Raw genomic sequence first — 140,733 nt, forward strand, 5'->3', positions numbered from 1 at the left:
GCAGCTGTGTTTAGCTCCCTGCAGGGCAGAAGAATTTTGTTTTTTTTATTTGACACCTACTTTTACACACATTCTTCTGTTTCCTTGTTTCTTTTTATTATTATTTTCCCACATTTTAATCATATATTATATGCCCTGAATGTACTCTCTGCTTTGTCACCATCATGGCCTAACAGGAAATACCAATTAGGTCAATTTGGACTTGAATGCACATTTAAATGTAAGAGAAACAGAGGGAGGGTTATTTTTGAATCAGCCAATTAATTAACAATGTCAGTAACTTTGATCCAATATGAATTCAACCTGATTCAGCCTGACTTTTTTTTTTTTACAGTAACACATCAAAAACATAATGTTACTACTACTACCTACTTACTATCCTAAATTTGCATGCGTTAGTGCTGCTATAGTATAATTATTGTATCATAGAAATAAACAAAACTACCTAGATATAGAACTGATAACAGAACTGAAGGATTTAAGCATTAGCTGGATGTATTCTTGTATGTGTTGACATATGTTGTCTTAAGTCTCTGTTTGTTTACAACAATAACATATAGCCCTGAAGATATGTAACCCACCCCTGTCCAGTTCAGATGAAGACAGAATGAGATGTGTTGTTGGGTAAATAAAACTGATAGCCTATAGTATGTGCTCTTTGGTTATAATGAATTAGACTGATGTGTCTCCTCTCTCTATATATTTTAATTGTACTTTTTAGAGTGAAAATGCTGATGGCACCTTCCTGGATAGGTGCCTCCAGCTGTAAGTCTTATCTTTTTGCTCTTTCATTACCAGCTTTACCACCCCCAACTCAACACATTAACCCTTATATCTGATTTCACATTCCAGAGCTTAGAAAACTTAACACGTGGTTGTGGGTGTTTTTTTTTTTTTAGAATACAAAGTTTCATAAATTTTCTCTATTCATTGTATTTAGGCTACGTAGGCCCTACCACTTATTTTCTGGACTTCTTATCAAATTGGCTAATTGGGGCTAACGTGTCACCAACTTTACAAAAATTACAATTAGCCTAACACTTAAATTCGAGTCGGCTGCCCATCTACATCAAAGGACTTACTGGAAGTGCATTTTCCAGCTCGTATCCAAATCTTTCACCATACTGACAGAGGTGGAGGGTACAGTCAGAATCAGGGGGAAAGTCCCTCCCTGCCACCGGCCTCTGTATTGGCTGGACCCACATCAGATCCAGGCGAGCTGTCAGCCAATCAATGGAAGCGCAGATGCAGGCAGCGGAGACGGCTTTACAAACCGGTTAACTGAGGGGAACAGACAGACCACAAACCAGGGAGTCTGCAGTCAGAACCGGCTTACAACGATCTATTCTATCTGCAAAAGAATGGAAATGGAGAAGAAAACTCCAGATTTCTCAGGAAAATGGAAAATGAAAAGTTCCGAAAATTTCGAGGGACTTTTGAAAGAACTGGGTGAGTAATGCATTTGAGGCATTTTATAGGTTACACGCATAGATAGATTATTTATTTCATTTGCTTAAAATGCCCAGTAAAGTTGATTATCTAATGTTTTCCAACACAAGACAGGGTTGCATATGCATGCATTTTTTTCCCAACCTTATTCTTCTAACTCTTTAGATGAAAATGCTTTACATGCACATTTAAAACGTTGATGGCAGTTTAGAGTCAAGCGGCATTGTTATCTGGTTTATCATCAATCATTCAGCTCTATTGTTAAAATGCAAAAAAGAAAAGGGAAAGGGAATCGTCTACTGCGCAATGACCTCTCAATCATGTTGTCCGTGGCATTATCTACTGTAAATCCAGTTGGCTTAGAGGTCAACTGAGAACTGAAAGTGATTTGAAGTGGCTCTCTGTGGTAACATTTTGCTCTTGCCCTGCTAACCTCTGTTCATGGAAATATTGGTATATTTAAGCTAAACGAGACTGTATGGACTTCAGTTATAAGAGAGCAGTAAAGAGAGAGGTCAGGTGAGGGCCAGCCAGTGGCATCCATTAAAAATCTGAAGACAAATAGCCTGTGGAGGAATGTTAGATTAGACTCATCTAAAGCAGGGTACTCCTCATGTGGTTGTAATTAGATCCAGTGTAAACGGAACTAAGCCTTGACATGGGCCCCAGCAGCCAGCCGGATCTGAGACTGACTTTCCTTCACTGCCCTGGGCCTCACTGACCCAATCTAGGGCTGTGTGTGTGTGTGTGTGTGTGTGTGTGTGTGTGTGTGTCGCGTTCGCGCTCTGTGTTCCAATAGAAACTACGTCCACTATTTACTGTGATTACCTCATGTAATCTCAACAGCAATAGCAAACATTTCACCTGCTAGCTATGTGGTTTGACATTAAACTGCTTGTATTTTAGCATGTTCGTCAACCATGGGACTATCAGGCACAGGCCCATGGGCCCAAGGGATCAGGGCCTCTGATTGAAGTGACTTCACATTTCTTGTTGGAAAGTCATTCAAATGAGACACAAAATGACACAAAAAGTAACCACAAAGAGATGTAATACGACCACAAAGAAACATCTTTTGCAGCTGTGAAATGATGGCTGTCATTAGCCTACCATCCCCTGGTCGGGATAAGGCTCGAACTATGGGGGTTAACAAGCATTATACCAGCTTCAATGGAGTTTTGAGTTGAGTGGATAATGACCGAATTTTAATTCCGGGCTGAATAATGTCTGGAACAATTTCACAGTAATTAGTGCTTTAAAGGACCATATCAGTGGTTTTGCCTGTCAGGTCACATATGCTTTACATTACTGGCAACCTTTTTCTGAAGCATACTATAAATTATTACATTCATTTTCTTGGTTTTAGTTCAGCATGCAGAGACTTAAAACTGAGAAATTAATCACAATGAACATTTCACCGCCTTATTTTTCTTTTCATCAAAGTTATGTTATTATTGTGTGGCAATGCAGCAGCACGCACAGACTTTTGAAAATGTTTAGGTTGCCAAAAAGCATTTCATTTATGTTGTGTGAAAATCAAACTGAGAAGACAAATGATAAGCAAACACAGACATTGTGAAAAGGATTACATGAATTTGGTTGTTACTTGTGTTATAAAGGCTGCTTTGCGGCTTTTGACTCTCTAATATCAGATGACATAATTTAGTTTCAAGGCCCACCAAGCAAGGAAAAAAATTAAAAAAATTCCCTGCTCACAGCTGCATTACCACACAGCGATAATGTAACATTGTCCAAAAAAAAGGTGCTGAAAGATTCACTTTGATGGATTACCTAAAGATTGATTTTCGTGCTGTACTGAATGAACTCTGCTGCTTAGAAGGTAAGAAATCAGAGTAAAAACTTATAATATGCTATGGATAAAGTGTGGTTGTTTAGGAAATAAACATTTTAAACCACTGGTATGCTCCTTATATTCAAAAACAACACAGGTGATGCTTTCACCACCACAGTTACCAGTTAGATATTAGTCCTGTTTGTGTGTGAACAGGTGTGAATGTGTTCCTGAGGAAGATTGCAGCGACAGCAGCCTCCAGCCCTGCGGTGGAAATCACCCAGCAGGATGAGAGTCTGTCCATCAAAACATCCACCAGCGTCCGTACTACCCATGTCTCCTTCACCGTGGGTCAGTCCTTCAATGAGACCACAGTGGATGGACGTCCCTGCACGGTATCCCATATAACATTCCTTTATAATGTCATTGCATGCATTCCAGATTTTAGCCAAGAACAGCATAACTAGCACAGAAGAAACATATGGAAATAATTTCAGTGCAACTCCAGAATCCTGGTTATAATACATGGCTCTGTTCTTCATCTGTTAACGCTGCGTGAAGGACATTGTTTCTAACAGGCCATAAAAAGGTTCTGAAATTCAGCGATCGGCACACTGGTCCCCAGTTAGGACCAAACCCAAGTCCAAAGCACTTAAGTGATTCATATTCTTCTTCTTATGAATCCCTGCAGAGTTTTCCTAAGTGGGAAACAGACAGCAAGATCAGCTGTGAACAGACTTTACAGAAAGGTGATGGGCCCAAGACAGCGTGGACCCGAGAGCTGACCAACGATGGAGAACTGATACTGGTAATCATTTTGTGTACAGCACCAATACACATCTTTATAGACAGATAGTGTGTCAGATTTAAAAATAAAACACTGAAACTAAAATGAGTGAATCTGAGAGCTTTACAGAAAAGAAGTTACCACCTTTCATAAAGGGTTCGGCTATGAAATAATTTACTTATGTTTTATATAGATAATTTTTAAGCCATAAATAAGATAAACTTTTAGGTTGCCAGGTAAAATACATCTACAGTCATGCTAGCAGCTATGTGATGCTGATTTAAATGATACTACAAGGCTAGCAGTTGGGATAGCCATCTTGGAATAATGCAGGAACACTCCCAGGTCAAACTAATGGAAGTTTTCCCTCCTTTTTTTCGTTAGTTACAACTTATAAACCCTTTAATACGTGTGCTCTATTACTAAGTGATATCAAAAGTTTAAACTCTGCCCTGTTTTCTTTCAGACAATGACTGCAGGGGATGTTGTCTGCACCAGAGTTTATGAGAGGGAATGAGGAAATGTGTTCAAGACATGTCATACAATACTCCTGTTTTGTGCCTCATGCATGGTTTACATTTACTCGCCTTGTTTTCTCCTTCGTCCTCCTCCTCCCAGCCAGTCAGATGTTGGTCACAGCTCAAACAGTGCACTGTGTAGAAAAGGCTTCAGTTTACATGAATGTATGTTGGCACAGTAGTTGCTTTTATAACACCAGAGCTGAACTTGCTCTTTATTTATCATATAGAAATGTCACACATTCCTTTTCTAAAAGCTGTGTCTAAGTCCTTTTTCAACATGTTAATAAACAGTTTTATATGAATTTACTGTTTGACGATTCCTTTTCAAACACTCATTCTTTATGTTGCCTCCTAACCGTACCTCCCATTCCCTCGTCGTCCGTCTGCATATCACTTTACATCACTGTCTGTCTTTCATATTCTCCTGATTATTCCACACCCTCTCACCCCTTCATCTTTCCGTCTGCAATCGAGTACCTTGTCCTCTGTGTGCTCTTGTGTCATAGTAGCTCACTCAATTATTTTAAAAACGCCCAAAGACAATTCATATTTTATAAACTCCGCTTTGAGGGACATTTGGCAAAGATGAGAGGGAAACGGGGAGTGGAAAGGAAAATGAGTGAGGGAAAGAAAGAGAGCGGTCATGAGAAAGTTATTTCATATCATCAGGAGAGGTTGTGCTTTGTATGTTCCCCTCTCCAGCTTACAGAATGAGCTCAATATAAAATTCCCCCGCCCCTTTTGCTTTGGCTTTGCACCCAGGTACAAAGTGTTAAGTGGCTTCATCTTACTATGTGCAAAGAGATTTCCAGCTGCTCCCTTAAAAACCTTAACATAATGGATGCAAACTAAATATTCAAACTTGAAATGTGAAGAGAGAGAGAGTACCATTAGCTGAAAATGATGTTCAGGGTCCCTAAAATCTTTCTTTGACTCAACTAAAACGCAACTGCGTGGTTAAGTCTGAGGCCGACTTCACCTTGCTGTGAAAAATGTACCTTCAGGGTCTCTCAGGCACTTCCTGAGGAGAGTACTGCTATGGTTCACAGGCTGTGATGGTTTTTCCAGGTTTTCAAACAATGTGACGACAAGCGCCCCTCTGAAGTGCCTCCCAGTTTATACACTGTGCTGAGCATGCAGCAGGAGGATTGAGGTCTCCTTCGGGATGAATGTTCTCAATAACCTCTGTGGGTAAATGTGTGTGTGTGTCTGGAGGATGTACTCATATCCTTTACTCAAGTAAAACTACCAATACCACAATGTAAAAATACTCAATTACAGTCCTGCATATATAATTTTTCTTACAGAAGAATTATTAATATCAGTAAAATGGACTTAAAAGCGCTTGTTCTGATATATTATTAAACTGTAAATTTCATTATTCAATTGTTAACACTGATGGATGATGCATTATTGTAGCAGGTTTAGGTGTAGCTAGTTTTAGCAACTTAACATTTAGACATTTAGAAAATTGCTTGAATATTTTTGACTTTTCTCTAATCTTTGCTTTTTTTGTGAAATGTTGAACAATGTGTACAGTTATTTAAATGAAACCATGTGAAAAGTTTAGATGGGAAATGTCTCTTTGGTGGAACAAACACACCTGCTTTTTGTGAGGGGTCACAAGTCAAAAAGGTTGGGAGCCGCTAGTTTAATTGTTAACAATAACCATAAGTTTTTTCATAAGTAACTTGTAACGAGAGCTGTCAAATACATGTAGTGCAGTAAAAAGTAGCAGAAAATGGAAATGTACAAGTGAAGTACAAGTACATCAAAACTGGATTTGAGTAAATGTACTTACTTTCTAAAGTATGCATGGTTTACACTAACTTCACTCGTCATGTACTTGCTATTATGTCTCCCAAGCAGAAAGTATGTTTTCAATGGCCTCGATGAAAACCCATGTTTTTGTGTAAGCACTCATCAAAACCGCAGTGCTTGGAAAGTTCCTGCTATTTGCGCAATAAGAATATAACACACACACACACACACACACACACACGAGACCCCAGATTCTGTCTAAATGACCCCTTTGACTGGTTGACTAATGGCTGTTATCCTCATAGGAGCAGTCTAAACCACCCAGTCCCTCCTTGTTAGCTGGGTCCTTTTCCACACACAACTGTTATGCCAGTTCATTCCTCAGGCAGTGATGTCATGGAGCCTGCATTGCTCGATTGGCTGAAGAATGCTGTGGTTTTAGGACAGGGAGTAACCGAGCCCAGCATTTGAATCGGGGCCATCTGGACCAATCATGACAGGGCAATTAGAGGAAACGATGGTTCACAGGAGTCAGCTGACAAACAGATGTTGCTAGACCAGGGCATGAAGACAAACAAAGTAAAGCCTACAACACAAGTGGTGATTCCTGCTCATTTATTTGCAACAGTTAAGCTAAATAAGTTTCCATGCCTGCCTGTGCCTGTAAAAATGACCACTCATTCTTTGCTATCCTAACCATGCCACATCCATTTCCACCCCAGCATCTACATGTCAGCTGTGTTTCTATATGGTTCTCCATTGAAAATTAATTTAATCTCAATGGCTGCATTGATCTATGAATCAGACTTTCAGTGGCAGTAATATTAAACAGCCTTAGTTTCACTCTCACCTCCCTGTATTATGGTCATTAATGTTGTAATGTTGTAATTAATCAGTAGATACTTGTTCCACCTCCGTTAGACATTGTTTTCCCAAACCTTAAAAACAAATGTCTGTCATCTTTGGGCCCCTTGTCACAGGTTGCACATGTGAGCTCTTTTTAGATTTTATTATGTTTTCTTCTTTGTTTTTAGATTGCGTCAGAGGCCTGAAAAGGTACAAAAATAAATAAACATAAACATGTTTTTCTCAAGCTGTGTAGTCAAAACATTTTTCAATCCCACAGAGCTCTATTTCAAATTTTAGAGGAGAGCCCAACGTTTCCAGAGATACCAATTATGTCAGGCTGAATTTTTGAGAAATGCTTTTAAAATGATGCAGAAGACATCTAGAATGTTTCCATTTGATGTAATGGGACAGCCGTAAAAACATGGAGCCTTGGGTTTGAATATTTTACTCAGTGTAAACATCATATAGCTTTTATGTGATACTGTCAGACATTATGATGTAAGATGACCTGAAAGTTAATTAAAGAGGAAATCAAACTGGATCCTCAGTCGTCATCTTCTGACTCCATAAGTGGTCCTGACCCACTGATATACATAAATATTTTATTCCCATAACGCCAAACCCTTATATGTAATTTGTATTAATGGTTGCCTACCTGTGCATGTGACAGTCTATATGTGTTAAGATCGGTTCATTAATTACAATAGTGTCCCGGTCAAGAAACCTATGAACAGTCTATGTGAGTACTGCATGTGTGCGTGACAGACTGACATGTGTATGTTCTGAAATCATATGACTGCCCTCACCCATGTGATTTGTAGGAGAAGAGAAGAAAGAGACCAGGCTGGATTATACAATGGCATTAGGCCATGAAGTGTGTATAAACTAAAGGTGGAATCCTTTCAGCTGCTGCTCATGTGACTGCAAGGGTCATATATGAGAAACACCTATGAAAAGGTCCTTTAAGAATGCACCTTTCATACAAGCTGGGACCACAAAGAGACCAACAACTCTAGGAAACTCACATCTAATAAGTTCCATGAAAATAACATTCTTGAAGCAACAATGATTCAAGATGAATGTTGAAGACATGTGTCCAAGGTAATAATAAAATATGCTAAAGAAGGATCAATGTTTCTTTTGCTGCATCACACATTCCTCCTAAGAATCACAGTCAGCAAGACCTGGGAAGTGGGAGCAAACTATTTAAGACACAAGGGTGACATCTACTGGAAGAGAAGGAACGCATCTTTTTAAAAACAGGAAAACATAACAGTTGCAAAGCTCAAACATTCATTAGCCTACAGGCAGCAACATGTTAAGAGTGGAGTTAGATGCCCAAATCATATTGAATATTCTTTCAAAATTATTAGGTTTATAATTCACAGATCAAAAGTTTAGTTGCCATTGTATGCTAAACGCAAACAATGAATTTCCACAAGGATCAATGACAAATCTGCACACCTTTTGGCAGTAAATTAATCAAATGCAAGATGTATATCTATTATCAGCTTATCATTTTAATTAAGATGATTTATATGGTATAATATAATTGTATAAACTTTTCTTTTCTTCTAATATATTTTATATACAGGCCGTTACTATGATGAACAGTTAACATCAGTCCATAGTGTCCGAAAGATCCCTGTGCAATAACCCTATAACACCAAGAATCCACTTACCAGTAAATTATAATATATCATTGTGTAAATACGCACTGTTCTGTAACATGTTAATATCATTATCACTATCAGTGTAAATAAAGGCATTGCTGTTTATATTGTCATAGCCACCTATCTCATGTTACAATAATAATTCCATATTTATTTTCAGCACCTTTTTACTGTGTACCATTGCACTACAGTTTATACATTTCATTGTGTTGTTTATTGTTTTTTTAACCTTTTACCATTTTTGGCAGCACACATGCCTGGCCACGCCCCCTCCTGTTCCCACGTGCTTCTGTGCCGCAGCAGCAGTCACATGACGGATGGTTACTTCCTGTTCCTCGGCTGTTTACCGTTATTAGTATACAGGAGAAACAGAGAAAATAAAGGACCTGCTTTGCTTTCCATCGATCCTTTTCATCTTGACAGTGAGGACTGGTTTGAACAAAAAACAGCGGGGAATACATACAACCGTCAACCTGTCCGTAAATCGTGTTCACTGTTATCTAGACTGCGGGGAGATGACCACCGGAGGGGCGGGTAGCTAGTTGACTGGATAAACCGACTATATCGCCCGCCCTTTCGATTTAGAGAAGAAACTAATGCAGCTTTTTATCTGCTAGAAGACACCCAACCGCTGTTTTTCTTCCTCGCCGTGACTTCTGTTTATTAACGTTAACATTAGCAGCAAGTGGTGGCTGATTGACGTTAGCTCTCTTTTCCCAAACAACCCTACATCGATATGTCAAAATACACAAGCTTTCCAGAGCCGATGGACGACCACAACCCTTTCCAAGTGGGTGAAATGAAATATGAATCTAATATTAGCCTGTGTCAGTGTAGATTTTCATGGTGTGTGTTTGATTGGCGGAAGTCATTGGTGTTGGCTCTGTGTAATAGCAGGCGTGTTGTTGCTCATGTGACGTGTGTGGCTTTTTTTCTGGGCCTTTCTGCCCTCCTTAATCTTTGCCCACTTGAAGCTCTTATTAACAATGAATACATCAATAGAAGCCACTCAGGTTTGTTTGACAAGGATTCATGTTCCAGCAGACCAAGTCAAATGTATTACTGTGCTAAATGAATAATCATTTGTTTTTGGTCTGCTAGGACCCTGCAGTGACTCAACACAGCAGCAACACAGGATATGCCACACTGGACCTTTACAACCCATTTGATAATACTACTGGGGTAAGTAAGATTTATTTATTTTCTGTGAGATAATAAGGTAATAATAAGGGGTAATTGTTGATAATGTACTGTACATGTAAAAGTGTCATGCCTGGGCTTGCAATGTTTTCTTTTGCAGGGACAGAGTATGGGTGGGAATCTTTAGGCACCTTACGATTTGTTTCTGATTCAGAAGGTTACGATGCGATTATAAAACGATTATCGATGGATTCTCACTTTAGATTTCTATACATGATTTATTCTCACTGTGAGAATACTTGCTATTTTTAAAGCACAGCATATTTGTAATGGTCCATAGACAACAGATACATGTACTTCCATTATCGTTTATTAATACAATAGTAGAAACAAATGGAAGAGATGTGTCAACTGGAAGGTTACATTTGCCAAAATATTTCCCAAGAACCAACAAGAAAAGAAACAAAAGTGTGACAACTTGCATACAATGTGGCCCTTGTCCGCCAAAATGCTTCCATACCTTCCATAGCTTTTAAACCAAGGGGTGCTGGTCGGATTGTATCCATCTGCGGTTGCTCACGCTCAGCCATACTCACCAAAATGTAAGAAGAGAGAAGCCTAGCTTTGAAGGTAAACAGCACGTACATGTTTTACAGCCCGGTCTTACAAAATTGTTAGAGGCGGCCATAATGTCGATTAATTACTTCTCTGCATTGAGACATCATCTTTCAAGAGAGAATTGCAAAGCATCTAAGAATAAAAAAAAATTCTCCCACTCCTAGGACAGAATTGGGGAAAAATGTACTGCGTTGCCCCTATTAACCATCTATTTTGTACAGGTTTTCTTTTCTTTTTTTAAATATTGTTCCTTTTTTATTGACGTTCAGCAATCAAAGACATTTCCATAAAATGAGTTTCAAATATTTTAATCATACATCATCCATTTATGTTTGTCTGAAATGCCCTATTTTTTTTTTACAGGACAGCTGAAGAAATAAAAGGGGAGAGAGAGGGGGAATGACATGCAGCAAAGGGCCGTAGGTCGGAGTCAAATCCGGGCCCACTGCGTTGAGGAGTAAAAACCTCTATATATGGGCGCCCGCTCTACCAACTGAGCTATCCGGGCGCCCAAAATGCCCTATTTTAAAGTTTGTGACAAACGCAGAGAAAAATAAAAACAAAAATAGTGAAAACTATGTACGATTAGGGATGTACTGTTTTTTTTTTTTTAAGACACAAACGCCTGTCTCCCGGTTTGCTGTGTGGTAATTTGAATTAATACAAGTTAATTTAGAATTATGCAACGTGTAAGCATGAGGCTGCAGAAATGTAGCTAGATAATCAGACTGAATTGCTATTTGGTTTAATATTGAATCCAATAGTTTGTAGCTTTTCTACTCTTCAGAAGTCTGTTGCATTTACAGTGTCTACCAGCCTGCTTCCAGAGATGGCTGCAAGCCCAGGGAGGTTACCTGTAGGAAAAACTAATGCATAAACTCACGTGAAATTAATTTGAACATTATAAACAAAAAAGTAACTAAAGATTGGTGTGTTTAATCACATTTCAGATAAAGTAACTGACTGCATTTAACTTTGTAGGTCACTGCAGAGCATCGGTAGCCTGATAATCACACCGAATTGCCATTTCGTTTCACTTCCTTCATTTATTCTATTTGACTCGATGAAGAAATCACAGATGACGGTGGCAGTTCAGTTGTCTGGAGCCAGGCTAAAAAAAACCTCCCTACAATATGATGATCTTCTGCTTTATTGGTGCAAGATATAACTGAGATATAATCTTAATTAAAATGCCAGTTGACACACAGTAAGTATCAAACCGTAAAAGTGTCCCTAGAGTTTTGGGGGCCCTGGGGGGCAGTTGCCTGCTTTGCTCCGTTGGTTAGGAGGACTGGATTGTACAAATGTACTAACTGCGATGAAAGAGCTGAAATATACACATTGCTTTGTGATATGCATGTTATAGATTTGAGTATTTTTATTGCTAGGAAACCGCTTGGGTCTTCGTTATGTGCCGTGTCATTGCAATTTTGTTGCTAGGAAACGGCTTGGGTCCATGTGTACTTCCTGTCAGCTGTTGATATTGGCAAATACTACAGCAATAGTGAAACTGAACTAGTCTTTGTAGATCTCTGTCATCTCAAACGGAGTGCATGAGCACAAGCATCCTGCTTGCCCACAATGACATATGAGTTGGGAAAAGTTTTGATCTGATGTGCTTTATTCGCTTTTTCCAGCCAGATTATGGTTGGTTTGTTTGTTTGTTTGTTTATTTGGATCCCCATTAGTTTCAGATAGGCCTGGGCGATATGGCTGAGAGGTATATCACGATATTGCTTGATCATATTGATCGATATTGATAACTATTCATAATTTAAATTAACTAGACTAAGAACAAACATGCTACATTTAAACATTTCTGTTTAACACTTAATATAACATTCAACTGTTCTTAAAATTATCAACCCCAATGTCGACACAACAATGAAAAAAACACACAAATACTGTAAATAAGTCTGTCTTACAAACCCAGTTGCTAGATTTGGTGGTCCCGTCTCTTATCGGTATCTATTGAACATGTTTTATATTGATATTGATCAACTGTCTATCACAATATGATAAGTTATTGAATTATTGCCCAGGCCTAGTTTCAGCATAAGCTAGAAGCTATTCTTCCTTGGGTCCTGCAGTCTATTTTGTGAAAATACAATTTAGACAATACACATTACTTCACATTACACAAACACTTCACAAAATACAACTCATATATTTACGAAATTACAACTGATGGCGGTCTATGATTTGGGAGAAAATATGAAAGCTATTTACTTGTGTTAGAATAAAATGTAGCTTCTTGAGTGAACAAATCAAACCCTATGTATAAATATTATTACATAGGGACTTTGTTTAGATTGAAAAATGTCCAACCCTGAAATATTCTGGTGCACGGATTTAAAAAAAGTTGAATGGTTGTTTAACTTAGATGTGTTTAAGAACTTTGTCTCAAAAGGCTAGAAAATAAAGCAAGATGGATTATTACGTTTTTCATATGTTCTTTCTCCAGCAGTTATTCATACATACATACTGTACACACATTCATACATACAAAAATTCATACATTGATTCATACATGCATTATGTATCAATGAAGTGAATCAGTGATTTATACATTTTGTTGCAGACATGAAGGTCTAAAAACTGATTGTAAATATTATTCAAATAGTTTTTCTTAGTTTTTTTTTCTTTTTTCATTTGTTGTATTTTTTGAAAATGAATATGCAGTATTTAGGATCTGACTGTTTGTAAGCTTGTGCAGACTGGACGTAGTTCAGAGTTCATTCATTCATTTTAAACTCTAAATGTCAGTAAAATTCCATTGCCACATTATTGTACATGCAGTATAATGCTTTATATGTGAAGGTACTGATGGGAAGTAGAAAAACAGTTAAGCTATTTTCAATGCGGAAAGTCGTGAAATTATATTCTTTCTGGGCGTGCTTACAGGATGAGGTCAAATGATGTATGATGTCTGTTTTCTACCAGCCTCCACCTCCGTATGAAGCCACCTCTCCCTCTGCTCCATCTGTGCCTGCACAGACCCCACCCAGCAGGACTACACCCACTGAGCCTCGCAACTATGGCTCCAATTTCTCCCAGGTATACATGCTGCAATGTAAACACTTGTTGCTTGTCACTTTCGACTAGGGTTCACCATCTGATCTTAAGATCAGCACATTCAGTGGCAGTTGGTTGCACAAAAATGGGATTGTTCTTAAGCTATTACTGGATTTTGAAAAATAGAAATGTGCGCTAGATGTCAATGCTGATACAAAAGTTCCCATGCATACCTTGAAAGCCTGTCCTCTGTGAAGCTTCTGTGCTACCAAGTTTTAAATAATCTTTTTCATTATTTATGATACCAGACATAGCATCTCTTTTCGAAACTTGGCATGCAGTTCGGATGCATCATTTACTCTGTGTCTTACTGTGCTAGACTGCAGTGAATGCTACCACAGCAGAGCTCCTGAAGAAGCAGGAGGAGCTGGAGAAGAAAGCCCAGGAGCTGGAGAGGAGAGAGAGAGAGCTCGAGTCACACAGCCTGGGACCTGGAGCCTGTAAGAGAGGGAGGATAAGAGGGGAAATAAAGATACCTTAATGGATTATTGTTTTAATGATTTCAAAAGAAATCACTGTTAGTGACGTTTTCCCACTGTTCTGTTTATCAGCCCGTCAGAATAACTGGCCCCCACTGCCTTCATTTTGCCCTGTGGGCCCTTGCTTCTACCAGGACATCAATGTCGAGATCACTCAGCGCTTCCAGCGCACCGTCACCATCATGTATTACTTCTGGATATGTGAGTTCCTGTAATTCTTACTATGCCCTGTTGTGTGAATTCCCAGCAACATTGTTGCAGTGTCATAACGTAACATAATTATCTAAGTGTTTAAACTCTCTAGGGGTTTGGGTTGTTGTGCTTGCATGGGGAATTCGTACTGTGTATGTGATCTTAGGGAAAATTTAAAATCTCCATCTGTTGACACTTTAGCAGATGGGGGAGGTTTTTTAACTGAGACAATCACGTAAGAAAGTGAACCTAGAGCTGACTCATGTCTGTGTGTGACTACTGTCCGGAGTAAGAGCTGGAATGTTTGCACAAAGACGCTGACACTCTACTGTCAGATCGAGGAGTTTGGCAGGACCCAGCTGAAATCAGTGTCCACCAAAAGTTGAAGATGGTTTAGCTATCTTCACCGGGGGCATCTACCGTACGCAATAATCAATTCAAATTGTTGAAAATAACCGACCCAAAGCTTCAGATCGTAATTGTTCTCCACACCCCGTCAGCGTGCACACAAAAGTTAAAGGGGGCCTTAAATTACTTCTTTTTTTTCGAGTTCATATGCATGTTCACAAATGTAAGTTTGGGTTCTGGAATGTTTTAAGAAATGAACTTTGATGCATACAGAGAGACAGAAAGAAAGAGGAAAATAAAGTGAGGCAGAAAGTGAGCTAACCAGAGAGAGAGAGAGCATAAAAAATAAATAAACAGAAAGCAAAAAAGAATTTGTTTAGCTTTTATATTTATTTTTTACTGCTGAATGCTGATGGTGGAATGGTAACCTTTTATAATATTGACCTAATTACTGCAAAAGCAGTTCTGCTTTATTGTTGAATTATAGCTAATGTTCCAAGGCCTGGTACCAGGACTGGGAACCTCTGCCCTATAAAACTATAAAATGTAAACAACAATATAAATTGTATATTATATTGGACTATGCTGAGCATATGATGAGCAACTCATTCAAAAATAGAGAGTTTAAGTTCCTTATTACTGTTTTTAGATAACTCAGTTGTTGTTTTTTTAAACTTCTGTCTGAGACACCTAATATAGTTATAATTATATTGTAATATATAAGCTACACAAAATGCTAAATCTGTCGTAAATCAAAGTGGTGGAGAGGTCAATCACACTCCATGTACCCAAAGTAAATTTCACTACAATCAAAGTCATATGATTACAGGTTTGAACATCAAACACTTTTTATCGTGGTAGCGGTGCTACTGGAAACAAAGATCTATTTGTAAAGAAAAGTTTTTAAAATGGTTTGAAACTGCTGTCCTTGTTAAGAACTTAAGTAAATGTAAACACATTGATTTTATTAACAAAATCAAAACAAAACCCCAGTTACAGTACAGTTAGTCTATACCCACGATGTTCCACTTCCAGGATTGCTCTCGTTCTGCCGGAAATTCTGCCGGATGTCACTTTTCGGCCGCTTTCTTTGTGTTGTAATTTTAAACTCCAGTCGATTTATGAGGACTATGGTTAACTGCTCCTCAGATCTCTGCAGGGTAAATCCAGACAGCTAGCTAGACTATCTGTCCAATCTGAGTTTTCTGTTGCACGACTAAAACAAGCTTTGAACGTACACATCTTTCACCAAAACAAGTTCCTTCTCGAAGCTATTTTGCAGCGCCACCATGGCTCCGCTTGACGCTTAGCACCGCCCAAGACGATTGTGATTGGTTTAAAGTAATGCCAATAAACCAGAGCATGTTCTCCCATCCCGGACTACTATGTGGACTAGCCAGACCCTCCTCTCCAGCGCTGTGGAGACAGGTCTGGCAATGCGAGACTACAGTACAGTGGTACTATTTAAAACAGACAAAAAACTGGTTATAAAAATGTCCTTTAACAAAATTCAAAGGATGATCATTCTTGTAGCTCAGGCATGTCCTAAAACAAAACCTGTTTGAGCCTGGAGACAGGGACAACTGAATGAGCCAACTCTAATCCAAGCAGCAGGCAAAGGAGGGTAATAAATAGCATCATATTGCATCAGCCAAAGTCCTGGCAAGTTGGCTCTTTCTTTAGAGTTGGGAGGGGTGTGTTGGATTTGTGTTTTAGTACACAGATCTGTAATAAAGCAACAAAGAGTTGATCTATAAACTCCGACTGCTGTGCTGTTCATTCTTGTTCAACCACTCCCATTCTTCCTTCTGTTTCCCTTTCATGCTATTTTATCAATGTCCAGTATGCACTTGCACGCTGTTCTTCAACCTGATCTCCTCCATGGCCATGTTCTGCGTGGACCCGTCGGGTGGTGTTGGCCTGGGCCTCGCCATCCTCTGGGGCCTCCTCTTCACCCCCTGCTCCTTCATCTGTTGGTACCGACCCATGTACAAAGCCTTCAGGTGTGTTCTACCATCACGGTGAAAAAGCCAACGCACCAAAAACGTGTTGGCCAGAATTTGTAACTTTTATCCTTCACTTGCGGTGTAAAGTTTTTGTTCTTTTTTTAGGTGTACAGGACAAGTTAGCTACATAAAGAATAAATGGCATTGAGCTGTTACTGTAACACTATTATCTCTTCTCTCTAGGAGTGACAGCTCCTTCAATTTCTTTGTCTTCTTCTTCGTTTTCTTTGCCCAAGTGGTCGTCTCTGTCATCATGACTATTGGTATCCCTGGATGGGGTTTCAGGTATGACTAATAAACAAAGCATCTCTGTGTTAGACAGATGCATGACTCTTTCCAGTTTCTTTCCTTGGTTTATTTTTCACTGTCTCTTCCCCTCAGCGGTTGGATCGTGAGCCTGGCTGCTCTGAAGACCAGTGTCCCTGTTGGTGCGATCATGATGATGAATGCCGTCCTCTTTACTGCCCAAGCAGCCATGGGAGTTGTCATGCTGAAGAAGGTGAAAGCTGAATACATTTGTTTACATGCAGGGAAAATCCACAGGTAGTGACTTAAATTAAGGTTGTGTTTTTGACAAGGTGTCAGTCACACTATCCTCTATCTATTTCAGGATGTGGCTTTTTTTGTTTTTAAACCTGGTTATTCATGTCCCTACAAACATGATCTTAACAGTATCCAGGTTTCTGATCATCTGTCTGCCTGTCTTAAATCCTGAACATTACATTTGGTCTTTGGTTGTTGGAACTTTACTACTTTGTTAAAGAAACCTGGATAAGGTGTTTACATGCCAAGGTATACTGCAGCCTGTTGCACCAGCAGCAGTTCAAACCTAGTTATAGCGTAAATTATAAGTTAGTTCTAATTTATGGTTGACTAAAATAAAAGCTGTTGCACCGCAAAGATAAGATATAACGTAACTAAGTAATAACAAAGAATTTACAGGAAGAAGTTACACTCTCGATACGTCCAGCTTCTGAACTGGTTGCAGTTCCACTCTGGTTCCATATAGGGGGCGCTCACGGGTGAGTGCAAGGTCTGTGGAGCTATACCCCTCAAAATTCACTTTTCTCAGGATATAATTTTTTGTCTAGTAATTTGAATGTTGCATTTGAAAGGGGAGGCTAAGAAAATACACACTGCTGGGTGTTAGGTTTTTTTTAAAGTGGCTTTTTTGTTCTAAAAAGCCTTTTAAAATGTCAGTGACGTCATACACATATAAGGCCAGAGATACTGCTTTACAGCAAGCTCTGAGTCGCTTCCTTTGTTCTCTCGAAGCATTGACAACACAGCTGACAGTTAAGACTCTCCCTGTCAATACACGTGCTAGAAAGAGGTTTGCTAATGTTTTAAAGACCATGTCGAAATATTCACTCTGACATTCTGGTTCCTCTTTGGATGCCGTCAGGCGGGATCTCTGGTCGTAATCAGTCCTTCACTGACCAGTCAGCATTCATTAGCAGAATGCTAGCGTGTTATTGGCAACAACGACTCAACCTGTAAGAAATCGAAAGGACACAAGTACTCGTTCATTCAACTTTTGACCTATAATCCATGTTGAACTTGCAAAAACTACAATCAAATCTGAGATTTCTCAACAACAATCAGGTGAAATAGAGTCCCATTCAATTTGAACTCACCTGCGATCACCCCCAGTGGAACTATGGTGGAACTGCAACCAAATTCGGTACAATAGGGCTAAATAGGGAGTGAAAAGGCTTTCCGTAGACGGGCTTTAGTAATAACTACATAGTTACACATGCCTCTAGGGGGCACTGTTTTAGTCAGGATTGATTGTAACACTGGTTAAGCCTAAAAGCTAACCTGACCTGGACCAGGCTAGTCTGGAGGGATGTTTTTCTATAGTAACTTATGTCAGACTTATTTAAACCTTCGTTATAAAATAGAACATCCTGAAAAATTACCAGAATACTTGAAATATCTGATTATAACTGAGAAACTAGACACTCAGTGTTAACATAAGATAACATTAATAAAGGTAGTATTTAAAATGCAGGCAATCATGCAAAAAGGCAGACAAGTAATCCTAATTGTTTGTCCATGTAAAGTATTCATATGAATCCAATGAATGAATAAGTAGGTTTAAGTCAAATAATAATAATACTTCAATATCAATGTGCACTGTGCTTGTAAATGCTTTTCATAAGACTAAAAATGAATGGTAGACAATTAAAAGATATTGTGACATGATCGAGTGGCTCCTAAAATAAAGCAAAAGGGAGAAAATTAAATCCAAATTGTCATGCTGTATACTTTCTACCTGGTCTGTGGAAATACTCGCACCTGCTGTGCCCAGGTGATACACTTACCATGAAGCGGTCAGTAGATAACAAACAGTCTGAAGAATAGCCACGATATCGGGTTCTGTGTATCATTTTCACCCTCACAATGTGCATGATATGAGGATGAATTGCTCCATGTATCAGGTGTCAGTGCATTCTGCTCTTCCCCTCTTTAGGTCCACAGTCTATACAGGCAGACCGATGCCAGCTTTCAGAAGGCTCAGGCCGAGTTCGCCACCGGAGTCATGTCCAATCAGGTCGTACGCCAAGCTGCCACCAGTGCTGCCACCAGCGCTGCCCAGGGGGCCTTCACTGCACCTCGATAGAGAGGGACAAGAGGGGTAGGGAGGGTAGAGAAATGGAGGAGGAGGAGGGCCCTTTCAGCTTAATGGAGGATCTGTTTTGTATTTATTTCCCCACTGGTGATTAGAATTTGTTTTAGGGGGGTAACTGAGTCTGTATATTTACCTAAGTAAAGCAACTGAACTACAGGGCACGTGCATGAGACAGAGGTGGGGTTTACAGGACAAGTTAGTTACATTGGAGTCAACAAATAAAAAAAAAAGAGAGTTTGAAATGTGAAAAGAATAAGATGCCTAAGCTGTATGAAATGTAGCGCAGTGAAGTGTCAGTGAATACAGGGAAAACACTTTTGTTGTATGAAAAGACAAGCTGTGTGCCAAGTCGGACAGTTCTAGCCTGGATAGTTCCCATTTTTTAATGACATAGTCTAGATGTACATTGTGTTTATGCAGGGCCATGTTTGAGTTGGAGCTGAACACTGACATGTTGCCATTCTAACATTTGATCCATAACTGAGTGGCTCAACTTTGGCCAATGCTAATATTTTGTGGCTTAAATGTAAACTAACAAAGCTTTGTTATTATTCCAAATGAGAATGCGTATTCACTTATTTGCCAAAACCTCTTTTTACTGTAAAGATTATAAACGTGTTGTTTCAGTTACAATATATAGGCTACCTGTCACTGTTTTGTTGGTGCTGCTTTTGGTTATTGTTATTATTACAGGTCACTGTCTTGGTTTTAATAAAAATGTGATGTCATGCTTACACAGTCTACTACAGTTATTAATGCATTGTGTCATTGACAAGATGATTATCAAGATACTGTATTTTGATATTGTTTTAACCCTTGTGTTGTCTTCAGGTCAAATTTGACCCGTTGTCTAAGTGTCTATATCAGAAATATGGGTTTCTTTTTAACTACCTAATTTTGATTATCCAAAAATAACATGGATGATTCCATACAACGCGCTTCGCAAATACAACAAAAATCTATACTTTCATTGAATTTTGTGTGTTTTGTTAAATTTTTTAGCATTTTAATTTACTTTTAATGTTTCGAAAAAGTATCTCGACTGAACGTAGTGATTTCTGTTTTGGATAAAATGTCCATGTCCCAATGATTTCCTTACTCTTATTATTATCTAAAATTAGACAAATATTTATAACAAAATAATTTTATTATGTGTCAAGGTGTTTTCTATTGCTTTAACATATATAAATTACTTTAATTTTTTTTACGTCTCTTTAAAGCACCTTTTTCTGTGGTATATGTGTTCAATTCAGCATGTCCCCAATGCAATGTAATCAACTTCCTCAATAAATATAATCCATAAAATGATAAAAACCTCAACTTATTCTTTATTACTTTGATAGACTAGGGCACACTTCCTTTAGTCAAGGAAGTAAATCTGGTAACACTACATTTGTTTTCTGTAGTTATACAATATATTATATGTCCCCACAGTCCTTTTCCACCCTGTTAGTCTGTATTTTCTTGCCTCCCAAAAAAGACTACAAATCCATACAGCCATTTGTAGGAAGTGACAACATTTGTTTTTGGAGGGAATTCAACTGGAAAACTGAGGTAAGCTCACTCTCTCCTTTATTTTTCTCAATTTCATGTGACACACCTGCTTGAGGCACCCTTAAAGTTGCACCCTGTTATTGTATATTATGGGAAATGTTTATTGGATAATATATATATATACATGTTAGAAATAGTTATTTAAGTCATGTTCATCTGTAGAGTGTGTGCTAGCTAAATGTTGCTAACTCAAAGAGCTACAGCTAACTTAGCAAAAACATTCCACCATGTGGGGTTTCACCCTGTTACGTTATGCATGCCTAACAGGGTGGAACCCCACAGGGGTTTTTATTATTATTTTAATGCTATTCCAGACAATATGGTAGGTTAACCATGCAGGACATTAAGGGAGAAATCATTGGATATGGTGAATCTGAATCTGACTTGTTAGAGACCTAGCTACTTGGTTCCACCCTGTTAGGCAAGGATTTTTTTTTATATTTTAACCACAAAATTAAGTGTTTCGTATATTTGTATGTTGTTTTGTTAAGTGAAGTACATGTAATGCATATACACATTTATTTCTAATTGATTAAATTCCCCATACTAGACAACAAAATGGGGACCAAAAAGGTACAGATTCTTAATATTCAAGATATATACTCTTCATAAAATTAAAACTGTTAATGCAGCAGCAACAAGAATGACACTTTTATCATAAGGGACACATTCTATCCAAGAAAAGTTCAGTATTGTTTCACTTGTACATTTTTAAAACTTTGTGATTACCTATGTCCCTAACAGGGTGGAAAACGTCTGGAGGAAAATGTACAAAAAACATCTCATAATCATAATATTTTCAGCACCCTGAGCTTGGCCATGCATTCCTCATAGCTAAGTATGGCACTGTTCTGACAAAATGTTAAAAACATCAAATACAATCATTTGAATTTTCAGAAAATAGGAAGCCAAAAATTTGATCCAAAACAGGAATCACATTCTGATTATCCAAAATCATAATTTCTGCTTTTTAACTGAAGAATAAGGTATAATTTCCTATAAATGGGGTTTATTGGCCATGACTTCCAAAAATAAGTATAAATCTAGTTATGAGCTGGTGTTAGTGGTGTTTATACATGGTAATGAAAAGAAGCGTTAAACGTCAAAGTGCCAAAATCATTGAAAAAAGTGCCAAAAGAGACAAAAATGTTAGAAAAAGTGATTTTCAGTTTTGACCCGGGAGGACAATGCATGGTCGAATGGAAGACAACACAAGGGTTAATGTGTTAATAGACTCAAACCTCCCGCTTTAAGCAAGTTCAGTATCATAACATATTTACACTGATTATTTGTCATAAACTGACATTTTATAGCTGGAATTGCGTTGCTAGGAAACCGCTTGGATCGAGTTCTGCACCGAAACAAGTTAGTTACAATCTAGGCAGAGGATTCAATACATTTGAACCAAATTTGTGTTTAAAAAAAGAGAGGATCTCACTTAAACGTTTTTTATTCTCTAGCGACACCCAACACACTTGAAGGAAACTACATCCGTGATCCAACTTGTTGCTTTTGGAGCTCTTGGCTTCTTTTAGCAACTTGATCTTTTATATTTATATATTTACTAATATTACTTAGCTATATATTGAAAAATGTGCTTTGTCATTATGACTGAGAGAGAACAGCTGCATGCATTAACTGATTTACTAACTCCAATACAATCATAAAGGCATAGCATGAATTTATACTGCTGAATATAAAGTAAAGGTACAGTATGTGTTTTTAAAGCAGACATCTTTGCGGTCTGTTTTTGCCCTTTCAAGGATCGTGCAGCAGTTCTTGGCCGGCCTGTTCGCCAACAACAGAAACTCCAGTGCTGCACTGTAAACGTTTTTCAATTTTCGATTCACATCATTTACTTTTGATTCCATCTAATGTTGTGTGGTAACCTCTCTCTCTCTCTCTCTCTCTCTCTCTCTCTCTCTCTCTCTCACTCACTCAGATCCAGCATGCTACAGTTGCACTCAAACCCTGGAGATTATGCGTGGGGTCAGGGAGGTCTCGATGCTGTCATCACAGAGGTCAGTGATATCTATATCTATATTTCTAAGCTTTGTGTTTAGTATGGTTTCCTTCTTCTTCTTCCCTCATTTTATAATGAAACAAGCCCCCTAAAGTTCTGGAACAGTCAAGTTACAAACTGTTCATTTCTTATGCTTTTATCCACCCATTAGGACTCTCTTGTTTTTCCTCTGTTTCCCCTCTCTGCCCCTCATGTCTCCTTCTATATATCCATACTCTTTGTTTCTTCGCACTTACCTAGTTGTTAGGACAGCTGGAGGGCACAGGTCCACCCCCTGCAGAAAAGGAGATGATCTCATCCCTGCCAACAGTTTGCATCTCTCAAGAACAGACAGGTAGCAATCCCAGCATGGCACACTACACATCCCTTTCCCTCCTCTTAGTTTTCCTTCCCATCTCCTATCATCCTTCCCATCTTCCTCCCATCTTTTCTTTCCTCCTCTTATCTCTTTTCCTTCTCATTTCCTCTTTCTGTCTTGCCTTCCCTCCTCTGATTTTTCCTTTCCTCCTATCATTCCTGATATATTTCCTTCACTCTTTTCTCCTTCTTATCTGTCCTTTCCTCGTCGTATCTCCCCTTCCCCTCTTTTATTCCTATTTTCCTCCTGTCTCTCCTTCCCTCATCTCATCTTTCCATTCCTCCTGTTTTTCCTTCCCTCCTTTCTTTCCTGTCTTATTAAATAATCTCTTAAATCGTTCTGTTTCCTTTCCTCTTTTTATCTCTGCTTACGTTTCTATTATTACTTTCTTTTCCTCCTCTCATCCTTCCTTTCCACCTATTATCTGCCCCCCCCCCCCTTTTCTAACTATGAGTAGCATATTGGTAAATAATTCATAGTTTTTTGCCAGGATGCACTACTTCAAAGGTAGTGAAAGGTATTACTACAGCCTGGAAACCCCAAAAAAAATTATATTTATGTATCACAATGACTCATTACTGTTACTTATTGACCATTTATAAAACAGGTAAAGTAAATGTGAATTGTTGTAAAGTGGTATGAATAAATCTTTATTCACACATCATTAAACTGGGTTCGCTAAATGAAATAACAGAGTACTAGCCTACATTACAAAAGTATCACTTTGTTACACTGTAACGATCTATAGAACTGTCTTGCTCATTTGAGGTGTTCATTAAAAAAAAATTTATGACTGGGTCTCTCTGTGTCTATTTCTCTTGCACCACTCATACTTTCTGTTTCAGTTTTTCTTGTTTGTCTCTCCCAGACTGCAGACTGGAGTGTCCACTTTGTAGGGAGGAGTATTCATCAGGGGAGTCTGTCAGGAAACTACCCTGCCTGCATTACTTCCACAGTGAATGTATCGTGCCTTGGCTGGAGCTGGTAAGAACGAGGAGTGGATGTGATCAGTGGGCTGAGGGGTTTGAATGTCTGTTAGATCTGTCAAGGTTTTCAGAGTGTCACACATCCTTAATTCAGGGCTGTGACGACAACACAGAAACATTTTTGTTACCAATTTTGATCTCAGGTTGTACTGTAGATGCTGTTATATCACTGACTTTTTGCCTGCAGATTAATATGTTTTTATTAATTAATTTATATATTATTTATTAATATGTTTTTCTCTCCCTCTGGCAGCATGATACCTGCCCAGTGTGCAGAAAAAGCCTTGACGGTGTCGACAACAGCCTCCTGTCCACATCAGAACCCCCAGAACCTCGCACCATCAGGAGAGAGCAATATCCTTGACTTGCGGTGTAAGGTTTTTGCTCTTTTCTTAGGTGTACAGGACAAGTTAGCTACATAAAGAATAAATGGCATTGAGCTGTAACTGTAACACTATTTTAATCTCTTCCCTCTAGTGACAACTCCTTCAAGTTATTTGTCTTGTTTTTCGTTTTCTTTGCCGAAGTGGTCTTAGTGGTCTTAGTCATCATGACTATTAGTACCTATGGATGGGGTTTCAGGTATGACTAATAAACAAACCATCTCTGTGTTAGACAGATGCATGACTCTTTCCAGTTTCTTTCCTTGGTTTATTTTTCACTGTCTCTTCCCCTCCGCTGTTGGATCGTGAGCCTGGCTGCTCTGAAGACCAGTGTCATTGGGGTTGTCCTGCTGAAGGTGAAAGCTGAATCTGCATTTGTTTTTAAACCTGGTTATTCATGTCCCTACAAACAAGATCTTAAATGTTTGTGTTTCTAATCATCTGTCTGCCTGTCTTAAATCCTGAACATTACATTTGGTCTTTGGTTGTTTGAACTGTATTACTTTGATTACTCTTTTTTTATTTTATCGTCAAACTACTATTTAACTTGAGTTGATAACGCACCTTAGCACGAGGCACACAATGATCAGAAACCTGGATAAGGTGTTTACATGCCAAGGTATCCTGCAGCCTGTTGCACCAGCAGTGTGTAAGTTCAAACCTAGTTATAGCGTAAATTATAAGTTAGTTCTAATTCATGGTTGACTAAAATAAAAGCCTTTGCACCGCAAAGATAAGATACAACGTATATAACTAAGAGTAACAACTACATAGTTACACATGCCTCTAGGTGTTAATCATAAAATCTCACAGAAATTCTCATACACAAACACAGTCCTTCAATAGAGACCTAATTTATTGATATTAATAAATAAGGTAATACAAAGGGTATTATATATGTATTTAAAATATAAATATTCCAATATAAATCTAGCTTACTGTGGTGTGCTATGATGCCAAGTGGCTCATGCCGGCCAGAAACCTCAGTAACCATGACGATGGGATTTTATCTTTGATCGTTGGTGGCTTTCAGAAGGCCCAGGCCGAGTTCCATGTCCAATCAGGTCGTTTGGCGGAGTTCGCCACCGGAGTCATGTCCAATCAGGTCGTACGCCAAGCTGCCACCAGTGCTGCCACCAGCGCTGCCCAGGGGGCCTTCACCGCACCTCGATAGAGAGGGACAAGAGGGGTAGGGAGGGTAGGGAAATGGAGGAGGAGGAGGGCCCTTTCAGCTTAATGGAGGATCTGTTTTGTATTTATTTCCCCACTGGTGATTAGAATTTGTTTTAGGGGGGTAACTGAGTCTGTATATTTACCTAAGTAAAGCAACTGAACTACAGGGCACGTGCATGAGACAGAGGTGGAGTTTACAGGACAAGTTAGTTACATTGGAGTCAACAAATAAAAAAAAAAGAGAGTTTGAAATGTGAAAAGAATAAGATGCCTAAGCTGTATGAAATGTAGCGCAGTGAAGTGTCAGTGAATGCAGGGAAAACACTTTTGTTGTATGAAAAGACAAGCTGTGTGCCAAGTCGGACAGTTCTAGCCTGGATAGTTCCCATTTTTTAATGACATAGTCTAGATGTACATTGTGTTTATGCAGGGCCATGTTTGAGTTGGAGCTGAACACTGACATGTTGCCATTCTAACATTTGATCCATAACTGAGTGGCTCAACTTTGGCCAATGCTAATATTTTGTGGCTTAAATGTAAACTAACAAAGCTTTGTTATTATTCCAAATGAGAATGCGTATTCACTTATTTGCCAAAACCTCTTTTTACTGTAAAGATTATAAACGTGTTGTTTCAGTTACAATATATAGGCTACCTGTCACTGTTTTGTTGGTGCTGCTTTTGGTTATTGTTATTATTACAGGTCACTCTCTTGGTTTTAATAAAAATGTGATGTCATGCTTACACAGTCTACTACAGTTATTAATGCATTGTGTCATTGACAAGATAATTTTCAAGATACTGTGTTTTGAAATTGTTTTAATGTGTTAATAGACTCAAACCTCCCGCTTTAAGCAAGTTCAGTATCATAACATATTTACACTGATTATTTGTCATAAACTGACATTTTATAGCTGGAATTGCGTTGCTAGGAAACCGCTTGGATCGAGTTCTGCACCGAAACAAGTTAGTTACAATCTAGGCAGAGGATTCAATACATTTGAACCAAATTTGTGTTTAAAAAAAGAGAGGATCTCACTTAAACGTTTTTTATTCTCTAGCGACACCCAACACACTTGAAGGAAACTACATCCGTGATCCAACTTGTTGCTTTTGGAGCTCTTGGCTTCTTTTAGCAACTTGATCTTTGCAGCAGTGACCGAAGCAAGTCTTGATCTTGACGCCGAAGGTTATTTATATATTTACTAATCTATCCTTAATAAACTTTATTATAAAGGTGAAACTGAGGAGGGTGTTGCCTGCTCGTTAACGATATGATTGTGCTATCTGTCTACAGACGTTTTTCTGACATATCTCACGGGCACCAAACTCTCCGGGACTGCTCGGACCCGTTGGACAACCGAGTGAGACTTTTATGGGCTGCTACACGGACGTCAGGTCAGGCACTGTGCGTCACCGTGAAGATGGCGGAGGCTGCGGACACACCACAACACAGGTTTTTCTGTCACTGCTGTAAATGTGAAACAAACCCCAAAATCCCGGTGAGTCACTTTGGAGAGTGTTTTTATTCCACACGTGCTGGCCTGAGAATAACCCACGCGAATGGATGGAGTGATTGCGATTTTTTAGAGCTCTTTATTTATTTTTGAAAGTAGTTAACTGCGTGATTGCTTTTTTTTTTTAGATGTAATTCGTGGGATCACCAAAGCACACATATTGCAGCCTGTTGGTGGTTGTTGTGTGTAGGCTACAGCATGCGCCAATATCTTACATTAGAGAGATAGAGGGAGTAAAAGCTGGTGATTCACGTTGCCATATTTAGAAGCACCACTGTTGGCGACTGTTGTCTTCTGTCAACTGCGTGTGAGAGACGTAGGAGGGGCTGGCTGGGTGTCGCCACATGCACCAGAAGCGCTTCTTAAACTGTTACATGCCACAGAGCCGCAAATAGGTGCCTTTAACCCCTGGAGCGCGATTAGTTGTGTACCCTTCCGTCTTAGTGAAGCGCAACTGAAAGACAAAACTGATTAACTTTTACTGATTTAGCTGGAGATTAATTTCTGCAGAGGAGCGCGCTGTGAAAGCCACTGTTGGAGCGCATTTGTTGCGCAGCTGGCAGTTTTCATGGCACGATTACGCACAGATAGGCCTATAGTTACGATGGAGCAAATGCGCGTATGACCGTGTGTGAGAAAGAGGGGGAGAGAGAGAGAGTTAAAAAAGTGCAAAAAAATCTTAACATGACAATGACCACAAAGCCATATCTATAAAGACAGGGATGAGCCCCATCCAACAACAGATGGGATAAACTGGAGCCCGACTGTGGGCCAGACCTTATCACCCGACATCACTCGGCAGCCAGTTCCCAAGATCTTGTCAAAGCCTTCCTAGAATAATGGAGGCTGTTATAGCAGCAGATTAATCCCCATCATTTTGGCATGACGACAAGAAATGTGAGCGTATACATTCTTTTGGCCATGTAGTGTATTTATTTATTTTCTCTTCAAGGAATTTGTATGCCCGAGATGTGACTCTGACTTCATTGAAGAGGTGACAGAAGACTCCAGGTACAGCTCAGTTTTGGTGTTTAAATGTGCTGTTCTCTATATACTCTTGTTTATAAATTTTTTATTAAAGTATGACAGTATTAGAATGCATGATGGTTACTGCAGTAACAGTGCAAGGCTCTTAAGAGTTGTGTGTTTCATTTTAAACCACTGATATCAAATAACAATTTGTATTTCCCTGTTTAGTCTCCTGCAGAATAGCAGATCAGTGGCCAGTGAAGATTCAAACTTGCTTTTCTCAGAGGTATGTCCTTATGGCATTTTAATAAGTACACTCCTCTTTTTCTGAGGCTTTGTTTGACATATTGGTTCTCTGGTCTCTCTCCAAGTTATGGCAGCTGCTGTTTATGGAGCGCTCTGCTCTGCTGTCGCATCCACCCTCATCAGAGTGCGACCCAGATGACAGCGAGCAGGTATCTGCAGGTCAGAGCTGTCTTTCTGTAGTGTCGCCAGGCGCTACTGAGGCCGGAGAACCAGAGTCACCTTCCCAGCCTGAACAAGAGAGGTCATCCAGGCCTGAACAAAGGCCTGCAGTGGAAGGGTGTGTGTGGACATAGTACACAGAAACATAAGCAGTGTGTGCTGAACTCTGACGGTGTAAACATCCTTTAGTATGCCATTAGTGTGCTACTTAATTATTGATTTCTTTCTATTTATGTCTTGTGAGTTACATTACAAGGAACTAAAAGGTAGACATGTAGCCTATAACCAATAACCACCAACATACAGTTTAAACACATAAACAGCTTTTTCTTGTTTCTTGTTCTTATTTCTAGTTTTGTTATAAACAGAAACGACATTAATAGTACCCTCAGTTTTATAAGTTTCTACAAGTTTGAAACTTTTTAATAATGTATACATACACTTCATTACATGGGATTGGTTCGCTTGAAAAGGTGATTAAAGTTGGTAACACTTTTGTAATCTTCCATACTTAAGGATCCCTATGTAAAATTATTATTCTACATCTTATGCAATTATGCAGTATGAGCATCAGATTTACTGTATATATAGTATGCTGTATAACACTCCTAATTTGTGGTGTGCATTTTGACTGCATGCATTAACTGATTTACTAACTCCAATACAATCATAAAGGCATAGCACGAATTTATACTGCTGAATATAAAGTAAAGGTACAGTATGTGTTTTTAAAGCAGACATCTTTGCGGTCTGTTTTTGCCCTTTCAAGGATCGTGCAGCAGTTCTTGGCCGGCCTGTTCGCCAACAGCAGAAACTCCAGTGCTGCACCAGCTGCACTGTAAACGTTTTTTAATTTTTGATTCACATCATTTACTTTTGATTCCATCTAATGTTGTGTGGTAACCTCTCTCTCTCTCTCTCTCTCTCTCTCACTCACTCAGATCCAGCATGCTACAGTTGCACTCAAACCCTGGAGATTATGCGTGGGGTCAGGGAGGTCTCGATGCTGTCATCACAGAGGTCAGTGATATCTATATCTATATTTCTAAGCTTTGTGTTTAGTATGGTTTCCTTCTTCTTCTTCCCTCATTTTATAATGAAACAAGCCCCCTAAAGTTCTGGAACAGTCAAGTTACAAACTGTTCATTTCTTATGCTTTTATCCACCCATTAGGACTCTCTTGTTTTTCCTCTGTTTCCCCTCTCTGCCCCTCATGTCTCCTTCTATATATCCATACTCTTTGTTTCTTCGCACTTACCTAGTTGTTAGGACAGCTGGAGGGCACAGGTCCACCCCCTGCAGAAAAGGAGATGATCTCATCCCTGCCAACAGTTTGCATCTCTCAAGAACAGACAGGTAGCAATCCCAGCATGGCACACTACACATCCCTTTCCCTCCTCTTAGTTTTCCTTCCCATCTCCTATCATCCTTCCCTCCTTCCTCCCATCTTTTCTTTCCTCCTCTTATCTCTTTTCCTGTCTTATTAAATAATCTCTTAAATCGTTCTGTTTCCTTTCCTCTTTTTATCTCTGCTTACGTTTCTATTATTACTTTCTTTTCCTCCTCTCATCCTTCCTTTCCACCTATTATCTATAGGTTATTATATTTTGCCAGGATGCACTACTTCAAAGATAGTGAAAGGTATTACTACAGCCTGGAAACCCCAAAAAGAGTTCTATTTATGTATCACAATGACTCATTACTGTTACTTATTGACCATTTATAAAACAGGTAAAGTAAATGTGAATTGTTGTAAAGTGATATGAATAAATCTTTATTCACACATCATTAAACTGGGTTCGCTAAATGAAATAACAGAGTACTAGCCTACATTACAAAAGTATCACTTTGTTACACTGTAACGATCTATAGAACTGTCTTGCTCATTTGAGGTGTTCATTAAAAAAAAATTTATGACTGGGTCTCTCTGTGTCTATTTCTCTTGCACCACTCATACTTTCTGTTTCAGTTTTTCTTGTTTGTCTCTCCCAGACTGCAGACTGGAGTGTCCAGTTTGTAGGGAGGAGTATTCATCAGGGGAGTCTGTCAGGAAACTACCCTGCCTGCATTACTTCCACAGTGAATGTATCGTGCCTTGGCTGGAGCTGGTAAGAACGAGGAGTGGATGTGATCAGTGGGCTGAGGGGTTTGAATGTCTGTTAGATCTGTCAAGGTTTTCAGAGTGTCACACATCCTTAATTCAGGGCTGTGACGACAACACAGAAACATTTTTGTTACCAATTTTGATCTCAGGTTGTACTGTAGATGCTGTTATATCACTGACTTTTTGCCTGCAGATTAATATGTTTTTATTAATTAATTTATATATTATTTATTAATATGTTTTTCTCTCCCTCTGGCAGCATGATACCTGCCCAGTGTGCAGAAAAAGCCTTGACGGTGTCGACAACAGCCTCATGTCCACATCAGAACCCCCAGAACCTCGCTCCATCAGGACAGAGCAACAGGAGAGGCAGGCAATCTGAGAAACGGGCCAAGCAAATCTACCTCCTTTTACTTTTTTCAAGAGACACGCTTCTCACCTCAGACCTTTCCCTCAGCACTGTCTGCAGTCTGTTTAAATAAAATGCATTACATCCCTCACAGTCATAACTTACAGCTTCAACTCTCACTATTGTACACTCATCTCTGCTAAGGACCTTTATGTCTTCTACTCCAACATCTTCACCATTTTTAGGCTACACTACACACAAAAGGACGTGCAGTTTGCAGATGAGATGTGGAGGTGATGTGTCCTTCTCGCTACACTGCCCTCTTAAGTGGTTTTCTGAACGACTGACTTTCACCACTGGGCTGCCAGTGGTTGTCAAAATGATGTGAATTCACAGAATTATGAAGTAACACTTTCAAATGAAGGCTCTTGGTAAGACTGTGCAGAATGCTAATGCAGAATATTTAGTTTTTCCATCCAATCTGATCCAGCTTTGATATGCTCTCTATATTAAAGCTAACCTTGTGATCCCCACAATGCTTCTTCCATCCCCCTAATTATGAGAGATTCAGTGCCAGATACTGTACATTCATACTGCAGACCTTTTTATTGGTCTAACAACCAATCTCTTGAATAATCAGCACATTTAAGGCTTTTCCATGTTCCTTTTGCATTTTGTGGTCAGCACTGTTGTAACAGCTTAATAGATGATTTCATTTTGTCATTTTTTGTTGGATCTTGAACCTTAATAGAATAGAATACAATAGAAAAAGTTACTTTCAATATGGCAGTATATGTAGAAGAATACATTAGAATATAGTCTTATCCAATGAAATAGAACAGTGCAGTTTATCATAGATTTGACAGAAATATAAAATCTCTGTTTCAATACAGTAGAATATGATTGTTGGCTATGGAGCCAAATACAGCAGTATAGAATATGCTGAAACAAGTCATGTAATTGAACATTTGTTGGTTACAGCTTCTCAAATGTAATGATTTCCTGCTTTCCATAAATTGATATAATTCTAAAATGAACATTTTTGGGACAAAACAAGCAACTTGTGATAGGAACTCTTTTTTTCTGACATTTTATAGACAATATCAATTAGTCTGAACAAATCATGAACAGATTCATCGATAATGACAATAAGCAGTTGCAGCTCTAACAGAATATAGTAGGTGGCTACTGTAATACAAACAACTTTATAGCACTGCAACTATTTCTTATTTTCATGATCGACTAGTTTATTTTTCGATTCAGCAATTAATCATTTAGTTTAAAAATTGGCACAAAAAAGGTGAAAAATGCCCATCACTAGGCCTATATCTAATCCCCAAATTGAAACCTTGAGATTATTGTTTTGTGTGACCCACAGTCCAGAGATAAAAAATAGAGAAAAGCAGCAGATCCTCCCGTTTAAAAATGGTTGCAGATTAATTTAACATCAATAAACTGATCGATTAGTAGACTAATAATTCAGCTATAACAGAAAAGAAGAACTAACAACCTTATGGAGCAGAATGATTTATGTATAGACAAAAGTGCTCCCGTTGCCTCCTCCCGTCTGTAGCCTACTGTTTACTGTAACGTTATGTTGCAACTGGCACCACCACAGTTGACTGTTGCATACCAGCAAACACACCCTCAACCGGCCGAAAACACAGTAACCGAAAATAGTGAAATAATGAAACACATACATTTTTGTCAATGACCAAGGACCGCATGAACCGCGTACGACCGACATTTGCTCTCCTCTCCTTTCCTCCCCTCTCCGCCCTCCCCGGTCCTCCCCCCTCCCTCCCTCCCTCCTCTCTGGGACGAGAATGCCCGTGTTGTACTGACACAGAGCGATACGGGCTGAGTAGACATGGAGGCCCGATTAACGAGAGAGGCCCGTGCTGACACATCCAGGCCTAGCTAACGGCGCGTCGGAGTGGATTTCGGAGCATCTCGGGAGATATTACGGATACCAGTTGCTGTCAGGAAAAAGGATTTTAACACCAAGGAAGAAGAAATAGAAAGAGATCCATTTCGGGTCTCTGTTGATTCAACGCAGCCGCCATTTTGTTGACAGTTAGTGTTTTTTTAATAACCTACACGGCGCTGCATCTGTTATTTTATAACCACTGGAATTTAACTCGCCTCGTTTTTCGCGAGTGTATTTCTTTCGATTTTACTGTTCGTTTGTCTTTGAATCCACGTCAGAAGATTTTTATGGTTTAGCTGACATGCTAGTGCATCGTTAGCCGTCGTAGCTGAGATGTAGTAACACGAGTGCCTACGAGAATGTGACGGAGATGTAAGATTATGTGCATCACTTGTGCAGGGTTGTGTCAGATTCACTTGGTTTGTAGAAATAGTTTGAAAGCTGTAGGCGTTAGCCACTCATTCGCAGCCTACATACAGTGTAACGTTAAGTTCAAGCTGTGCTGGGCGAAATTTGCCTAAATCGCCCTCAAACAGGCTGCTGATAGATGGCTAGTTAGCTGCTGCCAGTGCCATTGATACCAAATGTAGCACAGGCTGTATATTATTGTACGGATGATAGCTACTCGCGTGTTACAAAATAAACAAACCTTTCATAATGCACGGGTTATAAAGCGCCAAGTGACCACCTAATCCCGATTACTTTACCGCCTTGCCTATTATCCTAAATATTATAGAAATAATGTTACATATTTTTTGGGGGATGCTTAACATGGTGACACTCAGTTTACACTATCGCAACTTTGTGTTTTTGAGGTGGCAAGGTTAACTATAATGTTTTGTACGTTGAAAAGAGCTGTGTGCATGATTTCTGATTGGGATTTGCGTCTGCGTTCAAGATTATTACCTTGTTACAACCTAGTTGGCACATCTGAAAACAGCATAAACATTTATTATGCCATTGTAGCTTGAATACCTCAGATTGTCGCTTTAGCTCATTGTACATGTCTTTGTTTTATATCTTAAAAACAACATTGATATAGCCCAAATCTGACATTTTTCATGTTTTGGTGTTGGGCAATTCAGCACTTGGAAGATACAGTATGTGTCCACCACGTTGATACACACGAAGGGAGGACACAGCCAAATAATGTGAACACCGTTTCTGGACAATTACAGAGGTGGGTGAATATCATATTAATATGATGCTTTGTAATAATTTGCTGATTTATTGTTGCTGTTGACATAACAGTGTAGGGCGCAGATTGCTCACTCTTAGTGTTATCAGTCCCTTCAGCCCTGTCAAGTAGATGTTTGCTAAATTATTTCTCGACTGCATGCATTGCAGTGTCACCTTAGCGACTTTCAGAAACTGCAAGAGCATGTCTCAGTCCGGATTTCCTTTCGATTGAGACAGTAATTATGAGTATGACAAAACGGGGAGGAATTGTCTGAGTAAATTAGGGGTGATGCGTTGGCAGAGGGGCAGTGTTGAATGTATGAAACCGAAAGCAGATAACGTTATTTGGTTTGTTCAGCCCTTCGCTAGCAAGCTACGTTTTTGCATAACACGAGGGACAGTGTAATTACTTAAAATGTGATACACAAATGTTATGCAGTCAGTGTATTTTAAAGCAGTTAATAACACAGAAGGAACTCCTCCGGGCTGCTACAGACTGAGGATGTTTGCAGGGTGCTGCTCTGACTGACATCTGTCATTCCGGTCCGATTTATTGCAACCTCTACCACAATTCGTTTATCTTTGAGGTTTAAACATTATAGCCACCTCTTTAGTTTAAGGTCATGGTGTGTTAGAATCATGTTTGAACACTCGCTATTAAATGAAAGAAACTAATGGTAGCAGTAAAGGAATTTGGCTGCTCTCCCCCCTGAGCACGGCTCTGTACTAATACCGATAGAGTAAAAGCCCTGGGAATGACACGGAGTTCTAAGGGCAGACGCCAGTCCTCATGTGAATTATGTGGGGGTGGGTGGGTTGGATACTATTGCTATGACCAAAGGGAAATCAGCAGTTATGAACAACGTGTGCAAAAGTGAGAAGGGAGGGAGTAAGGGGAGGAAAGAAATGGGAGGGGGCGCGGGAAGTTGTTTACTACGTTCCAGTCTGCTCTGCCATTTATTAGGTTGTTGGCCTGATATTGATTATTGATTCTCCTGTTTTTAATTTTCATTTCTGACATTTGTTTGTGTTCTATATGTCCGTCTTTCTACTTTAATTCCTGATTATTGCACTTAAAGTAAAACTAAAGAACAGGCAGGCATGATTGATATCTGTCTTTAAAACCAGTAGTGCTGTCATTCTCATGTTTTGCAGTATGACTGTAAAAAACGAAATGACTGCAGTGTAGTGTTAACTGCTTTGTAAATACAAAAGTACCATGATGCTAAACTTGAAAATTATATGGTTTAGTGTTACAGCTTATCAGTCACAAATTAGAAAGCGATTTGGACCATTGTCAGATCATTTACAGGAGAACAAGTGCCAGTAAATGACCTGGCTTAGCTTGTTAGAGGTGAGAGGAATGTTTTGACTCTCCGGGCAGCTTTTTTTTAGACTTGTGTCAGTAGCCTCTCACAGAGTTAGGTGCTACAGTGGCTTATTTTTGGCATAGCTGCTGTCAGGCAGCGGAAGCAGCTAGTATCACTGCAAGCGCTTAGTATAAAAGAATGGGGAGAACATTTGTCACTCTGTAAGAGAAGGACACAGGGAACAGAGTTGGGGGGGGGTGAAATGTGTTTTTGATTAAAGTGGGAACACAGCGACTTTAGTTTGTGTGCTGTTACTACTGCTTTCCAAGTTTGCGAAATAGAGGAGGATAAGGATGGAAAAGCTTAAAGAAAACGGTGAAAGAACACAGAGATTGATGGAGTGTTAAAGAAAAGAGGGAGGTGTGATTTGAGTGTGGTATGTGTAGCGAGGGGGAGTCTGCAGTTTTGAGGCGAAATGGAGTGAGTAATTGAAGTAAACACAGAAAAGTGGGCGTGGAGGAACCACAGGCCAGACTCTAAAAATCGGGCTGCGTTTACTGTGTGGTTCAACAAAAAAATCTCTACTACTGTTTTCCACAGTCATAATCCAAAACAAACATAGTGTAAGACTTTGTATAGGGTAGATTTCTTTTTTTTCCTCTCTTGCTGTGACACTAGTGATGTGTCGACTTGTATGACTTTCCTCAGGCCCCATTAAGTGGCTCCTTTAGTGCTCTCCACTAATGTAGGGCGCAGAGAAACCGCCGGCACATTGACGCTCTATCACTCACTCTCAGTTGCTGCTGGCGAAGGCTGGGAAAGGCGGCCGGATCCTCTGTCTAGTCCCAGAGGGCCCAATATGCTGAGGTCACAGTTCTGAATTGCCTCCAAATGACTTCACCCAGTGAAAGCACCTGCTTGGGGGCGAATCCGCATTAAATCACTCAGTGACCACAGGGAGCTGTAGACAACTTCATTGAATTGGGCTGTCCTCTAAGGTGCACAATTAAGAAACCTGCTGCTCTCTGTTGCTGCTGTGCTAACGTAGGGTATGAGCACTTTGCAACAATCACAGGCACCTGTTTTCACTGCAACTAATGAGGGAATTTAAGGGATTGCTCATTTGACATCTTACCCTGTAACACCTTATAAGGATGTAGCAGCACTGTGGGATTAACTATTGACTCTGGACCTTATAGGCTTTGCAATTCTCAGGTGGACAATTCAGAGTCCCTGAGCCTAAGGTTACATTTCTCAGGTAGAAAAGCCTTGTCTGTGTAAATAGGTCACACTGATATAGGCCGTGATGACAAACACACCATAAAAAGTCCCCCAGACGGGATGAAGGACAGCCTCTACCCAAATAGATGATAAAAAATGGTTGCCCTTCTTCTGCTTTCCACCATCATTCATTATAAGATGTTTTATACTTCTCAGTTGCAGGGCGCTGCTTAAAACTGTCAATATTTGGTTGATGTTCTGTGTTGCGGTGACTAATGTGGAGTTTGTTTTCCCACCCACCCCCTTTCCATCTCTCTCCCTGCTATACCTGTCTTTACTCCCTACAGTTGAAGGACGGAGAAAGAGGGCTGGACAGCCGAGGAAGGGACAGAAGCCACCTCGAAAGCTTCACCCTCACCGTTATCCCCCTCCCCCTTTTTCCCCTTAACCCCTATCCCATCCCCCAACAAAACTCTACCTGCTATCCACAACATCCCCTCCCTAGTAAACCTGCACACATAGTAAAGTTCTGATGGATCCGAAAAATCAGGGGGGAACCGCGACTTCACCCCCTCTTCTCTCAGGTGTCCCCTCAGGGGAGCGGGAGAAGGAGGGAGGGGGTGGAAAGAAAGAAGAAGAGGAGGAGAAGAAGAGAGACAGAGAGAAGGAGGGAGCTGCCACTGTCTCTGCTGGTGCAGGAGGGGCAGGAGCAAGTGGGCCAGGAGGTGCCGGTGGTGACCAGTCCCATTTCTCCATCAAAGAGAGCAGCCTGTCTGAGGGCAATGTCAAACTTAAGATTGGCCTTCAAGCAAAACGCACGAAGAAGCCCCCTAAGATCTTGGAGAATTACGTGTGCCGACCAGCCTTCAGGGCCACTGTGAGGCATACGGGGCGTGGAGGAGGCGGTGCTCGTGGAAACCGTGCAGGGGCTACAGGTGATGGGGCAAGCATTCAGAGCCAGAGTACTTCAAATGGCAGGGAAAAAGATAAGGAGAAGAGTCCCAGTGTCAACAGACCAGCCTCATCATCTTCATCAACTCCCTCTGCTAAACCTCCTACGCCACCTCCTACGGCTCTTCCTCCCGCCAGCATTACCACCCTGTCACCATCCCAAGTGAATGGGAGCGCTCTGGCAAAAAGGGTAAAGACGGAGAACATTGTCAATTTATTTTGATTCAGCAATGGATTCACATTTTGCCAAAAGTGAACATTCAGTATTGACAGCCAGCATGTCCACCAATAGAAACAGATTGCATCATATTCTGAAAGCCACGCCCATCAGAGGGGAAAACAACTCTCCGCTCTCCATTGACTTGTATTGTGTCAAGGTGCCTCCTCGTCACTTCCATCTCCTAGCAAACAACAGAAAAATGCCTAAAAGCTGCTGTGTGGTGGGATGCGTATGTGTATAACCCCTAACTTAAGTTTTTATAAGCTGCTGACCCGAAAAAAACTAACTATATGTCTGTAAGTTAAGGTAAGAAAACGTAATGTTGGGCATATTGTTAGGTTAGTGTCAGGATCCCAAAGTCTCCCCATTCTCTCTGCTGATTCCTCACGTCTGTATCCACGTTTGTCTTCATAAAAGCTCAGTTTTTCGTGTCGACAGCTTATAAAACCTGAAGTTATGGGTTCTTGACATTGTTGGTAGTGAATATCACCACATTGCTGCTTTTAGGCATTTTTCTGTTGTTTGCTAGCATACGGTATTGATGAGAAGGCACCTTTACGCAATACAAGTCAATGGAGAGCGGATAGTTCTTTTCCCCTTCTCCCTCCTGTATATTTGTTTTGTGTACATCCTTACATCCTTAAAATGTTATTAGTCAGTCGTCAGTAAGGCAGTGGTCCACAAAAAGGTTACCGTAGTAATCACCATGTTATTGCACAGATAAAGAGCAGAGCATAAATTGTTCTTTAGTTTTCTTTGTGTTCTCTGTTGTCCCTATTCCTCATGCACCGCCCCCTCCAATCTCCCTCAGTCTGTGTTGTCTATCCTCTGTCTCTGCACGGCCATGTCCCCTCCACCCCCTCTCCTGCATGACCCCCTCTCTAGCTCTCCCTCTCTGTCCCCAATCTGACCCTGATAAGTGTTATTGAGTTGAGTGTAACTTCCCCCCTGGGCATGCCTGGGGAGCAGCAGACAGAAAATCTTATCAATGTATTGCAGTTTGTAAATGGGTATATAAACCTATTTCTGATTAATAGTTTGTACACTACAGTGTATGACTTTTAAACATGTGTTCAAGTGTTTAGAGAAAAAACTGGATACAGTATATACATCCATGTAATTTAGAAATTAGACAGGGTATTTCTTAAATTAGTTACCCAGTAACCACCTATTAATTCTCATTAATAACTTGCCATCTTCTTCTATTATTTTTTTTTGTAGGGTTCACCAAAGATGGATTGCAAGTCTGATACAAAGCCAGACACGAAAGCAGCCACCACCACATCTGAGAGACCCCTTAACCTTCACCGCCCTCCACCAGACAGCAAAACGCATCCCTCTGGGAAGAAAACACCAACCCCACAACCTAACCCCCGGACATCTTCACCTTCTCCACCACTACCTGCATCAAAAGAACCCAGTTTCGAAGCTGTTAAACCTCCTCAATACAGCTACAGCACTGAAAGTCAGAGAGACAAGGACAAGGGTGTTCAAAATTGGGGAGCACCCACAGTCACTGAAAAATTAGCTCAACTCATAGCGACTTGCCCACCATCAAAGACCCCTAAGCCAGCCAAACCTGCAAAGATTGACCCCGCTCCTCCTCTCCCAAGCTCAGGCTTTATGGCCCCCACAGCCAAGCAACGAGACAGGGCTATGGCCAATAGGAACACATATTCAAGAGTAGTACACCTTTCTCCACCACCTCCTGTATCACGGCCACCTGGTCGGCCCTATGGTTCTAGGAACAAGGACTGTGTTATGGAAAATCTCCCCCCCCTGACACCACTGAGACAGGAGGACACAGAAGGGGCTGAGAAAGCTAGTAGCAGCAGCAGCGGAAAAAGCATCAGCAACAGCAGTAGTCGCAGCAGCAGCCCAGCACTCACCTATGGCATTAAACGCCTGTCAGCCATGTCAATGGAAAGCAACAATGACAACAGTAGCATTTCTAAGCCACAGTCCCGTCCAGCTCACTGCTTGGTCCACACCACATCTTTGCCATCTTATCCCATTTCATCCTCTTCTAGCACTTCAACTGAGCAGAGGACATTGAGTGCAGTAAGTCACCTGGGCTCCCCTGCTCCCTCACAAGGACACCATGCACGAGAGAGTCCTGCCTTGGCAGAGGAAAGCAGCGCAAGTGAGAGGGAGCAGGACAGTGACAGCCCTAGAGACTTAACCAGGTGTCCTCCTCCAACAGGAACAGGAAAGCCAGAAGGGAAAGACAAGGGGGCTAGTAATCAGTCACTGCGAGTTGAGAGGGGGAAGAGCTCTAGCCCAAGTAAGCGAAGTCCCAATCGTGATAGTAGCAGACCTGGTCGGACTTGCAGTCCCCCTGAGCCTGTAAGACAACGGGCGTCTTCTTCACCAGAGCCAGATGGTGATGAAAGCCCACCAACACCTCTTAGAGATGATTCTCCTGATTCATCCATAGACTCTCCAGCAGAGCAGGACAGCAAACCCCTTAAAAAACGCAGAGGAAGGAAACCCCGCTGGTCCCGTGTTATGAACAAGCCGCAGGGTCAAAGAGCAGGCCAGGACAGTCCCTTCGACCAGAGCAAAACCACCTTGCCTTTATCTTCAAGCTTGGAAATGCTGTCGCCACCGGTTAAGAGACCTGTGGGCAGGCCTCCAAATCCAAATAAGGTCAAACCAATACCTGTGCCACAAAGTCCATCGTCACAGCTTTTCCCACCACAGCCTAAGAAAAGGGGAAGGCCAAAGTCCAAAATGCCAAGGCTTGATGCTCCGCCCCGTGGGTGCCTTACTAACAAGCTGGCCCCCTCCAAGGTCTTTTCATCTTTAATGAAGTCCAAAGAAGAGCAAGATCCCCCTGTTCTTCACCCAGAGGTGGACCTGAACCCCCCTAAACCTATGCCTAGAAAACGTGGACGCCCCAAGCGCCTTCCTCCTACCTTACCCCAGGAGGGTCAGCCTCCCACGCTGGCTCCAGAGGCAGGCGACATGGGAGACAAACGGTTCCGCAGCAAAGGAAATGGGCAGCTTATCATGAAAACTATCATAGGCAAGATCAATAAGATGAAAAGTATGAAACGGAAGCGTATTCTCAGTCAAATCTTGTTAGGCCCAAGACCAGAAGACACCCCTAAATGCACCACCAGTGGGGTGGTTGGCTCTGTGGAAGCTGCAACCCAATCGTTGTCCTCCCTGGCTGCTTCTTTTGGGGGAAAACTAGGGCCACAAATTAATGTCAGTAAAAAGGGCACAATATACATGGGTAAGAGGAGAGGCCGTAAACCAAAATCAGCGACTAATGCCACACTAACTCCAGAACCCTTCCTATCCCCAAACACCACTTCCCCTCTTCATCACCATCCATCACAGTCCCAGCAACAGCACCAGCACCAGCTCTCCTCTTCCGAGGTATTTCCCTCCCCCTCCCTCTCACAGTCTAGTGGCGGCCACAGTCCCGTCAGTGATGCCAGCTTTGTGGAGCCAGGCTCGGTGCACTTTGCAGGTCACTATTCTAACCCCCATCATAGCCACAACACATTCTCCTTCCCTCCCCCAACCTTTTCAGCCCCTAATCCTCGCAACCCAGGATTGGGCTCAACGTCATCATCTATGGCCACAGCAGCTTTCCAGAAAAAGTCGACTTGCCGTGGATACCATCACCACCACCACCATTACAGGCAACACTACCATTATCGTAAGCTTTCCCCTCCCAGGCCGCTGCATCCCACCTCCCCTGCCCCCCTAAGTGAGCTAAAAGAAGCCACTCCATCACCAGTCAGTGAGTCACACAGTGAGGAGACAGTGCCCAGTGACAGTGGAATAGGAACGGACAATAACAGCACCTCTGACCGTGGTGAAAAAGCTGGAGGTTTGGGTGGAATTGGGATGCCACCCGGGATGGGCACTGGATTATTAATGCCAGGGGTCATCGGTTCAGCTATGGGTCCAGGGGTGGGCCTTAATTCTAGAGGAAGGCGACGTCACTCCGCTGTGCTTATGGAACATCCCTCACCCTCTCCATCACCCCACGGGGCAAGGTCATCACCCGATCCCAGGAGACCTCACCCAGCAGCTCCCGCTTCCTCCTTAATAGGACACAAGGAGAAACATAAGCACAAGTGCAAACGCCGCAACCATGGGTGCCCTGGCTATGACAAGCTAAAGAGACAGAAAAGGAAACGCAAGAAGAAGTACTTGCAGCTGCGCTCCCGGCGGCATGACCCAGACTTTATTGCTGAGCTAGATGAGATTGTTGTGAGACTGAGTGAAATACGGATAGCACACCGTACAACAGGGCACCGGCTTAGCAGTGGAATAGGCATAGCAGCGGGAACAAGTAGAGTGCCAGGAGTGGGGAGCAGGGCCAGTGGTGGCATAGGAGGCACAGGAGGCACAGGTGGCCCTCCTCCACATCATTATGTCCACAGGGACCTCCTGCCTACAATCTTCAGGGTTAACTTTGGCAGCTTCTACTCCCATCCTGCATACTCCTGTGACCCATTGCACTATGTTCGTAAACCAGACATGAAGAAGAAACGGGGACGGCCTCCCAAACTGAGGGAGTCCATGTCTGAGGTTCCTTTTGTACCTGGGCTTGGATTCCCCCTCTCCAGTGGAGGCTTCTACCACCCCTCATACAGTGTTCCCTACTCCTCTGGGCCTCTGGGTTTGGGCTATTACAGAGGCTATCCTCCAGCTAGCGCTCTATATCCCCACCCACACCACCAGTCACCCCACACAGCCCCATCCCACCACTCTCATCACTCACCGTCTTTCCCCCCTCCTCCCCCAACATCTTACATGCATCATCACCACCCTTCACATCTCCTGCTGAACCCCTCTAAATTTCACAAGAAAAAACATAAGCTGCTTAGGCAGGAGTACCTGGGAGGAGGAAGGTCCCCTGTCCTGTATCCACCTATGTCCTCTGAGCTTTCCTTCAACTGGCACCACAAACACAAACACAGACACAAACACAGAGAGCGCTGTGCTGAGGAGGACAGAGAGGAAGCAGCAAGAGGAGGATCAGGGAGCCGGGCTAGTGCAGGGATTTCTGACAGTGGAGCACCAGGGAAAGGGGAGCGAGTTGGCAGTTTAGGAATGGCAGAGTCTTTACAACGATGCCGCTTTGGACGAGACACCTCCAGCACCAGTGCCAGCAAGCAAGCTGCTTCCACTTCTGCCAACTCCCCTTCTTCTTCCTCATCCTCATCTGCAGAAAGGTACAAGCGCAAAGAGAGCTCCATGTCCTGTCTAGGCCCCTCCAGGCTTGCACTCGGTAGCAGCTCAAAAGGTCACCACCAAGTAGAGTCATGGTTCAGGATGGGCAGCTCTAAGACGGACTACTCTAAGCTTTCACAGAGTCGTGTGGCACCTGGTCAGGGTCCCTTCTCAGATGGACGGGCTGAAGACCAAGCAGGCTGCTCAGACAGCGAGGATGAGGAGCCCCTCAGCCCCACGGAGGATGTAGAGCCTGGAGCCCATGATTCTCCAAACCTTACAAATCTGTTTGCCTCTGCTCTCACCCGTACTACGCTGAAGGGGGGCAGGAGCAGAAAGACTGAGGTAGTCACAGAGTGCCCCAGCTTCTCCCGCATGGACCGGCCGATGAGGAAGGAACACTCAACATCGGCAGAAAGGAGAGAGTTAGGTAAGTCTAATTTTTTTTTGTTTAATTGTAAATGTATTTGAATGTGCTGTCTACAGCAGAGCATCCACTGATTAACTGATATAGGCTATAGGTTACAACAGCATCTGCATAGTTCATTTTGAAAAAAGAAAAGACTGTATAGTAACCAGTAACAGTAGCAGCAGGGAGCTATTTTCATTCATTTTTTCTTGGACATTGAATCCCATATAGTTCATGTAGCCTTATATGCTTTTGAGTTTAACGAGCTATTCAGCACAGAAAATCTTTTGACCCAAATTAAATTTGACATTGTTAAAGGTTATTGGAGTCAATTGTGCACCAAATCCCAAATTAGGTCTGTGCATGAAGTTGTCGCAAGAATCCCGTGGCTGAATATGATTGGATGATGTCCGATTAGCTTTATGGCTTGGCACAGCTATGTTTTAACTAGCACAGTGTGCAATCAATAAGATCCAGCACTTGTTCCAGGACTATGTATTCAGGCAGTAACCTTTTCCAGACATTGCTATATGGCACAGCAAGAGGACTCTCAAATATTGCTTGATCTCTGCTCAGTGAAGCCTGTGTATCTCCTGAAAATCCTTCATAGTGCTGAGAAGTTGTGTAGTGGTTACAACTGGAACCATCAAACCACACTAGAAAATTATCTGTTCGGTCTCTGTTGCGCTCTCATCTGTCTCCTATCTGTACAAAGAAAATACTAAGTGGAATGGGCCACATATTTCGGCGAAAAAATTCCCACTGATCAGTGACAGTGACACCCCCTGTGCACACACTGTCTGACATTTGGTAGCTCTTACTATTGGGCTTGGCAAGAAAAAGCATGCGTAATGACTTAAACTGGCCCCTCTGTGAGTGTGGATGGCCGCAGTTGGCCACAGTTGATATAGCATTCCTGCCAGAGCAAAAGGGGTGGAGTGTTTTGTTAACATGCTATATTTAGTGGACGTTTCCCTCAAAAGCCCACAATGTGAGGCCTAGTCCTATCCTTCTGTACACCCAGCACCTGGGCTGAGCTAATGTTTCTGATGTAAGACACAACGCTTCAGCAATGGTCTTCATCTGAAAACTGATGTGCTTGTATGTCTGTGTGTGTGAGCACCAGTAGGGTGGATGTTTGTGTTCATGTGCATGTTAGTAACTTAGATGGGAAGCTGTAAGGTCCTTGTTGAGGCAGCATGGTGCAGTTCAAACCACACTGGGGTAATCCTGGATTAGAGCTCAGGACTTGGGGTCAACCAGCGGTCACAGACTGTGAAGGTAGAAGAGGCCAAGGGTGGGGACCGGGCTGGCACAAAGGACAAGTGGGGAATGATGGAAGTAGGTAAATGCATACTGACTGAAGAGTATGGGTTGAGAGTGAGAGGGAGGCCAAGGCTAATACAGTATGTAGCAAAAAAAAAAAGGGTGAGGCTAGGTTTCTATCCAAATGATAGAAACCTGAATGATCAGATTTTAAGTAAATTTCATGTCAACAAAAGAAAATGCAAATAAATGTTTGTTTCTGTCAACTACTGTTTAGTAAGCCATATTTAAACCATGCATGATAACCTATCATGACCATATGCTAAGCTGTTCACTTAACACTGGGGGATGGGGCAGTGGTCATGCAATAGTTAAAACTGTTCTCTCTGATAAGCTTGTTAATTGGTCTGTCTTACCTGGTGACTTAGTTCACATGTGTGGGCTCTCTGATCTCACTGTGACTAGGCTAGTCTTTGTGGGTCGCTGGACATGGGACAGCCTTCTTTCACTGAACCTGGAGTCATGTATGACACATAATGATGGTGTTGATAGATGTATACCAGTTATATAACAAGAATAGTATAGATGTATTAATCTAAATATGTTGTATATATTATCTGTTTCAGTTGCTTTTTTGCAACTTTTCCACCTTAGAAATACGCAATATTTAGTATTCTTTTGTGGCATTTCCGTTCAAAATCTAATTCCATTCAAATTGAAACATTTGAATGGAAGCTTTCTTAATTAGTGCCAAAGTGATAGGGATAAAACGTCTTTCTTCGTTCACTGAAAGAGGGGCAATTGAAGTATAAAGATTTTAGGGGGAATAAATAGAGTGGAGTCATATGCTATAGAGTATAGAGGGAAGGGTTTTCAAAGGTCAGGCAAGGGGAGGAAGAAGGGAGAGGGTAAGGAAGTCAGGATGATGAAGGACAGGAGAATTATGTTAATGAGGAAAAAAGAGGAAAGAGGAAGATGTGTGAAAACTGAAGCAAATTCTTGTGATGTCAAAGGATGGGAAGTAGGAAGGGGAAAGTGTGGAAGACAAAAGTGAAATATCAGTTTAAGATTCATTTAAATGAGGAAAGAAGAAATTTGAACAAAGATGTGACAATGGAAAGGGATGTAAAGCGTCAAGAGGAGAGTCAGAGAAAATGACGAGGTGCTGAGAGATGGTGAATAAACTACCCCATGTACTGGTGAACACTTTTACCTAAATATGCACTATTAATTTTCTTCTCTTCTTTGACTAGGGTCATCAGGTATCCAGGCAAGAGGTGTAGCCCTCTCAACCCCTGAAGGGCATGAAGGATCCATGCACCACCGGCAGCAGCACCATCACCAACCTTCACTGTTTCACTCCCATGGCTCTGCTTCCTCCTCCTGCCTCTCCCCCACTCAGGACAGTTGCCTGGATGCCTCCCTGCCCCACCACTCCCATCGGGCTCAGCCATCCAAACACAGCCTGCACCATGTCAACAAAATCCTGCGTGCCAAGAAGCTACAGAGACAGGCTCGCACAGGAAACAACGTGGTGAAGAAGAGGGGCCCCGGACGTCCCAGGAAACACCCGTTACCCTCCCCGCCGCCATCCCCACCACCAGTGGTTGAGTTGAACCAGACCCGGCACAGGGACAGAGGGGCAGAACGGCCAGCAGGGGGCCGAGGGTGGGAGGGGGACACTGTAACAGATGCTATTGAGTCGGTAGTCCAGGGCCAGCGTAGAAAAAGTCAGAAGAAGAAGCACTGGGACGGAGATGAGGATGAGGAAGAAGAGGAGGAAGAAGAGGACGGGGAGGTAGAAGAGACTGAGGAGCGATTGCCGGATAGAGAGGAGAACCTGGGCAACCTGGTAGCAAGGTCCAGAGCTGGGACAGGAAGTAGCTGGCTTACCCAGGACGAGCTCCAGCACTTTCGTGGGTAAGCAAATTAACCTTTATACTTAAGTCTGAGCTGTGGGACACTGACACAGATTTATACTGAGTATTAATGTTAGGATTCAATGCTGGTATTTAAAGGAACATTATTAAATCCAGTAGTCACTAGAAACCAAGTCATGGTTCTATTTTTAGCTCAATGGAAAGCAAGCCAGATGGCCACTGCTCCCCGGAACGCCCAGGCACCGTCTCCAGGGAACAAGCTCCGCCCATGCCCATAACCAGCCAACGGGAGAAGAGAGCAGCCAGACCTCCAAAGAAGAAGTTTCAGAAGGCGGGACTTTACTCTGATGTGTACAAGACCGAAGAGTGAGTTCTAGAGAAATCTTAAACTAAATCTTCTTCTGAAATTGATTTTTATTTTAGATGTCAATGCACCATATACAGTTTTTCTGGAGTAAAAACTTTACATTTTACCATTTCTTTACCACACCTTGCAGCCCGCGGAGTCAGCTTCTGCAGCTAAAGAAAGAGAAGCTTGAATACATACCTGGGGAACATGAGTATGGATTGTTTCCAGCTCCTATACATGTTGGTGAGTCTCAAATAGGATCACTTTTTGCACCGCTCTTCCTATTTTTACAACACAGGATTTAAACATGTAATTACAACCAAAGTAACGACCAGTCATTTAAAACACTCAACAAATCGTATTTGAGTTATTTATGTTTTCTGGTGCTCTTAAAGGGTTATTGACATCATTATTTCTATATGCAGAGGTAAAACATTCGCCTGTCTCATGAAGTTGGATTAGTCAGTTTTGCTGATTAAAAGCCAACCGCTCTTTCTGCTTCAGTCCCCCAGGGCTTCTGGGGTTACTCATCAAAGCTATCCAGTAAACCAACTCAGTAAACCTGTTTCTAGGAACAGGACCCTTTTAGTAACCACAGGCCAACATTTTCAGCTAGGATGAAAAACACAAAAAGTTTCATCAAGGACGTCAGACGTCTCATTTCCATACAGGTTGTGAATCTCAATGTGATTTATGTAGGTGGTCAAAAATTGCTTACTTCTTAACTTACGTTTCAATTTTATTGTCTCCTTCCAAATTTCCCCCATGTTGTTTTTTTCAGGAAAGTACCTGAGACAGAAGCGCATTGATTTCCAGTTGCCTTACGACATCTTATGGCTGTGGAAACACGATCAGGTGATCAATCACGTTGAGCACTAAATGTTTTTAGGGTTTTCCCATGCTCACAGTGAGTTACTGACATGTAATTTCAAAATGTACAGCCCCAGTGAAGGTCCACATAAGTATTTGTCTTTAAACCCCTTTGTGTGTTTACCATTCGGTTTTTGTGTTTCAGCTTTACAAGAGGCCGGATGTCCCCCTTTATAAAAAGATCAGATCAAGTGAGTATCTGGCTTTGTTCCAGCGATTTAGCCAGAATATAATTTGTAGCCTGATCAATGTATGTGCTTGCATTTCTTTGTTTTACCACGTTGGTTGCTCTAACTGTTGTTATCCTTGTTATAAATTATATGCGTTGTTTGCAAAACAGGATTTAATAATGCTCGATGCTGCCACTGCTGGTCACACTTCATGAGAGTGTCAATAACTGTAAATGTAAAACGGTAATCCCCTGTTTGTGTCACAGATGTCTATGTGGATGTGAAGCCTCTTTCTGGTTATGAAACAACTACATGCAGCTGTAGACCGCGTGAGGACTCGACTGAAAAAGGCTGCATGGACGATTGTCTGAATAGGTAAAGACAAATCACAGCATATAGTGGCGGCTTTTCAGGTTTCCCATTGATTACATTACAAAAATCAGTACTCAGCTTTAGTCATGCTTGTTTAGGCAGGTTGTTGTAAAGTTTGTTTTGTAATGAAACAAAAGTATACATAGTGTCAAGAGTCAGCTTCAACCTCCTTTAAAAAAAAAAATCATTGCATATTTCTGCAGGATGAGTTTTGCTGAGTGCTCTCCCAGCACTTGTCCATCTGGTGATCAGTGTGACAACCAGCACATCCAGAGACATGACTGGGTCCAGTGTCTGGAGCGATTCCGTGCTGAGGGCAAGGGCTGGGGCATCCGCACCAAGGAGACTCTTCGCTCTGGACAGTTTATCATCGAGTACCTGGGAGAGGTGGTTAGCGAACACGAGTTTAGGTTAGTCAGATCACCTATAATGCAAGATATCCTTGTTGGGTGGCAGATATGTGGATGTCAGAAGATTTAGAATATTCTGCATCTGTCTATGCCTGTTTCACTTCCTCAGTTCACAACTTAATGTATCTTGATATGGAAATGAATTAAAACCTTTATTTATTTATTTTTTATGTTCCACTACGTCTCTCCTACCATATTTCAGGAGCCGTATGATGGAGCAGTACTTCTCCCACAGTGGCCACTACTGTCTGAACCTGGATAGCGGCATGGTGATCGACAGCTACAGAATGGGCAATGAGGCACGCTTCATAAACCACAGCTGTGAACCCAACTGTGAGATGCAGAAGTGGTGGGTGTCATGGCAGCTTTAAACCAGTTCCCTCCTGATGTCCTTGTGGTGCTTTTGGGTTCTCACCAAACCACAGATTTGGCTAAGCCTTTTCAGGCACAAGCATGAGCAATTGCCACAAGTTGTTAAGGACGGATAATTGAGCCTGACATAAACTGCATTAGTTTGAAACCAAAAAATATAAATGTTTCACTTCTGGTTTCTGATTTGTTTCTCAAATGAGAGACTTTAACTAGTTTAAAACCAGCATTGTTTACATCCGTTTATTGGCTTGCAGTTGGCTTCTTCTCTATCTTGGTTGGCGCATTTCAGCATATAGTGGGGCTAACGCCCCCTGTAGATCAGTGGAATAGTGTGACACCATTGGTTTGATTGTATGGCGTCACTTGCATTTGTACACATGCATGTGTGTCCTTGTGTTAGTGCACGACACAAACAAAATGCAAACCTACTCATCGAAAAACAGCTCTGTGGCTCTACTAGAGGTCTAAAACTCCACTGGGAACCTTTAAGGACTGTCCGGTACATCAACAGTATTATTAAAGAAGCAGTGTTAAACAAGTGAAGCTGAGAATATTGCTGGGTTGTTGTAAGATGAGAGTGGGAGAAGCTGATTGGAAAATGTCCCAGCTTGATAATTCAGTATTTTGTTTTCTAAATGCTTCCGTCCATTATGGTTAACGAACTGGAAAATACCAGCCTATTACCTTAATAGTTTCAGTTAATTGCTATCTGTTTGTGTGCTAATGATTTGGGTGAGCTGGGTAATTTCTTACTCACTCTGTATGAGGCAAACAGAGTATAGTGAAAGTACCAGAAATGAGAAAAAGATCTTCAGCATAGAAATAATAATTTTGGTACAGTATGATCCAAATAGAGACAATGCCAGCCAAGCCACACAAATCCTGCCACAGTTATTTTATTCTTGATTTCCTCACTTATGTTAACAGATATTAGGGGGGGTTGTTTAAGTTATGTTGATTTATTACAGATATACAGTTAAAACACTTTAACCTAAGCTACAGATAAGTAGCCACAGTGTATGTTAGCTAATATTAGGTTGCCCTTGTTTGGATATCTTACACAAGCTCTAAAAGGGACACGTGTAGCAGGTGCACTTCATTGTAAATGAGAAAGCTCTGCCTTGAAACCCAAACCTTATTAATGTGGTTTTCTGGTGGTAATCTGATGATATCACCTCAGTCAGTCTCTGCCAGTGTTCAAAGACCTAAATGTCTTAAAGGCCTTACACCAGGCCAAAACAATTCACTGGTTTCCTGAGGGATTGTTCTCACATCATGGCTAAAGCCACTGCAATTGGAGACCCGGCTGAGCAGGCCTCCCTGTGCTAGACTTTTATAAGTGAGACCTACTTAGATTTTTCTTTAAGACGTGGTTTGCCTTTATATGGTAAATCTGCAACATGTGCTCAGCACAGTTTAGAGGGTTTGACTGTGGACAGCTAATGACGTCCAGAGAGTCCACTATCAAACTACGCTCTGCCCTCCAGCATAGACAAGCTCATAATCTAGGACGCTGGTCGGTGTATGTGTGTGGCTGCTTGTGTGTGTAATGTAGAGTGGCTGGGCTGAAATAAAAGACTCCACAAGGATGGAGGATTTTCAGCACAAAGCCTGACGAGTCATCTATCTTGTCACAGAAGAGAGATTACATGGAGCCAGGCCTTAGATACAGCTGTAGTGCCTGAAGACAATGCGCTGAACCAGCTTTTTACCCCTATAGAAGGAATAAATTATCAAGTGCCTGACAAACAGAATAGCGTGCTTTATTCTTAGAAGAATGGTGAAAAGCTGGAGCACTGCTTTCGTTTGGAGAAGGGGAAAATAGGAAGGACAACGTGCTGAGCGTTTGCCAAATTGAGCAAATGAAAACCGGGCCAGTTCTAACAGGCTAGTTTAACATTGCTTAAAGTCATGACAGAAACTTCACGTCAAACAGCGGGAATATATATTTTACTCACACCCCTCTTACATAATGCTCTCCATCTTGTTTCGGATGTTGTTTCTTTCTCCTTAGACGGTAAAGTTTGACATGAAAATAATATGATTTTTTGTTCAGAGGTGAATTTATAAAAGTATTTAATCTATTGTGCCTGTTGCATAACAACGTGTTTGAAGTAACTTAATTTTGTTTCCCTATTAATACATTTACCCTGATATGATGTCATCAGTAAAATACTACTCTTAAAGCAACACTAGAGAACTTTTCCCACTTCGGTCCCCCTACAGGTTGGAAGCAGAATTGTCCATTTCATTACATTATGCAAGTTTGCCAGATCAGGTAGTGGATCTGTAGTTCGAATGAACTGGACAATGTAATGTAATGGACAATTCCGCTTCCAACCTGTAGGGGGACCGAAGCGGGAAAAGTTCTCTAGTGTTGCTTTAACATAGACATCTAGTAACCTCCTGACAGATCAAAACACTTCAGAGGCTATGTGCACTTAATTATTTTTCTAACTTTGTTAATATCCTTTAACTTTCCTGTCCTTTAACTTCAATATGGCAAATTTACAGTAGTTAATTTTAATGTTTATTTAACAAACTTCCTCATGCTTTATAATTAATGATACAATTAATAATGTGAATGCTGCATCCTCTCACGCAACCTCCCTGTGACTCCTCTCTTAGGTCGGTAAATGGGGTGTACAGAATAGGTCTCTTTGCTCTTAAGGACATCACCAGCGGCACTGAGCTCACCTATGACTACAACTTCCATTCCTTCAATACAGAAGAGCAGGTGAAGCACCAGCGACCATGTTTGACCTCCTCATGGAATAACACTTTCACACATTTCATGTTCAGAGCAGTGTCATCGCAGCTGCTTTTATCTTGGCACAACCCTTTTCTCACCTGTTACAACTCACTTTTTTCTCTACTCTACAGCAAGTGTGTAAGTGTGGCTCGGAGAGCTGCCGGGGCATCATCGGAGGGAAGAGCCAGCGTATAAACGGCCTGCCTGGGAAGACAGGTGGGACGCGGCGGCTGGGTCGGCTCAAGGAGAAAAGGAAGTCCAAACACCAGCTCAAGAAACGAGTAAGTGATTAATGTACATAAAAATAGAACCTGTGTTGGTATCGGATTACTAGTACTTAAGATCAGATACTATTTTTGCTAGAGAAAAGCAATCATTTTACTATAACCTAACCCTAACTATACTAAAGCTATTAAAGCTATACAAGTGTAGCAGTGTCTTGTTAAATATCAGGTGCATTGTCTATGTAGAGCATGAATGTGTCTGTGTCTCAGAGGTACTCTTAGTGGGCCACAAGGTGTCTAAAAAAGTAACTCAGAATACCTTAAAGGGTATACTGTACTTTTGATTTAAGGCTGAATGGTATGACCTAACATGTACAGTATATCATAGTATATTTTGAATATATTTATTTTAGCATGATACATCGTGGTTTCAAATTCTGATTGAACTTGGAAATGAGAACAAGAGTTATACATAACCTCATTAGCTAAGGGTAGATTTCCAATAAGATTGGTGCTTTAATACAACTTTCTTTATCTTCAGGAGGAAGAGTCAAGTGACAGCAACAAGTTTTACCCTCATCTCATGAAGCCCATGTCCAACAGAGAGAGGTAAACACACACAAACTGACACACGAGCAATACATGAGGGAAACAGAACTCTCTCTCTAATTACACTGATTGTAATACCGATTATATTATTATAACAAACGTATCATTTTTTTGTCAAGTGTGAGGCATTGATGTTAGCACTCACAGACACACGCCGTCTTCACACTCCTGTCCTCTCTCCCTCAATTATCAGGAACTTTGTGCTGAAGCATCGAGTGTTTCTCCTGAGGAACTGGGAGAAGATGAGGGAGAAACAGGAGCTGCTGAAGAGAGAGGGTGAGAGAGAGAGGGACGCCAGCAGCCTGTCCTTGTATACGCGCTGGGGGGGAGTGATCCGTGACGACGGCAACATTAAGTCAGGTGAGTGTACAGGCCTAAGAGATTGTGATATAAATGTAAGAATAAGTTCTGTTTTAGCTGAATTGTGTCAGGATAAACGTGTTAGCTAATACCCCTGTCACACCAATGGCTCAATCAGGGTTAAACCCAGGTTAGTCTCGCTTTGCCAGACCTTCCTCCACAGCACCGCGGAGGAGGGTCTGGTTGGTCCACACAGCATTCTGGGATGGGAGAAAAACGTGCTCTGGTTTATTTGCATTTCTTTAAACCAATCACAATCGTTATTAGGGTCGGGCATCGTTTGAATTTCAACAATTTTGATTCCAATTCCGATTCTTCCTTTAGATTCTGGTTGTTATCGATTCTTGATTCCGTAGTAGTTGAGTTGAAATGGGTGACATGCTTATTTCACAAATAAGAGGAAAGTTTTATTTTAATTCAATGGTGGGTTGCAGTTTTACCGGGCGTAAAACAAAGCCAGACTAGAGCGCCGCTTACTGTGCTCCATGGCTGCAACACAACAAGTGCCTGGCTGCAACGGAAACCAAAACTTGCGCATGTTAAATTTGGAACCGATGATCGGATTTGAAACCAAATCCTCCAAATGATCCCAATAAAGAAACGATTCCGATGGAATCGTAATTTTTGGAACGATTCTGAGTAGGAATCGGTTCTCGATGCCCAATCCTAATCGTTATGGGCGCCGTTAAGCACCGGGAAAAGCCACTTGATTGGGAGAATGAACAACTTGTTCTATTTGTCTATTACAAAGCTTGCGACATTTATTGGCATCGCTTTAAACCGCTCATAAGCGCCGCACGGAGCCCCGGTGCCGCTGCAAAATAGCCTCGGGAAGGAACTTGTTTTGGTGGAATGTGTACGTTCAAAAGTTTATTTAGTCGTGCAACAGAAACTGTCTTTGGTTTACTGTCTTGGTTTGAATTTCCAAAAGAAGGTTGGAACACTGCTCAGACAACCCTGGCCCAACCCTGGTCAGTGGTGTGAAAGAGGTATATGCACTTTTTCTAACTTGCAGAGCATGTAACTGAAACATAAATTATCTGAATACTCCTGCCCTGTTTCTAGACGTGTTCCTGACGCAGTTCTCGGCCCTGCAGACGTCGCGGTCGGTACGCACACGGAGACTCGCCGCCGCTGAGGAAAACACAGAAGTCACACGCACTGCTCGCCTTGCACACATCTTCAAGGAGATTTGTGACATGATCACCAGCTATAAGGGTTAGTGTCTCTGTTGAGATATATATATATATATATATATTACACAGTATGTGCCCAAACTGGTGTGTGTAGGCACCAGTAGAATTTGTAACCTTCTGTTTTACTATTCTATTAAATATTCTCATTAGTATGACCTCTAGCCGGATCTGAGGTCTGATCAGGACCAAAACACATCTGTCAGCACCTCTAATATTTAATATTCACTGAATGAAAAGGCGCTATGATTGAAAAATGATGACAGGAATGTTATTCTTCTGTCTTCGCTCAGATTCAGCTGGCCAGACACTTGCTGCTCCGCTGGTGAACCTCCCATCCAGAAAGAGGTAAGAAGAGTGTAAAGTAGAGATGCACCGATTGACCGGCCGGTGACCGGAATTGGCCGATTTTCACGTCATCGGCCATGACCGGCGACCTGCCGGTCAGTCTGACATACCCCGATTTTATGCCGGTCAAATTCACTCGGGTGCTGCATGATTTACATCGCGCAACATCAGCACCACACGTGCACATGCAGGGTTTTCGCTATATGCATGTAGCAGCGGTGCACTGCCGCTCAATCAGCTGTTTATGAAATGTACACGACTCTGCAGAGCCGTCTGCTCTACTGATCTCAGACTCTCTCTCCCCTCTGAGGCTGAACAACTGGAACATGAAAACCGCACTCACGCGGGTCCTGTGAAATATGACAGCTACAGTTCGGAAAATAGCGTTTGGCACACTGACTTTGATGAATTTACTGTTTATCAGACCCCAGATGAGACAAGAAGCCAACGCTAGCGAACGGTGTGGTCCCTCTGCCTCTGACGCCCCGCTGGTCGTAATATGGTCGCTGTATTAAAAAAAAAAAAGAGATGCTGTATTCCTCCGACATGCTGTATTAACATTACTGTTTAAAACGCTTTCCAGGTTAGTGGGGGTGTATACCGCTCAACACCAACATTAAAAACGTAGTAATCTTCCCTCAGCGTTTAGTTTTGCTGCTAAACTGTGTGTAAAATGAGCGGCGACGTTAAATCATCTGTTTCAGGTAACGGCACACTAGGGTACCGTCTATTTGCTGGATTGTTCCGAGGTAACCGCCGGTAGCTAATGTTAGCAGATAAGCCCGTTGACAGCAACGGTAGTGTTAATATTTATGCACAATGACACATAAAGCAAACTAAAAATGGAACTACACGCTGTTTTCAGGTAACGTTAATGTTGACGTTCAAACAGGCCTGTGTGTGTGTTTTGAGACTATTTTATAGTGATTGATGATATATTAAAAAAAAATTCTATGCAAAATGTAACATTTTCTATTAAAGAAAAAAATATATATATTATATTTGTGCGTGCTGTAAAGTGGTTAGAAAAAATGAAATCGGAATCGGCTAAAATCGGTGCATCTCTAGTGTAAAGGCGCTGACCCGCATTTGGTTTGGTTTATTCATAATGTTTTACTGTTTTCCAGACAGCAGTGTTATCTGGTCTATCAGTGTGCAGCACCCACATAGTGTAACAGTTTTATCTTGTGCCACACATTTCAGCTGTGACAGCCTGGGCTTTGATTCTTTTTCCAGTATTGATAGTAATCACTTTGTGTCAAAACAATAGCAGCTCATAATTTTACTTTGTCTACATGGTACTTACACTGTCATAGTCGGCCGCCACTGGGCTGTCCTTAAAATCTCTATAGACTCAAGGATTTGTAAGCACCAAATGTTTTTAAATATTGTTGTTTTTGGGGATGCTCATGCTCAGACTTAACAAGTTTTGAATGTTTTCAAACCAGATTTGCAGAGACTAATCCTGCTGGATTTTGTGTGCCTTCAGGAACAGCCAGTACTATGAGAAGGTGTCTGACCCTCTGGACCTGAGCACCATCGAGAAGCAAATCCTCACCGGCCACTACAAGACCGTTGAAGCGTTTGACACAGACATGCTCAAAGTGTTCCGCAATGCTGAGGTAAGCAGGTGTCCCATCAGTTGCTTAAATGTATGGTCCCCTGCTATTTGTGTCTGTTTGCATAAATAATGTCATAGTTCTGTCAGTTAAGCAACACATGTTGCTGGGAGAAGAACTAAGTATTGGAAAAGGATGAACTTCAATAGTCAACAAAACTGAAATACACACAGTGCTTCCTTGTAGTAGTTGCCACAGCATCTGTGTTTGACCAATCAGCAACATTAAGCCTTGCAAGCATCGCCTTGATGGTTCCGGAACCACCAAAGAGTACTCTACCCATAGATATAAAAAATGACTTGTTTTACACTTGGATCTATCTTACAGAAACTACATTTAGTCTTTGGTTCCTCTGGTCAAAGCTCAGGTTTAGATTCTGAGTTCTTCAAAAGGATCTTGGTCCCCTGAGAATGTTCCTACAGTGGAAATGCCCTATTAGATGGTGCTGAAGGATAAACCCACTGCCAAGAGAGTCATCATTTGGAAATTATCTATAAAACTAAATGCTTAATCGATGTTTAGATCTTCTCTACCTATCAGATGTATGTCAACAATACTTAGAAAGATCATTATGGCAATTGCATAAAGACTGCGGCAGCATCCAGTCTTCATCATTTACTGTAAAAAACGTATCACAGCAACACTTGTAAGTCTCTCTTAGAGCCCGATCAATATCAAAAAGCCTCATTAAAATGATCATTCAAGCTGTTACTGTGCAGCTCTAACACATTCTTACTCCTACTCACTAAGTTCATTTCTTTCTTTCTGTCTCGCACACAAACACCTCCCAAATGGGATATAACTGCATGACTGCTGATCCTCTGCGTACACATTGCAGGCCCATTTGATTAACATCTGTATAGCTTAGCAGTTTAAACAAGTGCCACTTGAAACCTCTCAGAGGAGCTTACTCTTCCAGTCAGAGAAGTCTGAAGTAGACGTCTAAATTAGATTCGCCCTTTGGTCCCAAGACCCTGTTTGCCAGACTGAAAAAAGTGTGAGGGGAATGTGGTCTATTATTACATTGAGAGCTGTTGAGTGTAGCGTTGTCTGTAAAATTTTGGCAGCTGAAAAGACAAGTTTGAATGTTTTTTTGTGTCATTGACCGTTGTTCTGCAGTAAATTGCCCGTACACCTGCCCATAGATCAGGGTATAATTCTGGGATCAAATAGATTTATGTCATCTCTTTATGCTGTTTGTAAGGAGTTGTTGTCCTTGTGCCGAACGTCAGAACACACAGATTCACAAAGATGACTTCCTGTAAATTTATTGTTTTTGCCAAAAATAAATAAATAAAGCAGCTTAATTTACAACTGTGTTGTTCTCCCACCAGAAATATTACGGGAGAAAGTCATCGGTCGGCAGAGACGTGTGTCGGCTGCGGAAAGCCTACTACAGCGCTCGTCATGAAGCTGCTGTCCAGATTGATGAGATCGTGGGCGAGACCGCCAGCGAGGCCGACAGCTCGGATTCGCTGGAGCGTGACCATGGCCACCATCAGGGAGGAGGAGGACCGGGGTCCCACGACAAGGACGACGACGTCATCCGTTGCATCTGTGGAATGTACAAGGACGAAGGCCTGATGATCCAGTGTGAAAAGTGCATGGTAAGAAGCAAAGTGTCAAACGTATAATTGAATGAAGTGGGTAAAACAATCTATATTTATATTAGCATAGAAAGAAAATTGAAAAAAAAGAAATTTCTTTTAGTCTCACTGGCTGATCGGTTACACCTGTTCTAGTGAGTGCTTTGTCTTGAGACTTCACCTAACTACTACTACTGTTATTTTTAGAAAATAAATTACAAATACAAACTACCACAGTTGGGAATCAGGGAGATTGTTACAAATGCGTTTGTCTTTCTTCGTAATACAGACTCAGAACATCACTGTTTTTTTTTAAGAGTGAGCCACTGTCGAAACCAGCTGGAGAGTAATTGATTCAACTATCCATTTTTTGCTTTCATGTGATGCAACAATTGTTTTTGTCACTCCAGGTGTGGCAGCACTTTGACTGCATGCGGCTGGAGACCGAGGTGGAGCACTACCTGTGCGAGCAATGTGACCCTCGGCCTGTAGACAACGTACGTCTATCGCCTTGAAACAGCCATGAATGCTGAATCTTAGTTCCTGTCTGGGCCTCAAGTATCACCAACCGTTTCCATCTGATCTCACCCATATGTGTTATTGTTGTTACAGGAAGTTCCCATGATACCACAGCCTAGCTACGCTCAGGCTGGCTCTGTTTACTACATCTGCCTCCTTCGAGATGACCTGCTGCTACATCAAGGTATATAATTCAGCAGTCATGAGCTCACGATTGCTTGTATTTTTAGAGCCCCTTAAAAATTTAGTTTTTGCTTATCTCCAGTGGTTTAACTTCTCATTTTGTTGCTGTGATGTACAAGTGTACATCAGGGCAACCTGACATCACCATTGACCTGCCAAAATTGGATCCTCTCAGAAATTCGAAAAAAAAGAAGTGTTACTGAACAGAGATGTGATACTCAACATTTCAGCTGACTTTTGTATCAAGGAGTCAATTTCTTGTTAAATTTCTGCATATCAGACAGTCAGATGTCAAATGTCAGTGTCTGTCTTGTGTGCAGGTGACTGTGTGTATCTGATGAGAGACAGCAGACGCACGCCTGAGGGCCAGCCTGTCAGACAGTCTTACCGTCTCTTGTCTCACGTCAACCGAGACAAACTCGACATCTTCCGAATTGAGAAACTCTGGAAGAATGAAAAGTAAGTTAATCAGATGTAGTATTTTGAACACTGTAGATACCTGCAAGTGAGAATGGTTACCAGTTTCTTGAATATTATAGTGCTAATGTGCTGGCCTTTTCTGTATCCACTCAAACTCTAAAGGGGTGAGAGGTTTGCTTTTGGCCACCACTACTTCCGTCCTCACGAGACGCATCATTCTCCATCACGGCGGTTCTACCAGAATGAGTTGTTCCGCATGCCGCTCTACGAGATCATCCCCCTGGAGGCAGTGGTGGCAACCTGCTGTGTCCTCGATCTCTACACTTACTGCAAGGGTGAGGGGGAACACACTCATGCAAACTCACGCGCTGTTTGGATTGGAGTTTTTTTTTCAAATTCAATTAGTAATTCTTTCAACAACTACTTCTGAGGTTATCTCGTTGCTTGAGTGATATTCAGTGAACTGTAAAAAATGCAATGTGCTTGTCTCAGGTGTGAATGTGTGTGTAAATATGAAGCAGCACAGTGCTCATAAATGGAGGATAACAATCCCATTATGGCTTAGCTCTGACCTCAGACAGGCTTTAACAAAAATATACCTGAACAAATATGCAAATATTTTATAATGAGCTTAAATTACAGCAGTTCCTGGCTCATCTAAAGTGTGTTCATTCCCTCAGGACGACCGAAGAGTGTAAAAGAGCAGGATGTGTACATCTGTGATTACCGCTTGGACAAGTCGGCTCACCTGTTCTACAAGATCCATCGTAACCGCTACCCAGTCTGCACCAAGCCATATGCCTTCAACCACTTCCCCAAGCGGCTCGCACCCAAAAGAGATTTCTCGGTGAGAGTGATGGGGGTTGTGACAGGGTGGGGCTGTTGTACTAGGATCTATTACTAATTTATAGACACCAAAAGATATTTTAAGAGTGGAGGTAATATAACACCCCAGGGCATATTTTGCCTTAGCACCTTGTTGTGCTCATTGTTTGGGCAGCACAGTCACACAGGTGATCATGGGGCTAACCAGAATAAAATGAGAGAAACCGCACCTGCTTACCACATAATTTGCAGAACTCCTTTTGTTATTTGTCATTTTATTGTCCATTTGCAAACCCTAACCACCTGAGTCCGCTAGATCAAACCATGATTAGGATTTGCAAACGCTGTTTGACCCGGGTCTGATTGTGAAATTTTTGCAGCCTCACTATGTTCCTGACAACTACAAGAGGAACGGAGGCCGTTCTGCCTGGAAGAGCGAACGACCCAAAGGAGCTGGAGGCTGCGAGGACGACGTCTCCTCCTGCGACCGGGGCGATGACTTCCCACCTGAGGCTGAAGACGGGAGAGGAGAGGAGGACGACATGGACATGAATCCGGACGATCCTGAACTTCTTTCAGCCAAGGCCAGAAGAGCGGAACGAGAAGAGGAGGGAGACGAGGATGAAGATGAGGAGGAAGAGGAAGGGCAGGAGTCTGAGGAGCGCAAGGAGCTGGAGGACAGTTCCGCAGAGAGGATAGGAGAGATGCTCGAACTCCCGTCGTCTTCTGCCTCTTCACCGCTGCACCACCCTGTGCTGGGCAGGAGGGAGGCCCAGAGGGAACGCCTCAACAAAATTCTGCTGGATCTGCTGCACAGAACTCCCAACAAGAATGGTGAGGGACCGGGAACAAAGCAGGGGGGTAGGTCAACAGATAAATTAGGGTTAAAGTTTCTGATTACTTGCATCATTTAAACATTTTGGATAACACATTTCTTACACTATTTCTCAATGGTTAAGTTCAAAGTTGGGGCAAAAAACTCTCCGTTAGATGGAGTGTGGGATAAAGAGGAAGCAGATTTAGTTTTTAGTCATATTTATGTTAGTCATTAGGGATGCACAGATACGATACCAGTATTGGTTCCGATACTGTGCTCATGTGCTCGTACTCCTAAAACTATTCTGATACCGCATCCAATACCACTTCATGCATCACTGCTTGTGACGCTAGTTAGCTCTACACTTGGCAGCAGGTAACGTTAACTTACCGCTAATAGGTTGCTTAAACACGGTTAAAAATCTTAAAGCTAAACGTTCTGAAGTTTGGCTGTATTTCACTCGAAGACACCGGGAGTCCCGGTCGGGGACGTGCAAGAGTCATGAGCTATGATAAAGCATGAAAAAGAAACCAATCAGTTTGACTTTTTATTTATGGAATACAAGAAAAAACAACAATTCAGGAGGATCCCAAAACTTGGAATGACTTGCAAAGGATAGAATAGAATTTGCTGACACCTGAACACACCTTTCTGATAGTCCAATAGGTGGTTTCAGAGAGTTGCAAACGCTTTTGGACGCAAACTCTGTCAGACCGTTTGAGCACTTGGAAGCTTGATGCATCAGTAACAGAAGAGACACATTGCCTTTACCTTTGCTGTTCCTTTGATATAATACCCTGTATGTCAGTGGTTTATGAGCTCACATCCCCCCTCTCTCTTTGTGTTCTTCAGCCATAGATGTCACTTATCTCCTGGAGGAGGGTGCAGGGCGGCGGCTACGGCGACGGACGCTCGGATTTGGTGATTTCGTGGGCAGAAAATAACGTTGCTACTTGCCTGTCAAGCACACGGCCTTTCACTTTTGTGAGCAAGGGGCAGAACATGGAGAGACAGCAAGAAGGGAAATGCAGCATTGTTGGTTGTCCGACCATTAAGGACCACAATGTATCCCTGGGGGCCTCTTCCGGTTTACCTCTTCCAAGACTGTCATCTCTACTCTGAGAGGGTGGAGGGGGTTTGGAAGCGCTGACTCCATGGCAATTTCAGCTTTTCAAAAATTCTCAAGGAGCATGAAGAGAGAGCTGTCCCAGACTTCTTGCTTCTTGTTAAATGAACATAGGAGAAATAACCCATGCACTTAAATGCATTGGATAGTACAGACATGGGTAGATGAATTCCCCTACCAAGCATCAGAAATGAAACAAGTGGTACTGAATAGGGATGGAGGGATGGTTTCAGTCAGTGGGGATGTGAATGCTGGAGAATTGTTCCCCCTAGTGGGACCTAGATGCAATGACATAATATAACAGATGAGAGAAAATCAGCGCTGAGGACCGTGGGGGAGAATGGCATAGGAGAAATGTAAGTTGAGCAGTGTGCTCAGATGCTGCTCATGAGAAAGAGAGAATGAGGGTGGTGAACTGCACTTTTGGTACCATGGATATTGTGAACCTCTGTGTAATGTATCTATAACGAAAACACACTAACACTCTCACGGTATTGGATGATGCAGTCTGAAAAAAAAGCGAGTTAAAAAGTCTTTTATCTTTTTCCTGTTATACTGTAGTAACTCATTTAGGGGGGGGGGGGTGTTTTTAGAGTAAAGGGAGGGGGAGGGAAGATTGAGTGTGCGCTTTTGTCAGTCAAAGTGTCTTGTTGAGGTTTTAATTTTAATCTTTAATTTTCTAGCGAGGCAGTCAGCTTTGCCATCTTTTTTGAAGTAACATGATTCACCAGCTTAACTAAATCAGGCGTTTCGGGGGGACACCGGCTTCAACGCCTTACACAGCCGTGCTCTCCGACTGCCTTGTGTGCGAGTGTGTGCGTGCGTACACACTTGTTGTGTGTCTGTACTCTGCCAGATTTCTTGAAGATATACCTTTTTAAAAATAAATTTGAAAAAAAATTAAGGGCTCGATGGCAATTAACAGTTTTAAGAAAACTATGGAGAACAATACTTACTTAAACATAAAATGTATCATGATGGTCATATTTTCTTATATTCTGTGAGACGGGTGGGGCGGTGTATACTGTATATTGGGAGGGGAAGGGACTTAAGATCTTTTTTTCTCTTTAGACTATGTTCCTGGTTGCCATGGAGAATGTTTTAAAAAGAAATTGTGATATTTGATGAGATTTCTTCTCCCCCCCCCCCCCTAAATGCCTCTGCTAAAAAGGGACAGCCTGCAATGTCCCAGTGTGGTTAACTGACAGAGAAGTGACGAGAATGAGACACTGACGGAGGAAGAGAGGGGGAACGGGAAGCTGTACAGTGCCAAGTTATGTAAATATACACACTTGAGGAGTGTCTCCAAAAGCAATATCTTAAAAAATAATGATTTTGTTTATTATTATACTGTACAGGACTCAGCCCTAAATGTATTATGATTATTATAGTAATGATAATATTATAATTTCTTCCGTTTGTATTACTATAATGAAGACACTTAAGCTCGGAGGAAAATAATTTTTTTAATGTCCAGAAAATCTCACTGTAACTGTCCTGACGACATAAAAACTTAAGCTGAGTTTTCGTTGCCTATAAATGAAATTCATCTATGTACTGCATGAGCGAGAAGAATGTCAAATGGACACAGAAGGCATTGGGACAAGTCAGTGACTCAGCAACGACATCTTTGTCACTGAATATTGTTAATAATATTACTTTTAAAGGAGAAATGTACTCCTTGTTTTTTGCTGCAAAGTGTTGAACACTAAAAAAACAAACCAACATAAAAATGTTATGATATTTTTAAACGGCGACAGAAACAAAAGTAAAGCTGTCAGCCCAATATCATGTTATTGTTTTTTGTTTTGTCTTTCAAATAGGAAATGGTTCCGTTTTGTGATAGCAGTCATTGTATGATGCTTGTACTTGTATTTGTGTGTTTTGTGTGTTTTGTTTAGTTATTTTTAGACAATCACAAAATAAGATGCAAGCATTGTAAATGGCAGACTGGCGGACATTTTGTGATGTGTACAGTTTGTCAAAAAACTTCTTCCACTCCTTAAAAGTTTGTAATTATGATTCTTAAGTCATGAAAAATGCTGTTGGTTTTTACTTTTTGTTTTATATTTGTTTTTTTTCTTTGTTTTTGTTTTTTAATAAAAAGCACTACATTATTGTGAATACACTTTATGTTGTTGTGCTTTTAATATTCCTTAAGTAGTTCACAAATTTCTTTGAGCTATATTTTCAACGTGTGTGTTTATTACTGATGCGATTCAGAGTAATCTGAGAAAAGTATGCTAAACTATAGTCATATCCTAAAAGTAAGGTCAAATAAGAGTTATGACATGTATATATCTTCTTTGAAATGTTAAAAACACGAAACTTCGGTTTGACCAAATACAGTGGGCTCTGCAGAGTGAAACATGCAGGAATGGAACTTTTTAGATAATACAAACAATAGACAGACTTGATTGATCATATTATCATTCAGACCACAGTCAACAATCAACATGAATTTAAAGTTTGAGTCATCTCATCCTCAACTGTTAGTTTCTGGACTGAATGGAACAGTTTTACAGGCAATCTGTACTTTCACATTGTTTTGGCACCTAACTGTCAATTGGAAACTCGCGATATTATGGGAGTTAGACATCGATGAGTTAAATGACCGGCTACCATTTCCCTCGTGATGAATAAAGTATATATCTATCTATCTACCATTATTGTTAAGCTTTTAAATACTACTACTAACATAAAGGCCACTTACAACAAGCTATCTTTACCAACGATCATTTTCAAAAATGCCAAGAGCGAAAGGAACAAGTGCTTATAACTTCCATTTACAAGTGCTTTGCCAAAAGTCTCGCGATGAATTCCACAGGTTGGGCTGAGAGTTGGTTACCGTAGTAACGCCAATAACGCCCACAGCAGCGACAGCGACACGACAATGTCTAGAAAGAGACAAAAAGAGAAAGCAGACAAGGCACCTGCTGAGGACGAGGCCTCGAAAAATGCAGGTAAGATGAGTCTTTTATCAGCAGGTCGGGAGTCAACGTTAACGTTACAGTCCCTTCACTGACGGGGCTGTTACTTTACCGAAGTCCACAACTATAAAAATACTCATTACATAATAAGTAAAAGTCCAGCATTCACAATTTAGCTAGCTAGCTACTTATGTACAAAACAGGAGTCATCAAAAGACTTAACAGGCCCTGTCAAACAGGGGCATCCCTGTTATTTTGTGTTGTATTAAAATGGAGTAAAAAGTACAAAATTTCCCTTTGAAAAGTAGTTAGGCTAAGCAGAATGATAAAGTAGCATAAAATGGTACTTCAGTGCAATACTTTGTTACTTTCCAATAAGTAGTAGGCTAGTTTTTAAATAATGAAAACAAAGTAATCTTAATAACGTTATTGCATGTCTATTCGTCATGAGATGTCATGAGATCATGTGTACATTTTATAAGGACGTTTTAAGAATAGTTTTTTTTTATTTCAATTAAACATTTTTTTCTTCTTCTTTTGAGTCAGTTTCAATGCCTTTACAACTGCAGCGTTCACACATTCAGTAGCTTTACTTGCATCATTGCCACAGCAGACTGGACCCTTCTGTTACCCAGGGCCAGCATGTATACTACTATCAATCACAAGCTATTTCACAACAAGTATGACTTGGTAACTCACAACGGGGTAATAAAAATGAGAAATGCTCAGGGGGTATAAACTATGGCCTTTCTGTTGTTTTTAGGACCGACTCCAAATGAAAAACTGCCTGCTCAGACCTTTGGTAAGTAATTTATCAGACTGTATTTTTTTTAACAGATGATAGTTGTATGTTCAGTGCTTTAAACCCTCTCTATCCCACAGATGAATATCAGTGCTCAGGCAATGTGAAGATTGACTTCCCTGGGCTTTGTTCTCTTCTAAAGATGAAGAATATCCCAACTGTCAGTGCCAAGCAACCAGCCTCCTCCACCCCTGAAACTGAAGGAGGGGGCAGAGGTAAACAAGAGCTGCTCCTGATATATAACACGCCTGTGTTATATATCACGTCTGACACATACTACTATTTTGTTTTACCCTGTATAAAATATTGTATATTTTCTAGTGGTAATTTGTAAATGGCAGGAATTGTTTGTTCACTGCAACTGATGTCTGGCTAAGTTCACATACTCAAGTGGCTTTCACACCGCCGCGCGGTAACTCACCGCTTCCAGTCATTATAATGAGAGGAAGGTGGCAGAGTGGAAGCTGTTTTGATCCTTTGATTAGATTTTGAATATTAATGAAGGTCTCTTTCACTTGCATGGTTACCCTTATTGAGTTATGTGTCCCTGTGTTGTGTAGACCCTGGAAAGCCCATCTGGGAGTAGTTCCCTCTTGAATGGCCTCCTGAGATTATGAAGTAGATTATGAAGTACTAGTGTAGCCTTCACAATTATCTCTGCATATTCTGGCTTGATCCCTAGCACGTGCCTGTAGAAAAATGCCATTGGGAGGCCATGATCCCTAAAAGCATTCTCCACAATACGTCTTGCTCTTGACAGGTAAGAAAGAGAGAGAGAGAGAGAGAGAGAGACAGAGAGAGATGTTCTTAATGTTAAATTTACATTATTTCCTAACAGAAGCTGAGGTGAAAAGAAAGTGGAGTAATTTGAGGGACAGGCTCCGCAAACAGATGAGACTAGAACAAATCACAAAAAGTGGAGCAGCAGCTGGTTACAGTAAGTGGAAGTACTTCTGCATCATGTCCTTCCTGGTGCTTTACATGCAAGATAGGCCAACCTCATCAAACATGGAGGAGACAGATGAGGAGAACACACAGATAGAGGATACACAGAGAGGATAGGCTTAAGAGAGAGGACTCCAGCAGCTGCACAGAAATACCAAAAAAGAGGAAGAGAGTTGGGTGCAAACATCATGTAACCGGCAATCAGGCTTGTCAGTCCGTTTTGAGCTGGTGTAAGAGTCCCGTACAGTAAACAGTAAACCTCACTGCCTCTACCACTGCCACAGGAAAGTTTAAAAAAATAAATAAAACACAAGCACTAAACTGCCCAGGTGTTTGTGTAACCTTCAAGTGCGGTCGGAAGTGTCGAGATCTATAAACAAGCTGAAGAAAATAGTTGTAAAATATAAAGTCTACTTGTGCTACATTGGGGGGTTAAATAACACAACACAGCGTCATACAAATTGGCCATTTAAGTCTCGTGCCAATCGCCGGACCAACGAAATAGACTTTAGTTGAATTAACATTGATATTATTCCATATTTATTCTAGCTGACTGTACCTTGAATCTGATCTAATTTTGGATTTCTTAACAGACACTTGAATGAGTCATTTAAAAGAAATGTGAACATTGACACATTGGAAATATACTTTGCTGTATTGTATAGATCATTATATAGGAAGTCTAAATGTACAATAATTAATTTTAATTTTAATTAATTAATTAATTTATTTATCATTTTTAGCTTCAGCTCACTTATAATACGTCACAATTGTACCTTCAGGGAGCATCCTTAAAGCACCTAAGCAATGCCTCCAAGTGGAGCTGGAGAATGAAGACCCCCACAGCGCCAAGAACCTGAAGGTTTCTGGTAAGAACAAAACACCATAGAGAAACATTTACAGCCATATTTGCCTCTGGTTTGACCTTTCTTTTCTCTTTTTAAATTCTCAATTGACTTCCTGAGCATTGTGCAACCAACTTGTATTTGGTATCATTCAGTATTTCTGCTGGATGTTGGAGAAAACACAACATAATCTGTTTCAAATATACACAGGATGGAAGGTAAATGAGCAGATTGCCAGAGTGCTACAGAAGATGCTTCTTTCCTTGAGCAAGCTACAGAGCCTTCAGTGAGTAATGACCTGATGCACTCTTGTTACAGGGTTACAGCTGTCACTGTTTTGTTCTTGTTTGTTTGTTTGTTTGATCTTGTCCTCTGTGAAGCAGGTTTTGGCAGGCAGGACTGACAGATCGAATGGTAATCTCCCTTATGAACACAATATCACTGTGCTCCAACCTGAGGTGAGTGGATTCTGCTGTCAGCCACACTGTGAGACTTTGTTTTGTAGACGGAAATGTTGTAGAGCTGCAGACATAATTACACCACAGTATGTTGAACATTATCAGTCAAACACTGAGAAGGTTACTGATGCTTCCCCTCCTCTTTGTTTTATGTTAGAGCTGTGAAATTGGAGGGGAACCCTCTTCCAGAGCGGAGCTACCACCTTCTTCTCTCTGAAGACAGCGTGTGAGTCACCAAGCAGTTACATATCTCACATAGTAGTACAGAACCTGTTCAAATAAACCTTCGCACAAACATTCACACACACAAATAGAAGCACCAACATGCCTAATTCATGTCGTGTTTTTCATTGGTCAAGCCTCACTCACTTGTCCCTGCGAAATAACCGGATAGGAGACGAGGACGCTCGCCTAATTGGCTTGGCTCTCTCAACAACCAGATCTGCTAACAAGAACCTCTTGTCACTCAACCTGGCATTCAATTCTATCGGTGATGCAGGTGCTACACATATCGCACAGGTATAACCCAGAACTGACTACATATTTTCCCATGTATGTCCCCCCTCATGACCACTGAGGTGTTGTCTTCATCCTGTTTTGTCTCCCAGGGCCTGCGGTTGAATCGTGCTTTGCTCTTTCTCTCACTGTCCAACAATCAGATTGGAGACTCAGGAGCTTCTCATCTGGCTGCGGTATCCATTTACATTAATGATTTTAACCTGGAACATAACCCATTTAAATCAGTGGTTAAATTGTTTTAAATTATATTCTGCTTTTTGCATTATATAATGTAATTTAATAAGCATCCACCCCTTAACCACTTACATTTTCAGATACTTGGTGAGTTTGCTCTCACTCATGAAGAAGTTGTGGAGAGGAGGAAGATGCTTCTGGAAAGAAGGCAGTCTGTAAGTGCGGCAGTGTCTAATATTAATATCAACTCTACCTTATAATTAATCCTAATCCTAAAAATAAAAGTGTATTGTTCAAAAAGTAAGGACTGACTAGTCTCGCTTTGCCAGACCCTCCTCCAAAGCGCGCTGGAGGAGGGTCTGGCTACTCCACACAGCATTTGGGGATGGGAGGAAAACGTGCTCTGGTTTATTGGCATTTCTTTAAACCAATCACAATCGTCTTGGGTGGTGCTAAGCACCAGAGAAAAGCCGTGGTGCCGCTGCAAAATAGGCTCGGAAGGAACTTGTTTTGGTGGAACGTGTTTACGTTTAAAAGTTGTTTCAGTCATGCAACAGAAAACTCAGATTGGACAGATAGTCTGGATTTACCCTGCAGAGATCTGAGAAAAGGTTAACCATAGTCCTCATAAATCAACCGGAGTTTAAAATGCCAAGGCAACGGATATCCGGCCTAAATGAGTGAAATCCGGCGGATTTTCCGGTGGCAAAGGAGCAATCCCGGAAGTGGAACGTTAAGGATATAGACTAGGACTCACTAACATTAATCTGCAAAAATTAACTTGTTTGAAAGGTTTCAAGCAGGTTCTAAGTACTAAGTATAGAAGTGCATGGACATGTATGAGACATTCTAATACACAAATGTAAACTCTATTTTTGTAGTCATCTTTAAGGGTTGATTCTGACCAGCCTGCTGACCAACTTCCCTCAGTAGCCAGCAGCACTTCACTGAGCGTCAGCAAAGGGGACAGCAAAGGCAAAAAAAAGGTAACGTGCTAAAAACGCTGTGTAAAATGGCCAGCAAAAGTGAAAATATGGTGTGACTCATATGGTATCTGTGGTTTCTAAATCATGACAAGTAATGGTGAGATCTTTTAACTTACAGGAAACATCCAAAAAAGACGAGAAACCAGCTGCCTACAAAGAGAACCCAAAGTCTAACAAGAAATGTAATTGCTTCCTTCACAGATAAACACTTGTTCTATTATCCTCTGACAGCCTATTCATTGCTGTCTCTTTATATCTCCCCCAGCTTCTGATAATAAGGCGTCTCAAAGTAAAGGTGGCAAGCAGGGCGGCAAAGAGAAACAACTATCTGCACAGGAGGTACCAGAAACATGCTTTCTGAATCTGTGTACCAACAAGCATCGTCATGGATATGAACATGCATAGTACAGTACTTTTAATAATTCAGCTATATTACTTTGTTTTTTTGTTCTGCAGGATAAATCAAGTACTGACCTGAATGAGGTTTGTTTGATGCAATTTTCTCTTGGGCAAAAATGTTCTTTCATGCTCTTGCTTACTTCTCTCCTTCTCCTCCATCAGGGAGAGTCGCTGGAGAAAGTGAACCCCCTGCTGGACCAGTCGGTTCAGCACAGGGACGGTGACCTTATTCTACCTGGAAACAGAACTCTCACCTCCCTCAACCTGGCAGGTCAGTAACGTTGGTGTGTTCATCGCAGCTTGAAATAAAAAAAAATCAAATCCAGAAACCTTTCACATCAAGGTATTTCCAGCACAGCTACAGTTAAGTTTGATAGCAGGAATATTTTCAACTGTCATTAATGTTGAATGTCAATTTTGTTGTGAGAATCTCAGAATCATTGTGCAAATGTTTACTTTTTAAGACCTTTTAGCACAGATGGTGTTGATTTTAGGACACTCTATACTATTTATTTTTTATATATAATATATTTAAAAAAAAAACAGTAAACATATTATATGTAATATTACATACACTATGTTTACTGTTTTTTACTGTCATTTGTTAAGAGAAGAAAAAACGATACATAAAAAGTTTTAAAAAAAGGAGAGGTTTATTATTTACAGTTTACATTATGTTGTATGTGTGTTTGTGCAGGAAACAGAATTACAGAGAAGTCACTGCCTCTGTTCCTGACGTCACTAGAGATGCAGGGTGAGGGAGGAGGCCTGCGGCGTCTCTGTCTGCAGGTGTGTGTCACTTACAGTGGACTCAATCCTTAGATATTAGATCAGGTGTATCAGTGACTTACCATAAATACACCACCATGTTTGATGAAATCTACAGTGTTGATTAACAATTGCAGAGGAATATGAAGATGGTTTGTATGATGATTTCTGATCTGTCTTTCAGAGAAACCGCTTCCCGCCAGAGTGTGAGTGTTATGTGAAGATAAAGCAACTGATGGCCCTCACAGATCCACTAGAAAAAAACAACTCTGAACAGACAGAAGAGGAGGAACAGGGGGCATAGTGCTGAGAGAAGTAATCTGCTTCTACAGACTTAACTGTATACTTATAACTTGGTATATAACAATAAAAATATTTTGTCCTCTATTGTGGTTTTTGTAACACATGAGATGAACAAATAGAAGCACTAACAGTAGCAGTCTTGTGGTACACAAAAAGGCAGGGCCTGAACAGGAGGACAATGTGGCACATTAAAATCCAGATGCTTTGCCATGGACCGCTAATCAGAAGCCGGCTTACAGATCTGTTTTACTGCTTTGTTTTGCTCACAGTCAGAACTAACACCAAGGACAAAGACTGAGAACAGCCATATACCAAAAGTGCCTAATAAACCGTTGCTATCATATCTCACAGTTGTCAGCCAGTCTAACAGGTAACACTCACTGATTTATCTACCAAAGACTGCACCAGTTTTGGAAATTTGAATGGTGTTTTAGGCATGTTTGTGTAAAAGTTACTGTCTTTTCCATGTGAAATTCTCTCTTTGTATTTCCCTCCAAAGAGTTTCCTTTTCCTTGCTGAGCTGCAGAAAGGAATTGTAGCACAAAGTATACATTTCACACTAATAAGACCATAACTTTGGAAGATACCCACATCATTTGTCTATCTCAGGCTGCTGATGTTAGCTTCATCTGAACTGTAGAGATGATTTTTTTTTCTCCCACAGAACTATTGATTTTGTCCCCTATCTCCTACATTAGAGTTTGGCTATGAAGGGATCACTTCATGGCAAGCATGAACCGGAGAAAGAATTACATTGAAACAGAACTGTTTCAGTGTACATATAGGCATGTTGGTATTGTATTAAACTTGAAAAAATCGGAACGTATCCTGAAATGGTTATTCTGTTACATCTGATACCGAGGACGTTTGCAGCTGCTTTGGTGCCAAACCACTTTCAAAGGAAAGGAAGAAAAAAACTTTTATGTTTCTCTGTTCATTGTTTGTTTTCATTTAAGTGTATACTATAAACACAGACTCTTGGAGATCATATAATAATTGGGAGTGTTATATTACATTTTGTGATTTGCCATAACAAAATTGGGGAGTGTATCTTGTGCAATTATATTTATGTATTATATTTGTATTTTTTAAGTGCAATGGTACACAACATGTGTGTATTGCTATAGGTACAATAATCTTTCCTGTACTATTTGTCATGTATGTATATGTGTTTAAGTGAAAGGTGTATTTAGTGTATATAGCTTTTATTCTGTGCTATTGTAGTGAATATAGCTTATATTCTATTTTATTTTAGTGTATATAGCTTTATTCTATTTTATTTGTATTTTTATCTTGTTTTATTTTTATCACTTAGTCAGTTTTTCCCTCTGTGGGATCGATACAGTTTATCTTACCTTAGTTAGGCTATAATATTCTATATTCGTACTTATTTGCACTTTTCTTAGGAAAAAAACATTGTATTTTAAAAGAGATAAAAGTTTGCTCAGGACCATTACAGTCAATGCTCAGGACGTAGGGAGCGGGGTGGAGTTTGGACCTCACCAGTATGGCCGCCATGTCCTGTAAAAGTCGTCACGTCCGGCTCGTGCTCAAAGGAACCACCGATATCAACCCGTCGCTTCCGGTGATGCCTCCTTTTCGGCAGCGGCTATTTCCTCGCCAACATGCCAGTGAGTATCCACAGGCTATTGTAAAATGAATCTTTTACCATTTAATGGAGTGTTGGAGAGACTCCAAACGGCTCAATATCTAAGTAAGAAATTAGCGATTCGACTTGTGCCAGTTTTAGATGCTTTCGCTAGGTTTTGGTCCCGGTTTTACACAAATAATTGTGCACATTCGATTGCATTGCGAGAGCATTGTGACACAAGATGGCTGCGCACACACCGCAAACATGGAGCCAGTTCAACGGATGATCTGTACGGGCTTATGCCCCAGAAAAACGTAACATTAATAGTCGGAATTTCATCTCGGTTGATGTTGTTAGGTTGATGATTAGCTTAACGTACCGCTGATCCCCAAACATTAAGAGAGTCACCCGCGATTGATATAAACGCGTAGTCTGCGTTACCTAATCTAAGTCATGTAGGCCAGTCGAGAAGCCTATGTATTAACGTAGCGGTCGTTTAGCAGGACAAAACAATGCTAACGCATGTTATATTAAGCCAAGTAATATATTTAACGTTAACTGACCAGTGTTTGGGTAGCTGAACTGGGATTGCCCGTGCGTTATTGTTCATAGTAACGTTAGTTTTAAATGATTAGTCACAGAGAGAGAGTTGATATTTATATTTTCTTTTGGTTCTCTTACTATTTGTTCATTCCCCCCTTTTTTTATTATTTTTTATTAAATTCAGCTCGCAAAAGACTTGTTGCACCCATCCCCTGATGAGGAGAAGAGGAGGCACAAGAAGAAGCGTCTTGTTCAGAGTCCCAACTCTTACTTCATGGATGTGAAATGTCCAGGTACAGTTTTACTACAAACTAAAGAACAGGGTGACAATGCAGCACATTCAAATCTGAATGCCACAATTTTGTGTATAAGAGCCGATCAGTTAACTCAGTTAAGATCCATTTTACTGCTATGTGCTCATTATTCAGAACATAAAATAACTTACTGAACCAATGATTGTCTTATCTCAGCCAGTGTGACAAGTAACGTTTTCTAAAAAGACTTAAGTTTACCTGATTGTTGGCATTTGGCTGCTGCTTCAGACCCTGAAAAAAGGGGTTTATTTGTGCATGAATTGTGTTCATATGTGACACATTTTGAAGTGTGTTGGCCGCACTGCCAAGTGACTGGACTTCATCTATCGTGGTCTTCCAATCTCATTCCAGTGCCAGATTGACCTCAGTTTGCAGAAGGGTTGAGCTAGACCACTGGCTCCCCCCTTTCGAAGGCTGAGAACAAATATCTACTCTATAGCAACTGTTTAATACAGCGGATACATAGTTATATAGTTATAGTTAGTGTTCTGTAGCTTGTTTAATCTCCATGCAAATGTACTTCATTAGGCACTGTCATTTGGCATAGTTGGTATTAAATCACCTCAGCTTGAGAGTGGTAACATTGGGTTGCGTCAGAGTTGTAACTGATGCCTTTGTCTGTCTTCTTCCAGGATGCTACAAGATCACGACAGTGTTCAGCCACGCTCAGACAGTCGTGCTGTGTGTTGGCTGTTCAACAGTCCTGTGTCAGCCCACTGGAGGCAAAGCACGTCTCACAGAGGGTCAGTATTAACCTGCAATATACACATTACTAGTTTAACTGCTGGCTCCGCAGCACAGGTCTTACTAACATACAGAGTTGAGCTTTTAGTCGAGTTTATTTGTGCAGCACAATATCACATACATACTTTACGGTTTTTCCTCAATTTAGGCCATATGCCTACCATTTCTAAGTTGCTGAAATATGGTATGTCCTGTAGGAACTTAAAATGTAGGCTCACCAATGTGTGCCATATTGTATTCATTGTAGCAAGCATTTGGAAAGGGTCCTTTTCAACAGGAACAGAATGGAAAAATAAGTCTGTACTATTTTGATGCCCTTAAATTGGCTTTTACAAATCAGACCACAGCTTGTTTTCTGTAAGAGACCCTAATCTCTGCACTATACAATGAATATTATTACATAGACAAATATATTTTATAAAGGGCTTTCAAGAATTGGTTTAAAACTGAATGTGGTTTGGTATTTTGAGACCAAAATATTTTCTTTTGCCTTATCTGCATAGGAGTGAAATTACTGTGATTATACTTATTTTGTGTATTGAATTGGTTGCTCTGTAAAACAATCCTCTTGTTCAGTGGCCTCACACATGCATCTTACTGCTTTGTGCTCATGATCAGAATTGAGAACAGAATATTACTTACTGAACCGTTGATTTATTATCATCTCAGCCATTGTGACAGGTAGGGCTGGGAAATGTATCTTATATATTGTGATATGAGACTAGACTTTTGGATATCGTAATATGGCACACGTTTTTGAAAGGCTGTAATACAGATTTATTTTTTGAACTTACAAGACTGTTATAGCTGGTCTATGTTTTGCCTTTACACACTTATAGCCAACTGATGATTATCAAAAATGTCATTGTGTAAACATTTTGTGAAAGCACCAACAGTCAAAAAATTTGGTGTTGAGGTATATGAGCAGAAAATATCTTAATAATATTTTATTTTCCCCATATCGCCCAGCCAGTGTGACAAGTAACGTTTTCTAACGTAGTTGTTGGCATTTGCTTCAGACCCTGAAAAAAGGGATTATGTCAGCATGAATTGTGTTCATATGTGACACATTTTGAAGTATGTTGGCCGCACTGCCAAGTGACTGGACTTCCTCTATCGTGGTCTTCCAATCTCATTCCAGTGCCAGATTGACCTCAGTTTGCAGAAGGGTTGAGCTAGACCACTGGCTCCCCCCTTTCGAAGGCTGAGAACATAATGTACTTTATAGCTACTTGGTAGTGTAACTCGGGTACTGCTGGTGGCATAGTTAGCTTTGTGTACCTTGTTTAATCTCAATTAGTTCTTTGTCAGTTTTGCTTCCGCCTTTTGAGCTTGGTGTTGCATTAGCTAGCATCACTACTTAGTGGGAGGTGATGTTGACCTAATCACACATGATAGGAAATGATGACTTGTCTGTATCAGCACTGTGTATGACAATAGCAGCCTGCACTGCCTGCAGTATTTCTGTACTGTAAGGCTTCTCTTTTATCTGACTGTCATTGTCTCCTCTGACAGGGTGCTCATTCAGGAGGAAGCAGCACTAGCTGTTCTCCCCGGAGCTGAAAGGGAGAGGAGGGGATGGACCGGTTGATATCAGCGCCTTCTGCCTCCCGATATGGCGGCAGACCCAGCAGTCGGATCTGAAACAAGACCTGAAGATGAACTGGACAGCAGATGGATTTCCACAGTTCATGTCAAAAGATCGGCTGTTGCTGTAACTCCACCCTCCAACCCTGTCTCTCTTAATAAAATGTTGTTTTGGCTAAATGAATGGTTTGTGTGGTTCGTTGAGGGGAAAAAAACAAAACTTTACTGTGTGAAACATTGAAACAAAAAGGAGTAGTTTTATTATTTTTATTAGAAAGTACTACAGGTTATCTTCTGTAAGGTTACATCTAGTACAAAACCAAACTGTACTTAAATGAATCCAATTTTTATTACATGCTCAAAAAAAGTGCAGTGTTTACAGGGAAATCTGCTCACTGGCACCAAAACATTCCAGGTTGTTTTTTTTGGTTGGTAATGTATTAATTAGGGCTGTGACTGTTTTCATTATCAATTCATCAGAGTATATTCTCAATCCATTATCAGTCAGCCTATAAAACGGAAAACTAAAAAAATGGCTAACGGTCCCAAACCCTAAAATATTTAATTTACTACCATGGAACACCAAGAAAAACTGCAAATCAAACGTTCCTTAAATGAGTCATTGCAGCTATAGTATTGAAACATGTTGGTTGGCAGGTTATTTTACGTCTTCTTTTTTTTGTCACCTCATGAAAGATGCAAAATTCTTCATAAGCAGTAAATTATGAATAATTTCTACATTTTGGTTTCATGGTATTTCTGCTACAGAAAATTGTGCTACCTGTTTTTTTTAAATACAATTTCACATAACACATCTGTCCACCTCCTGTAAGAAAAATGTCCCAACATGATCATTTTAGCTGCAGTATAGGCATATAACTCATCCAGGAGCACATGAGAAGCTTCTTCATCACCTTCAGCCTCTGTCTGCGCTTGCACCAGCGCTCTCTGTCCTCACCTCCCTCTCCCTGATTAGGTGGCGGATGGAGGAGTTCTGCGTGGATAGGGTGTTGGATAGGAGTGGCATCAGGCTCCTGAAGCCCTCCCTCAGCTCTTCCACGTGCTTCTCCAGGCTGTGGATGTGTGTGTCCAGCTCCTCCCTGCAGCCCTGCACCTCCGACAACACGTCATACATGAGGGTTTGCATCTGCATTGATGTCCATGGTGGTGCACGTAGGTCCATTTAGAGAAGAAGAGAAAGAAAAGGCATCAAGAAATAATTAAAAGCTGCTTTATTGAGGTTTTGCCAAGTTGTGATAGAACATGAGGCTATCACTTGCCTCTCTCACCTTGCCCAGGTCCACAAGTGTGCTCCCCTGGTCTGCAAGTATCCTCTTCTCAATCTTCACTTGCCGCAGCCTAGGGACAACATTTTTTAGTTTTAGGTGCTACAGAGATTAGTATGACATAACTACTTTGAAGGGCCAGTTCATTACCAATAAACAACTCATAAACGCAACACATTGTCAACATTTTACATAGAGACTTTGTTTGATAGAAAGTAGTTCTAAAAAACTGTTTACAGTCTGTAGATTATATAGATTCTAGGCAGTATTTGGTAATTACATTGGAAAAGTGACAAAAGAAGTATAGTTAAACCATTCAGTATGCATACTAAATACAGTCGAGTTTTGAGTGTGCTGTTGATGGACACACTATTCTCTCACAACACATTGCACAAAGTAAATGGAGTCACAGCCTGAAAATTGAATTGTTGGTGGTAATGAAACAGCTCCATCATCTCCTACATCTTAATGGAAATGTTTTGTTTCTTAGTGAAGTTTCACATGTATTGTATCATAGTGTAAAATGGTAAAAACTTAAAATTTTTGTTTACTAACTGCTAAGATAGCATACTATGACAAGTAGTATGTTGTGAATACTGTATACAATTGGTATGTAGTATGGATTTGGGACACAGTAAACAAGAAGGTTGTAGCAGAAAGAAACTGTGAAAGTACTGAACTGAACATGGAAATGTCATAAAAAGTCATCGTATAGTATGTCATACAAATGTCATAAAAAAGTCATAGTATAGTATGTCGGAAAAAAGTCATAAAAAAGTCATAGTATGTTGAAGAATTGATCCCTCAACCTCCAGTCTTCAATTTATCTACAGCAGCTTATCTCACTGAGCTAAAAAAAAAGTCATAGTATGTTGAAAAAAAGTCACAGTATAGTATGTTGAAAAAAGTCGTAAAAAAGTCATAGTATGTTGAAGAATTGAAGCCTCACCCTCCAATCTTGAATTTATCTCTAGCAGCTTATCTCACTGAGCTAAGTATAGTATGTCAAAAAAAAAGTCTAAGTATAGTATGTCGGAAAAAGTCATAGTATAGTATGTCCAAAAAAGTTATCAAAACGTCATAACAAAAACATAGTATAGTATGTCGGAAAAAAGTCATAGTATGGTATGTTGAAAAAATGTCACAAAGAAGTCATAGTATAGTATAGTAGTAATAGTAAAAAGTTAGCCTGACATCGTCATACTCAGATTCTAGTCAGAATGTGAACTTCCCGACCTCGAATGTTGTGGGCGGGGCTAAGTTCAGCTGGCATCCAGGCTAGTAAAAAGTAGGAGTATGTTGAAGAATTGAACCTTTAATCTTCAATGTATCTCTAGTAGCTTATCTCACTGAACTATCTAGAAAGCAATGGCTTGGAGTTGTATTTATGGTTCACATTACTGAAGACAAAAAAGTCGTACAAAATGATAGTTAAGTATGTAGGAAAAAGTCATAACAAAAACATAGTATAGTATGTTGGAAAAAAGTCATAAAAAGTCATAATATAATAGATCATAAAAAGTCATAATATAGAATGTCATAAAAAGTCTTAAAAAAGTCAGAGTAAAAAAACGTTTTCGTATAGTATGTGATAAAAAAGTCAAAGTATTAAAGTCTTAAAAAAGTCATAGTATAATATGTCGAAAAAAGTCTAAAAAAGTCGTAGTATAGTAGGTCGAAAAAAAAGTCATTGTATACTGTGTCGAAAAAAGTCATAGTATAGTATGTCATAAAAAGTCATAGTATAATATATCATAAAAAGTCATAGTATAGTATGTTGGAAAAAAGTCATAGTATAGTATGTCAAAAAAAGTCATAGTATAATATATCATAAAGGTCATAGTATAGTATGTCATAAAAAGTCATAGTATAATATATCATAAAAAGTCATAGTATAGTATGTCGGAAAAAAAGTCATAGTATAATATATCATAAAAAGTCATAGTATAGTATGTCATAAAAAAGTCATAGTATAGTATGTCGAAAAAAGTCATAGTATAGTATGTCGGAAAAAAGTCATAGTATAGTATGTCATAAAAAGTCATAGTATAGTATGTCGAAAAAAGTCATAGTATAGTATGTCATAAAAAGTCATAGTATAGTATGTCGAAAAAAGTCATAGTATAGTATGTCATAAAAAGTCATAGTATAGTATGTCGAAAAAAGTCATAGTATAGTATGTCATAAAAAGTCATAGTATAATATGTCGAAAAAAGTCATAGTATAGTATGTCATAAAAAGTCATAGTATAATATGTCGAAAAAAGTCATAGTATAGTATGTCATAAAAAGTCATAGTATAATAGATCATAAAAAGTCATAATATAGAATGTCATAAAAAAGTCATAGTATAGTATGTCGAAAAAAAGTCATAGTATAATATGTCGAAAAAAAGTCATAGTATAGTATGTCATAAAAAGTCATAGTATAGTATGTCGAAAAAAAAGTCATAGTATAGTATGTCATAAAAAAGTCATAGTATAGTATGTCGAAAAAAAAGTCATTGTATAGTAGGTCGAAAAAAAAGTCATAGTATAGTGTGTCGAAAAAAGTCATAGTATAGTATGTCATAAAAAGTCATAGTATAATATATCAAAAAAAGTCATAGTATAGTATGTCATAAAAAGTCATAGTATAATATATCATAAAAAGTCATAGTATAGTATGTCATAAAAAGTCATAGTATAGTATGTCATAAAAAGTCATAGTATAATATATCGATAAAAAGTCATAGTATAGTATGTCATAAAAAGTCATAGTATAATATGTCGATAAAAAGTCATAGTATAGTATGTCGATAAAAAGTCATAGTATAGTATGTCGAAAAAAAGTCATAGTATAATATGTCGAAAAAAGTCATAGTATAATATGTCGAAAAAAGTCATAGTATAGTATGTCGAAAAAAAGTCATAGTATAGTATGTCGAAAAAAAGTCATAGTATAGTATGTCGATAAAAAGTCATAGTATAATATGTCGAAAAAAAGTCATAGTATAGTATGTCGAAAAAAAGTCATAGTATAGTATGTCGAAAAAAAGTCATAGTATAGTATGTCGAAAAAAAGTCATAGTATAGTATGTCGATAAAAAAGTCATAGTATAGTATGTCGAAAAAAAGTCATAGTATAGTATGTCGATAAAAAGTCATAGTATAATATGTCGAAAAAAAGTCATAGTATAGTATGTCGAAAAAAAAGTCATAGTATAGTATGTCGAAAAAAGTCATAGTATAATATGTCGAAAAAAAGTCATAGTATAGTATGTCGAAAAAAAGTCATAGTATAATATGTCGATAAAAAGTCATAGTATAGTATGTCGAAAAAAAGTCATAGTATAATATGTCGATAAAAAAGTCATAGTATAGTATGTCGAAAAAAAGTCATAGTATAATATGATCGAAAAAAAGTCATAGTATAGAATGTCATAAAAAGTCATAGTAAAATAAGTCGAAAAAAAACGTCATAGTATAGTATGTCGATAAAAAAGTCATAGTATAATATGTCGTAAAAAAAGTCATAGTATAATATGTCGAAAAAAAAGTCTAAAAAGTCGTAGTATAGTAGGTCGAAAAAAAAGTCATAGTATAGTGTGTCGAAAAAAAGTCATAGTATAGTATGTCGATAAAAAAGTCATAGTATAGTATGTCGAAAAAAAAGTCATAGTATAATATGTCGATAAAAAGTCATAGTATAGTATGTCATAAAAAGTCATAGTATAGTATGTCGATAAAAAAGTCATAGTATAATATATCGATAAAAAGTCATAGTATAGTATGTCGATAAAAAGTCATAGTATAATATATCGATAAAAAGTCATAGTATAGTATGTCGAAAAAAAAGTCATAGTATAGTATGTCATAAAAAGTCAGTATAGTATGTCATAAAAAGTCATAGTATAGTATGTCGAAAAAAGTCATAGTATAATATGTCGAAAAAAGTCATAGTATAATATATCATAAAAAGTCATAGTATAGTATGTCATAAAAAGTCATAGTATAATATATCATAAAAAGTCATAGTATAGTATGTCATAAAAAGTCATAGTATAGTATGTCATAAAAAGTCATGGTATAGTATGTTGAAAAAAGTCATAGTATAATATGTCAAAAAAAGTCATAGTATAGTATGTCGAAAAAAAAGTCATAGTATAATATATCATAAAAAGTCATAGTATAGTATGTCATAAAAAGTCATAGTATAGTATGTCATAAAAAGTCATAGTATAATATATCATGAAGGTCATAGTATAGTATGTCATAAAAAGTCATAGTATAATATATCATAAAAAGTCATAGTATAGTATGTTGGAAAAAAGTCACAAAGAAGTCATAGTATAGTATGTTCAAAAAAAGTCACAAAGAAGTCATAGTATAGTATGTCATAAAAAGTCATAGTATAGTGTGTCATAAAAAGTCATAGTATAGTATGTCGAAAAAAGTCATAGTATAGTATGTCATAAAAAGTCATAGTATAGTATGTCATAAAAAGTCATAGTATAGTATGTCATAAAAAGTCATAGTATGTCATAAAAAGTCATAGTATAGTGTGTCGAAAAAAGTCATAGTATAGTATGTCATAAAAAGTCATAGTATAATATGTCGAAAAAAGTCATAGTATAGTATGTCATAAAAAGTCATAGTATAATATATCATAAAAAGTCATAGTATAGTGTGTCGAAAAAAGTCATAAGAAAGTCAGAGTAAAAAAACGTTTTCGTATAGTATGTGATAAAAAAGTCAAAGTATTAAAGTCTTAAAAAAGTCAGAGTATAATATGTCGAAAAAAGTCTAAAAAGTCGTAGTATAGTAGGTCGAAAAAAAAGTCATAGTATAGTATGTCGAAAAAAGTCATAGTATAATATATCATAAAAAGTCATAGTATAATATATCATAAAGGTCATAGTATAGTATGTCGGAAAAAAAGTCATAGTATAATATATCATAAAAAGTCATAGTATAGTATGTCATAAAAAGTCATAGTAGTATGTCATAAAAAGTCATAGTATAATACAGTGGTGTGAAAAAGTGTTTGCCCCCTTCCTCATTTCCTGTTCCTTTGCATGTTTGTCACACTTAAGTGTTTGAACATCAAACCAATTTAAACAAAAGTCAAGGACAACACAAGTAAACACAAAATGCAATTTGTAAATGAAGGTGTTTATTATTAAAGGAGAAAAAAAATCCAAACCATCATGGCCCTGTGTGAAAAAAGTGATTGCCCCCCTTGTTAAAACATACTATAACTGTGGTTGTCCACACCTGAGTTCAATTTCTCTAGCCACACCCAGGCCTGATTATTGCCACACCTGTTCACAATCAAGGCATCACTTAAATAGGAGCTGCTTGACACAGTAAGGTCCACCAGAAGATCCTTAAAAGCTACACATCATGCCGAGACCCAAAGAAATTCAGGAACAATTGAGAAAGAAAGTAATTGAGATCTATCAGTCTGGAAAGGGTTATAAAGCCATTTCCAAAGCTTTGGGAATCCAGCGAACCACAGTGAGAGCCATTATCCACAAATGGCGAAGACATGGAACAGTGGTGAACCTTCCCAGGAGTGGCCGGCCGCCCAAAATTACCCCAAGAGCGCAGCGACGACTCATCAAGAGGTCACAAAAGACCCCACAACAACGTCCAAGAACTGCAGGCCTCACTTGCCTCAGTTAAGGTCAGCGTTCATGCCTCCACCATCAGGAAAAAGACTGGGCAAAAAATGGCCTGCATGGCAGAGTTCCAAGGAGAAAACCACTGCTGAGCAAAAAGAACATCAAAGCTTGTCTCAATTTCTCCAGAACACATCTTGATGATCCCCAAGACTTTTGGGACAACATTCTGTGGACCGATGAGACAAAAGTGGAACTCTTTGGAAGGTGTGTGTCCAAGTATATCTGGCGTAGAAGGAACACTGCATTTCATAAAAAGAACATTATACCAACTGTAAAATATGGTGGTGGTAGTGTGATGGTCTGGGGCTGTTTGCTGCTTCAGGACCTGGAAGACTTGCCGTGATAAAAGGAACTATGAATTCTGCTGTCTACCAAGAGATCCTGAAGGAGAATGTCCGACCATCTGTTCGTGTACTCAAGCTGAAAGCGAACTTGGGTTCTGCAGCAGGACAATGATCCTAAACACACCAGCAAGTCCACCACCGAATGGCTGAAGAAAAAACTAAATGAAGACTTTGGAGTGGCCTAGCCAAAGTCCTGACCTGAATCCTATTGAGATGTTGTGGTATGACCTTAAAAAAGGCCGTTCATGCTCGAAAACCCTCTAATGTAACTGAATTAGGACAATTCTGCAAAGATGAGTGGGCCAAAAATTCCTCCAGGACGCTGTAAAAGCCTCATTGCACGTTATCGCAAACGCTTGGTTGCAGTTGTTGCTGCTAAGGGTGGCCCAACCAGTTATTAGGTTTAGGGGGCAATCACTTTTTCACACAGGGCCATGATGGTTTGGATTTTTTTTCACCTTTAATAATTAACACCTTCATTTACAAATTGCATTTTGTGTTTACTTGTGTTGTCCTTGACTATTGTTTAAATTGGTTTGATGTTCGAAACACTTAAGTGTGACAAACATGCAAAGGAACAGGAAATGAGGAAGGGGGCAAACACTTTTTCACACCACTGTATATCATAAAGGTCATAGTATAGTATGTCATAAAAAGTTATAGTATAATATATCATAAAAAGTCATAGTATAGTATGTCATAAAAAGTCATAGTATAGTGTGTCGAAAAAAGTCATAGTATAGTATGTCATAAAAAGTCATAGTATAGTATGTCGAAAAAAGTCATAGTATAATATGTCGAAAAAAGTCATAGTATAATATGTCGAAAAAAGTCATAGTATAATATATCATAAAAAGTCATAGTATAATATGTCGAAAAAAGTCATAGTATAATATGTCGAAAAAAGTCATAGTATAGTATGTCATAAAAAGTCATAGTATAATATATCATAAAAAGTCATAGTATAGTATGTCATAAAAAGTCATAGTATAATATATCTAAAAAAGTCATAGTATAGTATGTCATAAAAAGTCATAGTATAATATATCATAAAAAAGTCATAGTATAATATGTCGAAAAAAGTCATAGTATAATATATCATAAAAAGTCATAGTATAGTATGTCATAAAAAGTCATAGTATAATATATCATAAAAAGTCATAGTATAGTATGTCATAAAAAGTCATAGTATAGTATGTCATAAAAAGTCATGGTATAGTATGTCATAAAAAGTCATAGTATAGTGTGTCGAAAAAAGTCATAGTATAATATGTTGAAAATGTCATAGTATAATATGTCGAAAAAAGTCATAGTATAATATGTTGAAAAAGTCATAGTATAGTAAGTCGAAAAAAGTCATAGTAAAGTATGTCGAAAAAAGTCATAGTATAATATGTCGAAAAAAGTCATAGTATAGTATGTCGAAAAAAGTCATAGTATAGTATGTCATAAAAAGTCATAGTATAATATGTCGAAAAAAGTCATAGTATAGTATGTCATAAAAAGTCATAGTATAATATATCATAAAAAGTCAGAGTATAATATGTCGAAAAAAGTCTAAAAAGTCGTAGTATAATAGATCATAAAAAGTCATAGTATAGTATGTCATAAAAAGTCATAGTATAGTATGTCATAAAAAGTCGTAGTATAATATATCATGAAGGTCATAGTATAGTATGTCAAAAAAAGTCATAGTATAATATATCATAAAAAGTCATAGTATAGTATGTTGGAAAAAAGTCACAAAGAAGTCATAGTATAGTATGTCAAAAAAAGTCATAGTATAATATATCATAAAAAGTCATAGTATAGTATGTCATAAAAAGTCATAGTATAGTGTGTCATAAAAAGTCATAGTATAGTATGTCGAAAAAAGTCATGGTATATCATAAAAAGTCATAGTATAGTATGTCATAAAAAGTCATAGTATAGTATGTCATAAAAAGTCATAGTATAGTATGTCATAAAAAGTCATAGTATAATATATCATAAAAAGTCATAGTATAGTATGTCGGATAAAAAGTCATAGTATAATATATCATAAAAAGTCATAGTATAGTATGTTGGAAAAAAGTCACAAAGAAGTCATAGTATAGTATGTCAAAAAAAGTCATAGTATAATATATCATAAAAAGTCATAGTATAGTATGTCGAAAAAAAAGTCATAGTATAATATATCATAAAAAGTCATAGTATAGTATGTCGAAAAAAGTCATGGTATATCATAAAAAGTCATAGTATAATATATCATAAAAAGTCATAGTATAGTATGTCATAAAAAGTCATAGTATAGTATGTCATAAAAAGTCATAGTATAGTATGTCATAAAAAGTCATAGTATAGTATGTCAAAAAAAGTCATAGTATAATATATCATAAAAAGTCATAGTATAGTATGTCGAAAAAAAAGTCATAGTATAATATATCATAAAAAGTCATAGTATAGTATGTCATAAAAAGTCATAGTATAGTATGTCATAAAAAGTCATAGTATAATATATCATAAAGGTCATAGTATAGTATATCATAAAAAGTCATAGTATAATATATCATAAAAAGTCATAGTATAGTATGTCATAAAAAGTCATAGTATAGTGTGTCGAAAAAAGTCATAGTATAGTATGTCATAAAAAGTCATAGTATAGTATGTCGAAAAAAGTCATAGTATAATATGTCGAAAAAAGTCATAGTATAGTATGTCATAAAAAGTCATAGTATAATATATCATAAAAAGTCATAGTATAGTATGTTGGAAAAAAGTCACAAAGAAGTCATAGTATAGTATGTCAAAAAAAGTCATAGTATAATATATCATAAAGGTCATAGTACAGTATGTCATAAAAAGTCATAGTATAATATATCATAAAAAGTCATAGTATAGTATGTTGGAAAAAAGTCACAAAGAAGTCATAGTATAGTATGTCAAAAAAAGTCGGAGTATGTTGGAGAATTGAACCCTCAACCTCTAATCTTTAATGTATCTCTAGTAGCTTGTCTCACTGAACTATCTGTGAAGCACATAAAGCAATGTTTCGGAGATGTATTTAAGGTTCACATTACTGAAGCCAAAAAAAGTCGTACAAAACGATAGTTTAGTATGGAGGAAAAAGTCATAACAAAAACATAGTATAGTATGTCATAAAAAGTCGTATAGTATGTCGAAAAAAGATCATAGTATGTTGAAGAAACGAACACTCCAATCTTGAATTGATCTCTAGCAGCTTATCTCACTGAGCTAGAAAAAAAGTAATTCTATAGTATGTCATAAAAGGTCATAAAAAGTCATAGTATAATATGTCATAAAAAGTCATAGTATAGAATGTCATAAAAAGTAATAACAAATTCTTAAAAAAGTCATAGTAAAGTATGCCAAAACGTTTTAGTATAGTATGTTGAAAAAAAAGTCATGGTATAGTATGTCGAAAGAAGTCATAAAAAAGTCATAGTATAGTATGTCAAAAAAGTCATAGTATGTTGAAAAATTGAACCCTAAACCTGTAATCCTCAATTCATTTGTATCTTATCTCACCAAGCTATTTGTGAAGCTCTAAAAGCAATGGTTCTGATTGATAAACAGGTGGTTATAGAGATGCACCGATAGACCGGCCGGTGACCGGAATTGGCTGGTTTTCACGTGCTCGGCCATGACCGGCGACCGGCAGGTCAGTCTGACATATGCCGATTTCATGCCGGTCAACGCTACAATTAACTGACAACATAAGTTATACGAGTTACAGTTTTCAAGGACGCACGCACACACGGACGCGACAGCACAGTCTCTTTTTCCTTTCTCTCAACTTTTCCGCCGTGTGTCGCGCGTACCCGCTCGAGGTGTGAAGCGCGTGTCCGCGCTATTCTCGCACATGTAGGGAACCTCGTGAATTAACCTGCAACATGTCAGTTTGGAAATTCTTCAGCGTGTGTGCAGAACATAACAAGTTTGCAATATGCAACACCTGCAAGAAAAAAGTAGGGCGTGGAGGGACGACACCAAAAACCAAAATCACATTTTTTTAGTTGGATATTGGATGTGAAAAGAAGGAAATGGTTCTAACATTGCACTTTAGATGTGTGTGAATTTCCCACACCAGGAGTAATTTATATAGTTCTATTTTATACCGATCCATTATCTGTTCAAAAAATGTTCTATGTTCTGTGCAAAATGTTCTATTAAAGAAAAGATAGAAAATAAATATTTGTGTGTGCTGTAAAGAGGTTAGAAAAAATGAAATCGGAATCGGCTAAAATCAGTATCGGCTGGTCAAATTCAAAGAAAATCGGAAATCGGAATCGGCGTAGAAGATTGTAATCGGTGCATCTCTAATTAAAGATATAGCACATGTAGCAAATAAAGTGAAAAGGCAGGTCTATCTCGCACTGTGACAGTACAGAAACAGCTCTATGAGGGTAAAGTGTCTTACTGGTGGATGGCCAGAAGCAACTTTCGCTGGTGCATGCGGACTCTGGTCTGGTCTCTTTCTCTTGACAGCTTAGTGTGTTTGTAGATAAGCCAAGTCTCTCTCAGCACATTTGCTGCAGCAATTTTTATCTAGTGAAAGGATGTAGAAAATCACTGGGCAGTTATTTTATTTTTAGGCACATGACCTGAAAGTGTTGTTATTTACTGCATGAACAACAGCAACATAATGTGTTTAACCCAGTGTACTACAGTAATTTAGCCTCATACTCAACTTTAAACCAGATTGTTCCTAATACAAGAGGAAATCTGCTTGTGGGGTGAGATAATGCAGCTGTTTTCCAATAAAAGTTCTCTGGTTTTAGGCTTTTCTAAAAACAAACATGCTGCTGGAGTATTCTGTAAACAATGAGTTGACGTGTTATCTGATGTGTGCTAGGATAAAATGGCACACAGCTGTTACAATACAAAAAAAGACGTATTCATAGTCTGACTGTGCAGAATCTCTCTCACTTTTGGGCCTATTTAATTAACATTAATCTGTGAAATAAAGCCACACTGAGGGAAACATTGGTATTTACCCTCTTGGAGATGTGGGAGTCCATCATGAAGTTGTGAACATGTTTCTCTGCTCTGGTCAACTCCAGCTTCCTGGCAACCACCGCCACGACCAGGACTGTGCAGCCAGCTCCCTGTGAGAGACAGAATTAGACACTTTTATTATGATTTACAGTCAAGATCTGACTTCTGTTTGTTATAGAGAAATCTATCAACTTTCTGTCTCACCATTATCCCAGTGAGGAGGCAGATGCTGCGACCACAGTAGGTGTGAGGCACCACGTCTCCATAACCAATGGACAAGAAAGTGACAGAGACCATCCACAAGGCCTCCATGTAGTTGCTACTCAGGTCCCTGTAGTTGTGGTGTCTGTAGGAATAAAAGGGATATTATATTTTCATCTAGCTTATATTTTGTCTTTTCCTGGTCTTAAATGCTGCTTTACTGAGCTTATCTGACTGCTGTGAATAATCAATGTCTGCTCTACTTTCACGTTACTGATTTTTTCTTTCCTTACCCACTTCTAGATTACATTGCATTTTGTATTGAAACACCAACATTCAATATAAAAAACTTACATTATCAATATCAAATTAAGATCAAGTGATATTTGATCTCTATATAAACAGAGCAAACATTAGATTTGTTGCTGCAGTAGAAACATTAAAGTAATACTGTGTATCTGACAATATTTGGATGATGATTAAATATAACTTATGTAGGCTTTTGGGCACTAAAGACACCACTACAGATGGAGCAGTAGACAGATATATCATCACATACCTCTCACAAACATGTAAGCCCCACGCTGCCACAATCCACAGAGAGACGCTGAAAATAATCAGCACAGTCCCGGGGTAGGTGGTCATTAGTGTTTTCCCCACAAACCGGGTGTTGAAGTGTATCTAAAGATCAAAAACAAGATGCATTTGCGTCATGATTTTTACAGTAGGTAGGGGCCTACTTTGCCCGACTATTTTGGATAGCACCTGTCAGATTAGGATTATATAATACAGAGGACATGAGGGATAAGAAAACGTGTTCTCAATCTGGCTTGATACATGGATAGAAGGTTTGGAATTGCGGTGGGGAGACAAAGGTCATTTTTATCACTCTTAAATTGCATTTATAAGTGAGGGGAGTAGCCGGGTGCATATTATCAACTGTGGAAAAGAAACCAGACAAGCAAAGGAGAGCTAGTCAGGGATATAACCAGCATGTGAAACCACTGGGATTCATGGGGGCGAAACTGTGATAGTCACACCTCAATTGTCACACCTCTACAGACCCCTCGGCCCACCTAGACATAAGACATAAACAAATGTGCATGAAATTTTTATAAGGGAAGCTCAACCCAAATCACTGTCCAAAATATAGACATTAATATTCAATGAATAATGTCCCTTAGCAGACTTATGCCCATTTAAAAAAAAAAAATCATATCAAAATAGACAGTGCAAAGCCTCTTTCAATTAAAAGTGTAATGATCTCATCATAACAGCAGGCCACGGGTGACCTCCCACCTTGTTGAGCGCTCCAATGCTGCGAGATGCGGTGTCAGTGAAGAGGCAGCTGTGCAGCATCATGGACCGGCCTAGCAGGTAGAGCCTAAGGAACATGGGAAGAGCCAGGATGATCTCCAGCTCCGTCTCCGAAAGAGTCAGGGGAGTTGTGGAGTTCTGGAAGGTCTGCTGGAAGTACGCCATCAGACCCACCGGATAGGGATGAATGGCCACCGCTGCCAGCTCCAGGGCTACCAGAGCCAAACGATCTGATGTCATGGCAATCCGCCAATCCTCTGCACCAATGTCATGAACGTAGAGCTACCAGAGAGTGGAAAGTGTAGCGCAAATAAGCATCTGACTTGGGGATTGAAGATAAATCTGGAGGGTCACAAGATGATTAAATGGGACCTTAAATTGGATCTTATTTTGTTTAACCATTTAGGAAGTACCACTGAATATCTGGAAAACGTTGTATTACAACCTCTGTGGCTCCAGAGGGAGCTCTAGTTCTTCCGCTCTTTCAAAACCGCCCATCATGAGTCAGACAATGTTAAAAGAAAAATATATATTTCTGTTTCACACACTGATTTTAATTTTTTCTGAATTTCCTTTTAAATTTTGCTTCCTTCTTGTAAAATATTGCACACCTCTAAAAACACTTCAAATAAAACAACTTGAGAATAAAATAAAAACAGCTTTTTGGTTTGTTCAGTGCCATAACTTATGATGAGTGGGCTTAAGTAGAATTTTCTCAATTTTAGAAGGCCACCAGACCAAAAAGTTGAGAACCACTATTGAATTTGTAGAAACTTTAGTTCCTAACAATGGAACCATTTTCACTTCCCTATGAAATGACTTTCCAGAAAAAAAATCTATAGGCTAGGTGATTCCTTTATTGCAAATGTGGACTGCGTTTTATCACAGATTTACAGAATTTTTTTTTTTAAATTTGAGAGAATGTTCTTGGAGGAAACCAAAACCTGATTGCATAATTATAAACAGATACGTTACCTGAATCTCACAGCAGTGGTACGCTATGATGAGGCCCAGCAGGATGAACGTAGAAAAACTGATGATAGACTTGAGAGCGAGGGAGTAAACAGAGCTCTGTGGGAAACACACATACAGATAAACACACACAAACATAACATCATTGTCAAGCTCCATAATAATCTATGAGAAGGCATCAGTGATCCTCTGTAACCTTATAATCTTACATATATTTAGACAATCCATTTTCATTATGGAATGAACATAATGTAGAGATGCACCGATAGACCGGTCGGTGGCCGGAATTGGCCTGTTATCACATGCTCTGTCATGACCGGCGACCGGCAGGTCAGTCTGACATATGCCGATTTCATTCCGGTCAACGCTACAATTAACTGACAACATAAGTTATACGAGTTAGGCTACAGTTCTCAAGGACGCACGAACACACGGACGCGACAGCACAGTCTCTTTTTCCTTTCTCTCAACTTTTCCGCCGTGTGTCACGCGTACCCGCTCGAGGTGTGAAGCGCGTGTCCGCGCTATTCTCGTGTCCGCTAATTCTTCCTCTTGAATTAACCTGCAACATGTCAGCTGTTTGGAAATTCTTCAGCGTGTGTGCAGAACATAACAAGTTTGCAATATGCAACACCTGCAAGGAAAAAGTAGGGCGTGGAGGGACGACACCAAAAACCAAAATCATATTTTTTTAGTTGGATATTGGATGTGAAAAGAAGGAAATGGTTCTAACATTGACCTTTAGATGTGTGTGAATTTCCCACACCAGGAGTAATTTATATAGTTCTATTTTATAGTAATCCATTATCTGTTCAAAAAATTGTCTATGTTCTGTGCAAAATGTTCTATTAAAGAAAAGATAGAAAATAAATATTTGTGTAAAGAGGTTAGAAAAAATGAAATCGGAATCGGCTAAAATCAGTATCGGCTGGTCAAATTCAAAGAAAATTGGAAATCGGAATCGGCGTAGAAGATTGTAATCGGTGCATCTCTACTTATGGGCCTTCTGTGCATTTTCCTGCAGTTGGTGGGAGATCAATTCTCATACTGACTCAACAGATTTTCCAGTATGGCCAAATTATAAAGATCATGTGGGGAAAAAGGGAGACAAATTAAGTGTGCAGGGTGATTTCATTACTTAAAAAAATCATTTTTTTCATCTTGCAAAACTTTTACATTCCCATTTTTCAAAGGATTTCTCAGGGGCTCAGTCTGGTCTTTCTGACCTTGCTGTAGACGCTCCAGGAGAGTTCTGTCTCCATCACCATCAGCACCATCCCGAAAATCCCCACCGCCAGGGCGCAGTCGTTCAGCTGCTGCCTCCTCAAAAACAGAGCCCTCCTGTGGACCAGCCGCCAGCCGATGTTGTGGGTTTTCCAGTACGAGTCATCCTTGGCATTCTCCTTGGCATCCTGCTTGGCGTTCTCGTGTTTTGGGCTGGTCGGGGAATTGGGATTGGGGTTTGGACTGGGACTTTCGGCTCCTGGCAGAAGGCCTTTAGCCTCACTCAGGTCCTGGCAATGCTGGAACATCTCATTGTGTGACTGGAAGTCGTCATCTTTGCTGGTGATGATGATCTCTGGGAGACTCTGGCGGTCGTGCATCTCCAAAGAAATGTTGCCTGACTTGCGTTGCCCTTTGCCCTCAACATCCTTGACGTCTAAGTGTGACCTGCAGGGGGCCTTAAAGGTTGACCCGCAGGGAGAAATGTGGACGTCAGTGAGAGGGGTGACTTTCTCCTGGAGTCTGTTAGCTCCTGTGGTTTTGGCTTTGCACTGGTGATTACACTCGTTGTGTGCTGGATGTTGTCTAATCCTCCCTGACCTTTTCTCACATTTCTTCTCTTTGCCTTTGTCTTTCTTCCTGTTGGAGCGAGGTGAAGGTGTGACATAGAGGTGGCCATTGTATAAAGGTGTGGTGGCCATGGCCTGGGTTCTGTCCAGCCACACGGTGTGATCAGCTGATGTTTGGACTGTGTGGTGTATCCCACACTGCGGAGAGCAGGCCTGAGGTGGAGGAGCCATCCTTGGCAGGAGGAGGGGGCGCTGGTCCGCCACATCGTCTCCATCCACCACTGACAAGTTCATAGAAGGGGAGTGCTCCATGGTGAGAGGGTTTACAGGTGATGATTCACCGAATCTTTTTAAGAGGTTTGAAGATGGAAGAGAGAGAGAGAGAGAGAGGAGGACAATATTAGAGGTTATTACAGACGAGAAAAGCATTGTGAAATAAAACTAAAGCTAAAAGAAAAATTCATTAGAAGCTTTGTCGTCAGAGACGATTTCCATTTTTTTATACCTGTGAAATAATTAGCCCATGTTCATTAATTATTCTTAATTGTATTATTTTGTATTTATCAGTCAACCATATGATTTTAAAATTATGGAAAATCTAAAGAGCAACAAAATAATCCTAAATAAGTTGGCCAATCACAACTGTTTGTTGTAAATCACATTAATTAAGATTTAGTCACAAAGTATGCTGCTCAAAAATGTTAAAATCCTTTCCACACAGCTCTCTTTATTCTTACCTTTATGTCAGGTTTTCCAGTCTGCGAAGAAGAAAAAAAGGCCTTAACTCTTTCAACAACTGTTTTATCTGGAAAATTATAGTGTTCAGTCTTCGTGTGGTCCTGAAGGTCACATCTGCCTGAGTCACAAATAGATCCTCCAAATAAAATCCTGTTGCAACTTGGACTCAAACACACCACTTTTATTAAGAAGTTCAAAATTTTAAGTTAAACTATAAAAACTAAGCTGCAACACCAATGGGCTTCAGCGTGATCAGATCAAAACATAACAAATGTCACTGCTCTGCATGCATAAACTTTGCAGCAATCATTAGCAGCCTCAGCATCACAAAGCCCCTCCCATAGATTCAAGCAGAGGTTATGAACCTCTCCTGCATATGACGACATACGAGGTAAATACCCAGTGGATATCCATTACATTTTCAAGCATTGTACAATTGTCTATAATCAGGGCATCTTCTTTAAAGCTGGAGGGGCTTAATGACTGCAAAGTCTCTAAATTGCAGATGTTGCATGGAGCAAAGGCAAAGAATGAGTCATCTGGTTTTTTTAGCCGCAATTGGCAGATTTCCTCTTCCCTATATGTGTGTATGTGTGTGTGTGTGTGTGTGTGTGTGTGTGTGTGTGTGTGTGTGTTGGGGGCATGTGTTTATACATGGGTGCCCTGGTGTCAAAAAAACAGTCTGATAAGAAATGCTATTAAATCACTCTTCATTTGTAATATCATAAATTGCTGTCATTATTATAATGGAATAATTGCAAGTGAGTTATTACAAACTTTATTTCTTTTAAATAAATCAAATCTTCAAAAGAGAATAACGGTCCTCAAAATCAATTCAGCAGATGAGTACTGCAGATTAATCAAGTGAGACAGATATCTGATACTTATGAGCTTATGAATCAAATATGTCACTACTTAAGCTAACAATATGCACAGGGTGGGGTAGAGTATTAAGCATTAAAGTCATAACAATGACATTCAGCATCATTTATTTATCAAAATCCTTGTGACAGATGGGTCTACACATATTAGAGCTCCCGCCAAATGGAAAGACCTTAGGAGCAAAGGCGTGGGCAGACCAAATCCGGATAGTAGCGGGATAAAGAAAGGCATTATCTAATCTGAAGACAACCTGTATAGAGGGAGACGGAGGGTAGAAAGGGGATGTGGCTGTGCACAGGTGGGAGAGCAAATTGTGGTGGTCTGATCAGACAGTCTGACGTCCCTTCGGATGTAAAACAGATTAATTATGGTAAAACTACTATGTTCTACTCTGAGACTTAGCCAGATGCTGCTGTCTGGATATTTTGTTTTTATATTCTGCAGGCAGGAAGCTCCCAACTGTCTGTGCCTCAGTGCGTGACTGTCAACACTACAAACCCTTGCGGATGGTAGCTGGAAAATACAGACCATATCTCAGATCCTTGCAGAGAACTAGATCCTAAAATATTACTATTTGGTCTGCTGAAGCAAGACTCTGCTCTGCTTTGGTGATAAAGATTATGAATGTTCTTAAATTAAGGTGTCCTTTTAATAACAAGACGCTGAAAGGATATATGAACATCTGCAAGGCTTCAAATTAATTCAAACTTCCAGCCAAGTGCTTATAAATCCTGGCAGCTGTAGCTGGTAGCTAAGTATGTCAATTCTTCTTGCCTCTGTGGCTGGTAGCCAGTGCGTTTTCAATTAGTCTCTTCTATTGCAAATCATTCTCTGGCTGCTAAGAAAGTGAAATTAAACTGGAATATTTTGAGTCCACTAATTGCTTTTGCTGGTAAATGGCAAATTTGCTTTATGCCCTGAATCTTTAGTGCGTGTCAGTTTCATCTTCTGGTATTAATTACTTCAGTCTGATCTGTTAAGACACATTGGTCAAAAGATAAAAAATTACCTTAAGGATGCAAACAGCAGTAAGAAATGTTTGTGTTTACAGGTCATAGTCAATATGGTTTAAGGAATAGTTTGACATTTTGGGAAATGTGCTTATTTGCCAAGAGTTAGAAAAGAAAATTGTTTTATGCCTCTCAAGAGATAATGGCAAGGAAACATATCCATGACCAGAAATAAAGAATATAACATTACAATGAACCTTTCACAATAATCTCTAACAAGCACTTTTTCATCTTAAGCCAAAATGGGTAAAAAGGTTGAATTTGAATTTCTTCCATTTCTCACTACGCTATATGTAAACAAATTCAGACTACTAATTCCAAACACAGTATTCCAATCATTTCCATCACTTAGCATTTATATTAAACAACCCAAACCTATTTTTAAAGTAGGCCTACATCTGTGTTTGAATTTAACAAATCTATCCAAGAACAATTGTTCTCAAATAAGTCCTGTTAGTGGAGAACACATATAATACAGTAGACTCTACAGAAATGGCTTCAAGTCCTCATTTGAAGCTACAACTAGGAAATTGTTATCGCAATGTTGCCAGGCAACCAGCAGAGACTCTGGGAAGTCACTGCATTTGGCCAAGAAATAGTCTGACGCATAATCCACTGTAAAACCATAACTGATTAGGCTATTTCTACACTTCAGTTTTTTGTATGGAAGACATAACATGTAACATGTAACACTAAGGTGGAATGTATTACCTCTGAACAGAGCCAGGGATGCTGTTTACCCATGTGTCCAGTCGTTATGCTAAGCTAAGCATTTTTTCCTTTATTCACCAGTGTAGAAATGGGGGAGTGAAAGAGAGGGGTATAGTGTGCAACAAAGTTCACAAAGCTAGAATCGAAACCCAGACCTTTGGGTTATACTCATCTGGGCGGTCCTCCTGGCTGTAGGAGGCATGAGAGCTGGCGGCTCGAGGCTACATTAGCCGCTATTAGCATAACACACCAGAATGTATGACCAAACTCTCATGGTGAGGGGTCATTGTGGATAACGTAAACAGCAGGCTTTGACAAGAAAGAAGAATGTGCAGAAAAAAAGACAATATATCTGGTTTTGCCTCATCTACAATGTTATAGAATTGCAATGCTAAATGGGGAAGGGAAACGTTACTCTTTTAAGAATTCACACCATAAAAGTTTATTGGACAACAGTCTACTTCTGTCTAAATGCTACAGAGCTGGCTGGGGCAGGATTTAATTGTCTATTAGAAGAAAACATAATCTACTCAACTCCATTCAGGACAAAAAGGCCACTCTGACAAATCAGAAGTCACAGGCAAGTGGATGTGTGTGCCGGTTTTGTCGATAACACCCTATTAAGTGGAGGCGACGTGTCAGCGTAGGAGAGGGCCTGATCCAATCAGCCAAGTAATTAAAAACACACAGCACAGCAGCCCTGATGGCTGATGGCTGCATTGTCAGGGACGGCTTTTAGCATTTAACACAGAGAGGGATGAGCTATAGTCATGCCAGGTCAGAGCCATGGCCATCACCACTGCTGTGCAATTAGAATCACAATCAGGATCAGCAAATGTGCAGAGAGTGGTCTGTGGCACCATATTACTGTTCACATGATGGTCACAATCCTCATTCTCTTCCTCCAACTGTCATCATCACTGATATGGCTTTAATCCACACACCCTGCTCAGTGTTTTCATTCATCTGCTTGTTAACGTTTCCTAATTAGTCTTTTTACAGCATTGGCTTTCATTATCTTCTCGTTTCGTTTTGCCCGGTTTCTATCTCGTTAATTAACACCATCACCTCACTCCTGCCAGTGTTGCTGAGCTCCAGCCAGTATGCAGTTGGAAAAACAAACCACCAGGTGTCAGCCACGCCTCAGTGCCTCCAATCTGTATTTTTATGAAGCCTAATGAATTTTGTTTTCAGGCACTGTGTCACACTGGTGCTTGGCGCAGGAAGCAAGGAGCTTTTTTTCCTTCTTTCACGAGATGAACTCCAAGTCAATTTTGCACACGTTTAAGCAGCAATATAGCCGGGATGCAGCAACAGCAACAGGATGCGTCTCCTCTAATGATACATTGCTGATGCACATTTTATGTCCTCGCTCCATGCTTGATGCAGTTTTCTCTGCTTTAACCAGTGACTTAGCCATCCTTCTTTTCGCCTCAGAGGGCCACTCTCCATCCTCCGTGTGTAGCCGAGCATGAATCTGCAGCTCTGGAGCACTCTGGATGTGTGACAGGCTGCCTAGGAGAGGGGTAATTCTGAAGGGCAGTAGAAGTAATAGGGTAATCTATTATACAGTCCAACTCTTTCTTCCTCCTCTCTTGCCTCCCCTCCTCCCTCCTCACTCTCTCCCAGTCTTTCGGTTTCTCGCTGCCTCTGCCCTTGCATCAGCATTTCGTGAGGACAAATGAGAATTAGAGTTTAACTATGCACATTCCCAATGCCCTCCTGCAAAGCCCAGCACTTTCGCAATTAAACTGGGGTCCATCTGCCCCTATGAATTAAAGCTAACCCCTGCTGAATTGGGCAGCACACACACACACACACACACACACACACACACACACACACACACACACACACACACACACACACACACACACACACACACACACACACACACACACACACACACTCAGACACTCACAGTTCCAGTCTAGCAGTGCTTTACTGTAACCACTGTGGGGTGTTATCATATGTATATACCATACATTTTTTATACATGTCATGCTACACTTTAATCCATTAAGCCATAAAACACACACACGTGCACACGCGCACACGCACACACGCACACACACACACAGTAGGAAAGGGAATAAAAGACACAGATATGTATGAAATGAATAAGGTTTGAAATTTTACTTGTGCACAAAAACAGGCACTAAGAGGCAAAACCATATCTAAAATATTCCCCACTTCTCTGCATTTAAAGGCTCCCCTTCTTTTTTTCTATGAGCTACTCTTCCACTTTTTCTGTCTGGATTAATTTTCCTTATCAAACTTTACCTTATCAGTTCTCCATTAGTGTTTTAAAGCGTGCACATCATCTGTTTCAATTGTCTTTAAAAAGGTCAACTCATGGCAATTAAAACCTCTCCCTCATCCACCTCCTGTTCTATCTTCAACCTCTTTCACTCCCATCACTGTTATTCTTCTCTCTTGTGCTCTCCATTTTAGTCCCACCTCCCAGAGAGACAAGGAGACAGAGAGAGAGCCCACAGTCACCATCTCCTCTCCTCCTCCTCCTCCTCTTCTTGCACTCCCTCTCTCAGCTCCCATCTCTTCCAGCACACGCTCACACTCCTTCCCTCTGATGCCGACTGGATGCAGACCGGGGGATTTCCAGCAGCTTCCTGAGTCTGTCCTCCCTCTCCTCCTCCCTCCTCCTCCTCCTCCTCCTCCTTCAACATCCGGAGCTTCTCCTTTTTTCTGCCTCCTCTTTTCTCCTGCTCCTCACCACCAGGATGTGGCACTCGTTGGCTCTGCTCCTCTCTGGATTCTCTGCTTTGATCCACGGTAAGCTTGAGCGCCTCTGTCTCTGTCTTTCTTTTTGTTTTCGGGGATCAGAATTGCAGCAGCAGCACTTTAGTCTCAAAGTGTGATTTTATCGGGAGTTTAATTGGAGTCGGTTTTGTTGATGCTTGATCTGTGAAGTATATGCCGGAATAAATACAATTCAAAGTAAAAAAAAAAGACCCCAGGAGAAAAGAAGTGAGAATCTGGCTCACCTGTTTGCTGATTTTTCATAACTGTGTTCTCATTTTTTCTGGATACACATGTTGATTTGACTTAGGGGTTGAATGCCTCTACATGAGATGTTTAAACAGGCAGATTGATTCTGTGTAGCGAGGCAGATGACAGAAACAGTGTGTAGAAGAATCTGAGCATTCATAAGATTTCATAGCTTTTCTTCCCTCATTCCACAAGACTCTTTCCAAATTTGTGTGCATGACAGGGAATCTTACCCCAACAGAAAACAGGTCACAAATCAATTGAAATGCACATATAGATCGGCTCTTTTTGCATCCCCCGTTGTGATGTGGACGCGTTACTGCAGCTGAGCTGACAGGGCTCCGAGCAGTAGAAGTGAATATAAAGGCTGACAGTTGATGACAGATCTGAGGAGAGTGGGTGAATATTCCCTACAGGCAGAAGTACCAGCAGTGAAACGCTTTTCTGTTTGTTTTCAAGAGGAAGGGTTTGTACTAGAAAGTCCAGCAAAGAGAAGAGGACAGAAAAGGCAAAAGTTTCAGACTATACTGCTGCTGACGGAATCTGCTGGGGCTTAAACCTGTTATGTTCTTACCACTAAAGCCCCCCTGAACCCTGACATCCCCATATATAAGCTTCAAAGTGAGAGACAAAAGACACACCGTTCAGTGTCTCACAGTATATATGTATCTGCTTTTCTAGCACTTTATTGAGGTCATATAACACGAGACTGAGCGAAATCTTCGAATCTTTGACCCAATTCTTTACTTGTTTCACTATTGCACTGACTGGAGAAATCCTAGATGATTTGAGCATCATTTTATAATAATTCCCTTTACTTCAGCATGGTATAAATGGTAAATTTAGAAACCTTGGGACCTCAACAAGAATATTAAATAAAATGTAAGAGGATAAAGTTTGACTGTGTTATGATGGACCACTGATGTACCAGGAAACATAGGAGAAGCTAGTTATACTACAGCTATTGTAACACAACATCCTTTACATCCTTTTTTAAATTGGTCTGCACATTTGTGTTAACAGTACAGTCTGCTTACACTCCCTCCAAGTCCATTCAATGAGTGCACAAATACATTCAACATTTTACGTGTATTTCGTTTGAGCATTTCAAACAAACCTAATTATACAGTACATTAGTGTCAATTATTCCCTGATAAGGTCTCCTGCTATTTCTAATTAGATTACTTTTTGTTTACTGACTGTTCTGCACGCTCTCTCTGAATCTTTTTGGTGTTTGTCAATTTCGGTCTGTATCTTCTGATATTAATGTTAAATATTTAAATCTGACTGAGGAGCTGGACCTCTCCTCCATATTTCATGTTTCAAAACCATGAAAGTCAAGATAACTGTGACTAATGGTGATAAGAAGATCATTTTTAATTTCTGCTAATTTCATCATTAAATCCCCTTTCTATCTTTCCTCCATCGTTTTTCTTTTTAGTCTTGTTCTTTGGGTATTTATAGATAAGGGAATTTAAGGTCCTGAAGGCTAAACCTTCTGAATTGATCAGCAACATTTGTTCTTTTTTCAGCATCTGTCCATGCCTGACTATATTCCCACCCCAAAACTCTCATTTGATTCCTTAGTGAAGATTGCGTTTTGATGATGATGGTTGATGGTTTTCCTCATTTTTATTCACTTCACAGGAAACACACATATAATCATTAGGTGACCTAAACTTTAACATACAGAGGTATTATTAGAGTGTGGAGTGTGGCTTGTTTTCACAGATTTGAATGTCATATTTTTCGGCCTCTCCAGTGTCGATGCAGGGTCCTCACCAGAGGACCCTGCTGAAGAACCTCCTGAAGGACTACAACCGGATGGAGCGACCGGTGGGTAACGACTCCCACCCTCTCACCGTTGTCTTCTCCCTCAGTTTGATACAGATCATGGATGTGGTAGGTGTCTACAGACGCAGTTGGTTTCAACCCGATTCTCATCATTCATTGGGCTGTCTAATTTGAAAATATATGATGTTTATTTTAATATGCGTGATTACGCTTTTTTCTTTGAGAATAAAAAGGATTTGCAGCCTCTAGTTTTGTTTTGTTAATGGAAATGAGCCTGAAATTCAATCATCATTTGGTGCTGAGTTAGGCCTTGTATATATATTTATGCCTGAAACTGTGAGCTTATCATTATTATTAATAATAACGGCCATAACAGGAGGTCTTTTTTCCAATATCTGTGAATTTGTAGGTAACATTGTAACCTTTCTAATCTTCAATAAGGATCCAAAATAATCTTCTCTTTGCCATGTGATTTACAGAGCAAATGATAAATGTGCTAAAAATGCTTTAAATGTTTTGCAGGATGAGAAGAACCAGGTGCTCACCTCTAACATTTGGCTACGGATGGTAAGGACGTTATAATGAATTTGCTGGTATTATATGTTCAGGTGATTGTTATCTGAACTAGATTACATAGTCTTTATCTTGTAAATTACAGTTATGACTTACACTCTCATTCTAAAATTTAGAAGAAAGTGAAGTGAAGTTTTTCGGAAATTGATCACCTTTCTGACATTGAATTATTTAATTTATATCTTTGATCTGTTTGAATTCTATTACATCTAAACTGATGGGATTGGAAATAAAGCAGCTTGCCTGTACTGTAGTCCACTGGGATACAGACTGTATCCGTGTCTGTGTGTTTAAGAGTTGGTTCGACCACTATCTCCAATGGAACCAGAGCGAACATCCCGGAGTGAAAAACCTCCGCTTCACCACAGATCAGGTCTGGACACCAGACATCCTGCTCTACAACAGGTAAAACACGCATAAACACCTTAACACACCCCTCATACACACACATTATTATTCCAACAAGTAGTGTCACGCCCTCCCCTGTCCTTCCTCAGTGCAGATGACGACTTTGACTCTACCTTTAAGACCAATGTTCTGGTGAACTCCAGTGGGTATGCTGAGTATCTGCCTCCAGGTGAGCCTCTCCTCTTTTATTTTTCATTAATTCAGGCTCTCACTATTCTTCATCCCTTTCCTATTACTTCCTCATCTCCCTCAGGTGCGACGGCAGCATCTCATTCTGCAATCTCTGCATGTTTCTCCTGTTTGTACATTTGACATTAATATTTTATTAGTATAAAAACGCATCCCTGGTTACTCACTGGTTACAGATTCACTGCGCTGTGAGTAACACCTATAAATAGGAGACGCTCGCTTCCTCCGTTTCCTGTCTTAACCCAAACGCAAGAGCCGTGCAAGTGTGAAAGTAACGGCTCCCCTGGGTTTCTACGGGTCTTTACTTTGTATTTTCTCAGTCACTTCTTTATACACCAGATTACAGCGGGCTGAGATTGAATCCCAAGTGTTAGAGGCGGTTAAGTTGAAATGGCCTTCTGAAGTAAAAGCCGAGGACTGCAAGCTCACAAAGCCACCCTATCCATTCTATTTAGTGCCCATGTTTATTAATAGGCTGATGCTGAATGTAAATACAGCTCCCTAATGCAGTGATTTGAATCAGAGCCAATTAGGGAAAGAATAAAAAGATAGTGCTCTGCTTTGGTAGAATAAGGAGGAGAGGTTTCACACGAAAACACCATGCGAAAAAGAGCAGGGAGAGATGGAGTAAATGGAAAAAGAATAAGCAGCAAAACAGCTTGTTTGACTCCCTCACACAAGCAATTCCTGAGGTCTTTTTGGGCTGGTATTGTCGGTAAATAAAAGACAACAGGTCTGTGGGTGGCGGGCATGGAGCAGGAGCTTGACACACGGTAACAAATTTAAAGGCAGAGGAGCTCACGTGTCTGCTGCACACCATCATTTGCAGAAAGCCTCTCATAGCTGCAGAGGTAAAGGTGTTATGTTTGGGTTTATTGGTATAACAGGAAATAAGGCGTAACAGGTTTCTGGCTCATATCTTGATTGGATGACATTTGCAAATGGGAAAGAGTTTGTCTCCAGGTCTGAATGCCTTCTTGGGAAGCGATTTTCAGAATGATGGAATTTTATTTTGGGAGATGTACTGCGTGAGAGAGGGAGAGATTATTCTAAGCTGCAAAACATTCCAGGTGTCGTGTTTGTGAGCGTTGCTTCAAGGTTACTGGATATCTGTGAGAGGCAGGGTACAAATATATACTGTTCATGAAGGTGTGTAGTTCAGTGAACTGCAAAGGCAGACAGAAGTTTTATCTGATCAGCATAATTTAAGGTTTAGTGTCTCAGAAGTTCATAACGGGAGTAATTATAAAGACATCATCCCCATGAAGCAATGGCAATGTTAGTAACTGGATTTGAAAGAGCCAGTAGGTGTGTATAAAAAGAAGAATTTATAGGTACTACTTAATTTGATGTCATTTTTGTGATCCTCTGCTTTGAAACTAGCCTTCAACCTGCTAACCTCCGTTCTCCAAACTCGGCTTGCATTCCACTCTGAAGGCTGATTTGCATGTCGGCAGCCTTATAATGAATGTCTTTGAGAGCTGTAAGGCTTCATTGGCATTTTGGTTCTGTGTGCATTTGAACGTCTCAACAAGGCTTGATTCGTTTATTTCAGTAATTACTTAAGGGTTGGAGTTTTCCAGCGACCACTGCAAGGATCATTGTGATTCTTCGTTTGGGGGTGGACACCAGCGTGCAAGTGTGTTTTTATGATTTTGTGTTTGCATGTGCCTATGCATATGCATGTGAGTGCATGGCAGTGCATTTATTTTGCATAATAAAAGTGGTAATCTGATTAGGGCACGGTACACAATCTCATTTTTCAGTGTCACTGTGGTTGTTTCCTTCTATGGCCGAGGTTTAGCTAACAGCTGTGTGTGCAGACAGAGCGCAGAAATAACGTTTGTTCGCAGAGCAGAATATCTAAAACCTGCAGGTGACAATTCTGCTGCCAAGTTTTTTTTATACACATTTCTTTGATGGGAGGTTGTTTCTCATTTAGTCTTTGCTTTCACTGCTCCAGCCCCAATCTCAATTTCAAAATAGTAAACTCTCTATAGACTTGCACAATGTTAATAAAAAAACCTATTGCAGTGTGCACTCTTGGTTGTGATGCAGCAAATTCCACACCATCTCTATATAAAAATGTAAGGCGGTGGTTGAGTTCAGAACTCACTCCTTGGAGCTGGGTAGATATGAAATAAATTAATGATTCTTTTTGACAAGCGAGTTGATATTCAGGATAGGTTTTCTGCACAACACAAGCGGTCCTCCTGGTAATCTTTCCCTTGTCACCTCTGTACAGGAAACTAGGGGTCAATGTTGTTATTTAGTCAATTGATTGCGGAGCTTTAACTCTCTGCCTCCTGTTCTTTTGTCTTTTTCTCAGGAATCTTTATGAGCACATGCAACGTGGATGTTCGCTGGTTCCCTTTTGACATCCAGAAGTGTGAGCTGAAGTTTGGCTCTTGGACGTACGATGGCTGGCTGCTGGACCTCCAGATGAACGATGCTGACATCTCAGCCTACATGCCCAATGGAGAGTGGGACTTAGTTGGTGAGTAAGGTGAAACCTTTGCATTGTATCTTCAAAAACATCCAGTCGCAGAGCAATAGAGTCACTTTCTCTCTGTCCCTGTTCTTCCAGGAGTTCCCGGCAGCAGAAATGAGGCTTTCTACGACTGCTGTAAGGAGCCTTACCCGGATGTGACATTTGTTGTGACAATACGGCGGCGGACGCTCTACTATGCACTGAACCTGCTCATCCCCTGCGTGTTGCTGTCTTCGATGACCCTGCTCATTTTTGTGCTGCCAGCTGACTCTGGGGAGAAGATCTCATTGGGTGAGTGGATCAAAAAGAGCAATGATTGAGGAAATACATGGACAAAAGTCAGTTGTAATGGGGCTAGAATGGAATAAAGGGCTTGTTAGTTTTACATCTCGGTTTTAAATTTGGGGAACGCGCAAACAACGAGGTGCAGACCTGTGTGAGCTTCAATGTGAGTCCATCACAATTACAAACATGTTGCACATTGTTTTCATCTATCTTGCCGTCATTATGGTGGTGTCTGAGGTTGTTTCCACGCTCCATATATTTAATCTTAAAGGTACCCTGTGGAGTTTTTGACCAATAGCAGCACTATGAATTTTAAAAAACTGGTCCCTGTTTTGTTTGCTCTCATGTATAAGCACGAGGATGCACCAAACAAATATGTACAACACGTAAGTGATGCGATACACATTCCTGCCAATGGTACCACACTATTCCACACTGATCTACATGTGGCGGTAAAGTGCCAACAAAGGCAGAAAAGACTGCAAGCTAGTAAACATGGACATAAACAATGCATGATCAAACTTTTCCAAAAACCTACTTTGCAAATGTTTTATGAGAAAGGATGGATATGCATTCACGCAACACAATTTTCTGTATCCAATTAGAAATATGGTATTCTGTAAACATGAAAACAACCTTAGACAGAAGTTTGGTGAGGGGAATAAAATATGATGTACAGGAGAAGAGATGTGCAGCGTGTTTGATGTTGATAGATTTACATCAAGGACCAGCTAGAAAATCTACGTTCCCTCGACATCCAACCTACCAATAAAGTGTCCATGACCAAATCAAATCTCTTTCTCAACTTGGGTGCTCTCATGCTCCAAGGTGCGAATGTAAAGGTATATACAGCAAGACTGTGTAAAACTTAGCATTCACAACAAGAAAAGAAAAACAAGAAACAAGTAGAAAAGTTTTCAACAAGAAACCTTGCTAGAATAAAGGCAAAAAACTGACGCAGTTGCACTGAAGACGACAGTATGGGGCAGGATGAAAGAGGCAAAGGCAGAGAGGGTGGAGCTGAGAGAGGAGAGGGATTACAGGATGAAATAGAAAGATGAGAAATGCAAGGAAGAACAGAGACGGATGGCTGTGGGGAGGTAGCGAAAAAGGAAACGCAGACAGAGAAGAATTTGAAAAGAATGAGACAGGATGGCACAAAAGAGAGAGGGAGGACTGATAAGGAGGGAAAGGTGGGAGACAACCAAATCACACTAAACTAGACTGGAAAAGAGAGACAGAGGAAGCAGTGGCACCAGCTGCAAAAACATTTAAATTTCTGTTTCAACCTGTTGAGAGCACACGATGGATAATGTTCACCTCATCAGACACCAAAACAGACTTAAGACTATCTGACCTTTCTGACAAGGGCTGAAAGGTTAAATCGTTTTTTGTATGCTCTTCGAAATTAAAATGGCATTTCTCACTTTTTTTCTGACATCTTATAGTAAAAAAGAATCAATTAATTAATCGAGAAAAATTTATTGACTAAAACTAAGCCATATTTCTGACATCACATTACTGCACTGGCTTTGTACCAGTCAGATCAATCACCAAACACCAAAACAATATTAACAATAAAAAATACATAAATGCTTATGCTTTTTCGTAAATACTATTTGACTCCTGACTGAGTGGGAGGGTACTCAGAGGGAAGCCACGGCAGCATTGTCAAAGCATGCTTTTAACCTCAATACAGGATGCATTACGCAGCATTTCTTGACAGAAAATAATGCTAAGCCTTACGAACACGGCCAATTAACCTATTGATGTAATTAAGGCTAGTGAATTGATTAGGGGGAGAGAGCTTACACACTGCCTTCCAGGAAAATACTCTGTCACTCCGCTTGATGGAGGAGACACAGGGACCAAGTGGCTGGGCCTCCTGAGAGGTGCATGCTTTTAAAAAGAATAAGTGTTGTTTCTGAGAAAGAAAGTAACATAAAACAAGAATTTTAATTTTCTTAATATCCTTTAAGGGGATTCATATTTTATCTCCCGGCATCAGAGTTTAATTGAATGCTTCTGTATGGGGACAGTTATGCCAACAAAGCACTCCTTAAATTCTGTCTGTTGGAGAAGTGAGACAGATAGTGTGGAGGTGGATAAATGGAGATGGAGATGAGTTTCAGTGCAGGAGCGCGTGAGGTGTGTGTTCACATGCACACAGGCGATTTTGGATAATTTAATAAAAATGCCTTTTTGCTGTAGAGGTACAGAATGTCAAAAAGTATGAGCATTAGCCGGTCATTTACATAAATCGAATGTGATCTCATCCAGAGTGTGACCATTTATCAAAATACCAAAAACACATTAATGTAGTTTCTCCCAAGAAAGTACCTCTACTCATCTATATATATATATATCTATCTATCTATCTATCTATCTATCTATCTATCTATCCATCTATCCATCTATCTATCTATCTATCCATCTATCTATCTATCGATCTATCTATCTGCAGGTATCACCGTCTTGCTGTCTCTAACTGTTTTCATGTTGCTGGTCGCAGAGATCATGCCAGCCACATCGGACTCTGTCCCTCTTATAGGTATGTGACAGAGAGTGTTTGTGTGTTTTTATGTTTTCACGAGTGGTTCACATGGTGCTTAATGAGCAAGTTGTTTACAGTAACTGGGCTTATGACATCCAATTAAAACCCATTGCTACAACAATTAATGATTGTCAATATGAAATCAACATTTACTTAGAAATACTGCAAGCTTCAACCTGAAAGTGACAATTATTATTTGAGTGTCAGTAGTAATTTCCAGTGGTGTACAGTAAGAACTAGCTTCTGGTTGAGCTCTGGTAGTTGTTGTGTGTTGGCATGATAACGTGTTAATTACCCCTAAACACAAAGTACAGCCGAGGCGGATTGAATGTCATCGGTAATGTAATTAGTTTTGTAGCTTTTATAAATCATAAATATAAATCATAAACCAAAATACTGGATGAATTGATGAGACTTTGACGTGATGATGGTTCTAAATGAAATGTTCCAAAGTTATTACAATTTCATTCTGAGGGGGACTTGAATGACAATTGTTGCTGACAGAAAAAGTCAGGGGATCATTAAAGTCAGTACGATTCATCTGTTAGGGATCATGAATGTCTGTACAACATTTCATGGCAATTCATCCAATAGCTGTTGAGATATTTCATTCTGAACCAGCCAACATTGTCATTCATTGATGATAGCCTGCTAGCATGGCTACAAATTCCAGGTATCACAGAGGTCTTTACAATCTGTCCAGGATATCACACCCTCTGTCCCAAGACTCTCATCTTTGAATGAGTAAAAACTACACAAAATAAAGAAAAACAAACACAATTACAACATATTACTACATAGTGGTAGTGGAGAAAAAACCCCATAAGAAATAACTTTAGCCATCTGCTCACCTTAAAATTTGATTGGCTAAATTGATTGCGGGCACACTGCTGAATATTATATTTCGTGAGCTAAGATTGCAGCCAGAGACAGATGAATGGCCATCTTTGCCTAAAGACACAAATCCTGGTCATTAAAAACTTTAGGAAAAAAAAGTAGAGTCATAATCACCAGAGTGCTGCTTTCAGCATAATAAATAAAGCATAAAAAAATAACTACCTTGATGCAGTCATAATCTGTTTGTTGATTTTACAAAAACAATGCTACTAGCAGGCATTAATGTGGGTAGAAGGTCCCAGTTTGGCATGAAGATATTTCACAAAGGTGTGTTAATTTTGAATAAAACAGGAAAGAAACTGAACATGTGTTTTTATGTAAGACAAATTTCCGTGTACACGGACAATAAAGTGCTATCTATCTATCTATCTATCTATCTATCTATCTATCTATCTAATCTATCTAATCTATCTATCTATGATAACCGTGTAGCTTTTGTCTTTGTTTTTTTTTCCCAATAAAGAGAACTTTATTGATCTGTGTGCCAAACCAGAACCTGCTATGGCCAATGTGGCTGTCGATAGGCCAGTATGAAAATTAAAGTGTGTAAAATTACTCAAAACTGAAATATAACACTGTTCCATTCTCTACTCCGCCCAGGTCAGTACTTTGCCAGTATAATGATCATCGTTGGGATGTCAGTCATTGCCACAGTGGTGGTTCTGCAGTATCATCACCATGATCCAAATGGAGGAAACATGCCAAAATGGGTAAGGCTGAGCTCAAACTCTTCAGCATAAGCTGCAGTGCATTATCAGTTATATACATCATGCTTTCCAACTTGTTAAATCCTGTAAATGGTTGGTCTCCCTATTTCAGATATGATACATTCTTATTATTACGTAATCTCTATTTCACATCATCATTTGTATCATGCTCTGCCATTTTTAGTAACATTTCATCCATCTGTCAGTACTACCTGTGCTCCTCTGCCAGTTTCCTTTCTCTTTTTATTCTCCGACTTCCTCGGCTATGACTCATCCGGCAGTGTCAGTTTGCCTGAGCGTGTTCATCAAATGCCTCGCCACAGACTTCAACAAGAGTGTGTTTCAAAGCGCTCTGGATATGTAGGCGGATTCAATTTGACTCATTCCTTCTCATTTTTCCTGCCTTCTGTTTAATTCTTAAAAAATGCATGAAGTCTTTTTACAAAAGTTTTGTTCGAATGTGAACATATGAAAAATGTGAAATACGGGGGAAAGTTCTAAAATAAACACATTTTAAGAGAATGGCTGGAACAAGAACATTTTCTGTAATATAAATCAACAAATGAAATATAGGATGGCATTGTTTGGCATTTTAAAAATGGACAGGTCTACATTTATCGATATATGTACAAATAGCTTGGTTGCATGAGATGCAGAAGCCGCATATATCGACATATTGAAGGACGTTCTGTTGATGAATGGCCTGTTCAGACAGTCCGACGGCCAATTAACAAGCTAATGGATGCGGTTCAGATGAGTGTATCGAACCAGCACAGTTCATAATTGCAGCCCAGACAAAAACAACATCAACAGCAGCAGCAACAGGGACTGTTACCTGGCCAGTAAACACACTTGGTGGAGACTAATTGAGCCGTCATCTGGACATTAGCTTCTCATTAGATGCCAAACAGCCATCTGGATGCTGTTAGGCCAATATGCCCTTTCAGGGGACATGTAGTCTCTTTCCAAGGGAGTTTTGTTTTTATATGTTGTGGAAGAGTGAAGAGTAGAGGAACAAGAGTAGAATAGAACAAGCTTTAAAGTCGTACTAACTTGCAAGCAGCCAATCTCTCTATCTTAATGCTGCAGTTTACTGAGACATTATTGGAGGCTCATTACACTGTAATCTGCAAGTCAATCTCAATAACTCCACAATTTTAAATGGAATGCTATCTTTGTTAGTATCCTCTCTGCTGGAAAATACAGTTCAAGCTAAAACACTTCTTTGCCTCAGGCTTTTTAACTAGGCGTCCCTGGCGAGGATCTCATACTTCTACTTATACAAGTGCAGCTGCATTTTGAAACAAGATGCAAGGTTGGAAACAGCACCAACATCAATCCATGACAAATTAGGGTATTCACCTATCTTAACTGGTGTTATGTGAAGGTCAAGATGTGTAGGTGGTTTTCAATGCTTGACAGCTTTCTTATTATTTTCTTTTTTGATTCCTTGTATGCTTTATTGCTCTTTCGCTCTGCTACTTCCTATCCTCCACTCTCATCTTTACATATCTCAGTGTCTCTCTTTTTCTCTCTACAGGTGCAGCTCGTCTTGCTGCAGTGGGTAGCATGGTTCTTGCGTATGAAGCGACCAGGAGAGAATGACGACCCGGAGCGACCCCCGTGTGCCCCCCACTTACGGCGCTGCTCCTCAGGCTCCCATAGCGGGAGCATCCCAAACCCTCCGGACCCCTCCCTCCATCTGTTGCACCCACAGAACCTGGCTCCTCTCCAAACAGGGCCCCTCCATGCGGGGCATCCTCACCTCCACGCCCAGTCCAGCGCTAACAACAACGGAAACCTTCTTTACATGGGCTTCCAGAGCATGGAGGACCCTTCAATGCTCTCAGAGCCTCTCCAGAGGAATAACATCTCCACAGGGCCTCCACGGGTAGCAGGAAGCCCACCTCCGCACCTCCCATCTCAGTTCTGCAGCTCCCCACCACCTCCTACCCCCAATATGGATACTGTAGGCTGCCCCAGCACTGTCTCCAGTGGTGGGGGCTTTGGAGGTGGAACCGGAGGGCTTGGAGGGTGCTCAACTGCGGGGATAGGAGACCCCCAGCTTCAGGCCATCTTGGAGGAGGTGCGTTACATGGCAGACCGTTTCCGGGAGCAGGACGAGGCCGAGAGTATGGCCGACCAGTGGAAATTTGCAGGCGCTGTAATCGATCGTCTGTGTCTAGTGGCTTTCAGCGTTTTCAACATTATATGCACCATCTCTATCCTTATGTCTGCCCCCAACTTTGTGGAGGCTGTTTCAAAGGACTTCGTTTAAAAGCAAAGAGGCAAAAAGAGGAGGAGAAGAGTGAAGGAAAAGATGAGGGGAATTAAATATAGGATGAAGGATGGAGTAGGACCGGATCCAAGGAAACACAATTTCCAGCGGACTGTAGGCTCTGTGATTTGTGATTGCAAGGAACTTGGAAATAGAAACAAAAACACAAATGGTTTTCTTTGCAATACATTTTGTTTTGTAACTGAAATATAAGAAAACAGATGAGGAAGGGGGCGCAGAGTGAATTTAAAATGAGATTAGGGTGAGCAGGGTGCTTTATCAGATTCTTAACAAGGTGAAATGGATTATTGTGGTTAATTCAAAGACTTTCCTCCCAAAACTAGGGGAAAGAGTCAGAAAGAGAAAAAGAAAGAGATTTTCAGTCTAATGCAACCTCAAGTAAGAAAGCTCTTAAAGCAAGGAAGAGATTGAGATAGTAAGATGGGAAAAGAGACATATATAAGATAGATAGACAGATAGATAAAACAGAAATTTGGCTGTTTTATTTTCTTTGAGGAGAAAAGACAGTCCTTCACTCCCACATGTTGAGAACGGACTGCATCATTTAAAGTGATGTGAGGAGAGGGCAGGAAAAGGAGAAAGAGACTTTTTAAAGACAACAAAGAGCGGCAGTGAAAGGATGAGACTTTATCCCTTGTGACATTGGCAGAGTTAGGCGGAGTAAGCAGCTTGATGCTCAGATATACAAAAGTGGACCGCAGATCAGGAAGTGGAGAGGAACAGAAGAGGATCTAATTTATTATTTGATCACATCCATCTAATGAGCGTCAAATTAAAAGACCTTGGATAATCGTTAAGACTAATAAGCTTTAAAAAGATATAGTAGCCTCTGTACTTGCAAACCACTTTAAATGTCCAAGGTCTTATCTCTTTGAGATGATTGCCAATCTGCAACAATCAGCAGAGATCAAAAGCTCCTCAGCAGCGGGCACAGTGTGCAGTGCTTATCACGACCGGGATACTGAATTAACCGGTCATCAGCGACACAATGGCCAGTAGCTGCACCACAGTGGAGGCTTGAGCCAATAATAACTCATGAAGCAGTTACCTAACTGTATCTGGCAGGTCCTAATAGACCAACGGATCTTATTGGATTTCATAACTGAAATGGGAGGTCAGGTCTTCAAAAGAACATGAGAGGCACAAAAAAAGGGAGAAGGGGGAAAAGATCATTAAAAATCCCCAAACTTATATGGAGAAGCAACATCCCATCAAATTTATGTCAGATCCCTTTAGGGATTTATAGCTTCATGAGGGATTTCACATCTTTCTAAAATGAAAGATGAGATTTTAATGGAGCTGTATTTTCATGAATTTGGGTCCAGTTGAAAAAAGTGATGATTTAAAAGGTTTAAGTTCAAAGTACAGCCTTCAGCTACAGAGCATTTGTCAGAAATGGTAACCAATAAACAAAAATTGTCTTTAATTAGTTTGGGTGTGAGGGAATTTGACTTTATTGTGTTTCTGCTAGCTGTGTGAATGTGTGTTGAATGCAAGGTTAGCCTAGCTTAGCTCAATTCATGGATGTTGAAATGGGTTCAAATGTTATAGTTTTCCAAGGATGGCTATCAAGTTGTAATATGCAATTAACAATTTTGTACTTACTTTGGCTGTGGTCAAAATCATTTCCATTTTACTATATAGAGTTCCTTAACACTAACCCACAGTAGAATGTCTGTGGCATGTAACTAGTGGCACTATTAGAAAGGGAATAGTGAAAGAGTTAATAAGTGAGTGACTTTGGACACAGCCCAAGGTTATAAGAAAAAGATGAGTCATTCAAAATGGCTAAATTAACAGAAATCCACCAAAAGGTGTACAATTCCTGTACAATTCAGCACAGGTAATCGCTGAGTCTCTCATTGCTTAACTGATTCCGAGATACTGTCACATTCTCTTCAATATTAGTTTTCATGTGGATACAGCTATTGTGCACAGCCACTGATATCAAATGTAGTAATGTAAGGAAAAATAGTTCCAACTATAAACAAATTCTGTATTTGTGAAAACACAGCAGTTTACTGCATTATGCACATATAGGTGCCCAGCCTACATACTGTAGCCCACACACATAACACTACTGGTAACAACAAATGTTTCAGCATTAAACACTTTGCTTTTGAGTGGCAGATACCCGTGAATTGAGCAAAGCAAGCTGAGCTCACTATTCGGCTATACATTCAAACTATAAGCCGAGACATAAAGAAGTTATCCCTCAGTTTGAGTGTAGTTGGAGAAATTCCTCAAAAACCAAACAACCCTTCAAAGGATAAGAAGTTACTCTATTTTTTTATAATGTCAATAAATCCCATGAAAAAAACCAAATCCTACAATACGTTTCTTCTGTATCTTAATACTTTCCCACACTAGCTAAGTTTCCATCCACTTGTCAATCGAATTATCTGAAGTTCGGTAAAAAATAAACCTCATGCGAATAAAGCCGGTGAAAGTGTTTCCATCCAACGGCTTTAAAGCGCATAAAAACCTGTGCGTAATGACGTCACATGCTGTTTTGCGGTCAAATTGGTATATCAAATTAATATGAGACATTTTATGGTGTTTCCATTCATTTTCACACTGAATCGCACAACATTCAACATTGTGTAATTTTACTGGCCCGTCCCTTGACCCAGATAAGCCATGGCCCTCCGGTTCCAACCGAGAATCGTATCGCCATTGCGCTCTACAAACTGGCTACTGGTACAGAGGGGTAGGCGAAACGTTTGGGTCAGCAAGACCACTGTGTGTTTACGCCATGTGCAATGCCATACGAACGAGGATGATGCAAAGGTATAACTACCTGGAATGGATAAGGCGCATGAGATCTCGCTGCGTAACTATAGAGCGCACCTTGTGCCATAGGTGTATGGCGCAATAGACGGGACTCACGTCCCCATTAGACCCCCTGCTGAAGGCTGCAGGGTTTTTGTCAATAGAAAGGGCTGGCTATCAATCGTATTCCTACAGGCTGTAGTAGACGATCGTTGCATGATAAGGGACATTTGCGTCGGCATTCCCGGCAGTGCGCATTGGGCGGGCGGTCTTCACCACTTCTGACCCGGACAGGTGCGTCTGTTTAACCATAAAATGACCTTAAACTTAATCGCAATTCATTATTTATTAGGCAAATAACATTTCCATCAGCGTTTATCGCATAAGCTGTATATGGATCAAGAGAAAATCCGATGAGTCCGAACGTAGCCTATAAACTTTGAGTCAATATCCATGGAATTCAATCGAAGAATTTTTTATTCAATATCACTTAATTTGCATAAAAACGTGTGGATGTAAACATATGGCACAAAGACTCATGCCCATTTGTTCCTAATGAAGACTTCTTAAAAACAGTTGACAAACATATAAGTCATTTTCTAAAACAGCTGGGCACTGTAGTTTTTTATATTAGTCAAACAAGAGTAAATAGTGCATTGGTTGGGGACTATTTTCAGTTGTGGCATTAATACACATTTGGTGCTCCAGTGAGTATTTACGCCAGCAGGGCGGCGTTTGTAGGATTGATTTTAAATAAACACAAGTGCGAATTTTTATTGTGGTGAAGGAACATTTTACCCAGTACAGAAATGTGGCTCTTTCATGTTTTTTTTTTTGTTTTTTTTTTTTTAAAAACAATGGAGGTCTATGGCACAGAGGAACAAGCTATATCAGGCTTTGGCTACACAGACAACACTTGTTTAATGTGTTGTTGGTTTTGGTATTTTACTGGGATTTGATGATAATAAGAAAAATATAATTTTTACAGCCTGATCCTTATAGGAAATCTATCAATGTTTGCTTTAAGATTCAATAGGACAAAATATGTTTACTACATTCCTGACCTATACCCTTCTTGACTACTGTCTCTAGTGGCTATACACATGTATTATCTCACTGTGAATGGCTATAGAGTGTAGAGACAGTTGTACAAATAATGTATCTCTATACCTCTCTTCATCTTCTGTCTCCTCTCTCTTTCTCTCTAAAGTCAAGTCTCCTAGCAGGCGGAAAGTAAACTTCCTGCCGGGAGGTTTGTAGAAGGATGTTCTCCTTCCAGCACATACTGACACCTAAACACTCACATCTGTATAGAGCATTTCTCATCCTGAAAATAAAGGATTCTTTTTTCTACCACCTTTAGTCTGCTCCCTATCTCTCTGTGTTGAGAGTGGCTGGCCCGACACCCAAAAAGAAGAGAAAAAATGACAGAGAGAGGGGATAAGGGGGGGAGAGAAAGTGCTGACGCGCAGTGAGAGCTGGACAGGGCCTTAATTGATCACTCGTTCAGAAAGGAGAGAAGACGGGGGCGGGGGTGAGATAGGAGGAAGAGGAGGGGAGGGGTAATGGAGGAAAGAGGGGGGCATATGGGGTAATTCATCAGATTTATTAGGGACAGAGGCTAGGGAGATGGGTGCTCAGACAAGCATAACTCAGTCACAGACATCAAATGAAAGGCCACTGCAGTATATCACACCACAAGGGAAAATATATACTACAGAAATAAACAGAAATTAGAGACATATTTTCATGCAACTATGTGTCAATCAAGCATAGGGAATAAGTGTGGCCCTCACTGTGTCACTCAGTCAGTGTGCCAGACTGAGTAAAGAGTCAGGGGTGTATTTATAGTAGTGTGCTGGTCCTTATTCAACGCAGCCAAGGCCCCCTGTTTGACGCTCTGACTCTCTTTCTCTCTGAGGTCGAAAAATGTGCAGCGCTAGCAATCTAGCAGCATTTAGATTTACTGTGTTCACTCAGATGGAATGAAAGAAGAGAGAGAACGTGTGTGAAGATTGTGTGTGTGTGTCCATGGGAAAGATGAGCCTCAGGGTTTGCGTATGCGTAGAATCAATCAGCTGTTGTTGTTTTTTTCTCCCCACAATTGTGATTCAATAAGAGCACGCTGACCTAGAGCTTTCTCCCATGCCTCAGCTATTTTACCAGATGGGTAATTTAACTGAACCTCACTGGAGGCACATTAGCCCTCACATGGCTGTGTAAATGGGGTGGTAAAATGTAAGATAAAAATATGCAATCACTGCAAAGCATACAAATGACCCAGAAAGAAGCCTATGAATTAACCTTTATTGAATTTAACCATTTATGACTTGTTTATAATGTTCATGACACGTTCATGACAGTGTCATGTCACTCTTAGGTACCTTCAAGTAAAGTGTAACCAGAAAGACTGAAGACAGCCAGAGATATTATACAAGACAATTGGATGAAAACACGTTAATTCAAAATCTACATTCAACATTTGCACAACACACTAATTTCATTCATGTTGAAATACACATTTAAATGCTAACACCCATGTGCATGCACACCTGTTCTCTCTTAGGGTCCCAGTGTGCTCTGCTGCATGAAAGCTCCCCGACATCTTGCGGCTGAGGCCGATCAATGCCTTTTAATTACCAAGGTCCCAAAGCGCTGGTCGATACAGCTGACGAGAAGCAGAGAGAGAGAGAAAAAGAGGGAGAGAGATGCTCCAGACGGTGATTGATGCTCACTCCTTCCAGTGAGCCTACCTACAGATGCGTCGTTAGGCTTGATTAATCCTGCCAAGCCACATTCACTCACTTTACAGACCGCCGTATAACCAGCCTGGGCCGCCACGGTCACAAGGTTAAGTGGACACAAGGTGTCCGACCCGAGGAACACAGACCTCTTAAGCAATAAGTCAACAGTGACTGGTTGCTCTTTATAGTGGCTACAGTACTACTTTACACTGATTTATTACTTGACTGTTAAGAGGATATTAGGATAAAATGCATCCAACACACCAAGGAAAGCTACATTACTACATAACTTCATTCATGAGGTTCCTTTAAACAAATTTTGACTCAGGAACCTGCAAGCATTGACAAAGACATAAGTTTAGTTGCTGAGGAATTTCACTTACTCTCCAACATGGGGAAATCAATGAAGTTTTATCAATGTCACTTGCACTGTGAATTCCAACTCATTCCAATGATGGAATCAGAATGAGTGCAAAACTTTACATCATGGCGGAGCAGTTATTTATGATTTGAATGTCATGTGCTGAATCTGCCAGAAAAAATGTAATCATGTTAAAATCATCATGCAGCCTTATACAGACACTGATTATTTTAGATGCCAGTTATTTTCCTCATCATTATAGAGCTACAAGAAATCATATAAAAAACCTTTGACAAAAAAATGTAAGAAAAGAAGTATGCCCTAGAAACTGCAGAAATGTGTATGAAGCATACCTGCAGATGTGCTGTCATTTGCTGCAACTACAAAAATGATAACTCTCTTTTATTTAAGTAATTATAAACATATATTTTAAATCTCATGACACACAACTGAAGTTTGTGGAACATTTATATCTTACACAACTAACTCGTCCTTACTTGCTCCTCTCTGGAGAATGTTGCAATTCAATTGGGTTTACTAAAATGATGATAAACAAACAAGGATAATCCAGGATGGCTATGCATGAAGGGTGTTAGGAGTCTTAATTTGAAGCTGTTATGCCTTTTAATTATACATTACATGATTATATACGTTTTTTGTTATATGTTATTTGAGATTTCAGATACATCCTCCTATTCTGAGAAGCAGAGCAGGAACAGACACAAAAAAGCAATTTGCTTGGCATGGTGGATAAACACACAAGACAAGACAGACAAAGAATAATTCCAACAGCTTAAGACCACCACAGCTGCTCCTGTGTAAAACCAAGAATGGCATGTTGGAGAGACTCCCACACTGTTTCAACTAAAGCCTCAACACAAGTGGACATTTCCCCTCAGGTGTGACCGCTGGGTAAGCAGCCACTCTACGGGTCTGAGGACATTATTCAGACAGTTCAAATCAGTCGACTGTTCAGAAAAGGTGTTCCACCAGAGGGTTTACTTTCTCCTCCTCTTCACTACATGTCAAAGTATTCAACCATTGGCTGTTGATCCATCTTAGTTCTAAATTCTCTGCTCTCACTTTATTTAGACTGTTCATTAACTCAGTACACTACAAACAGTTTAGTGTTTAGGTTATGCAAACAAGGATTAATTTGGTAATTTGGTATAAACAACATTTAGATAAAAAAAAGCTAATTTAAATGGCTAAATTTCAATGCAAAGGAGGTCATAATTACAAGTTAAAAATGGTGGTTATATGAAACCATCGTCAATCAAATTTAGCCCTGTTTTAACCCAGCCCATAAGTAAAAGTACAAAAGTACTATTAACATGTGTTATTATCAAAAAGAAAATTACTAATTGTGCAATGTTATACTGTGAAACGGCGTGACAGTATAAAGAAGCATTAAGTAGAAATACTCAAGTATAGGTCAAGTATTTCAAATGTGTACTCAAATACAGTACTTGAGTAAATTTACTTATTTACTGTACTTTCCTTTACTCATTTCCAGTTTTAAACAACATGTCTGGACAAAATCTGACCTGCAGATTATGAAATCATTGCTTACTGAAGTCTTTACTTAAAAGGGCTGTACTGGAAATACTAAAAAAACAGGCTGGGATTGCCTCCACATGGCTCTCACAGACCATCCCCAATACGTAAAATACCAAATTCTTTTCTGGCCACAAGCACGCACGGCCGGACCGCCTATCAAAACAAAGAACAGAGATGCTCAGATTACAACACACAGAATGAGTGTGACTTCATTCCCTGCTCAATATTTAATATTATATTAATATTTAATAATATCTATCAGTTGAGTTTTACAATAAAGACAGTGCTAGTCTTTGGGGTTATAGGTAGGAATACTGTGGTTATGGTTGCTAAATGTTGGCTACAGAAAGTTATTTCATAAGTATAAAGATTATATGTGCTAATTATTAACAGTTGATATTCTTGATAAGGATTAACAATAAGTCAATAGTCACACCTGATAGATAATGAGTATGAACACTGAAGAGTTTAAATTCTACCTTCTCACTGAGTTGGATGTAAGAAAAATGGAACGTGAGGACAGGTGGTGAAGTCAGGGAGGCAGCCTGCAGTCAGCATATAGTGCCTACATGAGACAGCTCTAATGAGATGAGTATTTTCACCCCAGCAGTGCCAATGCACACATGATTTTATGGGCTTGGTTCCACTGGGTGCATTAAGAGGCGATGTATTTTTGGTTTGAATAACGCCTCACCTTAGCTCCCCTACCTAACTCCTCACAGACTGCAACAGCTCCTGTTGAGCACAGTGACCGGCATAAAGACCTGTGCAGCATGTGACCATCAAAATGTCAACTCAGTTGCTCTGCCAGAATAATGTGCCTGTGGACCTTTTATTAGCGGCTGTGCTCCCTGCCATGGGACCCGTTATGTACTGTACAGCACTACTCCCTTTGCAGCAGACCTGGGGCTGTTTTCAGGCTAGGAATGTGCATTTTTAAATAAAAGAGTGGACAGTATACTATGAAGACAAGCAGTGCAGCAAAGCACTGCTGTTCATACTGTAAATGAGATATCTTTTAATCAAGCAGTCTCTTTGGTCTGTTCTGTCATTTGTTTAGCTCCAAAAAAGTAGTGACATTGTACTTTTCAATTCATCCAAACCCCTTTAAGCTACAGAAATGGGGATAAGGAAAATGTTTCCTGCCAGCAAACTGTCACATCTGTTCCTTGTCACTTCTCTTCCAGCATGCTGTAAACTGCAGTTACATATGTTGAGAAAAACTGAAATCCCTGTCGAATCAGCTTCAGTCCCTTAACTCAGTCATTCTGTAACAAACAATTTAGCTCTGAACTTATCATTTATCATCAATAATTCAATATGAACTACATTTGCATAAAAGCCTCCCACACACGCACAAATTACTTTTCTCTCTAAATGCGGTTAAAGTAAACCTTGAGACTGAATGAAGTGCATTAAATGAGACTCTGCCATCACGTTGCTCCTTCCTAAAAGCAATTTGTTCAGCATGGCTGTAACATTTTTGACCAATTCAAATTTAAAGACATTAAAAACTTATTAGGTGCACTCTTTTTTTTTTTTCCCATTCAAGAAGTTAATTGGTCCCAGATGAGCACTTCTGTTTGCTTTATCACTTCGTCTTTAGAGGAAGACATTGGCCAGGTCCCACTAAAAAGGAAGAGAATCCATACATTGATAACCACAACTCAACTGCTTTATGATTTAACAGCTGGTAAAAAGCCTCCTGTAAGCTAATTCAGATTACGGCCAACATAAAGAAAGAGTCCATGGTTCATTTTATGTCCTGGAGAGAGTAAATAACTTCAGACAGACAGCTTTTGTTCCCAATATATAGCTTTATTTAAAATATTGTTACAATTTATTACTCTACACATTTTCAAACCTTTTTTCCTTTTATTGGTTAGTGAACCTTCATGTGTTTTTTTGTTTGTTTTTTTAGATATAAAACTCTCCATTTTGTAGCCTAGTTCTGCATCAGGTATTAATTGATGTTTTAGACGCTGCCCCTATTTTAAACAGCTTGTTACATTGTGTAGTTAGCTAATCCTCCATACAGCCGTTCCTCACAGACAAAATTAATGATCAACAGTGGCTCTAGCGTTGTACACTATCATTTCCCCAATCTTTATAATTTCTGTTTAAATAAATAAAACTTTTGAGTTGGAGAAACAAGAGTGCATTTTGTCCAAGAGATATTCTCTTTTTCTTTTTAAAACAGCTATTTACAGGTTATGCTGAAGATAGACAAACAAGACTTTTAATTAATGTCACTGCCTACTTTCCATGGAAAAGCCCCATGTTTCAAAGCAATGAACAGAAATTAATTACACAAAAGGCTAGCCATTTTTAAAACTGCACTTACATCCACCCTTTTTTAGTCATAGGTAGGACCTGTCAGCTGAAATGGGAAAGCCAGCAGCTAATGCCCTCCGAGGCGGATGTGTGTTCTAAAGGTCGACAAACATCAAGTCTACACAAAAGCGTTAATGATGAGACAAACGTAGCAGCTCTGACTGAACGAACAGTGTCAAAGGAAAGAGACTGACTGAGCGGCCTCATAAATGCTGCTTCGAACACTGGACTCTGCCTGAAATGCCGTAGAATTCGAACTAACAGAAAACATCTTACAGAATATCTGCCACCGAATGATGTGATGGAAATCAGCGCTAATTTGGCACGAGATTCTGAAAACTGATGCTACCATAGCAACAGCATCGTTCAGACAAGCATTTCAGTGGCGTTTGTGATGAACACAAACCTTCTGAGCATCACGCTCGGTCCACACATGGACAAGTGCATTTTCTATTCTACTGCCACCATGTTTGCTGCACCATCCAACATTCTTTTATCTGTTAAGTCCTGTGTGGAATTCAATCATCTTTTTGTAAATACTCAATTCAATTAGAAGCCAAGGTTGTCCAGCATCTCAAACACAAACACAGGTGGCCTACAGCACAGCGTACACTGACGAACAAACACGGGCCCACCATACAAAGATGTGCTTTTTAACGTTCCTGTTATCTCGCTGCTTTCATCCAAACATCGTCACAATGACATTTATCTCACTGATGGCAAAAACGGAGGACAACTGACGTGCACCTGGCTGTGACTGAGCAGAAAAATGGCACCTGGCGCACACAAGACAAACCAAAACACAAAAATATAAAAAAACAGCAGCTTTCTAAAAGCCTATTCACAGCAGCATGAGCCACAGGGACAGAGAACAAACATCAAACACAAAAAACACTGCTTTGAATACATTATTGGGAGGAGTGAGTCAGTTGGCTGACAGGAATAAAAGGAACAGAGGCTGCACTGAGCGTGTTGAGCCAACGTAGTGCTGCCACGGCAACCGCATCCCCCTGTGATAACGGGAGACCAACCTGCAGAGTATGAGCAGAGGACAGAAATGCCAACACACACAGTCCCACCACCTCTATCTGCCTCTCCCTCTACATCTTATAAAGAAAAGAAAATCATCATCATGGTTGAACAGCTCCAATTCTTAGGTCATCCATCTCTAAATTGGCTATTACTCTGGCTGTCAAAATGGCCATCCAGCAATCTGTACATTGCAGTTTCTTTCACAATCCAGCTATGTGTTGTGTGTGTGTGTGTGTGTGTGTGTGTGTGTGTGTGTGTGTGTGTGTGTGTGTAAAACACACATATGTATTGCTTTAGGTAGTTATAACTGAGGCCTGTCCACAGAGGCAACAACTGGAGGACAAATAACTAAATATTTTTGAAATGTTGCACTTAACCATTTTGTCAAACTATAAACAGAGAAGCAGAGAGACAGGAATGTATGAGAGTGTGAGTGTGTGTGTGTGTGTGTGTGTTCTATGCTGAAAAAGCATGTGAGCGGCTGTGAATGTTAGCTAGACAATAGGAGACGCCTCCCATTTGTCTCCATCGGTCTGGTGTCTCTGCTGTCATCCAGATACAAAATCCCATCTTCATTTGCTGGCTCTCAAACCGACAGCTCATCAGACACGTCCAATAAGAGCCTAAAAGCTTATCAGCAATGTCAATGATAAACATAGAGGACACACGCGCACACAAACAGCATGTACAGCAGACATTAACAAGAATGCTCCAAGGTAACTGACTGAAATCAAATTATGACTAAACCTAGGCATGAATTAAACATTTTATTGAACCAAAAGCTAATCTCAACTGTAAGAAAAAATATCTAAAATAACTAAAGTGGAACTTGAACTTGTGCTCTAAAAGTCGGTCAGTCAGTCGAATAAAAAAAAAAAAAATCACTCTCAGTTTCGGGTTTTTGCCGCTGTCAGACAGCGAGTGAAGCTCAAGAATGAGTCAGTAAAGAATCTACTGCTACTACTTGCCATTAGTGGCATAAACAAAACTCTATTGCATTCAAGAGAAATCAATACAGTGGTGCTCATAAGTTTATGAACCCATGCTAAAGTTGACTAAAAAGAGGAATAAAAAAAAAAAAATCATTTTTGGAAATTGATCTTAATGCCTTAATTAAATGAGGAAAAATACAACCTTTAAAGGACACCAATTTTCTTTGTGAATGAATAATGTATCGGAAATAAATGTTCTTCCTTAAAATACAGGGGGCATAAGTCAGTACACCCCTATGTTAAATACCCATAGAGGCAGGCAGTTTTGTATTTTTAAAGGCCAGTTATTTCATGGATCCAGGATACTATGCATCCTGATAAAGTTCCCTTGGCCTTTGGAATTAAAATAGCCCCACATCATCACATACCCTTCACCATACCTGGAGATTGGCATGGTTTGATTTCAGTTAGCCTAATAGCTGGGTTTATTTGAATTGAGAGATGATCTTATGGAAAGTACCCCATGCCAATCTCTAGGTTTGCCAATCATTTTTTTTAAATTAATAAGGCATTAAGATCAATTTCCAAAAGATGATTTTTTTTTATTCCTCTTTTTAGTCAACTTTAGCATGGGTTCATAAACTTATGAGCACCACTGTACATGTACGCACATCGTCTCCATTCAAAAGAATTTCTTGTCAGCATGTAAACCTGCTTTCTACACACTGAAAGTGAGACGAAATGTTCAAATTAAACTGAACATCAACACAGAGACAAAAATATTAAATGTTATCTTTGTGTGAAAAAAACTGAAATGCTGCTCTAAAACACAAAAAATCTGTGTAAATTGTAAAACTGTCATGTGCATATACACACAACTAATACTGTCCCAATTTAGGTGCAGTAAGAGGCAGACCTCTGCCTGCATTGCTATGTGTGCCGATGGTTGTGGTTGCAGTCACAACTTTATGCACAATCTACTCTGACACACACACACACACACGCGGTAGGAACCGCACACACACACACACACACACACACACACACACACACACACACAGACGTGGTTAATGGACAAACTGCAGAGGAGTGATACTTTTGGATGAGTTACAGAGCCCGAGGGATCACTCTTTAAGAAGCTCTTAGAAGATTTCTATTTCTGCTCAAATCCTATGACTAAATCTGTCTTACACTCTGCTGCTCTCTGTTGCCCGTTCAGAAAACTGCACCTCAATGGACAAAACTTTATACGGTCTTTATATTCACAATCTGTCGGTATCTGGTATCTGTGCCATTTCAAAAACATTTGGCCCATCAACTTTTTGTTCAAGAGATCATCCCTGCATAGAGCTGAGAATGAGACCGCCTCTTCCTCAACTTATAAGCTCTGCAAAATCACAATAAATCACTTGCGAGTGGGATAACTGCGCATACTGACATCAATGACTGCCAACAGACATCGTTCTAAAGTAGTGTGGGTTAGACCAGAAAAAAAGGTTAAACATTTTAGAGCCATTTATATTCAATTCAGTTAGTGTTTCGTTGTGTTAGATCAAGAAACCAATTATTATAGCTCTTATATTAATCTATATTTGATCAGAAGTAAGATTGTTAAACACTTAATTATGAACCATCCCCCCCACATCCTTTTTCAGTTAGTTACATTTGTGTTGCCTATGTTTTCTGACAAAGACAGAATACTTCTTACTTTACAAATAGAAAACATAATTTTTGTGTTAATGTCCATCATCGGTGTAAAGCATGATTTAGCTTTCTTTATCACTAACTGTTAAAGAAGTGAAACCCCCGTTTTTCTGTATCCCTCCTTTATTTTCATCTCCACCATCTCAGCTCCTTCCAGCAAAGGAGGGCTACGCTCAAGGCTTTGGACCGAACCGATCCAGTTGGACAATCCTGTCCCACATGTCAGCTCCCTCATCAAGGGGCGGTTTATCGAGTTGCTCCCTTTGTGCAAATGGTGCCACAGCGCTGTGGTGACCCTGACGAGTCACACACCATATGTATGTGCTACATCTCAACCAGTGGCGAGACATTTGCTCATGTCCTGCCCCACATACCAGGGCGGATGCATGGAGGACAACAACAGACACGCTATGGAGATCTAGTAAATGACATGAAAGTTGGCTTTTGTTTATTTTCCTTCATTGCTCTTCTTGCTGTGTGTATTCCTGGGGTCGATTAAGTGTGGCCATTCCAATTTCCCAAATTGGTCACTTCCAGTTTGTTTTCGGGGCATGGATGGCCCCAGTCTTTCACTCAGTCTTGTGTTTGTCGATGGGCGCTCTGTGGGGTGGCTGTGATGCAAGTGGACCAGTTCTAGTTCGAGTGATGACAAATGATTTTAGGAAGTTGCAATCTCCCCCCCTAGGTGGCGCCATCCCTTCTGCTGTGTCTCCAGGGGAGGCAGATACTCTGGAACACAGAGAGACGGTTCAGGGAAGTCAGAGTCGGAATGATAGGGCTTTTTATTGCATGCCATGCGACTTATGAAAATACTGCCAAAACACAAGACACATTGGTCAGTGTCTCAGCAACAGTGTCACTAAGAAACTTCCCTGAATTTCTACTGTGCTTATAATTATGATCCTACATACAGAAGTCCTCATCTTATATCTGGACGTCCTCACCCTCCTCAGTCCTCAGCTCTCAGCTGTTCATTATCTGTATCTGAACTCCAAAGATTGCTCGCTCATCCTCATGCCTTGCAGTTGCTTGTCCACATACTTGTATTGCTGGTCTTGTGCTGTGTCACATGGGACAAATAGCTTCAACGTCCCTTTCATGTGTGGCTCTCTTGGAGATGGCTCTGATAGCGAGTCACATGTTCATACATGTGTCTGTTCTGAAGACTTTCTTTCACTGTATGCCCAAATACATCAGTGTTCTCACAGTAATCTGATTAGTAAGTACATCCTTGTTAAGTACATTGTGAAGCTCTGGTAAAGTGTGTATAAAATGCAGTCTTTTCTCTGCTTTGTAGCTTCCCCTTGACTTTTTTCAGTTCATTATAATGCAATAAAAGCTGCACAAGAGAGATAAAAAAACAAGCAAATCTGAAAGCACCTTTTTAGGGCCGGGTGTGATTTATGGTCACTGAACTAAAGTTACTTATAAACTAGTAAACCCATATATATTTTGCCTTCAATACACAGAGTATAGTTGAAATCCTCTTCCTGCTCTTGCCCTTTTAGTTTTTGTCAGGAATTTTTGCATAATTCGTCATGCTGGATGGGTGCGGTTATTCAAAGTACCACTCAGTACCACATCTGTATACAGTTTTTTATGAATTAGCCTAGATCAAATCTAGCTACTCTTCAGTGTTGGTGCTTTGCTTTAGCAATGACATTAAGGAAAATAAATTCAGCTGCTTACCATTGTTACTGCAGTTTTTGTTGTCTTTGTCAGATGCCTCTTCCTCAACCTGACAGCAAATAAATCAATACACAAGAAATATAAAATTAACAATTTTAAAAATACGTCTGAAGGAAACATCTTAGGGGTCGTCTTTCATTTGTAAAAACATTTTTTTTTTTTTTTAAATAAGATAAATTTAGAATATTAAACTTGGCATGGAGTCATGTTCTTCCCACAAGGAAAGAGGAAAGGAGTGGTCCTTACCTGTTTCCTCCACTTCAGCTCACAAAAGACCCGCTCAAAGCACTCATGCATGTAGTTAAACTGGGAGAAAAAAGCAAACAGAACTGTGAGTCAGCCTTCCAACATAGCACAATCAGCCAGCAAAGTCACAGTGACAGGTTTTTGCTTTTTACTACTTATATATATAAAAATATAACTTATATAATATTAATAAATATATAAAACATGTCAAACAGTAGTGACGGTGTGTGCACACTCACATATGGAGTGAAGATCTTGACCCAGCGAGGTTTCTTCTCTCCTCTGGCGTATTCAAAGCAGAAAGCCATCCCTTCCTCATCAGTGTCCCAGCGCTGCATCTCCGCCCACTCAAAAGCTATCACCTGGTTCTGAAGGACAGAGTTAACACTAGGTAAGCCCCTTGCATAAAAAATGATTTAGCGTAACACTGGTTTAATTCACAATTTACTATCTAGGGAATCTATTTAGGACAATACAGAATTGTATTATATAAGTTTAAGCCCAAATTGTTTTATACAATAATGTAAGACAATACATATTTTCACTAAATTAACAAAAACAACTACGTTGCATTAAAAAGTTGCTTTCCTATATCAAACTAGCAAAGACAAACACTCACCTCCAGTGTTCCGTCCTCAGTACAAGCATGCAGCTTGAAGTGATGGATGCTGATAGCTGTGATGACATGTCCCTTCCTCCTGGAGTCACAGGAGCAGTGGGGGAACGCCACCTCATTGTAGCCTTCACATGTCCGCAACAGACTCAGGTACTAAGAGTATTATAGAGCACACACATCAGTCACTTGTCTTATACTGTAAGTAAGCATGTTACGGCAATCTAAATAAGATTAGGTTTACATTTCTTTCCTTAGTGCAATTACTCTAAAACCCCAGTTAACAAGCAGTTTGGGCTATGACCAGAGTTCCCCAACTACATTACTGTACCAATAATGGCATATTGGTACTACGAGTATTTCAGTTTATGAGAAATTTGTTTCATGATGTGATACTGCTACTTTAAGAATTGTTTCTTGTTAATGCATTTAGACTGATGGAACAGTGAGTGGACAGATTCTGAGGTAGGAGAGCGCACAGTTTACAAAAAGCCAACGCTAAGCTGTGAAAACTGGCTTAACGTACAAGTATAACTTTTCAGTTTGTAACAGAACAATGAATGCAGTAATGTTCAGTTTGAGTCTGAATTTGGACTACTCTTTTCTAGTTTGCAATACTGCTCCATTCACATTCCTGTGTCTCTTTTCTTTTTTTTGAAGATTATTTTTTGGGCATTTTAGGCCTTTATTTGACAGGAGGGCTGAAGACATGAAAGGGGAGAGAGAAGGGGAATGACATGCAGCAAAGGGCCGCAGGTCGGAGTCGAACCCGAGCCCGCTGCGTCGAGGAGTAAACCTCTATATATGGGCGCCTGCTCTACCAACTGAGCCATCCGGGCACCCCCTGTGTCTCTTTTATGCAAATACAGACTTTTTACAAGATACAAGTAAGGGTGTACACTAACCAAATATTTTAGTTTCTCCGCCTGGTTATTTTTAGTTCCTGATGAGGCAAATGTTCTTGTTTTCATGACCATTTCTGATATCAAATTCTGCTTATTATTTGGAAATGTTGTGCTGGGTGGCTAGATAGCTGTGAAAGTAGTTTAAATTTACACACAGAAGCCCTCACATGTGCCACTTTCAGTTAATATTTAACAAACATCAATATTAACTAATAGCTTTACCTCTGTTTATACCACAGAGGACTGTATTCTGTGTGAAAGGTTTTTTGACTTTTCTTTCCATTTCTATTTGGTAACGTTTTGGTGATGGCTCTGGTCAGCAGGCAAAAAGTGTAGTCATCCCAATCCCCTCCCTGAACAAAGAGTGGTCTGTAGGACTGACCGTGGCCATCTTGCGCTGCTCTGCCAGCTTCTGCAGCTGGTAGGATTTGTCCTCTGTTTTTATGAATCCCTTCTTCACATCTTCCAACGCCTAGACAGACAGGGATGGATAGAGGGGTTTAGGGGGTAGGAAGACATACAACACCATTTATTATTTGAGGTCACTACACAAAAAGGATTATCCATAAAAAACATTTAGCAAGACGATATTCTGCCTCAAGTAACCAAGTTCAACCAATGACAGCAAAAACGTCTTGTGTACATTTTAATAAAGATGCTTTAATCAATATTTCTATAATAACAATGTATCAAATTACATTGTAAAAAGGCGTCGCTCATAGTGATGCACCTACAGATAATTATCCTCTGAATCTGCAGCTCCCCTTGGCTTTACAGAGCTTTATAGCAAATGTTTTTGCTGACTTTACTAGTAGAAAATGCTGTAATGGGTCACTGCTGAACCTCACATGCTTCAGAAAGTGACCTTTGTTGGTCAGCGGACAGCCTGTAGGCTGCTGCTGCTGTTGCTAGGATTATTTTTAGTGGAGGAATGTTTGTTCACACTTTATTCTTCAGAAATTGTGGGAAAGTTTTAATTTCTTGTAGATTATCATGGTTATCTGGTTTCCTGATTAAGTACATAAGTGGTGGCATTTCAGAGGCTAGACATATTTGTTTCTCAGGATGTCATTTATAGGACTTCCTGATTGGTGGTAGCTTGACATTTTGTATATATTCCAGCAGCTTCCACTAGGCCATACTTTGCTTGTTATAATGTCAAAGCATGTTTAGTGTCTACATTGGCAGTCATAAGATGCTATATAATCATATTGTGTTTAATGACTAGTAAAGCTGGATAAAATAAGTATGCATTGACTCTGGATGAGTGAACCTGTATGTGAAAAGCCAAATATCTAGCCAAACTGGAAGATTCTGAGACCAGTAGGGGTGGGTACCCAATTCAATACTTTTTCGTCACCGACCGAATTGCCTCCTTAGTATCGAGTATCAAAAAATGTCTCGTCATTCAATACCAAATTTCAATACCTGAGGAGTAAATATCATCAGATCAAATAATGCTTGTGATTGGCTGTCTAACGTTACACGTCGTAGAGACACGCAGTAAAAAAACAATGCTACGCACAGAGACGGGGCTCATGTAGTAGGAGCTGAAAAATAAATAAAAGATGTGTGCCGTAATGTGTAATGCTGTAATGATTTTTATGAAATTGGTATCGAAAAAATGACCGTTCAGGAACGGTTATCGAAATCACTAAGACATTTTTGAACGTTACGATACCCAGCCCTAGAGACAAATATAAGCAGTTAAGAGTAAAAGAGTACAGTAATATAGTTAGTTTTCCCCATTATGGCTGACATTCTCCATGACCAAAAATGCTGAAACCTCCAACATGTTTCAACCCAGAAAGGACTATATAAACAAAAAACAAATTTTGTGCTGAGTTCCCTTAACTCAATGCAAAGTGGGATTCAATTATTATCACCTGGTGAAAGCAGTAATGCAGGGCCAGCGGGTTGTCTCTTAGCAACTCCTCCTCCTGGAAGCTGAACAACCATTTGCGGAGCGCCAAGCAGGTCCCCGGCACTGCCGAGGTGTAATTCTGCACATAAAGCTTGTGTGGAAACTCATTAGGCGCCAGCTTCCGCACTGCAACAAATAATAGAAACAAGGAGAGGGATGAAAAAAGGGGGGCGTTTGGTGTCTGTTTAGCCATTAGAAAATAATTTATTTTAACCTGTACCAAAAATAACCTGCTCTTGCTGTCCAAAAATGTACTGTACATACCCTAGGCCCAAATAACTAAACTCACCAGTGGGATGATACAGGTCTTTATTTAGAAAAATGGTCATCATGAGATGAAGTCACCCAGAGAGGGCTTTTAAATGAAATGCGATAAGAATATGTAAAAACGCTCTGCGAAGTTTCCTGTAAAACACTCATGAACATCAAATATACATACAGTTCTTACCGAACGAGTGGTTGATGACTTCAAAAAGGGCAAAGTAGCTTGCCATAATACTGTCCATTCCAACCTTTATCACTAATGCCTACAGGAAGAGCAATGCAGAGTCAGTTATTTCAGAAAAACATGTTTGAACATTTCTATCGCCCAAGGAAAGTTTATTTTTTTAAAGTGTCTGCGTTAGTTATTTTTCTTTCCATATAAACGTCCGTTCTACACTAATAGAATATCATGCATTTACCAGTAGACATCATTTGATTTTGTAATCCTCAGTGTCATTATTTTAGCTAAGAACTGCATGCAAAGTCCAATTCAGATGTCCAAACAATGGGGCAATACAATTTACAATATAAGTTTATGACAGCATCATCCCAGCAGATCCTGTCTTACCTGGTACACCTGGTCTGTGGTGCTGTTCTTGCGGACTCTGACAGAGATGGTGGTCTTGTCTGGCAGGGCTATCCGCAGTTCTACATCTGTCACTCCATTGTAGTTCTGCACAGCAAAGCAACGTGTGTGGATTAACAAGGGTGTGCACCTGCTTGTATGAGTGTGCTTGCATGGGTTTGTTCTGAATTACTGGTAAATACTTGTGGATTTAAAAAAAAAAAACAACAAACAAGATATGACTAAACCAGAATTAATGTGTTTGAAGTCCTAATCCTCCTATTTGTGTTTCTTTAAGTGCTGGATTAATTTAGTATTATCGCTTTTGTCTCTGATGCTTTCATTCCTCAAAACACTAGAAAGACAATGCAATTACAGTAACTGTTTAATTGTTTTGGCTCTCATGTTTCAACACCATGCTAGCAGACATGATGGGCAGCCAGCTACTTTAAAGCAATGAAAGTCCACCGCTGATGCTTGTTTACAGGAAATAGCCAACTTTTTTAAAGCGTAACTCTTTTTGTGAATATACCCGAGTCAAACTTTCGTTTAAAAGCATAATTAGGACTCTTTTTGACTGGCAAGATGGCTGCGAGCGGAAACAACAACTGCTAAAGTGAGTTGTTCAAAACTTTTTTTTAGTAAACTCTGGGTACACAAACAATGTTCTCAATGCTTTCGTTAAGGCGTAGAGACCCTGGTGGTGAGACTTCGAGCAAAGTTTCATGTTGTGTCAAGCCTTCTTAGTGTTTTAAAAATAGTGATTTTGATGCTATCATAGTAGCCCCTAGCTCTCCCATTCAAAAGGCCATTTGACCGAAAACGAGAATACGGTAAATCTTAAAAGTGGCGCTTCCGTCCTAAATATGCTTTTAAACAAAAGTTTGACTCTGGTACATTCACAAAAAGACCCTAGGTTGCATTTTGGCGAGAGTTACGCATTAAAGGAGGTTGAATAGATATATTCATAACAAGTTTTAAATCCCCAACAATCCTCTTGAATAGGTTCAAAATCAGATACAGAATATCAGATACATACATCCTTAACCCTATAATCTAAAAGCTCAAATGAAAAACTGAATTTCGGAAAGCATAGTTTAACCCTCTGAGGAAGAAAGACGCACCGGTGCATCCAAACGATGTTTTGACAAAATTCCTACTCAAAAAGTGATATTACAAAATTTCATTTCAGACATTTATTTACTATTTTAATAATATATGACCTAAAGACTTTGGTAAACTCATTTCAAGCACGGAAACAATTTGTACAACACATCATTAGTTAAGGTTTCTTTTCAAAAGGGATTTGAGGGAATTTCAAAAAGCGAATGTCGACATTTCAGCTTTAGCGCCAAATTGTCTCTTTACACATTGCTCTGGGACAGATTTGTGCATCACTATACAGAAAGCTGAGTTTGTTCTGAACATTTTCATATGAAACACATGGGGATCAGTTATGTGCAAATACCCTAAAAAAGGTAAATTTAAGAAGATGTGTGAAAATGCCCTTAGACCTCAGAGGGTTAATAAACAACGTACTATGGTGCTCTGCAGATTCCCTGGCTTACAAGACAAAAGTTGTACATCTGTGACATTTTTGAAATAGACTCAAAGCTCAAACTCAGAGCTACAATTTTTCAAAGCTCAGAATCAAAATTCACATAGAAATATCTACATCCAAATCTAGTACAGTTCATATTAAAATATAAATGAGATGCATACCTCATCTGATTCAGAGAGAAACTCCTGCACGATGTCACTTTCCCCAATCACCCGCACAGAGCAAACTAGAGACAAATAGAGAGGCAGATGGAGAGAAAGAGGGGGAGGTCAAAGTAAATCAAATAAACAAAAGGACAGCTAAATGTCACTTTGTCTGTATCCTTTGCTCAGATTTACAGTATTTCCATGTATGGTGGAAAATCGATCACAGCCAGAGTTTGGCCTAATTTCAATCCTAACTACATGATTTCTGCATGTACACGTTAAATCATTTCTTCTTTTCCTTTGTATGGCTATTGTGGATTTGAATGGGTCTGAATAGCTTTTCGTACTTAAACGTCAGGCTTTAAAAATGGAACTGTAATTCTTCTCGAACAGCATGTGGATTGGTAACAGAAAAACATCTTGTCGTTGCCCATGTTAGAAATCAACACACAATTGGGTTTATACGCCAGTGACCTTTCCATATCAGCCTACCTCGCTCAAGATATTCCTCCAGTCCTCTACGGCGAGCATCCAGCTGCTGTTCAGACAGGGAGAAGGGCCATTTACCAGGAAGCTTTGGGAAGTTGAAGTTGGAAAACTCCCTCTTTAGGTTCTGGTGCAGGATGGCAAACTCCCGGTAGCGCTTTGAGCACAGCTGTCTACCGGACATGTACACGTTGTACACCTATGATCATTGAGACAAAGACAGGACAGACAGACAGAAGTGCATTAGAGTAGAAGAAATGGATGTTTACAATCAAGAATTACAAGTTTTTTTCAACACTGCCATAGGAAAAAAGGGGCAGCCACAAGAGCCTGTTTTGGAAAAGAAGGGGTAAGGTAATGTGTCGAATCAGTACTCACCACAAACCTCTCGGAGTGCTGCTCTACATGTTTGTATGTGGGAATGGAAATGGGCACTGCTTGTTTGTCACTGTAGTCATAGTTGGGTTGGACATCTTCTCCTCCTTCCAATCCATCAGCCTCCTGAGCTGGAACAGACAGCACAGCCAGAACCAGCTCCTTCTCCCCTGCACGAATCAGGTCCACCACCTGCTTATGGGTGGCACCTTCCACACTCACCCCATTACTGGAGGGAAAGTCAGAGCAGGAAAAAAGTGTGGAGGAAGAAGGGAGGGAGAGACAGAAAGAAAGTCAGCAAATAGTTTTACAAACTCTTTGCTTTCCTACCGTTTATTCCCCTCATAATCAATTTATGTTTCAACATGGCAGATAATTCAACACTCTTCACACAACAACCAGAGCAGGGCTTGACTAGACCTTTACCGTGGTGCTATGGTGTGAGATTAGTGTAAGATTTAGTGTAGCTAAAGTTGTATACTGATGCAGCTTTTTAAAATATTTAAAAATGCATCTCTGATGAAAATAATAATTAGGGATGCCCGGATCCAACTATTTCTCTCCTGATACCAATTCCAATACCTCAAATTAGAGCATCTATCAATGTCAGATACCAATCCAATACTGGTGCTCTCTTTTCCCCACATTTAAAACCCATCAAGTTATCATTTTTATGAAAGGTAGGAGGCCAGAAATAGCTGAGGCAGTTGTCAAACGGCTGTGACTGAATGAATACAACTAATAGCGTAAACACTGAATTTTATAATTCCTCGGGTAAAGAAAATGTATTTTATGTGGTTTGGTCATGTCACAAAATAACTAACTATAATAATAACAACGACACACTCATCTCAGATCTGGATGGCATAATTATATAATATTCTATTAATGCTGCAAATGCTCATCTCTTTCATTTTTACTATTATGGTGTGTGGTAATGTCAGCGTATGTTGTCCTCCATTGATATACAAAACGTTGGGAGTGCTAAGTAACCAGGTCAGCTCTAATGTCTCCCTTTCATTTGGTGCCGTAAGACAACTCCCATCTTGGTTTTGCTGAGGCCAGATGGCACCAGCATCAGGTGTCTCTGCTAATCTTCCTATGAGAAACAGCGGGACAGACACAGGAGAGGAAGGAGCAAGAAAGAGTGCAAGCTTGGTCTGTCCACTTTATGCCATGTCTATTGCTTATGAATGTATATCTGTATGGCATCATGGATCAAAGCGGGAATAAGTCAAACAGATAAAGAGAGGGTAGTGACAAATAAAGTCAACAATGGGAGATGGAAAGCTTTATGATGGGAATAGAGATGGACATGATGGCATTCCTCTGAGTTGTTCAACTGGACAGCAAAAGGGGGGGTTGGAGGTGACCAAAAAGATGAAGATAGAAGGAGAAGTTTTGGTCTCAACACTATCACATCATACTCTTATTAGACAAAACAGAAGCAAAGCAACGCCTGCCAGAAAGGTGTCAGTTGCTGATCACCAGCAACAAAGGGGGTTGGAAATATGTGAATTAGGCTAAGTGAATGTGTAGCGAATATGTTTTGATGAAATATTTAGTCTATAAAAGATTGCACTCTGAATTTATTTACCATAGCCTAAGTGATGTCTGACAAACAGTAAAAAGCTAAAACTAAATATTAGTATGAACTAGAGCAAATAGCTAAAAGCAAGCAGCTCTTCACATTTTGTTGGCTGAAATTGTGAGATTGAGTATTTTCCCAGAATGAAAGATTTAATTATTTTATCAATCAATAACTTTTTTCAAAAATATGAGAATCTCAATAGTGAAAAACAATAATCAAAACTATGGGTGTGCAAAAAATTCATTCGTATCGCGATTCAAGCTCTATCGATTCATAGAATTCCAAAAATTGATTAATTTGTTGTCGTTTTGTAATGCAGTGTATACTATTGTCCTGAAATGAGTTTAGCTCGCCATTCCCATAGATGGCGCTGCGTCAAATTCACACCGACGCCTGAACACTCTTGTTATAATCAAAAAAAGAACGAGTGCAGCGGAAGTAGTTTAGTCGGCGCAAACAATGGCAAACCTCACAGAAAGAATTATTCAACCTGCTCCATCCTCATTGAAGGCGAGAGTTTGGGCACATTTCGGCTTTTATAACCTCGAGGGGAAGACAGAACTTGATAGGAATCATGCTATATGCAGGCTTTGCAAAGCAAAAGATTTTTGGAAACACCACAAACTTGAGAACTCACATGGTACGCCACCACCCAGAGATTAACATTAAAGACGTGGACGAACAACAAACTAAAGCACCTAACATGCCACCAACGCTCTCTTTCAATGCTCTAAACTCCCACCAAACTCTGACCAAAAAGCTCCTTTTATTTAACAGTTTTATTTGATACTTGAATTAAATGTATTTGAAAGCTGGCCAAAGCTCGGCACTCTGCAGTTTTTAGTTGCAAAAGTTTTTATTTTTGTATGAAGACATAGTAATATCAAACTACATTTAATTTGTGTTTCTTTTCTTTTAAAATGTAAGTCTACTGCAATCACATGGGAAAAGTAACTACATTTACATACTGTGAATCTTTTTTTTAATCCGAAAATCGATTTTGAATCGAATCTTGAGCCTAAAAATCGATATCGAATCGTAACATTTTCTGAATCGTCCACCCCTACTCAAAACTGATAATAGTTCATTAATAAGACATTAATCCACTAATAGCCTGTCACCAAGGCCACGTTATAAAATATCACATTTTCTCCTGTACATATACAAGAGTACAGCAAGTTTTTCCCATTTAATTTCTTTCTAAAAGGTGACTATTAAAAACACAAACTATAGTCAGGCAGTAGGTAGTAGAGTCATGAAATAACAAGTTAGCTGGTTATTATCACCAGTAAAGCAGCATTGTTCCCTATCCTTGTTCATAAGACTAGTAAAATGCTGACATATGACATACTTAAGTGGAGGATTCTTTTGAGTTTTTGCAAAATGCTCAAACTGGTTAATAAGTCACATGATAAGTTCTGGTCCTGTCATATGACAAGAATTACAATTAAAATGGAGAAAACACAGGTTGGGTGAATTGTTTTTGATGCCTCAGCAAGTAGAAGTAGACCAGTGTTCCTTGTTTTCTGTTTCTCTTCTCCCTTTTTCTAATTTTAACCTATAGTCAAGTCACAGTAATACATGAACACGTTTTCACTGCTCATATCCTGATGTTAAAACTTATGCTAGGCCACACATAAAAAATGACTTCTAAGAAACACATAGCCTATCTGTAGGACAGTACATCATTATTTACTATTAACATTTAAAGTCGTTCCTTTTACGATTTCCAGCATTTGCCCTTTGCTAGGGCCAAGAATTGATGGTGGGAGAATCAATAGTTTAGTCATGGAGACTGACATTCTTAGAAATATAACTGTCTGCAAATATGAACTGAAAAAGGCTTTGTGGGGAGATGCTTTCTCTTCAGGTTATTATAAGTATTGGTTATATACCTGATAAAAGAGAATTTTAACAAATAAGTTATTTTCATGAAAATGTTCCTCTAGTTAAAGACAGTTAATTTGCCTGACCTTTCCTGGCAATCAAACAGAAAGTGTTTGACCAAACAAAAAACACTGCAAGGTGTCTCCAGGATTAAGGCATGCATATCAAAGCCAATCCAGTACACTGATAGGGATAACGGGCAAAACAAAAGATAACACCATAGAAATAAAATGGTATTTCTTTATATTAATATTTTATTTCGTGGAAAGCACCTAAAACTTCCCCATGTAAACAACATGCCTGTGAAGGATAGTCTGACAAGCAAGACAAGACGCTGGCGCACACACACACACACACACACACACACACACACACACACACACAAAATATGATGACAACACTGCTATCCACTGTCTTCGGGCATAACATACACATCCCTATGCATATGACAATACAATGTCAACAAGGCTGTCATTTAATGTTGTCCTCCCAGCCATGCTGAAGCAGTCACTGCGCACTGGGCTAGCTAAACAAGACGCTAGCTAAAGCTAATCAACATGCACAGCCTGTTGTCCAATTTATGTAAGGTGGTTAGCTTTCTACTTAACTCACTAGCGTGAGCTTGGTGTAGCTAACATTAGCTAGCTAGCTATCTCTAAATGTTTCATTATACGTATTAACCCGTAAACTGGAAAGAAAAAACTAGTTAGCTATGTAAAAGGCTAACAGTTAGCTACATTTGTTGTCATAACAGACAGGTCACGTAGCATTACACCTTGAAAATAGCCAATGTTAACACATGCATAGAATTGGATGAACACGGGCTAAGGGTAGCTAGCCTACTTGCTAACTACCTGGCTATACTGAACGGATAGAAGCTGACTTACACCTCCAGGATCCTGTCACCCTTTGCTATCCCAGCTCGGTCTGCCGCACCTCCGGGCAAAACAGCGCTGACATGCTGAAGAGGAGCGTACAGTTCCCCGTTGATGCTCCGAAGCTGTCCTCCTTCGCTAACTTGACCGCGAACGTTGAAACCGTAGCCAGACTCCGACTTGACGATTCTCACCGTCCGCGGACCTGACGTTACCATTATGCTAGCTGCGTTCTGGCCCGCGGTGCCCGCAGACGAACCGACAACCGGGCCGTTACGGGATGCCGAAGGGAGAGTCGACCGAGTTTCATCGTCTCCTACATCCGCCATCTTATCCACAGGCCCTAGACCCCCTTTCAGTCGGTGTCTTATCGTCAATTCAAAACAACACTCGAGCTCTGTCCCTCTGTAACGTTAGCTCCACAGACAGACTATGTTGTTGATAACCAAACCCGCCCCTCTGTAGCGTCACGAGACAACGGCCTGACAACGTGACCTCCCGGAGGCTTCTGTTCTTCTTCTTTGTGTTTTAAGGGCAGCTTGCATCCTTAATGTTGCACTACTGCCATCTTCTGGAGTTAGTTAACTCCTTCAGTGTCCAGTATGTCAGATTTTCCTCATCAGTCCCTTTTCTCATTAGGAAGCTGACCAGCATCTTCTGCCTTGCCCAAAATCCAGTAGGCTATGCTTCTCCTGCTCCTGTTATCCCAAATCGTTTCCTTTCTTCACACATGTCCCTTTTCTCTGATCTTTCCTGCAAGCATGCTCTACCGTTTCTGGTAGCCTACCTCACAATGATCCCTACAATGTGATGTGTGCCGTTAAGGTTGCTGTGTCCAATTCTCAGCCTGCTTACTGTTACTTGCTCTTTCTGTTTTTGTTCCCCTAAAACATACATGTGTTCCCCTTATAACATACATAGGCCTTCTCCTTTTTGGATTGAATGTAAATGTCTCCCTTTTATTGTGTTATCCCCAAGCTGTTGCCATTGTTGAGTTACTTTTCTCCACACTATGCCTTTTCCTCCCACTGATTTTGATAATTTAATATTGACTCCAACAATTCCTTTGTTGACTGCCTTGTTTGCCAACCTATCTGTTTTCTCATTTCCGAGCATATACCTGAATGCGCCTAAAATATAACGTACATGTGGGTCACATGTACGTTATATTTTTCCCATGTCTAACCATTCTCAAATTTGTAAACAAAACTTCACAAAGAAGATCCTGATAAATTTGGCTTTCCTTTTTTCTATTGGGCACATTTTTATCTTGAAGCTTACATTACCATTTATCTCTCAGTGAAAGTAAGAGATCATATAAAATGTAGTTTTATAGATATTTATTTGAACATAATCTGATTTTAAAAGGACATGCATAATATTGTTATAGTTTTTAATTAAAAATGTAGCCTATCTGAAAAAAAATTAATAATGATCCATCTGTCTGGGGGCTGTCTAAAGTACTTTGAAACAATACAGAAACACGCCCATTACCTTTAAAGCAAGCTTTTAGTTTCTTTCTAACACTTATCCAGGGTCACTGGGGGTTTTCACCTAAAGAAGAGTAGGAATTCATCATATTACATTTTTTTATAGTGGAGGTGGCTCTTTTCAAGTTGCTTTAGATTTCCTGTCCCCCCTCTCCCTCTGTCCCCCTCTCTCGAATATTTAATTTCTCACTGACTGATTTGCTGCCTTCTGATACAGTTTAAATACTGATGCCAAACACAGATATACTGTGCTGTGTTTCATATTACCTTGCATAATCCATCAGGAACAGGCCATCATGTGCAATAGAGATGCTGATTACTAATTTTAGAACATAGAGGGAGAAGTAAGCTGTGAAGTCACGAGCTGCAGGTTGTCACCCCTTAAGTTACATGAGTACTAATTAAAAAAAAAAAATGCATGGTGTTAAAATAATATTGTTGCTAAAGCTTCTCCCTGCTTTAGTGCCACACATCACCAATATTGATCATGGACTAAAGTCTAAAAATGTATGTTGATTAAAGAAGCGGAAAGTACAAAAGTGTACAGTAAAAGAAACTCATTTAAATCAGTAATCAAACATCTTTTTAAAAAGGCTAATAGTACCAATGCCACCATGGAAAATACTCAATTCAAAGGTCTTATTCATTTTACTTTAAAACATATAACCACAGAACTTACTGGTAATCCGCATGTAGTTGGGAAGTTTAACTATGCTATTCATCCACTTTATCTACTTTCTATATCCTCTCATCAAGGCAGCCTATTCTGACATGCAAGTGAGAGACTGGCCAGTGAGAGGTCTCTCGGGGCAGTCTTTCACAGACAACTGCATTCACAGTCACACCTAAAGGCAATTCAGTTCATTTAACCTGGCTGCACGTCTTTCGAGTGTGCAGGGGAACTGAGGCATTCACAGGAAAGCCACACACAGGAAACATGCAGAGCTCCATACAGTATGGAAAAGCTCCAGCCTGCCAGATCAGATTTAAACCCAGGACCTGTGAGCTGAAAGTTCTAACCATTGAGCCATTGTGATGGCTCTATCACATCACATATCTTTTTTTTATTTGTATGTTTGGCATACATAAACTCATTTTGCAACAAAAAAAAAAAGTGTGTTTAATGAATTAACCCCACCTGTGTAGTATTGTTTGAGATTGTATGTAACATATTAGTTGCACAAGTAGAGAAGAGTCATAATGTATAGAATTGAGTGTTATTGCTTATGAATTTAACACTTCATGTGTAAGAGGAAGAATGTGTTATTTCTTTTCACATACTTTAGTCTTGCTTTAAATGTGTGCTCAATCTCTGTGGTGACATCTTTCCTGCCATAACCTGGATTTATATTCTTTTAAATGAATCCAGCGGGAAGATTTTAAGGTGTGAAAGCTTAGTGTCAACAAAACGTAACCACTTCAAGTGTTTTGGGCAAGTATCATAAGCTTACTTAGACTATGGAGCTGCACGTCTGTGCAACTATCCAATATTGTCACACATATTGTCCCCCCGACCATTCAGTAACATATGAAGTGCACAAGTCAAGTGTTTCAAAGAAAGACGTTTATTTCATTGTGCGTTACAATATATAGTTTTGTGACTTCAAGGTCTTTTAGTAAATAGTAGTAAATATTTATTTCTTCTTCAGAACAGCTGTCATGAGATCTCTATCTCTTTGCTGGCCCCAAGGTGGTGCTTGGATCCCTATTTTTTGGCTGATTGGTGGAAGTACTGGTGACACATCACAGTGA

The 140,733-nt window shown here is 40.0% G+C and overlaps 11 protein-coding genes and 2 non-coding genes across 19 annotated transcripts in view; 10 read left to right on the plus strand and 3 right to left on the minus strand.

Moving 5' to 3' along the window:
• The first annotated feature begins 1,222 nt into the window (after positions 1 to 1,222).
• crabp2b (cellular retinoic acid binding protein 2, b) lies at positions 1,223 to 4,855 on the plus strand. Its single transcript, XM_078268448.1, has 4 exons — positions 1,223 to 1,449; positions 3,458 to 3,636; positions 3,933 to 4,049; positions 4,495 to 4,855. The coding sequence occupies exons 1-4, from the start codon at positions 1,362 to 1,364 to the stop codon at positions 4,543 to 4,545; spliced, it is 435 nt and encodes a 144-aa protein (XP_078124574.1). The 5' UTR covers positions 1,223 to 1,361; the 3' UTR covers positions 4,546 to 4,855.
• A 4,277-nt stretch (positions 4,856 to 9,132) lies between these two features.
• On the plus strand, positions 9,133 to 20,059 carry scamp3 (secretory carrier membrane protein 3). Of its 2 annotated transcripts, none has more exons than XM_078267510.1 (9): positions 9,133 to 9,622; positions 9,934 to 10,014; positions 13,534 to 13,647; positions 13,985 to 14,105; positions 14,217 to 14,345; positions 16,528 to 16,687; positions 16,874 to 16,975; positions 17,072 to 17,189; positions 19,167 to 20,059. In XM_078267510.1, exons 1-9 carry the CDS (start codon positions 9,569 to 9,571, stop codon positions 19,314 to 19,316), a joined length of 1,029 nt encoding a protein of 342 aa, XP_078123636.1. In that variant the 5' UTR covers positions 9,133 to 9,568; the 3' UTR covers positions 19,317 to 20,059. The 2 variants fall into 2 exon arrangements, with proteins under 2 accessions (XP_078123636.1, XP_078123637.1); XM_078267511.1 differs by lacking the exon at positions 9,133 to 9,622 and adding an exon at positions 9,758 to 9,845.
• On the plus strand, positions 19,725 to 25,128 carry LOC144529281 (E3 ubiquitin-protein ligase RNF115-like). Its single transcript, XM_078268290.1, has 7 exons — positions 19,725 to 19,751; positions 20,833 to 20,879; positions 22,643 to 22,702; positions 22,822 to 22,900; positions 23,143 to 23,236; positions 24,129 to 24,244; positions 24,500 to 25,128. The coding sequence occupies exons 1-7, from the start codon at positions 19,725 to 19,727 to the stop codon at positions 24,608 to 24,610; spliced, it is 534 nt and encodes a 177-aa protein (XP_078124416.1). The 3' UTR covers positions 24,611 to 25,128.
• A 1,741-nt stretch (positions 25,129 to 26,869) lies between these two features.
• LOC144529301 (E3 ubiquitin-protein ligase RNF115-like) lies at positions 26,870 to 32,262 on the plus strand. 2 transcript variants are annotated; one of them, XM_078268310.1, is made up of 10 exons: positions 26,871 to 26,991; positions 27,100 to 27,304; positions 28,272 to 28,330; positions 28,517 to 28,574; positions 28,660 to 28,871; positions 29,523 to 29,591; positions 29,695 to 29,773; positions 30,016 to 30,109; positions 30,746 to 30,861; positions 31,117 to 31,328. In XM_078268310.1, exons 2-10 carry the CDS (start codon positions 27,227 to 27,229, stop codon positions 31,237 to 31,239), a joined length of 888 nt encoding a protein of 295 aa, XP_078124436.1. In that variant the 5' UTR covers positions 26,871 to 26,991; positions 27,100 to 27,226; the 3' UTR covers positions 31,240 to 31,328. The 2 variants fall into 2 exon arrangements, with proteins under 2 accessions (XP_078124435.1, XP_078124436.1); XM_078268309.1 differs by lacking the exon at positions 30,016 to 30,109 and having other exon boundaries at positions 26,870 to 26,991; positions 31,117 to 32,262.
• Positions 32,263 to 33,031: 769 nt separating this feature from the next.
• ash1l (ash1 (absent, small, or homeotic)-like (Drosophila)) lies at positions 33,032 to 61,991 on the plus strand. Of its 2 annotated transcripts, none has more exons than XM_078268385.1 (27): positions 33,032 to 33,282; positions 34,222 to 34,316; positions 37,194 to 37,987; positions 39,239 to 43,646; positions 46,145 to 46,811; positions 46,964 to 47,137; positions 47,269 to 47,363; positions 47,902 to 47,975; positions 48,136 to 48,181; positions 48,427 to 48,535; positions 48,736 to 48,942; positions 49,145 to 49,291; positions 51,943 to 52,051; positions 52,198 to 52,347; positions 52,832 to 52,899; positions 53,093 to 53,259; positions 54,325 to 54,477; positions 54,746 to 54,800; positions 56,290 to 56,422; positions 57,754 to 58,026; positions 58,416 to 58,502; positions 58,618 to 58,708; positions 59,028 to 59,166; positions 59,290 to 59,462; positions 59,808 to 59,974; positions 60,333 to 60,813; positions 61,622 to 61,991. In XM_078268385.1, the coding sequence occupies exons 3-27, from the start codon at positions 37,379 to 37,381 to the stop codon at positions 61,711 to 61,713; spliced, it is 8,874 nt and encodes a 2,957-aa protein (XP_078124511.1). In that variant the 5' UTR covers positions 33,032 to 33,282; positions 34,222 to 34,316; positions 37,194 to 37,378; the 3' UTR covers positions 61,714 to 61,991. The 2 variants fall into 2 exon arrangements, with proteins under 2 accessions (XP_078124511.1, XP_078124512.1); XM_078268386.1 differs by having other exon boundaries at positions 60,333 to 60,786.
• A 2,782-nt stretch (positions 61,992 to 64,773) lies between these two features.
• Positions 64,774 to 71,106, plus strand: lrrc71 (leucine rich repeat containing 71). Of its 4 annotated transcripts, none has more exons than XM_078267599.1 (18): positions 64,774 to 64,858; positions 65,589 to 65,627; positions 65,708 to 65,842; positions 66,466 to 66,564; positions 67,355 to 67,441; positions 67,628 to 67,703; positions 67,798 to 67,875; positions 68,033 to 68,101; positions 68,235 to 68,394; positions 68,484 to 68,567; positions 68,709 to 68,783; positions 69,450 to 69,554; positions 69,673 to 69,736; positions 69,820 to 69,893; positions 70,011 to 70,037; positions 70,116 to 70,224; positions 70,651 to 70,742; positions 70,906 to 71,106. In XM_078267599.1, the coding sequence occupies exons 1-18, from the start codon at positions 64,789 to 64,791 to the stop codon at positions 71,023 to 71,025; spliced, it is 1,563 nt and encodes a 520-aa protein (XP_078123725.1). In that variant the 5' UTR covers positions 64,774 to 64,788; the 3' UTR covers positions 71,026 to 71,106. The 4 variants fall into 4 exon arrangements, with proteins under 4 accessions (XP_078123725.1, XP_078123726.1, XP_078123727.1 ...); XM_078267600.1 differs by having other exon boundaries at positions 67,801 to 67,875; XM_078267601.1 differs by lacking the exon at positions 70,011 to 70,037.
• Positions 71,107 to 72,568: 1,462 nt separating this feature from the next.
• Positions 72,569 to 75,983, plus strand: rps27.1 (ribosomal protein S27, isoform 1). The gene is made up of 4 exons (XM_078267967.1): positions 72,569 to 72,655; positions 73,343 to 73,451; positions 74,105 to 74,215; positions 75,732 to 75,983. Exons 1-4 carry the CDS (start codon positions 72,650 to 72,652, stop codon positions 75,758 to 75,760), a joined length of 255 nt encoding a protein of 84 aa, XP_078124093.1. The 5' UTR covers positions 72,569 to 72,649; the 3' UTR covers positions 75,761 to 75,983.
• Positions 73,769 to 73,898, plus strand: LOC144529502 (small nucleolar RNA SNORA35). Its single transcript, XR_013503008.1, has one exon. It is a non-coding gene; the product is annotated as a small nucleolar RNA SNORA35 (small nucleolar RNA).
• On the plus strand, positions 75,303 to 75,432 carry LOC144529501 (small nucleolar RNA SNORA35). The gene has a single exon (XR_013503007.1). It is a non-coding gene; the product is annotated as a small nucleolar RNA SNORA35 (small nucleolar RNA).
• Positions 75,984 to 76,149: 166 nt separating the features above from the next.
• On the minus strand, positions 76,150 to 91,934 carry LOC144529040 (small conductance calcium-activated potassium channel protein 3-like). Its single transcript, XM_078267966.1, has 9 exons — positions 91,812 to 91,934; positions 90,589 to 90,684; positions 89,596 to 89,895; positions 88,856 to 88,977; positions 88,300 to 88,441; positions 88,095 to 88,205; positions 87,518 to 87,645; positions 77,093 to 77,162; positions 76,150 to 76,950 (listed from the first exon to the last, which is right to left on the minus strand). The coding sequence occupies exons 1-9, from the start codon at positions 91,860 to 91,862 to the stop codon at positions 76,720 to 76,722; spliced, it is 1,251 nt and encodes a 416-aa protein (XP_078124092.1). The 5' UTR covers positions 91,863 to 91,934; the 3' UTR covers positions 76,150 to 76,719.
• A 6,526-nt stretch (positions 91,935 to 98,460) lies between these two features.
• Positions 98,461 to 111,415, plus strand: chrna11 (cholinergic receptor, nicotinic, alpha 11). The gene is made up of 10 exons (XM_078267802.1): positions 98,461 to 98,512; positions 100,491 to 100,630; positions 101,045 to 101,089; positions 101,391 to 101,500; positions 101,593 to 101,672; positions 104,022 to 104,189; positions 104,280 to 104,474; positions 106,933 to 107,019; positions 108,520 to 108,629; positions 110,167 to 111,415. Exons 1-10 carry the CDS (start codon positions 98,461 to 98,463, stop codon positions 110,902 to 110,904), a joined length of 1,725 nt encoding a protein of 574 aa, XP_078123928.1. The 3' UTR covers positions 110,905 to 111,415.
• A 12,485-nt stretch (positions 111,416 to 123,900) lies between these two features.
• Positions 123,901 to 137,969, minus strand: snx27a (sorting nexin 27a). Its single transcript, XM_078267014.1, has 13 exons — positions 137,504 to 137,969; positions 133,142 to 133,367; positions 132,770 to 132,962; positions 132,293 to 132,357; positions 130,574 to 130,678; positions 130,190 to 130,268; positions 129,704 to 129,867; positions 128,200 to 128,289; positions 126,919 to 127,068; positions 126,539 to 126,667; positions 126,300 to 126,359; positions 126,054 to 126,102; positions 123,901 to 125,093 (listed from the first exon to the last, which is right to left on the minus strand). The coding sequence occupies exons 1-13, from the start codon at positions 137,818 to 137,820 to the stop codon at positions 125,023 to 125,025; spliced, it is 1,698 nt and encodes a 565-aa protein (XP_078123140.1). The 5' UTR covers positions 137,821 to 137,969; the 3' UTR covers positions 123,901 to 125,022.
• Positions 137,970 to 140,528: 2,559 nt separating this feature from the next.
• The window catches only part of LOC144529387 (ictacalcin-like), a 1,993-nt gene continuing 1,788 nt past the window's right edge, over positions 140,529 to 140,733 (minus strand). The window contains exon 3 of the mRNA XM_078268449.1: positions 140,529 to 140,733. This exon is cut by the window's right edge and continues 103 nt beyond it. Coding sequence (XP_078124575.1) covers positions 140,687 to 140,733 — 47 coding nt within the window. The 3' untranslated portion in view covers positions 140,529 to 140,686.

This window comes from Sander vitreus, chromosome 14 (assembly GCF_031162955.1).
Source record: "Sander vitreus isolate 19-12246 chromosome 14, sanVit1, whole genome shotgun sequence".
Taxonomy (NCBI): domain Eukaryota; kingdom Metazoa; phylum Chordata; class Actinopteri; order Perciformes; family Percidae; genus Sander; species Sander vitreus.

What these genes read in the sequence shown, in the direction of transcription:
- crabp2b (XM_078268448.1), top strand. Translation starts at nt 1,362, where the DNA reads ATGGAAATGGAGAAGAAAACTCCAGATTTCTCAGGAAAATGGAAAATG. An exon ending in GGGACTTTTGAAAGAACTGG is followed by an intron (nt 1,450 to 3,457) that starts GTGAGTAATGCA and finishes GTGTGTGAACAG; the next exon opens with GTGTGAATGTGTTCCTGAGG. An exon ending in ACGATGGAGAACTGATACTG is followed by an intron (nt 4,050 to 4,494) that starts GTAATCATTTTG and finishes GTTTTCTTTCAG; the next exon opens with ACAATGACTGCAGGGGATGT.
- scamp3 (XM_078267510.1), top strand. Translation starts at nt 9,569, where the DNA reads ATGTCAAAATACACAAGCTTTCCAGAGCCGATGGACGACCACAACCCT. An exon ending in ATGGCTCCAATTTCTCCCAG is followed by an intron (nt 13,648 to 13,984) that starts GTATACATGCTG and finishes TTACTGTGCTAG; the next exon opens with ACTGCAGTGAATGCTACCAC. An exon ending in CAGCCTGGGACCTGGAGCCT is followed by an intron (nt 14,106 to 14,216) that starts GTAAGAGAGGGA and finishes TCTGTTTATCAG; the next exon opens with CCCGTCAGAATAACTGGCCC.
- LOC144529281 (XM_078268290.1), top strand. Translation starts at nt 19,725, where the DNA reads ATGTACATTGTGTTTATGCAGGGCCAT. An exon ending in TTGTGTTTATGCAGGGCCAT is followed by an intron (nt 19,752 to 20,832) that starts GTTTGAGTTGGA and finishes AGCCATTTGTAG; the next exon opens with GAAGTGACAACATTTGTTTT. An exon ending in TCGTGCCTTGGCTGGAGCTG is followed by an intron (nt 24,245 to 24,499) that starts GTAAGAACGAGG and finishes TCCCTCTGGCAG; the next exon opens with CATGATACCTGCCCAGTGTG.
- LOC144529301 (XM_078268309.1), top strand. Translation starts at nt 27,227, where the DNA reads ATGGCGGAGGCTGCGGACACACCACAACACAGGTTTTTCTGTCACTGC. An exon ending in AAACAAACCCCAAAATCCCG is followed by an intron (nt 27,305 to 28,271) that starts GTGAGTCACTTT and finishes TTTCTCTTCAAG; the next exon opens with GAATTTGTATGCCCGAGATG. An exon ending in AGTGCTGCACCAGCTGCACT is followed by an intron (nt 29,592 to 29,694) that starts GTAAACGTTTTT and finishes TCACTCACTCAG; the next exon opens with ATCCAGCATGCTACAGTTGC.
- ash1l (XM_078268385.1), top strand. Translation starts at nt 37,379, where the DNA reads ATGGATCCGAAAAATCAGGGGGGAACCGCGACTTCACCCCCTCTTCTC. An exon ending in AACTGTGAGATGCAGAAGTG is followed by an intron (nt 49,292 to 51,942) that starts GTGGGTGTCATG and finishes CTCCTCTCTTAG; the next exon opens with GTCGGTAAATGGGGTGTACA. An exon ending in CCTTCAATACAGAAGAGCAG is followed by an intron (nt 52,052 to 52,197) that starts GTGAAGCACCAG and finishes TCTACTCTACAG; the next exon opens with CAAGTGTGTAAGTGTGGCTC.
- lrrc71 (XM_078267599.1), top strand. Translation starts at nt 64,789, where the DNA reads ATGTCTAGAAAGAGACAAAAAGAGAAAGCAGACAAGGCACCTGCTGAG. An exon ending in GTGCTACACATATCGCACAG is followed by an intron (nt 68,395 to 68,483) that starts GTATAACCCAGA and finishes TTTGTCTCCCAG; the next exon opens with GGCCTGCGGTTGAATCGTGC. An exon ending in ACAGCAAAGGCAAAAAAAAG is followed by an intron (nt 69,555 to 69,672) that starts GTAACGTGCTAA and finishes TTTAACTTACAG; the next exon opens with GAAACATCCAAAAAAGACGA.
- rps27.1 (XM_078267967.1), top strand. An exon ending in CATGGATGTGAAATGTCCAG is followed by an intron (nt 73,452 to 74,104) that starts GTACAGTTTTAC and finishes GTCTTCTTCCAG; the next exon opens with GATGCTACAAGATCACGACA. An exon ending in CAAAGCACGTCTCACAGAGG is followed by an intron (nt 74,216 to 75,731) that starts GTCAGTATTAAC and finishes CTCCTCTGACAG; the next exon opens with GGTGCTCATTCAGGAGGAAG.
- LOC144529040 (XM_078267966.1), bottom strand. Translation starts at nt 91,862, where the DNA reads ATGGTGCTGATGGTGATGGAGACAGAACTCTCCTGGAGCGTCTACAGC. An exon ending in GCCTCCTCACTGGGATAATG is followed by an intron (nt 88,206 to 88,299) that starts GTGAGACAGAAA and finishes TGTCTCTCACAG; the next exon opens with GGAGCTGGCTGCACAGTCCT. An exon ending in TTGCTTCTGGCCATCCACCA is followed by an intron (nt 77,163 to 87,517) that starts GTAAGACACTTT and finishes TGTTGTCCCTAG; the next exon opens with GCTGCGGCAAGTGAAGATTG.
- chrna11 (XM_078267802.1), top strand. Translation starts at nt 98,461, where the DNA reads ATGTGGCACTCGTTGGCTCTGCTCCTCTCTGGATTCTCTGCTTTGATC. An exon ending in TGATACAGATCATGGATGTG is followed by an intron (nt 100,631 to 101,044) that starts GTAGGTGTCTAC and finishes AATGTTTTGCAG; the next exon opens with GATGAGAAGAACCAGGTGCT. An exon ending in GAGGAAACATGCCAAAATGG is followed by an intron (nt 108,630 to 110,166) that starts GTAAGGCTGAGC and finishes TTCTCTCTACAG; the next exon opens with GTGCAGCTCGTCTTGCTGCA.
- snx27a (XM_078267014.1), bottom strand. Translation starts at nt 137,820, where the DNA reads ATGGCGGATGTAGGAGACGATGAAACTCGGTCGACTCTCCCTTCGGCA. An exon ending in AGTCATCAACCACTCGTTCG is followed by an intron (nt 129,868 to 130,189) that starts GTAAGAACTGTA and finishes TATTTGTTGCAG; the next exon opens with TGCGGAAGCTGGCGCCTAAT. An exon ending in CTGAGGACGGAACACTGGAG is followed by an intron (nt 126,668 to 126,918) that starts GTGAGTGTTTGT and finishes TCTGTCCTTCAG; the next exon opens with AACCAGGTGATAGCTTTTGA.